Source organism: Mustelus asterias, chromosome 12 (assembly GCF_964213995.1).
Source record: "Mustelus asterias chromosome 12, sMusAst1.hap1.1, whole genome shotgun sequence".
Classification (NCBI taxonomy): domain Eukaryota; kingdom Metazoa; phylum Chordata; class Chondrichthyes; order Carcharhiniformes; family Triakidae; genus Mustelus; species Mustelus asterias.
In genome coordinates, this window is record NC_135812.1 from 96,395,496 (window position 1) to 96,521,463 (window position 125,968).

Below are 125,968 nucleotides of genomic sequence, written 5' to 3' on the forward strand. Positions count from 1 at the left end.
ATCCCTTACAGAAATTGCTAAATATAGAGTCAGTCAGAAGGGCTTGCACTAGAATCAAACCTGATTGAATCTTAGGTGGGTTTTAGCAGCACAGGAAAAGTTCTACTGTCTCACTTATCCAACAAACATCTACAGGGTTGTAAAAAAAAATCATGCCTCAAAGATCTAGAGCAAACATCAGCATCAATGTTCGATGTTGCAAGAGGGATTGGGCCTGGAGAGCGGGAAGAGTCAGGCTAAACAAAGCACAACCTTTCAGAGAAAAAGACTGACAACGTTGTCTTGTCCTTTTGTGTCAGGTTCACTGTCATGTCCTGGCAACAGGCAAGACAAACCATCAAGTCCTTCAATGTATGTATCCTGTTTGCACTCCAGGATCAGAGTTTTCCGGCCCCGCAGCTACTGGGATCTTCCAGTCCCGCTGAAAGTCATTGCATCATAAAATCCCTACAGTGCAGAGGAAGGCCATTTGGCCCATCGAGCCTGCACCCACCACAATCCCACCCAGGCCCTAATCCTATAACCCAATGTAGTTACCCTAGCTCGTCCCCCTAACACTATGGGCAATTTTAGCATAGTCAATCAACCTAATCTGCACACCTTTGGACTTTGGGAGGAAACCGGAGCACCCGGAGGAAACCACGCAGACACAGGGAGAATGTGCAAACTCCACACAGCTAGTCACCCGAAGCCGGAATTGAACCCGGTCCCTGGCACTGTGAGGCAACAGTGCTAACCAAAGCGCCAGGGTGCCACCCCTTTCAAAGCCAATGGGCTTTTGGCTGACCTGCTGCAACCCCTGTGGCAGTTCCTCCCGTGACGGGGTCAGGACTCTCAGCCTAGAATTCTTCAGCATGTTTCTCAATCACAAAAGAAGTTCACTTATTGAATCCTACAATTACCTGGTCAATCAAATGGTAATTTAACTGATTTGATGAAGATCACAAAAGATCATCAATGATATTCAATTCTTAAACATGAATTCACAAAATGGAGGTAGGGAACTGGATAGAAATACCACTCCAGTCTTTAAAGCAGTCAAACTTTTAACCAGTTGTAGTGGATTTCATTTGCTATCCAATCATTATTATAGCTGTAAACACTACACACTATTGAAGAGATCATCAATATTGAAGAGATCGTCAAGAGTGAACATATGAACCACATCACTGTTGCATCCTCGTGAGGAGTAAGGGTCAGGTGGCAAAACTGGGACAAAGAGGGTTGAGGCATAGGAAATAGCACCTTAGGATTGAAGTGTATTTCCCGATACATTTGGCTGGCGAGTGGAGACTCAAGTTTTTTTAGAAAGCAAGATAAGGGCCAGTGTATCAACAAGCCTCACAATCAACACCAACTAGAGCTCACATTTGGTGTATTGAAATCCAAGAGTTGGTTGATATGCTCACCTCTCCAGACATTTAATCCATAGAGAACTTTGTTTTAATTATAGGAATATTTGGACTCAAAGAGGGATGCCAAGTTTCCTCTCTGTGGATTGAATGTTGTGGTCAGTAGCAAGGGGTGCTCTCATTTCCCCTGAAGACACGTGAACAGAACTAGACCCATGGCAAAAGGCTAGCCTGATTCAGCTGTCTGAGCATTTAATTTCTTTGCATGTCAGAGTAGAATCCTACCAGTAGATTAACTCCCTATTCCTTCCATAAGATGCCATTTAGTCTTTTGCTTTAGATGTATCCTAACACACAGAAGACAGAGTTTAAAATTACCAGCACCTAACTATGTTTTAGCCCTGATCTTCTGTCATCCTATTTAAAAGAAAATGTCACAATAGTCTGACAAATTTAGGTATTGCAAATAGTTAGCTAACCAACTCTTGCACAACACCAATGACTGAAGTGAAGGGTATCATAGAATCCCTATAATGCAGAAGGAGGCCATTCGGCCCATTGAGTCTGCACTGGCCACAATCCCACCCAGGCCCTATTCCCGTAACCCCACACATTTACCCTGCTAATCCCCTGACACTAAGGTTCAACTTAGCTTGGCCAATCAACCTAACCCGCACACCTTTGGACTATGGGAGGAAACCGGAGCACCTGGAGGAAACCCACGCAGACACGGGGAGAATGTGCAAACTCCACACAGACCTAAATTCTTAAATGACCTAAATTCCATAACATAAGGTAATTAAGCATATTACTTCAGTCAAAGTGGGGACAAAGATCACCAATGAAATCAGTGAATAGTGAAGTTAATATATTTTTAAAAAATCTTCATTTCTACCATTGCCTTTTATAAAAACAAGAATTCATTTCTGCTGAAGTTTTAGTTTTGATGTAGCACCTTCAAAGATCTATTCAATACTGCCCTAGACAAGAATATCTTTTCTTGGGTAGCACATCTCAAAATTGTTCAAGGAAGAATATCAACCAACTGCAGAATTTTAAGCTGCTATATCTGACAGGAAGTGCTGCTCTTGAAACACTGGTGAACTGCTGCAAATGGTCATTTTCAAATAAGACCAGAATAGCATCAAGAAAAAAGATAAACATTTGTGTTTCTCGGGCAGCAAAGAAATCCATGGAGCTGGCACAAGTAGCAGTTTCGGACAATCACCAAATGGGGGATGATGAATGGAGCTGAGAACAACATGTTCTTCACAAAAGTTTCCAGTGGTCTTTCCAGCTCCTGTATCAGGAAGAACAGTAGCTGGAAAACATACATCATCCAGAACTCCTCCAGCAGTGGACTACAATTCCAAATAGAAAATCGCTGATATGACACCTATGCATCACATGGTCAACCCTGACCATGTGATGCATAGGTGAGTCTGCAGCGCTCCTCCTTAGCATCGCTCATAAGGCTTCAGCATTGGGTTCATGAGTAACAGCACATTAGTGTTGGATTAACAACACTGCTAGAAAGCAGCTCATTCCCGTCTGAAAATTCAGAATGTGGACAAGTGGTTTGCGATAGCAACTCACAAAAGTTCTTCCCTCAGGGGGAGGAAAGTATACCTCTTACTAGACGGTGGGAGGAAAGAATGCTGTGTAAAATCTCAGGATCAAATAACAGCTACTTGGCTAGCAGGAGTAATTGTGGTTATTGACCTCAGGTTAAGTTGGGAGTTGCCTTCAAGAGAGGAGGGAAGGAAAATGGGAGGAAAAGAATAATCTTCTGAGAATTGGCTCGAAGCTGTAATATGAGTTTCCAATTTTCGACAGACAGAGATTTCAAAATCATAGTTACTGCAAAATTCACACTTGGGCAGTTCCCGAGAGAATAAGCTTTCCCATCTCATTCCATTCATTGGAGAAGAAAGGATCATTCCCACATCACGCAGGACTCGCCAATAAGTTCCACTGATGTCAACTGCCAAGGCATCGCAAGTCAAGATTGAAGGAAGTGGTTCTTGACTCAAATATTTCTTTCCTGCACAGTCTAGGAGATGGAATCTGTGCCCAAGGTGACACTGGGGTTTGCCGGCCCCGGCATGGCGAATCCCGCCACGGCAAATGCAGCGAGTCAGCCAAAGGTCCATTGATTTCGGCGGCAGCAGTAAATCCCACCGGTGGGTGGGACCAGAAAATCCCGCTAACTGATACCATTATAAATGGGAAAAGAAAAAGCAGCTGGGTTTTGAGTAGAAGACCACCTTTCCTGTACGGTGTACTCTAATGTGGGTCAGAAATTTGCAACATTCTGCTTCTCACCTTTAAAAAGAAATTAATTCAAAAGGATCTTCGTTTTTAAAACTGCAACTAAATTATGGGCTCATTAAATCTACCTCAGAATTACAAGGTGACCTGCACAAGCTTAATGTAAAAATGCAATATTCACCCTAACCACTTAATAAAATACTACTTGCAAAACTTAATTGGACGTGCATGACATACATTAGACTGGATAAACTAACATCTGAATCTTTTAAAAAATAAATTACGTTTTACAAGGGTATGTTTGCTATTACTTTTAGTGACTCCAAGATTTAGTACTCTAGGCAAAAATATGAAAAGATTCAGGCCGGAATTCTCCAACCTCGCACGTGGCTGGGATTCTCCAGCCCCGCTGCAGTGAATGGAGTTTTGACTGAGTGCCAAATTCTCCCGTTGGCAGGGCGAACAAGGTTGGAGAATCCCGGCCTCAGTCACTCAATAGATGTTGACTAGATCTAATCTAGAGTAGGAAACACGGGGCACGGGTTTGGGGGAGGGGAGGGGCATTGTTTCTGTGTGTCCAGAGTTACACTTACGGAAGTGAGCATTTATTTACATCACAGTATTTACATACAACCAAAAGCCACACCATACGTAAGCCAGGAGTGGGTAGACCTGTCAAGCCAAAGGCGGACTCCACCATAGCACCTGCCAATTGAACTGGTTGTCTGCGCACCCCTTGGTTTGCCCGCAGTCACACAATTTTCAGTGCACCTATTTAAAAACTCGCGCACACGCACTTGCACACACAGTACAGCCTTGCATTAAAATTCTACAATTTGAGAGCTAGTGGCCTTTAAGAGGCCGACGCTTTGCCTGACTCAATGCAAGTCTTCATCACAGTCGCACAGGGAGCCTGTGCAGATAATTATGAGAACAATACCCACTATCCACTTAAATTAAAACAAATCAACTCATTAAAAAGTGAACCGACTACCAATTATTTGTTTTTGCAAGACAGTCAAAAATCTTTGACCAAGGTTTGTGGAAGGATTCCCACTGCACCACTCAGACATTTAGAGCAGCAGGTGCCCGAACCTTTTCTTTCAACTGCACAAGTTTGCTAATGATTCCCCTTCCCCCCCCCCCTCCCCCCCCCCCCCCCCCCCCCCCCCTTCCCCATCCCGTTCTTGCCAGTGGCCAGAGTTACTTTTGAAACTCTTGATATATTTTCGACATCGACAATGACAGAAAATATCCTGTGAATCCAGAACGTGTAGATGGACCAATGGCAAAAGCTGTTGCACTTCACAGGAGCCTTTCAATCTCCCAAGATAAGCTTCACAAAAGATGCCACATCTGTTTCTTTGGATTCGTGCAGCGTGAAGAAGGGATGTTGCTACAGAGAACAGAGAAACACAGGGGTTAGAGCTCAAGGAATGCTTTTATGTCTATTTTCAATGACAGACGCTCAAAAGAATCCAACTAACCCAGCAGAACACCCAAAATTTCAACCCAAATAGCTAAAGGTTTCCTTTCGATATATTAACTTTCAGGTTAGCTGTGACATTCTAACAGGGAGATTAATGGTGAACATAGAATTATAAAGAATCATAGAATCCCTGCAGTGCAGGAGGAGACCATTTGGATTTGGCCCGTCGACTCTGCACTGACTCTCTGACAGAGTATCTTACCAAGGCCCTCTTCCCTCCTAACCTATCCCCGTGATCCTACACATTTACCATTGCTAATCCATCTAACCTACACAGCTTGGGACGCTAAGGGGCAATTTAGCATGGCCAATCCAACTAACCTGCACATCTTTGGAGTGTGGGAGGAAACCGGAGCACCCGGAGAGAACCCACGCAGACACGGGGAGAACGTACAAACTCCACAGTCACCCAAGCCGACAATCGAACTAGAGTCCCTGGTGCTGTGAGGCAGCACTGCTAACCACTGTGCTATCATGCCAGCCTTGATTGCACATCAGGAAACAGATGCCTTTTCATTAGAAAGCGTAGGTGTAAAGTGATTTTGGAAAAGTCTTAAGTCCTCACTGCTCACTCAGAGGCTGTGTTGTTGTATCAGTAATCAGGTCATGTGGATCAGAAATACAGTCAAACCCCAACTTCAATATCAGCACATCCACTATGGGCAAATTATTCTAATAGTGCAACACTGAAGTAACAATAGGTGGTGCAATGTAAATTACCTCTTTAGGCAAGTCATATCATTTCACAAGGCCAATGCAAAACCAATTTCCAGTGAGTTCCATTCTTTGTAACCTTGTAGTATCAGATTCAAGACTTCCAGGGGTGGAGATGGGAGGATATCACAAAAAAAGGGGTCTTGATGACAAAGAATCCTATCTCTCCCATGCAACACCAGAAGTTAACATCTCTGGTATTACGATGACATCTTCTTTCCAAAGCAGTACCTGCTTCAGATGATCTACAACTCAATGTGCAACACATTATTGTGCAGGAGTGGTCGCACAGTTGCCACGGTGGTGGACCAGTGGAGTCATGGAGGTTTACAGCATGGAAACAGGCTCTTCGGCCCAACTGGTCCATGCCGCCCAGTTTTTACCACTAAGCTAGTCCCAATTGTCCGTATTTGGCCCATATCACTCAACATCCATCTTATCCATGTAACTGTCTAAATGCTTTTTAAAAGACAAAATTGTACCTGCCTCTACTACTGCCTCCGGCAGCTCGTTTCAGACACTCACCACCGAGTGAAAAAAATTGCCCCTCTGGGCCCTTTAGTATCTCTACTCTCTCACCTTAAACCTATGCCCTCTAGTTTTAGACCCCCCTACCTTTGGGAAAAGTAATCAGACAGGTTGTTAAATTTATTTCAATGTATTTGATAATTTTTGGGATATCACATTGTCATAAAAAAAACAATGTCTTTCATTAGAATCCAGCCAATCACTATCAAGTGAATGAAAGCAAAATACTGCAGATGCTGGAAAGCTGAAATAAAAACAGAAAATGCTGGAAAAGCCCAGCTGGCCAGGCATCATCTGTGGAGAGAGAAATGGTTAACTTTTCCGAGCCCTTATGTCTCTTCTTCAGAGCTAAAGAGGAGAAATGTGATGGATGTTATACTGTTTACGTAGGGATGGAGCAAAATGGAAGGTCAGGGATAGGTGTGGGCCAGGGCAGGTTGTTTAAACAAAGATGTTTAGAGTCCAAGATAAAGGAAGTGTCAATGGCCGTGTTAAGAACTAAAGAAGGTGCTGGAAAGATAGCAGAATACGCTAATGGAAGAACAAAAATCAATACTCAGTGAAAAGAAAACTTAAGAACAAATGACAGATTGTCCTGTGGGGATGGGCTATTTTGGGAGGAAAAGAAATGATTAAAGAAAAGGGGTCAAGCTGGAGGAGAAAGGTCACAGTCTAAAGTTGTTGAACTCAATGTTGAATCCAGAATACTGTAATGTGCCTAATTGGAAGATGAGATGAAGATCATTCAGTTTGCATTGGGCTTCACTGGAGGAGTGGATCAGGGTTGCACAGAGGGAGTGGTCCCAGCGGAATGCAGACAGTGGTGGTGGTGGGGGGGGATGTGCTTCATGGTGGCATCATGCTGGAGTTGGCGTAAATGGCTGATGATTAATCTTTGAGATTGATAGGATGAAAAGTGAGAACAAGGGGGATCCTATCATGGTTCTGGGAAGAAGTGGAAGGGGTGAGGGCAGAGGTGTGGGGGAAGGATTAGACTCGATTTGGTGCCCTGGCAACCACAGTCGGGATGAGGGGGAACCTTGGTCAAGGAAAAAGGCAGACATGTCAGAAGCTCTGTTTTTGACGGAGACATCATCAGAGTACGCAGTTACAATGCAAATCATACTGAAGCTGGCACTACCAACCATTTAAATTTACTGTATAGGGTAACACACAATGGGACTTCAATCAAGCAGTTTGAATGTTAAAATAATAAGTCCTGATCGTTTGAACACTGAAATTTGGACTGCTGCTTTGAATTCCATCCCACTGCCTGCTAATAATGTAGAATAGTATTTATTACTTCTGTGAAGCTAAAGACCAAATTGAATAAAGCTGCCCGCCCCAAGTGAGTATGGCCTAGAACCTGATGTTATCTGATGCCATGTGACAGGTAAAGACGTATCAGAATATTTACAATGAGCAGCAGATTAATGGGAAACAGACAGTGCAGACACAGAATAACAAAGCATATGTTAAGAGTCACTATTCCACTAAGTCTGATTAATTGTGAATGAAAAGCCTCTGCTGCTGACTCCAATACCGGAGGGTGGCACGGTCGCACAGTGGTTAGCACTGCTGCCTCACAGCGCCAGAGATTCGGGTTCGATTCCAGGCTTGGGTCACTGTCTGTCTGGAGTTCGCACGTTCTCCCTGTGTCTGCATGGGTTTCCGCCGGGTGCTCCGGTTTCCTCCCACAGGCCAAAGATATGCGGGTTAGGTGGATTGGCCATGTTAAATTGCCCCTTAGTGTCAGGGGGACTAGCTGAGGTAAATGCATGGTGTAATAGGGATAAGGCCTGGGTGGGATTGTGGTTGGTGCAGACTTGATGGGCCGAATGGCCCCCTCCTGCACTATAGGAGTCTATGATTTTATGATTCTATGACATGCCTGTGTTACGGGCGCCTTTAACATGGTCCTGAAAATATTGTACATAATGCCCTATGTGGTCCAACATTATGCATCAAATCATCTTAACGGTTCGGGCATCTCCTTCAAATGATAGATTTATTTATGAGGGGAGGGGGTGGAATTATAGGTGAAAAGTCTAAATTTTGAGGCTTTTTAAAGACACTCCAAGACACTGTTATGCTGTGTATAACACAAAACGTAGTCCAGCACTACAGCAGCTGGTGAAATCTTGATGCAAAGCTGCACCTTCAGGCTGAAAGTTTAAAGTATTGTAGGTGAGAATGGCATGAGCTAGTTACTAGGAATATGTCGTACATTATAGGGCAGTGGGTAAAGGGGCTGGTCTCTACATATTAAGAATCAATAGCTAAGGATACATCTTAGGGCTTGTAGCTCTGCATTATGTAAATGAAAGATTAGCAAACTTTCTCATCTTGACCTGGCAATAGTTATGGTAGATTTCTGTTCAAGTGAAGAGCTGCAATACAAGATGGCTTCAAGGCTGAACCCAACTGGGGTGAATGTTCCCGTTCCGCCCACCACAGGAGTCGTAGCGAGTGAGGGGCGGACCATGGAAAAGTCCGTTGACCTCAAGCAGGTTTTCCGGTTTCGGGGCAAACACCGCCGGAAATTCCCGCCCACTAACTTCTCCGCATCAGTGATATCCTGAACTAAAAAGAAGTCAATCAGTTCACCTGAGCTCAAGCAAAGTAGTGCTGGGCCTTTGCTTTATTAATATTACTATAATCGGTGTTCTCATCAGCTCTTTTTTATTCATTTTTTTCTTTAAAGTCCAAGCGAGAAATCACATAACATCTACTCTTCAATTTATCCTATGTTCCCATGTGACCCTGTCTACCCCAGTGGTGCCCACTCGACAATTCAGGTTTAGAACAAAGAAAAGTTTCAAAGTCTAAAAGTTTCTTTTATATTCATTCGTGGAACGTGGGTGTCGATGGCTGGCCAGCTTTTATTGCCCATTCCTAGTTGCCCTTGTTCGGAGGGCAGTTGAGAGTCAACCACATTGCTGTGGCTCTGGAGTCACATGTTGACCAGACCAGGTAAGGACGGCAGATTTCCTCTCTTAAAGGACATGAGTGAACCAGGTGGGTTTTTCCAACAATCGACAATGGTTTCATGGTCATCAGTAGATCCTTCATTCCAGATTTCTTTTATTGAATTCAAATTCCATCATCTGCCGTGGCAGGATTCAAACTCAAGTCCCCACAACATTAGCTGAGTTTCTGGATTAATAGTCTAATGGTAATACCACTAGGTCATCGCCTCCCCACTTATTTATTGGTGTCAAATTTGTTTTAAAGCTTATTTGTTGTCACAAGTAGGATTACATTAACACTGCAATGAAGTTACTGTGAAAATCCCCCAGTCGCCAGACTCCGGTGCCTGTTCGGGTACACTGAGGGACAATTTAGCATGGCCAATGCACCTAACCAGCACGTCTTTCAGACTGTGGGAGGAAACCGGAGCATCCGGAGGAAACCCACGCAGACACGGGGAGAATGTGCAGACTCTGCACAGATAGTGACCCAAGAAAAGTACAACACAGGAACAGGCCCTCTGACCCTCCAAGTCCGTGCCGTTCATGATGCCCTAACTAAACTAAAAAAACCTTCTACCCTTACTCAGCCTGTATCTCTCCATTCCCTCCCTTTTCATGTACCCATCCAGATGCCTCTTCCGTGTTGCTAATGTGCCTTTGTGCCCTTAACATGGATTTTCAATGAAAACTAGAACTGTTTTTCACAAGACCAAATGCTGATTGTTAATTGCTCAAGAAAGATCATAGAATCATAGGGAATCCCTACAATGCGGCCCATCGAGTATGCACCAATATCAACCCCACGCAGGCCCTATTCCTGTAACCCCACATATTTACCCCACTAATGCCCTGACACTAGGGTCAATTTGGCATGGCCAATCAACCTAACCCGCACATCTTTGGACTGTGGGAGGAAACCAGAGCACCCGGACATACAAACTCCACACAGACAGTCACCCAATGCTAGAATTGAGCCCGGGTCCCTGGCGCTGTGAGGCTGCAGTGCTAACCACTATGTCACCGATCCACCACAGAAAAGTAGTCAGGAAGAGATGTTGTGAATCCTTAATCCTATGAAGGTCAAAATCTTTGATTATCACACTTTAACATTTGATTTTATGAAAAAAGACCCCACTGAGTTTAACAGATACCTCGACATGAACGCCATCTGTCCACTATACCCAATGGCCGGGGCATCGTGTTTCCACAGAGTCCCTAGAATCACAGAATCCCTACAGTGCAGAAAGGTGTCGTTCGGCCTATTGAGTCTGCACCAACAATAATCCCACCCTGGCCCTATCCCCGTAACCCCACATATTTATCCTACTAATCCTCCTGACAATAGGAGTCAATTTGGCATGGGCAGTCCACCCAATCCGCACATCTTTGGAAGGTCTCCAGTTACAACACCGAGATTCAAGTAACGCTGCATAATTTAATCTGCTGTATGTAGATTCAATCGTTCCTCCATTTCTTAAGCTTCTCTTGCCCTTTCCAAGATCAAATTGGTGATGGGAGTCAACAGAGAAGATGTTTCACTGTGTAATAAACACAGTTCTCGGTGTTTCATGTGTTTTCTGTCATTTAAAACAATGAAAACAAAACTCCCTTTCCATGGCACAATATAATGTTTCTGTGTGGAGTTTGCATGTTCTCCCCGTGTCTGCGTGGGTTTCCTCCGGGTGCTCCAGTTTCTTCCCACACTCCAAAGATGTGCAGGTTAGGTTGATTGGCCACGTTAAATTTACCCTAGTGTCAGGGGAATTAGTAGGGTAAATATGTGGGATTGTGGGAATAGGGCCTGGGGATTGTGGTTGGTGCAGACTCGATGGGCAGAATGATCTCCTTCTGTACTGTTGGGATTCTATGATTTTTCTTGAGCAAGTAACAATTAGCATTTGGTCTTGTGGAAAACAGTTCTAGTACATTAATGTAAAAGTTAACATGGATCACCTGAAAGCAAACAGTATTAACAAGTGAAGTAGGACCAATAGTCCATTTCTAAAGACGGACAAATGTAAACTTACAGAAAGATGGCCTTTCACACCAGAGGGATGGCTGGTTCTACAAACATATACCATGAAATGCTTTTTTGTTAAAAAGACAACCATTTGTCCTGAAGAACTCAATATGAACTTCCCATCAGGAAACATTTAAAAGTGCACCTTAATTTTGTGGTTTAAATGCTGCTTGAACTGCCCAGAATACTCAGTTCCTGATAGGGCGTTGGGGAGAGTTATAGACCAAAGAGATCTAGGGGTACATGTTCATAGCTCCTTGAAAGTGGAGTCACAGGTGGACAAAGTGGTGAAGAAGGCATTCGGTACGCTTGGCTTCATTGGTCAGAACATTGAAAGAAGTTTAACAACACCAAGTTAAAGTCCAACAGGTTTATTTGGTAGCAAAAGCCACACAAATAAACCTACCAAATAAACCTGTTGGACTTTAACCTGGTGTTGTTAAACTTCTTACTGTGTTTACCCCAGTCCAACACCGGCATCTCCACATCAGAACATTGAATACAGGGGTTGGGACGTCTTATTGAAGTTGTTCAAGACATTGGTAAGGCCACACTTGGAATACTGTGTGCAGTTCTGGTCACCCTATTATCAAAAATTATTTAAACTAGAAAGAGTGCAGAAAAGATTTACTAGGACGATACCGGGACTTGATGGTTTGAGTTATAAGGAAAGGCTGGATAGACTGGGACTTTTTTCCCTGGAGCGTAGAAGGCTTAGGAGTGATCTTATAGAGGTCTATAAAATAATGAGGGGCATAAATAAGATAGATAGTCAAAAGCTTTTTTCAAAGGTAGGGGAGTCTAAAACTAGAGCACACAGATTTAAGGTGAGCAGGGAGAGATACAAGAGAATCCAGAGGGGCAATTTTTTCACACAGAGGGTGGTGAGTGCCTGGAACAAACTGCCAGAGGTAGTAGTAGAGGTGGGTACAATGTTGCCTTTGAAAAAACATTTAGACAGTTATATGGGCAAGATGAGTATAGAGGGATATGGGCCAAGCGCAGGCAATTGGGACTAATTTAAATGGTAAAAACTGGACGGCATGGACAAGTTGGGCCAAAGGGCCTGTTTCCATGCTGTAAACCTCTATGACTCTCATATTTTGCTCATATAATGCAGCGTAAGTAGCACTCTTGTAACTGCCACCGGATGGCAATGGCATATAGTCAGCACCATCTGCTCAACATAAGTACCCATCTGGGATAAGACAGGACGGTGGAAGGCACTGGGACTCTACTGCAAATAATTAAATGGTTAAAATCGTTAAATAATTCACAGATTATTTGGTAAGAAACAAGTGTTAGAGGAATCCCAAATAGCTAGCTGAATTTCCCCGAGCACTGTGTGCAGTGATTCTACCCTTCATACAGAACAGTGGAGATACACTGCTTAATGGAAGCTCCAGTGTGTGGGAGATGGTTTGTAACAATTCCATTAATCCACTGGTTTGAAAACACACTCTTAAACATTCCAATCCCCAAACAACAATCGGCACCAATCCATCTAGATTTGTGTATTAAGGGAAGTATGTTGTATGACATCCTGCTCTACGAAAATAGACAAATAAATTTCTGGGCAAAGGATTATCATGGAATCCTACAGTCAGGAAAGTGTCCGAGAGTTATGTCAGGATCTGCAGCCAAGACACCTTGTACTTACCCAAACTTAAGCTCCCTTTTAAAATAACCAGTCATGTAGTCTTAGGGCTATTGTGCATCTAGCCTCCTTAGAGGAAACTTTTTCTAATCTCTCAGACTGCCATTCTCAACTGTTTGGCAGGCAAGATTCACATGGCTTTGGACCTGTTACTGTGTACATAGCGAACGGGAGACTGGCTCACCTCTGCAGCTTCTAAAGTTCTGCTGTTGCAGAGGGAATATAGACTAAACTCCTTTTCAAACGAAAGGTCCTCAGATAAGAAACTACTTTCGTCGACCGCACGCCAGGGGCTGGGCTCCATGTAACCTCAAACCATAGAAGTCTCCAGAAACTATTTTGCCATTGCACTTTGGGACCACATGTCAACATATTTTGAAAGCAATTTATTTCCTCCCAGCACGCAGTGTTCTTTTTAATTAAAAAAAAAACATGCTTATCATCACCTGTGACATCGACAACAATATTTTTCTGGCAAAATGTTAATAGTCACGTGGAACGAAAGAACGACAGAACTACACAATTTGGAAAATCGAGCCTCTCTCAGTTGAGGTGGATTCCCTCTCCTACTCCCAGTCACTTGGCTGGGAATTCCTAAACAAAAATCTTGTTTACTTATTTTGTAATAATATCCGGAGAGTAGAAATCACTGCTGGTGATGTTATACAAATTCAGCATCCTCCAACCAAGTTCTTACCTCCGCCAATTTAACCTGTTTATTTTAACATCTAGCTCAGTTCCCTTTTTCAATGTGCAAATTAGATGCCACATTTCCCGCAATACAACAGTGACTACACTTCAGTGCCTTCACTGGCTATAAACCACTCTGGGACGTCCTGAGATCATGAAATGGCTCTGTATCAATTCCAGTTCTTTACCTAAAGTTTAAGTTTTTTAAAAATTCATTTACAGGATGTGAGCATCGCCGGCTGGGCCAGTATTCATTTGCCCTTCCCTAACTGCCCTCCATTCAAGAGGGCATTTAAGAGTCAACTACATTGATCTGGAGTCAAATGTAGGCCAGACCGGGGAAGGATGAAAGATTTCCTTCCCTAAAGGACATTAGTGGGTTTTAGAATAATCGACAATGATTTCAAGGTTGTCGTTGGACTTTTAATTCCAGATTTTTAAAACTGAATTCAAATTTCACCATCTGCCATGCTGGGATTTGAACCCAGGTCCCCAGATCTTGCTCTGTATCTCTGGATTACTAGTCCAGTGACAATGCCACTATGTCACTGCCTCCCCTTTATTTATTAGTGTCACAAGTAGGCTTACATCAACGCTGCAATGAAGTTACTGTGAAAATCCCCCAGTTGCCACACTCCGGCGCCTGATCGGGTTCACTGAGGGAGAATTTAGCATGGCCGATGCACCTAACCAGCACGTCTTTCAGACTGTGGGAGGAAACCGGAACACCCAGAGGAAATCCACGCAGACACAGGGAGAACATGCAGACTCCGCACAGACAGTGACCCAAGCCGGGAATCGAATCCGGGTCTCTGGCTCAGTGAGGCAGCAGTGCTAACCACTGTGTCACCATGCTGTCATGATGCACACTCTCAGACTTTGTCAGAAACACAAAAAAGGTATTTATTAACAAAGAGAAACTCGACAGAGACTGGCAGACACACACACATGCACGCACGCATGCGCGCACGCACTGCCCTGGAGCAGTCTATTAGCTGCTCTGACGAGTTCCTACATGTCTTCAGACTGTCTTCTGCCCAAGATAGGACTCCACTCTCTGGGGTGATTACCCACTCTCAGTCTCAATTGGTCCCTCAAGCCAGGTGACCCTCTTCTGCTGTGTTGCCCTTTAAGGGGCAATCACCACATCTTAAACAGTTTCTTCCTTTGGAAGAACTAATTTTGCAATTAATAAGTTATCTAGAAGTTCAGTAATCTTTTTGTTGCATGATACAAGGAATGGTGACATAGAAAGATTCACTTCCTCAACAAAGTGTGTAAAACATGTTACAAAATGTTTAGTACATCTGGAGAAGACATCGGAGAGCAACTTCAGCATGGCAGGTTGAACATTTTTAAACGTGGGGTTTCATTTCAAGTTCACCGGCTGACATTTGAGAGTTAAGAGTGCAAGGATTTAGTTGGCATGTCTGTAACAGGAGCTCCATGGTTCATTGGGCAATCTGTATCTCTGTCACTCTCTCCTTAAATTTGAGTTTATTTATTAGCGTCACAAATAGACATACATTAACACTGCAGCGAAGTTACTGTGAAAATCCCCTTGTCGCCACACTCGGCACCTGTTCAGGTACACTGAGGGAAAATATAGCACGGCCAATGCACCTAACCAGCACATCTTTCGGACTGTGGGAGGAAACCGGAACACCCAGGGGAAACCCACGCAGACACGGGGAGAACATGCAGACTCCGCACAGACAGTGACCCAAGCAGGGAATCGAACCCGGGTCCCTGGAGCTGTGAGGCAGCTGTGCTAACCACTGTGCAACTGTGTAAAACTCAAGAGCACTGATACAGTTGCCTTTCTGGTTGTGACACTGAGGCATTGGTACCCCTGTTGGGCTGTCTAAGTTAGGCAATGGGACCTCCTTCTTTACAAACTGGCCATTTAAGTAACAAGGTGACCAACATCATCAAAAAGGACAATCAACTGCCTGATCTTGTGGGTAATGTGCTGGCCAAGGTAGTCAGAATCCACTAGCGAGGCAGGAAGATACAAGGCCAGGCTTGCCACTAGTTAGGCTTCCCCAGCACACTCCAGCTCAAAACATATTATTCACAAAGTTGTGACAGGTGTGAATTGACAATGGCGCAGTGAAGAAAACAGGGCATCTGGGACCTGAAGTTAACAGGGCAACCAATGGAGTATCTCCTTAACCAATGAGGTTTAAAAATTAGGAAACAAATGGAGGAAGGACTGCAAAAGGGGGTGAATTAAAAGGGAGTGAATTGAATGTCAAACAGAAAGAGAAATCAAGAGAAGGAAAGATTGGGCTAAGAGAGAGGGAGAGAGAAAAAAAGAGACTGAAAGGAAAAATAAAACTTTTTTTAAAAAAGTGCGATAGTTTTCAATGGAAGAATTTGAGACCTGAATGAGTCTCCATACTTGTGATAATTAATTTTCTGTGTCAGGGAGGATGAGTGGCAGCTACTAACACTTACTACGTTGTTAAAAGGGTACTTGCACTTGTAAGGAGTAGACTTAGCAAGTTCCAAAAAAATGCGGCAAGTTCCAAAAAAACAGAGCGTGAGAGGTGCTATGGCGACAATAGCAAGGCACAATAGCAAGCTGTGGCAGGAGTGGAGTAACTCAAGACAGCAACTTTTGGATATTCACATTTAAATGCAAGTCAATGCCTTGCCTCAGCTGACGTTGCTGTGCAGTTTATCCATTAATAATAGTGAATATTGTTGGCCTCAGTTATCTTCACAGCAGATTCTGGCCCACTCTTTACAACTGTTCACAAGAGGCAAATACAGGGAATGTCCAAGGAACTGCTTCTGCAGCACTCAACAACGTTCAACATTGAAAATTCTAAAAGTGCAGTCAGTACACAAAACAGATCATCCAAGCTAACTTGTTTTACAGAAAGAGCAAAGGAGAACTCTCATCACCTTGCACAATGTTTCCTGCGACTCAAAAGGCGACTCTCATAAGCCACTGGTAGGGCATTGGGGAGAGTTACAGAACAAAGAGACCTAGGGGTACAGGTTCATAGTTCCTTGAAAGTGGAATCATAGATGGACAGAGTTGTGAAGAAGGCATTTGGCATGCTCGGTTTCATCTTTCAGAACATTGAATACAGGAGTTGAGACATCATGTTGAAGTTGTACAAAACATTGGTAAGGCCACACTTGGAATACTGTGTACAGTTCTGGTCACCCTATTATCGAAAGGACATTATTAAACTAGAAAAAGTTCAGAAGAGATTTACTAGGATGCTACCAGGACTTGATGGTTTGAGTTATAAGGAGAGGCTTGATAGACTGGGACTTTTTTCTCTGGAGCATAGAAGGCTGAGGAGTGATTTTATAGAGGTCTATAAAATAAGGGGGCTTAGATCAGCTAGAAAGTCAATATCTTTTCCCAAAGGTAGGGAAAAACTAGGGGGCATAGGTTTAAGGTGAGAGGGGAGAGATACAAAAGTGTCCAGAGGGGCAATTTTTTCACACAGTGGGTGGTGAGTGTCTGGAACAAGCTGCCCGAGGTAGTAGTAGAGGCGGGTACAATTTTGTCTTTTAAAAAGCGTTTAAACAGTTACATGGATAAGATGGATAGAGAGGGATATGAGCCAAATGCAGACAATTGGGAGTGGCTTAGTTGTTTAAAAAAAAGTGCGGCATGGACAAGTTGGGCCGAAGGGCCTGTTTCCATGCTGTAAACCTCTATGAGACTGCCTTACTAGCTTTCGCCACATCACCATTCCTAAAGAGTTTTAATTTCAAAGCAAAAAAAATCAATGATGCCCTCAGTCCTACCCACTGCCTAACCAACTGCACCAGACACTGCCAGAGAATAACCAGAGAACTCATTGGGTTGTAAGCACAGCTGCCAAATACAACTGCGCTTCGATTCAAAATTGCTAACTTCTGGATGGAATCAAGAATCAGCAGAAATGCACAAGGAACCCAAATTGTGAGGGTGCGCTTCAGAACACATTGTTAACCAACAATATTCCTAATGCTATTAATTTCCTTTCGAATATCTAGAAGGCGTCAGGACAGGAAGCTGGTTTATCATTAGTTGACAGAAAGCTGCTAGTCATTACCAGAAATGAACTTTTTGCACTGAACCACATGCAATAGGAAGTAATAAACACCTCTTATAAACACAGCAGTGTGCACTGCAGGAAATATAATCACACTGGTGATGTTATCACTGCCATTTTGTGCTCAGCCCAACACCTTCAGATGCTGCATTTCAGACATAATTCCCATACAACCATGGAACCATGCGGGTGAAGGAGAGGGTCAACAAGTAAGCAAAATGGATTCGGGAACTCAGATTGGCACAGAATTGATCTGAGACCTGGTCCATTCCCAAACAAGTGAATAAAGCTATGGATAAAAGCAAATTACTGCAATGCTGGAACCTGAAACCAAAAAAGAAAATGCTGGAAAATCTCAGCAGGTCTGGCAGCATCTGTAAGGAGAGAAAAGAGCTGACGTTTCGAGTCCAGATGACCCTTTGTCAAAGCGCAAATGAATAAAGCTAGTGGTCACACAGGGCTCCCCTCCCACCAATCAAATTACCTACTTTGATCTCCACACAAATTCCAAAAAAAAAGATAATGATGTTTTAAAGAAGACTCACTCTATGTGTACGAGCACAATGGTCTAGAAATTGGCCCAAAATGCTCCAGTATTCAGATGGTAACCAGCCTCCCATCCATTGACTCTGTCTACACTTCCTCGGAAAAGCAGCCAGCATAATTAAGGACCACACGCACCCCGGACATTCTCTCTTCCACCTTCTTCCATCAGGAAAAAGATACAAAAGTCTGAAGTCACGTACCAACCAACTCAAGAACAGTTTCTTTTCTGCTGCTGTCAGACTTTTGAACGGATTTATCTTGCACTAAGTTGATCTTTCTCTACATCCTAGCTATGACTGTAACACTACATTCTGCACTCTCTCCTTTCCTTCCTTATGAATGGTATGTTTTGTCTGTATAGCGTGCAAGGAACAATACTTTTCACTGTATGTTAATGCATGTGACAATAATAAATCAAATCAAATCAAAAAAATCAGAAACAAGGCTTAAGGCACACAGGTTCTCAGGTCTGCTATTAAGTCAGATCAGTGAGTTGCTGATCTCTGCTCGGCATCCTCAGGCAGCTGGTCAGTAAAGAGGATTTTTAATTAAAGGTCCAAGTAGTCCTGGGAGGGAGGGGTGGATGCGAATGGGAGGGAGAGGCACAGAAACTCGGAGGGGAGTGAGCCGAGCAGAAACTGGCAAAGTGCACCTTCCAACTCCACATTCAGGTTAACTATTAACTGTTAGGTATTATTTACAAACTTATCTTTATTGTGGTGAGGCCCAACAGTGTCTTTAAGGACTGTGGGAGTACGTAGACAGTTATTCCCTACTGATGCATCAGTTAAATGGAATATGGGATGCTTGGCAGCCTTGTTACATTCAACTCGATCAGCTAACTAAATTCAAAACAAGTCCAACATAGCAACCAGTCACTAGATTGGGTAATACATTTAAGAATTAGTGAGTAGGTCCTTACCATAAGTTCTGAATAAGTTGGTCTGTCTTTGGAATTTTTCTTCAGGCTGTAATAGAAATACAGAAAGTTACTTTAGTGAAATTGTTTGAGTTAGATTTGATGGGTCGACTCGGTCTCAAATCCTGAATAACTACAATGGTCAGCACCTAGGGCTTAAGCAGCACACTGAAGTTAGAGCTGGAAAAGCAGACATTAATTTTAGGCAGAGGATCTGCACAAGAATGTTGCTGATCTCCGCACTTCATTGAGGTTTCTGGGTCAGTGACTGGCAGGAGCGGGGACTGTAGAATTATTGAACAGCACAGCACCAGTCTGTGCCAGAAAGAGCAAGCCAGTTAGTGTGACGCACCACCCCTTTGCCCACTTCTCTGATATTCTCTCAAGTATTTATTCTATTCTTTTTTGAAAGCTACTATTGAACGTGTCTCTATCAATGCCGACCAGGCAATGCATTCCAAATCCTAACCACTCACTGCATAAAAACCTTTTTCCTATGTCGCCTTCTGGTTCTTTTGCCAATCACCTTAAATCTAAGCCCTCCCCTGTCAGCCTTTCAGCCATCAGAAACAGCTTTGCTTTATTTACTCAATTTAAACTCATTGTGATTTTAAATGCTCCACCCAAATCTCCTCTTAAACTTTCTCTGCGCTGAGGGGAACAGTTCAGCTTCTCTGCACCATTCACATAATTATCCCTGAAACCATTCCAATAAATCTCTTCTGCACCCTCTCCAAATCCTTTGTGTTCTTCCGAGAGTGTGGTGCCCAGAATTGGACACAATATTCCAACTGGGGACAAATTAGTGTTTTATGTATTCTGTGCCTCTCTTTAGAAAACCTGGGATCCCATATGATTTATTAACAGCATTGTTAACCTGTCCTGTTACCCTCAGGGTCTCGCTCCACTTGTATCTCCTTTAAAATTGTAACATTTAGCTTCCCCATTCTTCCTATCAAAATTTATCATCTCTCACTTTTCTGCACCAAATTTCATTTGCTGTGTGTGAGCTCATTCCTCAATCCTCTTAAAGTATCTTATCTTCCACACTTTTTACGACACTTTCAAATCTTACGACATGGCGTCAATGGGACAGGTTACGTTCAATCTAGAACTCACCTCGGATGTTAAAACTGGCAGTGAGCTACTGCCTTTTCTAAGTTAGATTTCCAGTCACAAGGCTTGCCTTCTCTGAAGAATTTCACAACAAGATTCTGAATTCAGCAGCATTTAAATCGAATTCAGCAACCTCTTGTTTACAGAGAATTAGGTGGAAGGATTGTGACATTGTCAATGTTTTCAGCATAATTTGTGGGGTCATATTTTGCCAAGTTAAACATGCATGGATTCAATGTTAGCAAGAGTGGACAGAAGTAGAGGAAAGAAAGAGAAAAACAGAAAAGCTAAGGAAATTTGGCATGTCAGCTACGACTCTCACCAACTTTTACAGATACACCATAGAAAGCATTCTTTCTGGTTGTATCACAGCTTGGTATGGCTTCTGCTCTGCCCAAGACTGCAAGAAACTACAAAAGGTCATGAATGTAGCCCAATCCATCATGCAAACCAGCCTCTGGGAAACCAGACTCCGTCTACACTTCCCGCTGCCTCGGAAAAGCAGCCAGCATAATTAAGGACCACATGCACCCCGGACATTCTCTCGTCCACCTTCTTTCGTTGCAAAAAAGATAAAAAAGTCTGAGATCACGTACCAACCGACTCAAGAACAACTTCTTCCCTGCTGCCATCAAATTTTTGAATGAACCTACCTCGCATTAAGCTGATTTTGCTCTACACCCTAGCTATGACTGTAATACTACATTCTGCACCCTCTCCTTTCCTTCTCTTATGAACGGTATGCTTTGTCTGCATACACAAGAAACAATACTTTTCACTCTATACTAATACATGTGTCAATAATAAATCATGGGAGTTACAGTCTTCTGACCTACTCCATTATAGATACACAAGTCTAAGAAAGAATTTTATTCAGGAATGTTCCAATGACCATAAGGAACCAGCATTGGCGAAAAATGCAAATAAAATATTTTACTTCAAGCCTTAAATAGACTCTGAATCAATGATGTTACTTGGAGAAGATTTCTTTTCCGATCAATGAAGAAAATGTTTAAAGTTTTAAAGTTCATTTATTTATCTTACAAGTAGGCTTACATTAACACTGCATTTAAGTTACTGTGAAAATCCCCTAGTCGCCACATTCCAGTGCTTGTTTGATAGAATCCCTACACTACAGAAGGAGACCATTCAGCCCATTGAGTCTGTACCGACCACAATCCCACCCAGGCCCTATTCCTGTGACCCCACACATTTACCCTGCTAATCCCCCGACACTAAGGTCAATTTAGCATGGCCAATCAACCTAACCCACACATCTTTGGACTGTGGGAGGAAACCGGAGCACCCGGAGGGAACCCACACAGACACGGGGAGAAAGTGCAAACTCCGCTCATACAGTGACCCAAGGCCGGAATTGAACCCGGGTCCCTGGCGCTGTGAGGCAGCAGTGCTAACCACTGAGCCACCGTGCCGCCCCTGGGTACACTGAGGGATAATTTATTATGGCCAATGCACCTAATCAGCGCGTTTTTTGGACGGTGGGAGGAAACCGGACCACCCAGAAGAAATCCACGCAGACATGGGGAGAATGTGCAGACTCCACACAGATAGTGACCCAAGCCAGGAATCAAACCCGGATCCCTGGCGCTGTGAGGCAGCAGTGCTAACCACTGTGCCACCCATAGGGAAAGAAGTGCCCTGGACATTGCAGTTGGGTCATTCAATCAGGACTGGTCAGTGCTGACATAAAAGAGGGAGCATCTGCTACACCAATTATTCTTGCAGCAGGTTCAACCAGCCATGGGGAGGAAGGGGGAGAGAAAATAGAGTTTATAATATTTGTATTATAATGAAGTGAAGTCTTCAAGGAGGAAATAGTAAAGTGTTTGCAGTTCAAAGAAATGCAGCAAATCCACAAAGGAAGATATGGTTTTATAATGTAAATAACCTGGAACAAGGGGAAAAAAAGTTACTTCCATCTTCTGAAAGTTTTGTAGAATGGTAGGCAAAGAGTATTCCAACATGATTAAAATTAGTAACATTTTCACGTCATCAGTAATGTACACTTTCAGCTATTTTGCTGCATGGCAGCAATGCTGCCAACTGGACCACAGCGAACCACAGAAACTCACAAATAACAAAGGTCAGAATATCATCTTAACCTAACCCACAGCAGAAACTGAGAAGGTTTACTCCCCGACCAACGTTACACTCCGCTGACTCTGTCAGCTTTCGGTCAGATAAAATAAGGCCTGATTGTCTTTAGATGGAAGAATAAAACTTAATGAAGTGATGGATATATTACAAATTATTACATTTTGATGTAACCGCCCCCTTTCTGCATCCTCGAGTTGTGAAAATGTTCCATCTCACCCAGTCAGTTAATATATCGCTTCCTGAATTTGACTCTTAACTTAGAATTAAACTGGCAAGTTTAACAACAGAGGAACTAATTAACTAATTGCAGTATAGCCACAGGAATAGCCAAACACACTGATGGATTACATCTCATAGAACCCTACAGTGCAGAAGGAGGCCATTCAACCCATTGAGTCTGCACCGACCACAATCCCACCCAGGCCCTATCCCCGTAATCCCACGTATCTACCCTGCTAATCCCCCTGATACTACCGGATTTTTATGGCCTCGCTCATCCCGAAACCATAAAGTCCCGCCCAAGATCAATGGAGCTTCCCATTGCCTGCTCCTCACCCACTCTGATTCCCGTGACGGGTGGGGCATTAATATTCTGGCCTAAGAGTCAATTAAGCATGGCCATGTTCATAGGAATTAGGAGCAGAAGTAGGCAATTCAGCGCTTCAAACCTGCTCTGCCATTCAATAAGATCATGGCTGATCTCCTCCTGGTCTCACCTTCCTACCTGTCCCCCATATCCCTTTAACCTGCTTTTTTAAAATCAGAAATATATCTATCTCCTTCTTGAAACAGTTTAATGATTCAGACTCCACTGCGCTATGGGGCAGCAAGTTTCACAAATTCACCATCCTCTGCGAGAAGTAGTTTAGCTTGTGACCAGAACTCACAGGATACCCTATGAGCAGCATGTTGCATCTGCAGCAGTTCTGAAGTGGACCCTTATTCTCCACAGAATCATGATGTGCCAAGCAAGAGAAATCGATTCCCGTAGCAACAGCATCGCGAAGGCCAATAACTGGTGCAGTGGCCCATTCTGGCTTCACAAGACCACATAACTACAGTATAGCGATGGGAAAAGACAAACACAGTAAATGGATTCCATCTCATAGAATCCGTACAGTGCATGAGGAGGCCATTCAACCCATTGAGTCTGCACCGACCACAATCCCACCCACGCCCTATCCCCATAACCCCACATATTTACCCTGCTAATCCTCCTGACACGACGGGCAGGATTTTTACGGTTTCACTCGTTCAAAAACCACAAAATCCTGCCCAAGATCAATGGACCTTCCTGTTGTCCGCCCCTCGCCCAATCAGATTCCAGGGTGGTAAAATTCTGGCCTGGGGTCAATTAAGCATGGCCAATCCACCTAATCCGCACATCTTCAGACTGTGGGAGGAAACCGGAGCACCCGGAGGAAACCCATGCAGACACGGGGAGAACATGGAAATTCCGCACAGTGAACTGAGGCCGGTTTTGAACCCGGATCCCTGGCGCTGTGAAGTGCTAACCACTGTGCCACCCCCACAAAATAATAAACTTGGGCAGGTATTTCAAAGCCAAGATATAGCCACATTCACCTTGAATTGAATGAAGAACTCTTATGCCAGAAATCTCTGACCTTACCCATTCTCCTGGCGTGCTGCAGTGAATGGAGTTTTGGCAGAGCACCAAATTCTCCATTCTCGCTGGCAACAATGGCAGGGCAAACGGGATTGGACAATTCCACACCCTTAAATTCAGTGTTCGGGTATACATAGGTTTATGTCATGTCTAAATTATAGAAACTGCAAGTATTTCTCTTCTCAATTGTGAAACACTTCTAAATTGCACATTCCCTCTCTACAACTCCAGGAGAATCCACCCTTCCTGCACCCAGAGAACAAATCAGAACTTGCGTGTCAGGAGAAAAAACACAAATCCCTGCGTGACTACAGAGCTGACATGCATTAAGATAGTTACAACTCAGTCTATTTAAAAACATTCCACATTATGCCAACAATCTTTGTGTGTTTCTCAACCCTCAAGCACCTTTATTCTTTTGAGCTCGATCGGAATTATTTTATGGAATTATTTGTTTCCGATTCTCCAAACTGCCTTTGATTGTATCTTGTTTAGTTTTGTGATATTTTTCCCTTATCCAATTGTGAAAAAACACCCAATAAATTCTAAATGAATTAAGGTATGGGCATCATTTTATCGGAACAGCTGAAAGCCATTCTAAATAGTTGCGGTCCAATCAGGAAGGGTTATTAGTTTGTGCAGGATGCACAGGAGTCCGTCTCAGCAATTCAGGAAGAAAATAATTTCTTTTGATACCCATCAAATGTCTCCCTTCTCCTGACACCACTGACTCCTTGCTGGAGTGGAGTTCCAGTCAAAGCAACATTATCTAGCCCGTGACCATTATTCCTATAGACCTCGATAAAGGCTCAGGAGCCTATTAAAGCAAGGGTACACCGCAGATGAGCCTGATTATAAAATAAATGGCAGAACCATCAGGAGCATATTCAGAGAGAGATCTGGGCATGCAGGTCCACAGACCCTTAAAAATGGCAGCACAGGTGGAAAAGGTGGTGAAGGAAGCATATGGGATGTTTGCCTTCATCGGACAGGGCACCAAGTCTAAAAGTTGGCAAATTACATTACAGTTATATAAAACGTTGGTTAGGCCACATTTGGAATACTGTGTCCAATTCTGGTCACCACAGTACCAGAAGGACGTGGAGGCTTTGGAGAGATTACAGAAAAGGTTTACCAGGATGTTGTCTGGTATGGAGGGTATTAGCTATGAGGAGAGATTGAATAAACTGGGATTTTTTTCCCTGGAAAGATGGAGGCTGAAGGGCGACCTGACAGAATTTTATAAAATTATGAGGGGTATTGATAGGGTGAATAGTTGGAAGCTTTTTCCCCAGAGCAGAAATGACAAATACAAGGCACAAGTTCAAGATAAGAGGGGAAAGGTTCAGTGGAGATGGGCAGGGGAAGTTTTTTTTACGCAGAGGATGGTGGTGGACTGGAGTGCGTTGCCAAGTGAGGTGGTTGAGGCAGATATATTAGTGTCATTTAAGACTTATCTGGATAGACACATGAACAGGCTGGGAATCAGGCGGGTAAGTGGAACTGATCCACTTCAGATCAGCCATGATCTTATTGAATGGCGGGGCAGGCTCGAGGGGCTAGATGGCCTACTCCTGCTCCTATTTCTTATGTTCTTATGTAATAGAGGGATACAGGCGGTTGGTCTAGATAGGACAAAATGATTGGCGAAGGCTTGGAGGGCCGAAGAGCCTGTTCCTGCGCTGTATTGTTCTTTGATTCTGCTTGCAGCCGACTGTCACACCAATTATTCAATAGTGGCAGACTGGAACATCAGTTGGTCTTCCTATCCTTAATCCAGGATCTCTGAAGCCAAAGGCAATGCCCTGGTGGAATTACTAGCCCCATGCAAAATAACAGCAAATGGATACTTAGCCGTCTCTTCCATTTGGACTTTCTGAATGGCCAATATATAGTCATGAGCTGAGTATGGCAGAACTAAGCTCTCTTCACAAAAAATAAGAATCCTAGACTGTAAGAGTATGTGAGAAAGTTGGCTAGAAATATAGAAACAATAGCAAGAGTTTCTACAAGATGTCACAAACGTGTAGTCATGATTTATAGATTTTTTAAGGACAACTGTTTGAAAAGCAAATGTCTGCCAAAAAAAGTACTTTGAAAAAGCCTTCATTCAGAAAAGGGATATGTGAACAGGCAACTTGGCACCTTTCAGTGTTGACTCCAAAACCTTCTCAAACTGTTTATCCCAAGAAGGATCACAAAAGACATTCTGAAATGCAATGAGTGTTCCACAAGTATGAATCAAATCCTTCCACTTGTTGAAAAAAAGACTGACAAGGACCTACATGAAAAGCTAAAAAACTCCAGGTGGGAGAAAGGCTGTTTGAATGGTCAATTAATATGAAACTGCCCTGTGAAATGGCCTAGCAAACCACTCAGTTCATAGGCAATTAGGGATGGGCAATAAGTGCTGGCCAGCCAGCAACGCTCATGTTCCATGAACGAATAAAAAAATAAATAAATCTTGATTCATCAGTTTGGGAACAGCCAAATTTTGCTTTCATATGATAATAAAAGGTTGGAAGTTGCCTAAATAGATAGCCCATCACTGGTGCTGTATGCATTCATATCGTTTAGAATCCACCGAACAGTGGCATCAAGATTATTGTCTTCTGAACAATTGAGACACAGCTATCCACCAATGAAATGTTGCACTAACTTTTAACTGTTTAAAAAGCATTTAGACAGTTACATAGGTAAGATGGGTATCGAGGGATATGGGCCAAACGTGGGCAATTGGGACTAGTTTAGTGGTAACAACTGGGTGGCATGGACAAGTTGGGCCAGAGGGCCTGTTTCCATGCTGTAAACCTCTAACTCTATAACTCATTTGTGCTTTGAGATTTCTGTGGAAAATGTGCTGCGTGGGGACTTTATTTTCAGAATCCAATTTTCCAGTGAAAGATGGAGAGACTATTTGCTTTGGATTCCATCCACTGGGAATAGTTGAGGTTCGCGGAATTTTTTTTTTAGTAGGAATGGTCTCAGAAGATCAAATGAGCAATTTGCAATGCTGGAAGAATTTGGTCTTTGTAACCTTATCATTTTTGTTTCAAAAGTGGAAATCCATTTTGCAACGCAAGTTGAAGAGTTCTTCAATTTAAGAGTACAGACCGAGCTTTGCTGTCTATGATTGAACTGCACTGATTAACTTACCTGTTTCGAAGGAGGGTGATTCGAGAGTGTAAACACGCCTCAAGAAAATTGCATTTTGTTTTCTCTCATTTATTCAAAAGCGTAAATCTCAAATCCATATCCCTGAAGTCAGCTCAGCACATTTATGGCTTATCGAGGAATGCTATTTTGAAGTTCTATTGCGTGTTGCTAGGCACCATCTCATGTTGGCAGTTCCTAAACTAGCAAGTCACAATGTTTTATTTTGTTATTCAATACAAGCATTTAGTCCTTTTTCTTCCAAGGATTTAATTGAATTTCGCTGGAGGTTAGTCAGGAGTGGATTAATTTTATGCGACCGAGGTCATTAAAAGTCATATTTTTGTTCGGTACTGTGCATCAGTTCACAAATAGTCAGCAAACTTTCATGCACTGGAAACACATCAATCAGGTTATTTTTTATTATTCATCCGTGGGACATGGGGCATCGCTGGCTAGCCAGCATTTATTGCCCATCCCTAGTTGCCCTAGTTCAGACAGCAATTGAAAGTCAACCACATTGCCTTGGCTCTGAAGTCATATATAGGCCAGACCAGGTAAGGATGGCAGATTTCCTTCCCTAAAGGACATCAGTGAACCAGATTGGTTTTTCCAACAATCGACAATGGTTTCATGATCATCAGTAGATTCTTCATTCCAGATTTGTTTTTTATTGAATTCAAATTCCATCACCTGCCATGGCGGGATGCGAACCTGAGTCCCCAGAACATTAGCTGAGTTTCTGGATTAATAGTCTAACGATAATACCACTAGGCCATCGCCTCCGCATTTTGAAAGTGGTGGGGAAAATATTCATGCAGGTTTTAACATTTTTCAAATATAGAGCAAGACATTTTATGTTGTTTACTTTGCTCACTGCCCATTCAGCTTAGAATTATGAAGGGCTTTCTATTGACACAATACATTCTGCACTCTCTCCTTTCCCTTTCTATGTACAACAAGAAGTCTCACAACACCAGGTAAAAGTCACACAGCTTTATTTGGAATCACGAGCTTCCGGAGCGCTGCTCCTTCACCATGATGACGGAGCAGCGCTCTGAAAGCTCGTGATTTCAAATAAACTTGTTGGACTTTAACCTGGTGTTGTGGGACCTCTTATTGTGCCTATCCTAGTCCAACGCCAGCATCTCCACATCATTCTCTATGTACAGTATGCTTTGTCTGAAGAGTGCGCAAGAAACAATAATTTTCACTGTATACTAATACATGTGACAATAATAAATTGATATCAATAACTGAAGAGATTGCCATTTAGATTGATGCAATGGACAGTGCTGTTGCCAGTTAGAGTATAGGTCCAATATTTTGATGCACCTGCCTTTCTTTCGGAACAATGTATGGGATCTGCACGCTGGAACCTTGCATTCCTGCTACACTCACAGCTCCTTCCAGTTGAAGGGTTGGATGCCAGCCAAACCCAACTAAATGGAATAAGTACATTTGCTGAAACCTCAGGAACACCTTTAACTCATTCACCACTGAAGTCACAAACACTAGCCCTAACCTGAAATGTTAACTCTGCTTCTTCTCCACAGATGCTGCCAGGCCTGCTGAGTGTTGCCACATTTTCTACTTTTCATTGTAAAAGAACCCGCTGCATAGCACCCCCCACCCCCCCAACCATCCGTCATCGTCCCCACTAATGCCCCGCCCCCTCGGCACTGACCCGGCACATTAGTGGTACCCAACTGGCACGCCAGGCTGTCCAGTGGCCACTGCCAGGCACCACCGGTGTGCCAGATGGACCTCGCCCAGCCATGCCCCCGACCACCCGGCAACTTCAGTGTCCTCCGAGCTCCCTGTCATGACCAGGTCTCCCGTGATTCTTGCCGCTATCGTGCCCCGCCTGAAGGCTGGTGAATTTGTACACTGGGATTTGAACGGGCTCTGCATATTTAAATATGCTGATCAGACTCAGTTTGTGCATTAGGAAGGAGCTGGGAGACTGGCAAACTGCTTGGTGCTGGACAAGGGACAGATTTTTAGGCTCGCACGCTATTATCCGGGACCAGCACAATCAAGAAACGATGTGGCAAGGTCGGAGAAGTGACACCATGAAGGACCATAATAGAGTAGGTGCCAGCAAATGCCTCTGGGTGACAGGGAAGGAACTAGTTTACACATTGGGATCGGAAAAGAACCAATTCGAGTCCCACATTTCAAGTTTGCTACTTCTTGGAAATCAACAAGATAAGTTTATTTGGTTATTTCCACAGGACATTTTGGTTGCATTCACATTTTATTTTATTGTTTTGTCTTCCCTCTTTGGTTGGCAGGAGACAGACTGGTTGCTCTTGATGTTAAATCACACCCCCTCCACACAATGGATGAAGAGGGCTGATCATTAAAAATGAATACACAACATTTAAATACTGTATGTACTGGAAATCTAAAATAAAAACTGAAAATTGCTGGGAGTGCTCAGCAGGTCAGGTTGCGTCTGTAAAGAGTGAAACACAGTTAACATATTAGATTAATGACCTTTCACAATTCATGAATAATTCGGTTCATCTGCAACCACTACTCGCTGCTGCCCGATCTCCCCCTCACTCTCTCCATATTGCCTGGTCTCTCCCGATGACAGGAGAATGTCCTCAATGGCTGCAGCCTCCTGACGCTTGTTTTCCCACTGGCAGCCTGCCGGCTTGTCAATCTTCAGCGGGAAAGGGAAGAAGAAAATGATAACGAGGTACTACCTTTGAGCTCACCAGGGGCTCTGTACCATTTGGATTTCTGGGTTTCAACTTGTTACCGTGCTCCCCCACATCCTTGCAGCGCGGGCGGCACAGTGGTTAGCACTGCAGCCTCACAGCCCCAGGGACCCAGGTTCGATTCCCGGCTTGGGTCACTGTCTGTGCAGAATCTGCATGTTCTCCCCATGTCTGTGTGTTTCTCCTCAGGGTGCTCCGGTTTCCTCCCACAGTCCGAAAGATGTGCTGGTTAGCTGCATTGTCCACGCCAAGTTCTCCCTCAGAGTACCCGAACAGGCGCCGGAGTGTGGCGACTCGGGGATTTTCACAGTAACTTCATTGCAGTGTTAATGTAAGTCGACTAGTGACACTAATAAATAAACTTTAAAAAACTCCCTGAGAATATTGGAGAACTCATGTTCATAACAGAAGTAGAAAAGTAAAATGTCGTTTGGCCCATCAAGCCATCTCTTTTCATTCCCAGATGGGTTTTTCCAACAATCGACAATGGTTTCATGGTCATCATTAGATTCTTAATTCCAGATTTCTTTGATTGAACTGAAATTTCACCATCTACCGTGGCAGGATTCGAACCCAGGTCCCCAGAACATGAGCTTTTGAATTGATAGTCTAGCGATAATACCACAAGGCCATCGCCTTGTACAATCTACTGTTCAAATTATTCATTTTACCCATTCCTTTTTGCAAAAATGTGGCACCAGTCATACAGCTGTATAAGTGTACTTCGTAATTTTTTAAAAATTATTTTGAAATCTGAGATTGCAATTGGGCTGGGAGCTGCCAAACATGAACTACAACACGAGCAAGCTCTCCTTGTGCCTTCATTTATGTAAAAAGACAAATAGCTCTGCAATCTCTACATGGTCCAAACTTTGAGATAGTGGTCCTGATATTACATCTGGGTTACCAGCACATGATGTGGAGATGCCGGCGTTGGACTGGGGTAAGCACAGTAAGATATCCTGATATTACATCTGGATTACCAGCACATAACATGCCTTCATCTGAGGTTCTTTTGTCATCTTAGTTAATGTCTCAGGGAAATATTAGAGAATGTGCTTTCAGACAAATACATGAAGTACAGGGGTACACTAGTATTCCACAGTATGATTTCAAAGTCATAAGAGTTATTTGAGATGAATTGAACAGATACAGAGAAAATTTAGCTCAGTCATCAGTTTGAACATCCTCCTGTCGATGGAAAATGTGGTCCCAGGAGAACGTTGGCCCTTTATCACAGTCAGCAAGTCAGATTCATTTCCCTGAATCTACTGCTGTGAAGAAGCAGTTTGCTCTGTTCAGTATCGGCCACAAACAGAGATTCCACCATTAAGCTGAGTCTCAGATCATTTTCCAGCAATGGTCACTGCTATGACAATTTGAAAGTCTGAATGGTCACATTCATCCCTCCAATACAGCCTGCCCTGGCTTGACATTGTTGTATTATCTTAATGGTAACCCTACAAATCATAGAAATCATAGAAACCCTACAGTGCAGAAGGAGGCCATTCGGCCCATCGCGTCTGCACCGACCACAATCCCACCCAGGCCCTATCCTCACATATTTACCCACTAATCCCTCTAACCTACACATCTCAGGACTCTAAGGGGCAATTTTTAACCTGGCCAATCAACCTAATCCGCACATCTTTGGACTGTGGGAGGAAACCGGAGCACCCGGAGGAAACCCACGCAGACACGAGGAGAATGTGCAAACTCCACACAGACAGTGACCCGAGCCGGGAATTGAACCCGGGACCCTGGAACTGTGAAGCAGCAGTGCTAACCACTGTGCTACCCACTGTGCTACCGTGCCGCCCGCACGGTTAGTTTCCGTTGGAAGACCAGCTGAACTAGAATATTCCTACAGTTCCACTGGGTCAATCTCAGTACTGCGTATTGGTATTTCCTCTGAACCACGTGCTGTTCCAAAAATATAACTTGGGGGAAAAGAAATTACATTTGCAGTAAAATTAGTGACTTTGATTTGATTTATTATTGTCACATGTATTAGCATACAGTGAAAAGTATTGTTTCTTGCGTCCTACATAGACAAAGCATACCGTTTATAGAGAAGGAAATAAGAGCGTGCAGAATGTAGTGTTATAGCTAGGGTGTAGAAAAAGATCAACTTAATGCAAGCTAGGTCCATTCAAAAGTTTGATGGCAGCAGGGAAAAAGCTGTTTTTGAGTTAACTTATACAGGAATCTTTGCAGCAATTCTTAAGTAACTCATACAGGAAGCTGTCTAATTTCAAAAAAACAGGCAGACTTCCTGCAATTTTTGTCATTAAATTAAATCAAGAAAGTTCCCAAAATTATGTTCCAAACTTACTTGAAAGGAAAATTAGATACAGACAACCTTTAAGGGAGGGCTGATATTTTCCACTGCTAGCATAAAAGGCTAACTTAAAGATGCTATTTTGAGCTTGAACTTGTCAAAATAGGCATCTTGAATTTAATGAATCCACTATAACCCTTGCTTTGAACATATAAAATACACCATCAGCTAAGTCATCAGCATCTGTCTCTTTCCAAAATGTACTTAAATGCGCAAATAAAAAAGGAAACTCTATAAAACAAATCCTCCTGAAAAACTGTGGGTTAACCTGCCAACTTTGTTGACCTTAGGAGAGATATAAAATAACCCATAAACCGCTTCCAAAAGTTACCTCCAAAACAAAACTGCACAGAGAACAGACGTTACATTTTCGAATACAAGAATGTTCATTGCACCAAAGCAAGATTGTTCCAATATTAAAGGAGCCACGGCATCTGCCCATCTAAAACTAAACCCAGTGTACTATAAAATCATTTCAATTTTCTTTCTTTTTTATTCATTCATGGGACATGGGCGCCACTGGCTGGCCTGCATTTATTCCCCATCTCTAGTTGCCTTTGGAGGGCAGTTGAGAGTCAATCACATTGTTGTGGCTCTGGAGTCACAAGTAGGCCCGACCAGGTAAGGACGGCAAATTTCCTTCCCTCAAGGACATTAGTGAACCGACAGGGTTTTTCCGACAATTGACAATGGTCATCAGTAGATTCTTCATTCCAGATTTTAAAAATTAAATTCAAATTCCACCATCTGCCCTGGTGGGATTTGAACCCCGGTACCAAAACATTAGCTGAGTGTCTGGATTAATAGTCTAGCGATAATACCACTAGGCCATTGCCTCCCTGATTCTCTTGCCAATTTTGCCTTAAAAATATCTGCTTGCACAGGCCATACCTGTGGTAATCAAGTCATTTCTTTTAACAGCTATGAATAATGATACACAACATACACTTTCAGCATATCTCAGCACGTGCTGAGTAAGTACCATTACTGGGGGTGCCAATCTTCTGGTCAGATGTTAAACCAAGACCACATTGGTCTGTTGTGGTTCTGCAGTTAAAGGCTCCATGGGACTATTTGAAGGAGCAAGGAGTCCAATACAAAAAAAGTTCCGTCTTAGACCGATGCTAATTAATTCACTTTTTATTTCCCCAGGGAAGGAGGCTGGGAAAACATTTTGAAACTCCAGAAATTAGTGAACACAGAAAGAGAGGCAACATTTCCAGCTCACTGATCTTGGGCGGCACAGTGGTTAGCACTGCTGCCTCACAGCGCCAGGGGCACGGGTTCGATCCCCAGCTTGGTCACTGTCTGTGGAGTCTGCACGTTCTCCCCGTGTCTGTGTGTGTTTCCTCCGGTCGCTCTGGTTTCCTCCCACACTCCAAACGATGTGCTGGTTAGGCACATTGGGTACACCGAGGGAGAATTTAGAATGGCCAAACAGGTGCCGGAGTGTGGTGACTAGGGGATTTTCACAGTAACTTCATTGCGGTGTGAATGTAAGCCTACTTGTGACACAAATAAAAAAACTTCTTACCACTGAGCACTGAAGTCAACAAACTCTTTCGAGAATCTGTCAGCAGGAAGCTGTGGAGAAGGCTCTTCCACCACCTGTTTGAGTTGTTGAAAAGGTGTGCCCCAGGAATCATATGGGAATCTTAAGATCGCCATCTCAATCTAAACAGAACACACATATGGGCAGTGTTAATCTCAAGGTCCACGGTAGTTAACAACGTTGAAGAAATCCTCATACTGCTGTGGGCTGATAAGAGACAATGGTGAAATAATTCAGGAAGAACAAAATCGCAAATAGCATAGAGAGAGTAAATGGCACTGTAATAAAAACATTAATTGCATGATATTTGTACCACAAATTGTCACAGGGTCAAAATCCTGGGATCCCGACTTAATTGTACTGTGGGATAACCTTCAGTACACAGATGTGCAGTTCAAGGCAGCAGCTCACCACCACTCTCTCAAGGGCAAATTGGAGGGGTCTTAAATGCTGACCTTGCCCGCAATGTCCAGTGGAAATTGGCTTGGGTCAAAATTAGGTTTAAAATCTGTCAAGTAATTTTCTCATTGTGTTCGGTAAAGTGCTCATAAATAGTTTCAAAACATGCATGGCTGCATTTGCACATTTGCAGGTTGTGGCGGGGGCGGGGAGGGGTGGAGATGGGAGGAGAATTCAGGGATTGAGTCTGACGATTATTTCAGCATCAAATTTTATTTAAATGTAGAACACTTCCTTCCATGCTGAAATTTCTGCCTGCTAACTCTATGTTCCCAGAAAACAAACACATTCCCTTGGGAAGCTGTGGGTGCCTCTTGTTCTCTTGGCAGCTGGGCCTTCAAGCCAACTCCAAATAATTTCCAACCCAAATTGAGTAAACATCTGTGAAGGGAAAAGACCAGTTGCACATATAGAGGCAGGACTAGCAGGAGATATACTATTGCAGTAGTTTCAGTAATGCCCAAGGACTGCCAACAGCAAATGCTCTAACTCTACTGTAACAAATTTACAGTATGGGAACACTAGCTTCTTTCCATGCTGCTTTCTCCTAGACTCTCCAATCTCATGAGCATATGCCTCTTCCTTCTATGAGGACACAAATTCTAATGAACCCTTCTACAGGACTTAGTCTCGCACACTCCATTCTAATACATCTCCGCTCAGACTTCAGCATTCTCTGACATTCCTCAATGCTTCAGTCTTCTTGTCATTCTGCACATTTGAGTGTTTAAGTCTCGTAGAGAATGTAGCCTCTTTTGTTCTCTAAGGGGAATATTGTTTTTCTTTCTCTCTCCACGTTCTCTCTCTTCTTTCTGTTTTCCTTTGAGATTCTCACCTTATCATACAATGATACACGTTGTGTTGCCTTTACAAGTCTACCATACTTTGTTCACCTCTCACTTGTAGGGAATAAGTCCTTCTCATTCTACTACTGGTCTACTGGACACTGTTGAACAAAATTCAAACTAGTAAATGGTTTGGGATCACTTGCTCCAGTGTCTTCTTTCATTCCTGATGATCGTGATCTCTCTGCTCTCTGTTTTTCACTCTGTTGCTCAATCACAATCAAACCTCTTCAGTTTCTTCTTAGTGCCAGGTTCCATTTGGACAAGGTAAGATCTCGCTCAGATCTGCTGGTATCTCCCCTGTTTTTACAAATCTCTGATCCAAACCTGTTCTTCCAGTCGAAGACCTGATAATGTTCTTGTTCTGTGATAATCAGACAAAGTCAGCATGGATTTACACAAGGAAAATCATGCTTGACGAATCTATTGGAATTTTTTGAGGCTGTTACTAGTAGAGTTGACCAAGGAGAACCAGTGAATGTGGTTTATTTAGACTTTCAGAAGGCTTTCGACAAGGTCTCACAATACAGACTATTATGTAAAGTTATAGGACATGGGATTGCAGTTAATGTCTTGAGGTGGAAAAAAAGCTGGTTAGCAGATAGGAAGCAAAGAATTGGCATAAATGGGTCTTTTTCTGATTGGCAGTCAGTGTCGAGTGGGGTTCTTCAGGAATCTGTACTAGGACCCCAAATGTTCACATTATATATTAATGATTTGGAAGAGGGAACTGAATGTATCATCTCCAAATTTGCAGTTGCTACAAAGTTGGGTGGGAGGGTGAGCTATGAGGAGGATGCAGAGATGCTCCAGCGTGATTTGGACAGGCTGAGTGTATGGGCATCTACATGGCAGATGCAGTATAATGTGAATATATGTGAGGTTATCCACTTTGGTAACAATAATAGGAACACAGATTATTACTTGAATGGGTGTAAATTAAGATTCTGCAAGGGCAAGGATCTAGAACTCTAGTTATACAGCACTAGTTGAAATTCCTCATGTTATTCAGTAATGACTTTACAGTTCTGACAGCTCTCTCTAGTAGCCAGGAAATCAAAGAAGTCTATAAACTTTTGAAACCTTGTTCGCAAATTGTGGGCCATTAACTGTTTTCACAATATCAGGAGTCCCATGGACTATGAAAATTTCTTTCAATGACATTAACCTAGTTTCTAATATCTGACCATGTAACTGTTTCACAGTTCACCTCGGGGACTAATCTATTACCTATTGTGAACATTTTCCCTGTATGCTCAAATAAATCCATTCCTTGCCATTCCCAAGGCCTATAGAAAAAGGTGGCATTAGTGGCTCTTTTCATTCCCATTTGTGAATTGTACATGTGATACATGTGAAAAACATTCTTTGGTGGCACAGTGGTTATCACTGCTGTCTCACTGCACCAGGGACCTGGGTTCAATTCTGGTCTTCGATCACTGTCTGTGTGGAGTTTGCACATTCTCCCTGTGTCTGTGTGGGTTTCCTCCGGGTGCTCCGGTTTCCTCCCACACTCCAAAGCTGTGCGGGTTAGGTGGTTTGGTCTCGCTAAATTGCCCCTTCGTGTTGGGGATGGGGGGCTACCAAGGTAAATAGGTGAGGTTAAGGAGATAGCGTCTGGGTGAGATAGTGGTCGGTGCAGACTCGATGGGCCAAATAGCCTCCTTCTGCTCTGAAGGGATTGTATGATTCCAATGACTGAGAGGTCCATTCACCATACGGAATAGCGTGCTCTGGTTCTGCATTTGGTAATACCTAAATGACCTTGGAAGGCTTTGGAAGATCTTAAGTGTCAATGCTCAAGCGATTACTATTCTATCATCACAAACCAGTAAATCATTGTTCACTGTCAGATGTGATCTCTGCACAAAGTATGGTTTTAAGATAGGACTATGTATTTATATGTTGGCCATCCTCTAAGGCAAAATGCTGTGAAATGCTTACATTCCTTGTCCGATTTTTGAGCCTCTTGGATTTCACTGACTCATTATGTAGTTGCTGGTAATATCTGGACTGTCATTATAGGAAACTCTTCAACTTCCTCCATAAATTCAATATCACATTTTCCTGGATTCCCTGTTTCACTGTGTGATAATGCAGCTGCTGTTCTCTGCTATTTCCTTTGACCATATACCATATGAGTATCAACCTCATTAATTGTAATTTAAACCTTTGAATTCTTGATGGCATCACTGCAAACTCTTTTGAATCCAGTAGTGTGACTAAAGTTTTATGGTTTGTTTTTATCCTAATTTGTGTACCTAAGACATAGGCTGGAATTCTCTGACCTCGTCCGCATCTGGAATTATCCAGTCCCGCTGCTGTGAACAGAGATTTTCCGTTCTCGCTGTCAGCGGTCGTGGGGTGTGAGAGACTGAGAATTCAGGCCTTAAAGCAAATTTCTCTCATGCCCATGCGGCTGCTAATGCTTCCTTTTTGTTTACTGTTCATCTCTTCTCTGTATCAGTTAATGAACATGCTCCGTTACAGATTGGTCTGCGTTTTCCATCTCTTTGTCCCTGAAAAAGTACTACCCCCAATCCTATAGAGGATGTGCCTGCTGCTATTATTGTAGGTAACTTCAGATCGTAATGTGCTAATACCTCTGGTGACATCAACCTCTCCTTGATTTTCTCGAAGGAGTCCTAATGTGTTTTTTCTCAGCACGGTGGCACAGTAGTTAGCACTGTTGCCGCTAGGGACCGAGGTTCGATCCCCAACTTGGCTCTCTGTGTGGAGTTTGCACGTTCTCCCTGTGCCTGCGTGGGTTCCTCCGGGTGCTCCAATTTCCTCCCACACTCCAAAGGTGTGCGGGTTAGGTTGATTGGCCATGCTAAATTGACCCTCATGTCAGGGGGATTAGCCGGGTAAATGAGGGTTACGGGAATAGGGCCTGGGTGGGATTGTGGTTGGTACAGACTCGGTGGGCCAAATGGCCTTCTTCTGTACTGTAGGATTCTATGATTCTATTAACACACTTCATTGTCTTGGATTAACAACTGACGTGGTGGATCATTGAGCTCTCTCCAGCGTTTTAGAAGTTTTGCTACTTGATTCACCATTCCCATGAACCTTTGTAGCTCTGTGATGTTTCTCGGAACGAGAAATTCTTTATGACTCTATTCTTCAGTGGATCAACTTTTATTCCCGATGCACTCACTATGTGACCAAGAAACCTGATTGTTGGCTGTGAAAACTCCCACTTACTGTTGAGTATCAATCAAGTGAATCGATTGTATCACTTTATTGCAAGGAGGATAGAATTTAAAAGTAGTGATGTTTTACCACAGCTGTACAGGGTATTGGTGAGACCACATCTAGAATACTGTGTATAGTTCTGTTCTCCTTATTGAGAAAAAATATATATAATTGCATTAGAAGCAGTTCAGAGAAGATTCACCTGACTCATTCATGGGATGAAGGGCTTACCCTGTGAAGAAAGGTTGGGCCCATTAGACTTTAGAAGAATGAGAGGTGATCTTATTGCAATTTATAAAATTCTGAAGGGACTTGAACGGGAAAATACCAGGAGGATGTTTCCACTTATGGGGGAGACCAGAACTAGTTAAAGTTCAAAAGTTTTAAAGTTCATTTATTAGTGTCACAAGTAAGCTTACATTAACACTAATTAAGTTACTGTGAAAATCCTCTCGCCGCCACACTCCAGCGCCTGTTCGGGTGCACTGAGGGGGAATTTAGCATGGCCAACGCACTGAACCAGCACGTCTTTCAGACTGTGGGAGGAAACCAGAGCACCGAGAAAGTCCACGCAGACACGGGGAGAATGTGCAGACTCCGCACAGACAGTGACAAAGCCGGGAATCGAACCCGGGTGCCTGGCGCTGTGAGGCAGCAGTGCTAACCACTGTGCCAAGACTGAGCTGAAGAGAAAGCCTTTCTCTCAGAGGGATATTAGCATGTGGAATTCTCTCCCCCAGTATCATTGAATTCATTCAAGGCAGAGTGAGACAGATCTTTGATAGACCACATCCTGGAACACCGTGTTAGCTCATTTACGGGTGAAACGTCTCCTTATTCCTCATACCAGGTCATTGTAATGATGTCAAAATGTGCTCATATTATCCGATAACTAAGTGACAGTAATTGCTTTTAATTGTGTCTATTTTTTGTAGGCCCATAAATATTTGCCTAAAAATAACGTAACAAGGCAATAAACTCATACAGGAGTTCAGACAATGATTGAGTAACACAGGATGCAGTTATCAACTGCCCTATTTTTAACCACCCATACATTTACAAATCTCAGGTCAGAAGCTGAATCATCTCCGGGATAAAAACTTACCATGGTGATTCCCAGACTCCAGATGTCAGACTTGACACTGTAGCCCTTCTGGTTCACCTCGGGGTTAATTCTCTCTGGCTGTAGAAAAGAGGCAAGGTTTTACAGTTCAGCAGAGGAGTCACCTTTTGAAACCACATTCAACATCCCTGATCGAATAACACAGGAACATCTTCCTGGCAGAAATACTCCACGCTACATCCTGTGACCAGCGATAAGGCAAGATAGGAAAGCCTTTTGTTGTTTCTCGGGAATTCAGTCCGCTCCTTACGTCAAAGTCTCCTACAAAGATGGCATTGTCACATCATTGCCGTACAAGTCAGAATTCCCATTGGTAACATGGGGTGGGATTTTCAGCTGCGCTCGTCCCGAATCCGGAAAATCCCACCCAAGGTCAATGGACCTTTCCATTGTCTGCCCGCTACAATTCCGGTGGAGGACAGGATGGGAAAATTCGCCCCATGGAATTTTTATTGATCTGCTCTGATGCAAGATTAAATTTTTTAAGCGGCTGCCATAAAACACTTGTTAAAAAAGTGGCTCCCCTTTTCTGAGAACTGAAATACATGGGACTTAATAGAATGGAGGGTTATAGGTAGGCCTAAAAGGTAGGGATATGTTCGGCACAGCTTGTGGGGCCGAAGGGCCTGTTTTGTGCTGTAGTTTTTCTATGTTTCTATGTATTTTCAAAAGCAATCCCCCAGAAGATTTTCCTCAGGAGATTTGTTGACCCTAGTGCATCATTCTTGGTTACTATGGTAGCTGGCGTGGGTAATATTTCTACCACATAGCACGTGCCTCCTCTTGTACTGGAGGCAAAGTCATGAAAGCTTATCAAAACCTACTTCAATTCGAGACTCCCAGCTAGAAACCCAATGCTCTGTTGCTGTAGGCCAATAGCATGCAAAACAACTCACTCTGCATGTTGCAATTTTGATTATGAAATGATGTGGACTTTTGAAATGCTTAGTGGTCATCACTCCTTAACAGATAGAAGAGCAGTACCAGTGTGAGCAACCCCAACACAAGTTCCATCCAAAAATCTGTCAGGTTTTAGATCTCTGGTCTAGGAGTCACATATCAGTTCCAAGTCTGAGGCTGATCTGTTCCATAGAATGCCACAACCCATCCTGGCCAGGGAGTGGAGGTGGGGCGGGGGAAAAGTGATCAACCAGATTCACTCTTGAATGGTGTTCAGTGATATGGGTTGGAAAATGCATGAATGTGGCGATGACCTCAGACAGCATGGGGTTTCGTTATGGGGCTTCAGGGAGCGTGCCGGCATGCCCATCGCCATCCTGCAGCTGCTGGCATTTAACCAGTGGCAGGGAAACTCGCCTGCCCTAAAGCTAATGGAGCCCAAAAGTGGCCAATTAAAGGACTGCTGATGGGGCACCGTGTGGGGCGTAAGAGGACCAGCCCCTGGGAATGGCTGCCTGCTTGGAAACAACCCCCTTTTTTTTGTTCATTCATGGGATGTCGGTGTCACTGGCTGGGCCAGCATTTATTGCCCATCCCTGAGGGCATTTAAGAGTCAACCGCATTGCTGTGGGTCTGGAGTCACATGTAGGCCAGACCAGGTAAGGAAGACAGATTTCCTTCCCTAAAAGGACATTAGAGAACCAGATGGGTTTTTTTAATGACAATCAACAATGGTTTTATGGTCACCAATAGGCTTTTAATACCAGATTTTTATTATACACCACAAACACCCCCCCACCCACCCTCACCAGGGCCTGACCCCATTTACCTGTGGTTCAGGACTTCCCATCAGCTCTGTTGCTGCCTGGTTGCAATCCCAGCAGTGGCCACAACTCCTGATGGCACTGCTGGGGCTGAAGAGCTGCTTGTCCTCCGATTGAGGAGTCGGGACATGGTTGGCCCTTTGTCCCCGAGACAGGAATCCAGAAGCTGGCAGTTAATCAGCACATGGTCGGGGCTCCCATTACCAGCCAAGGCCAAGTTGCCCCGATTTCCCAGCTGGTGACCCTCTGTCCATAAAATCCAGGCTAATGTTTTCCCAAAGGCAAATAGGCTGATGGCAACAATCAATCTGAGCTCCTCATTGAAGAATGGCCTCTGTGATGAGCAACTAATGGGCTGCCACTTCATACAAAGAAGCTTTAAATTATTAATTCTCGCCATCAGAAATGATTCATATTGTAAGTACATGACCACCTGTTCTGTGGGTACATTCCCCACCCAACCTTCCTACTTTGTGCTGGACAATCCAACAAGTTCCTGAGGTAACAAACACTCTTTAACTTTGGCAATTTTACGGGAAAGTCCAAACACAAGATATCATCAGATGTTCTCAAAAATTCAAATTCTGACATCAAACATACAGGCTGAGAAGTTAAGTTTCTGCTCAAAGCAGGTCGCTCCAGAGGCCTATTACTGCAGGTCTAAAGCCCCAAACCAAACTGAGCCTTGATTACATTGTTGTTTGGAAGGTGTAAGAACTTGTACTTACGGCCATGTATGGCTTGCAGCCTGCATCCATGGTTTTAGCTACTGAATCCACTAGGTAGCCACTAATGCCAAAGTCACACATCTTAACCTGGCCCTGTACATTAATCAGGACATTGGATGGCTTCACATCTGAAAGGAAGTACAATCGTTATACAACACCCCTATTTGGTCAAAACAGATTGAGCCAGAGCTAGAGGAGCTTAAAAGAGTTTGCAATGGAAACATGCTATACTCGAGATGTTTTTAGAAAAAAGATGAAAGACATTCCAGTTTGTTAAGATTTACAGATGCACTGCATATGACATGCTAATAAGGACACATGAGAAATACAGAACAAGAGAGACTCATTTTACACACTAGACAATCTGTTCTACATAATTCAGGATTCTTTTACCAAAGTGATGCAATAACCACTGGTACCTGAAGGAAACTTGGAACTGTACTAAAGAGTAAGGAAGGTAATGATAGACCTCAAGAAGATATGAACAGGCAAGAGAAATGGCTGACTGTAGATGGAATTCAGCACAGAACTGTGTGAGGTGAATCATTCTGGTATGTTGTTGGGGTAGTTTTGGTGATGGGGATGATGGGTTGGGATCTCTGACCTGAGTTTGGTTCAAGGTCAGAAGCAGCTACCTGACAGGTTCACCGAATGTTCTCAATGTTATCATCTACAATGTTCAATGTTATAAACTACAATTCTACTATCAAGTAGTCTTTGCAGAAACAAAAGTGCCCACAGATAGCTGGGTAGTGCTGAATCCATTGCAATTTTGAGTTCACACCTGGCATTGATACTCCAAGTTAAATAGCTTGCTCATATTTACAGTATCCATACTTATTCATTCATGGGACATGGGCATTGCTGGCTGGCCAGCATTTATTGCCCACCCCTAGTTGCCCTTGCGAAGGTGATGGTGAGCTGCCTTCTTGAAACACTGCAATCCCTGAGGTGTAGGTATACCCATAATGCTGTTAGGGAAGGAGTTCCAGAATTTAGACCCAGCAACTGCAAAGGAATAGCAATATATGTCTAATTCAGGATGGCGAGTGGCTTGGATGGGAACTTGCAGGTGATGGTGTTCCCATGTATCTGCTGCCCTTGTCCTTCTAGATGGAAGAGGTTGTGCGTTTGGAAGGTGCTGTCTAAGGATCTTTGGTGAATTGCTGCAGTGCATCTTGTAGCTAGTACACACTGCTGCTACTGAGCATCAGTGGTGGATGGAGTGGATGCTTGTGGATGTGGTGCCAATCAAGCGGCTGCTTTGTCCTGGATGGTGTCAAGCTTCTTGAGTGCGGTTGGAGCTGCATTCACCCAGGCAAGTGGGGAATATTCCATCACACTCTTGACTTGTGCCTTGTAGATGGCGGACAAGCTTTGGGGAGTCAGGAAATGAGGTTTGTAAGCATGAGTCACCAGCTGAACAGAATGCCACATGTTCCACACTATCTGTCAGTGCAGTAGAGAAGGTTAGTTGATCAATCTTGGAGAAATTATGATTTGAGACAATCATAGATAACACAAACAGGATGTTTCAGTGTGTTTGAGATTACTCAACCTCAATTGCATTGAAATGCATGAAAACTCATCATTTCCACCCTTCCTGGTAAGATTACAACATAACTTGTTCAAATCGAAGGGGATGCTTTGCTGCCATTAGTATATATAAACCAATAGATCTACTAGAGAGAGCAAATTTAACCAAAAATGAAATTCCTTGATGCTGTTTTTGATACAATAAAATGGCCACAGGAAATGATCTCATCACCCAAGAGTCCTCGGGCCTCATTCAAACATTCAGAGTGAACTGCTGGTGCCTGTCATGTCCCTGCAACCTCCACTCGCCTGTATTCCCCAGAAAACAGGGATTGGCAAGATGCTGACTGAAACCAAAAAAAGTACCGTGGAGTCGGAAGGGGCACCCTGGTGTTCCTCTTGGCTGCACAGAATTAACCTGTCCAGAGCAGCCACTGATTAGAATACACCCAGGTTCCAGAAAACTGAGCAAGGCAGGGCAGCCTGATTTCTTGTAAGGGTCCTCAAATAGTCAATAGCGTTCATCATTCGCAAACACGAGGGGGCCCAACACCCATTTTAGACAGCCACCTGAAAAGTTGCCTGACCCAATTGTCAGTTACATGTATTTCAGGCCCCCTTGGGGCATAGGGAATTATGTTCCTTAAATTAGTCCTTTTTGTACCCAGATTGGGCCTGCAGATTTACATTCTTAGCCCCTTGGTGTCTCTATTTTTTGTTGTGGTTTTATGAAGCAGGATTTCACACAGTGAGCAACTCTTGTACTAGATTTTACTGAAGGTAATTTAAAGTGAACAATTAAAAGTCTTTGATGTCAGGAATCTGACTAGCAACAGCAGTAGCAAGAAGCCATGGTGCGGTTTGCCCAGAAACAGGTAGAAATCTGCCTATCAACAGCAATAGCCAGCACTCTAAAGGCATAATGAGATGCGATTTGCCCAGTACCAAGGTTAACAGGCCTCTAGACAAGATCAGATATAAATTGCCCCATCAGTAGAAACAGCTTACCTAGATGACTGAGAGATTAGTGGAGGTGTACAGATGCTAATTTCTAAAGTCAAGGAATTTGAGAGATGCAGAAAGCAAATCCATAAAATAAAAAAATCAAAGAGGCTAAAGGGTATAATTGCCAGCACCCTGAGGGGGAACCAGATCAGTTTTATATCTACTACCTGAGAGACATCCAACAGCCAGAGAGACTAGTTTCCATCTTCAGCTCGAGAGGTGAGTTCTATCTAACAGCCAGAAAGGCTAGAGAGAGGTCAGATTTTCATCTAAGATTCAGAGCCAAGACATATTGCAGAAATTGTTCTTAAAGACATAAGTTTGCACCTTCACTGAACCAACAAGAGACAGTTTCCCAGACTTGATCATTGAAGCTGTATTGTTTGATAACTATGGGCTGGATTTCACTTATAGAGTTACTAGATGTTGTTTGGGAAAAGGGTGTGAGTTCTCAGTGAGTTCAGACAATGTGGATATAGTTTGGGAATAAAAGAAAATCTCAGGGAAACGGTGTGTGTTTAATCATTCATATACTTAAGTGTCATAATATTTTACAATCTTCCTCGTCGTATATTTTTCTTCTTTTCCTGTAATAAATACTCTCTAATATTTATTTATATTAAAACTGGACTGATTTCTCATTAGCTTACACGTGGCTCCTCACATTAATCTGCAGCTTGGTATGGCTCCTTCTCTGTCCAAGACTGCAAGAAACTACAAAGGCTCGTGAATGTAGCCCAGTCCATCACACAAACCAGCCTCCCATTTATTGACTCTGTCTACATTTCCCACTGCCTCAGAAAAGCAGCCAGCATAATCAAGGATGCCACGCACCCCAGACGTACCCTATTCCCCCTTCTTCCATCGCGAAAAAAATACAAAAGTGTGAAAACATGTACCAACCGACTCAAGAACAGCTTCTTCCCTGCTGCCATCAGGCTTTTGAATGGACCTACCTCATACTAAGTTGATCTTTCTCTACACCCTATCTGTGACTGTAACACTGCATTCTCTCCTTTCTTTCTGAATGGTATGCTTTGTCTGTATAGCGTACAAGAAACAGTACTTTCCACTGTATACTAATATATGTGACAATAATAAATCAAATCAAAAATATACACCAGTGTTTCAAGTTGGAACATTCTCGCATATAACATCATCGGGGTTCGTAACAATACCAAAAGAAATTGACTGTTACTGGGCAGCCGTGTGTTAAAAAGGAAGAAAGAGCAAAACTGCATGATATCACTATTTGGAAAGGGGCAAAACCATTACCAGCTCTCCCACAGGAAACAAAGCAAGAGTGTTACTAGAACGATAGCAGTCACGCTAGATATTTTAACTCTTCAGCAGCACAACTCATTTTGGACCCAAATTTATTAAACTATCGCCACTTCACTCTTGCCCCATTACACACCTATGAAATGGTTGAGGACATTGCAGGTAATATCAGGCACATACCTCTATGTATCACGGACAGCTTGCTGTGTAGATGCTCTAAGGCCTTCACAATCTGTAAAACAAACACAGCACAAGTCACCTACAAGAACACAAAGGGATACCGGGACGCCATGTGTCTTTTAAACTGTGGGTTACAGTTAATTTAAATTCAGTCTGCACAGAGTTAACTTATATTATGGCCCAGACTAGAAACTCCAAGGTATATTATGCAGTTAGCCTAGACCTCAACTATTGAATTTGAGTTTGGCATTAGGGTGAGCATCAGGTGTTTCACTCAAGATATGATTCAAGTGATCCATGAGGAAGCTTTTATCGAAACAAATTTATTTTAAGAACAGTTAGAATATAACAAAAATAATTAGCATAACATTTACCAATTAAAATATTTAGACATGGCAAAGTATAATTCTTAACAGCTAGCTATCTCTGTTGTTCCAATTTAATAAGAAGTTTAACAACACCAGGTTAAAGTCCAACAGGTTTATTTGGTAGCAAAAGCCACACAAGCTTTCGGAGCTCCAAGCCCCTTCTTCAGGTGAGTGGGAATTCTGTTCACAAACAGGGCATATAAAGACACAAACTCAATTTACATGAATAATGGTTGGAATGCGAATACTTACAACTAATCAAGTCTTTAAGAAACAAAACAACGTGAGTTTAAAGCATTACTCCACAGACATACACCCTTCTTCAGAATTGGTTAGCACAACAAGTATGCTCACATGATACTGGATTTCAGCTTTTTAACACTTCTGGACAGCGATCCATAGGAAAATAGAAACTAGAAGCAGGAGTAGGCCATTCAGCCTTTCGAGCTTGCTCCGCCATTCATTTTGATCATGGCTGATCCTCCCCCCCCCCTTTCCCCCCATATCCCTTGATCCCTTTAGCCCCAAGAGCTATATCTAATTTCTTCTTGAAATCAGACAATGTTTTGGCCTCGACTACATCCTGTGGTTGTGAATTCCATACATTCACCACCCTCTGGGTGAAGAAATTTCTCCTCATCTCTGTTCTAAAAGGTTTACCGCTTATCCTCAAACTATGACCCCTAGTTCTGGACTCCCCCACCATCGGGATCATTCTTTCTGAATCTACCTTGTCTAACCCTGTTGGAATTTTATATGTTTCTATGAGATCCCCTCCCATCAGCAACTTTCAAAACAGCAACTCTGAGAGAAAGATCCACTCTCAAACAGCAGAACCACCTAAAACGAGACTTATCTCTGGCAGACTCCAGTCACCAACTTCAGAAGGCAGCGGGGGGGGGGGGGGGGGGGGGGGGGGATGCGAGACACTGCTCTCTCTCAACTGCAAAAGCAGCATCTGAGCTTGAATATTCAGTATAAACCAAGCTTCCTGCCTTGCATCCCCTGCAAATCACCCCAATCAAGCCCCACTCTACAAAATCCCATGGGAAAGTAGCAGAACAGCATTAGTTCAGATTAAAACCAAAATTGTAGCCATTAGAAACAATTGCGCTGTTGCAGTAACAATACAGGATGCCGGGAGACACAATAGCTCCAATCAAATGGAAGGGACTTCTCGAAACATGACTAAAATACATTTCTTAAAGGTACAATATCATCACACTTATGAAAAAGGTGAAGACTCAGAAAAGGCTGGATGAAGATAAAATATATAATTGGGTCAGTTTTTCATTAATTACTTAGATCGGGTCATGTTTCATTGCCTTAAATTAAAATTCCAACCTGAAAAGGATACAGACTTGATGCACTTACACAAGAGAGTGATTTATAAATGGTTCTTTCTGGTTTCCTCAAACTAAGCATCAGCATCGCCACCTATTAATTACTAAATTTAATCTGCAGGTGCAGTTACAATACAGCACAGAAAGGGTTAATGATAATAAAAAGAGACTCACAGAAACTGCTATTTTTCCTAAAATGTCTTCAGGGATAGTCATTCCTTTGTCTATCACTTGTTTATAGAACTTGTCCAGCGAAGTGTCCATTAGCTCCATGCAAATCCACACATCTCCCTGCAAGAATCCGAAACAAAGCCTCATCAGTTTCATGTGCATGCGCAAGCCGTCCAGACTGTAGCTTGATCAAAGGAAATAAGGTGTATAGTGATGTCAATAACTTGGGATACCTGCAGGATTGTGGCCGACAACTATTAAGATCTTAAATGAAAGCTTGAATTTTAAAGCGCTGTCCATTCTGCTTGGCTTTGTAGTTGAAATGTGAGCCAGAATTATACCGGCATGCCCGCCCGAGGCTCGTAAGATCGCGCCCGAAGCCAACAGAGAATGCCGTTCTGCGAGCCTCGCCCACCCTGATATCGGGGAGGCGTGCCAGTAAAATCAGGGCCGTGGCAACTGAAGAGCCTCAAATGGGTAGAGGCTGAAGATTTGGTGCCAAAATTCATTTTTCAGCCCATTTCGACAAGTCACGTGGAACAATGTGTAAACTCCACCCCTCGCTCCCCGCTAGACAACTAGAAATTTGTTTTATACCACCAAGCTGCAAAGTCAACTATCCAATGGGAAGCAAAACTTTATACCTTCAGAGAAAGGTTACAAAGCAAAATTACACATCAACACACACAAAGCAATAGGGTAGATAACTAACACCATGGCAAAAAAGATAGGTTTTAAGAAATAATGCAATGGAAAAAAGAGAAATATGGCCGGAATTTTACCTCCTTGCCCACCTCGGAATCGGAACGGGTGAGGCTCACAGAATGGAAATCTCCGTTGGCCTCGGGCAGGATTCTACAATCTTGCCCAAGCGAGGTTGTAAAATCCTGCCCAGAGAGTCAAAAAGGTTTAGGGAAGAAATTCGAGAATTTATGGAATGGTAGCAGGATATAGTCAAACCCTTTGTTTGAAGAAGACTCAATAAGTGACTAAAACAATACCCTTACAAAAAAAAAGAGCTACAACTGGGAATACAATTTCTGTGTGGTTAGCATTATTTCTTGCCTGAAAATTAACAATTAGGAATCCCTTGATTAAAAACAAATCACTGTGGATGCTGGAATTTGAAACAAAAACAGAAAATGCTGGAAAAATCTCAGCAGGTCTGACAGCCTCTGTGGAGAGAGAATAAAGCTAATGTTTCGAGTCTGGATGACCCTTCCCTAGAGTCTGACAAAAAGTCATCCAGACTTGAAACGTTCGCCCTGTTCTCTCCAGAGAAGGAATCCCCTGACTTAAGTTTCAAGCACATTACTGTATTTCAAAACCAGCAGGAAAATAATTTTATTGGGGAGCATGCAACAAATTTTACAATTTCAATTGCAGAGGAGGCCATCTCCTTTCCTCTCCAAAAAACACAGAACGCAGGTTACCTTATCATGTGACTCATCTTGTGGCATCAGATTGCACCAATAAACATGGCTGCCAGGCTGGGCATCAACCTGGGACCTATTCCAACAGTTTATCTTATAAACCCCTTAGATAGACAATGGATATCTGGCTAAGCACACCCGCACTTTCAACAAGGCGGTACAGACATGAGGGCCAAATGGCCTCCTCCTATATTATAATTTCTGTGATTGTACAGTACTAAGAAACATTAAGACCACAAACAAAGAGTCAAAGGACTCGAAACATTAACTCTGCCTTCTCTCCTAACAGGTGCTGCCAGACCTGCTGAGATTTTCCAGCATCCTCTGCTCTTATTAAAGCCACAACCTCTGATTCTACCTCAGGAAACAGACAGTAATGAATGGAACGGAATAGAAAGCTACTAAAATAGGATAATGCTGGAAATTGAAAGCTGCAAAATAGACACATTGTGAAAGGCTCGAATAGGAAGAGAGAAAAAAGATCGAGTTTGGTTGTTTTCCCCAACACCAAATATGGGCAGTTGTGATAATTGTTAAAATGTCATATCTTGAAAAGAAGTGTCTCTATTGCAAACATGGTGTTTCTACATAGTACCATACAATCCTCGCAATGCAGAAGGAAGCCATTTGGCCCATCGAGTCTGCGCCTACTCTCCGAAAGAGCATCTTGCCCAGGTCCACCCCCGCCCTATCCCCATAACCCTGCACATTTACCGTGGCTAATCCACCTAACCTACATATCTTTGGACACTAAGGGGCACTTTAGCATGGCAACCCATTTAACAACTTCCAATTGCAATTTTTGTACTTTATCACAAATGTCGTGCAAATGTGATAGTCGCACACCCCACAACCCCAAAGCACAAGGTCAGCAGAATTACCTCACGAAAAAGTGCTCCATAAAAGGTAACGGTGAAGGGACAGTCTACTGTACGCATGGAGATATCAAGGTCCATCAGCAACCTCTTCTGCTCTTGACTATTCACTGTGGCACGGATCCTCTGAAAAAGATAAGACATTAGGGCATTACCAAGTGGAACGAAAAGCAGAGGGAAAGTCTCAGGATTGGTGATTTTAGCATGACGTCTTGACATTGGCCAATTATGGACGGGATTTTCAGGACCTGCTCCAGAAGATTCAGCGGCCCAGCCAAAAGTCCATTGATTTTTGGCGGGACCAGATGATCCTGATGGTGGGCGGGACCAGAAAATCCTACCCATAATTGGCCAATGTCAATCAGCCACACATTGCAGTGTCTTAGTTGGTCAAAACACACAATTTCCCCATAGCATTTTAATACCATATAACTTCAGACCAGCCAAGCAATCCAAGCGAAAAATACTCAAGACATCTTCCTTCACATACACCTGTATTGAGTGATTTGTATCTTTGTGTGAAGTCTCTTCTGGATTCCAATTAAAGAGTTACAACAAAGTCGTTATCTTCAGGGCTGTGTGGAAAAAGCAGGTGGATGGGACTAACTGAGTAGTTCTTTCAAAGTGTCAGCACAGGGATGGATGATGGGCCAAATGGCTTGCTTACTGTGTTTAAGTTTATTTATTAGTGTCACAAGTAGGCTTACATTAACACTGCAATGAAGTTACCGTGAAAATCCCCTAGTCGCCACACCCTGGCGCCTGTTCGGGTACACAGAGGGACAATTTAGCATGGCCAATGCACCTAACCAACATGTCTTTCAGACTGTGGGAGGAAACCAGAGCACCCGGAGGAAGCCCACACAGACACGGGGAGAACATACAGACTCCGCATAGACAGTGACCCAAACCCAGAAACGAACCCGGGTCCCTGGCGCTGTGAGGCAGCAGTGCTAACCACTGTGCCATCGTGTCTTCCTATGCAGTAGCATTCTATGATTCTGTTGACTTATACATTCACACATAAAACTTTATTGCCAAGCACAAGGTGGCATGATGGCACAGTGGTTAGCACTGCTGCCTCACAGCGCCAGGGATCCAGGTTCGATTCCCGACTTGGGTCACTGTCTGTGCAGAGCTTACACCTTCTGTGTCTGCGTGGGTTTCCTCCAGGTGCTCCGGTTTCCTCCCAGTCTGAAAGACGTGCTAAATTCTCCCTCAGTGTACTCGAACAAGCACCGGAGTGTGGCGACTAAGGGATTTTCACAGTAACTTCATTGCAGTGTGAATGTAAGCCTACTTGTGGTACTAATAAATAAACTTTAAAAACTAAGGTCACTATCCAACTGTTATCATAGATTCAATTATACAGAACTAACAGCAAAGTGAACTGAAAGAAGTAGCTTTAGATAGATATGTAATAACACACACATGCATTAGAGATAATATAAACAAACTATTCACTGCATATGAATTTCACTGTAAGTCAGCAATTCCTGGATGTCATGTTAGGTCATATAGCATGCTAATGCACTTTGTATTCAATCATTTCAAATCTATATAAAGTTGCATCAAGTAGTTACTTTTAAAGTGGCTAAATGGAACAATCACAATAGACCAATTGTTCCTTTGCTCGTGTGTATGATCCTTAGGCCCATGTGCTACATTCACGAAGATAAAAGTTTCCTTTTGCCACCTTACTTTGCCGAGTTAAGAACAAATCAACTCCCTCTTTGAGAACATTAACAGTACTTACTGCATTGTATACGTTGGTAACTCAAAGTGATGCTATTCCTTTGCTCACCACATAATTCACAGTCCAAAATCAAAGTCTGCCGACTGAGACATTGAGGAGGGTCAGGAAGTCAGTGAACTTGGAGCAAAGCTGTGTTCACTTTCTCTGTGCACTTCCTGTCGCCGGGGAAACGGTGGCACAGTGGTTAGCACTGCTGCCTCACAGCGCCAGGGGCCCAGGTTCGATTCTGGCCTTGGGTGACTGTCTGTATGGCGTCTGTACATTCTCCCCATGTCTGCATGGGTTTCCTCCGGGTGCTCCGGTTACCTCCCACAGTCCAAAGATGTGCTGGTAGGTGGATGGGCCAGGTTAAATTGCCACTTAGTGTCCCAAAATATGTAGGTTAGGGAGATTAGTGGGGGAGATAAGAAGGGTTGCGGGGATAATGTAGGCTTGGGTAAGATGCTCTGTTGGACAGTCAGTGCAAACTTGATGGGCCGAATGGCCTCCTTCTGCACTGTAGGGATTCTATGGTTCTATGGAAGCATTTATAAAGGGTTTACAAATACATGTTAGACCATCGCTCCAAACAGATAGAAACTCTCCTACCACTTCTTTCGTGCCCAACCTATTACTGGATTTGTTTTATTCATGGGAATTTTGTGAAAAAAAACCCTTAATACCTTCAAAGCAGGAAGAAAGCCTACAAAAAGAGAATCAAAACAAGTCCAGGGTAGGTCGAATGCTATACTCATCACCTCAGCACATTTTCGATCCCCTTGTCGGTTGGAGAGGTAATTCCCACAATTTGATATTTGTTATGTTTGCCTCTGTGTGTGTTTTTTTTTATTAATCGTCAGATGTCAAGAAAGATATATTGGTCTTGGAAGTGGTACAGGTTCACCAAAATAATACCAGGGTTTAAGAGGTTAATTTAAGAGGACAAGTTCTTAAATTGGGAAGGTTGATGCGTGATCTAATCAAGATATTTTAAATGATTAAGGAATGCAGCAGGGTAGATACAGAAAAATTATTTCATTCAGAGGGGGAAATGGAATCCAGAATAAGATGACAAAAGTTTAGAATTCAGAGATCAAGGCACATGAAACTAGGAAACACTTATTATCACAAAGGATAGCAAAAATCCAGAACTCACTCCCACAAAACTGGGGTCAATAGATTTTTGTTAGGGAACGGTGTTAAAGGGTAGGAACCAAAGGTAGGTAAATAATGTTGATATACAGATCAGCTGCAATCGGCTTGAACAGTGGAAAGGCACAAGGGTCTAAAGAGTGTAACCCTGTTCCCATATTGTGGCTGTCCAGGAGATAGCTCAGCTGTTAGCAAATGGGGAATATGGAATGAGGGAGGGTGTCACCTTGTCTAGTTGCAACATGGTTGAATGGGACAAACTCAGTCGAATAATTGCTCTTTCGCTTATGTGTATGTGACTCATAGGCCCGTGTGCTAGACTCATGAAATGAGAGCTTCTCTTTCATTGTAATAGGTAACATCACACGACTGAAGAAAGGCTGTTCAAGGTATCCTACTTACTGTCATTTTAGTATGGCCATTTTAATATCCTTTTTCCTCTAATCCAAACCTATACTGTCTTAATGTGCCAAATTAGGGACAAGTCAACTCCCTCAGCATGTTAACGTTACTTCAAAGTAACTCAAAGTAATGCTATTCCTCCAAGTTTAATTCTTGGCAATCAGACAAGATGGTCCTACTCTCTTGATATTGCACAAAATAGCCCCCTCGTCCAGTCTCAGCATTACTACACAATCCTAAATCATCACCCTTTTTTAACTTTTACCCCTCATCCTTTGTTTTCGCTCCATAATTCAATGATCTAAACCTTGGAATGGTCTTGATTATCCCACTCGTAATTTTTTCCATTATCAGAACATCTGTGTTTTCTTAACAGTTCACCAGCGTAAGGCAACATCCATTAAAAAGCCAGATAAAGAGACTGACATGAGGGGATGAGGTTGTTTCACCACTTGGTACAAGTCGGCATCAGAACAGCGTTTGATGGCTGCGTACAGAGTGTGACACTGACCCACTGAAAACCCAGCCTTCACAGTAGAGGTCATGATTACAACAGCAAACAACTAAACTCTGTTACAATGACTCATGGAAATTGAAAAATTACAATTCTTAATTTGGATAAATAAAGTGGAGCGTCTGCCTGAAACAAGTCCATTTATCAACTAAATTTACAGGAATGGAATCTGAACTTTCCATTCAGAGATTCTGTCTGTTGATTTCTGGCGAAGGCATCTTTCATTTTCTGCCTATCCTTTCCCCAATTCTGTCCCCAACACACCACCCCCAATATTCAGCATACAGAAGACTCTTCATTCACCTGACTGTGTTTTACTGGATCTGACTGTGCACCAAAGTTACATTAACAAATGCAACAGTCAATGTAAAAAATGTTTCAGAAGTAATGCGTGTGACGTATTCCTGAGGTGCACAGACGTCAGGTGAACTAGTGCGATGACAATAATCTCCCCCTCAATGTCAAAAATATGAAGGAGATAGTCATCGACTTCAGGAAGCGTAGGGGAGAACATGTCCCTGTCTACATCAATGGGGACAAAGTAGAAATGGTCGAAAGCTTCAAGTGTTTAGGTGTCCAGATCACCAACAGCCTGTCCTGGTCCCCCCATACTGATACTATAGTTAAGAAAGCCCACCAACACCTCTACTTTCTCAGAAAACTAAGGAAATTTGGCATATCAGCTACGACTCTCACCAATTTTTACCATAGAAAGCTTCTTTCTGGTTGTATCACAGCTTGATATGGCTCCCGCTCTGTCCAAGACCACAAGAAACCACAAAAGGTCATGAATGTAGTCCAATCCATCACGCAAACCAGCCTCCCATCCATTGACTCTGTCTACACTACCTGCTGCCTCGGCAAACCAGCCAGCATAATTAAGGACCCCAAGCATCCTAAACATTCTCTCTTCCACCTTCTTCTGTGGGAAAAAGATACAAAAGTCTGAGGCCACGTACAAACCGACTCAAGAGCAGCTTCTTCCCTGCTGTCATCAGACTTTTGAATGGATCTACCTCTTTCTTTATGCTCTAGCTATGACTGTAACACTACATTCTGCACTCTCCCATTTCCTTCTCTATGAACGGTATGCTTTGTCTGTATAGCCCGCAAGAAACAATACTTTTTACTGTATATTAATACATGTGACAATAATAAATCAAATCAAAAAATGCAAGTCCATTTTTCCTTTACCCCAGTGGTTTGTGTGTTAGGAAGGGGTTGTGCATGGACGAGTTAAAATTAAAGGCTAATATAAAGAGACTAAAGAACATCATACATTGCATGATATGAATTCAGACCCTCTGAGGAGCCAGCTAATAGGAACTTAATCAAGCCACACATGACAGGTTGTACTGAATAGTTCACCCGTGGCACGGTGGTTAGCACTATTGCCTCACAGCGCCAGGGACCCGGGTTCAATTCCCGGCTTGGGTCACTGTCTGTGTAGAGACTGCACGTTCTCCCCGTGTCTGGGTGCTCCGGTTTCCTCCCACAGTCTGAAAAACATGTTGGCTAAGTGCTTTGGCCATGCTAAATTGTCCCTCAGTGTACCCAAACAGACGCCGGAGTGTGGCGACTAGAGAATTTTCACAGTAACTTCATTGCAGTGTTAATGTAAGCCCACCTGTGACAATAATAAATAAGCTTTAAATTTTATCCAACGCAGATCAGAAAAAGAAAATCAGCTTTAACATGGCACAAATGACATTATTTTTGCAGAACATCAACAATTCATTCTTAAAGCTTGCCTGTGTCTTCATCAAAAAAAGTTCTCTGTATTGCATTAGCTCTGCCTTTTATAAATCCGGTTTAAATGTGCAGGTCAGTTATCAAGTTCAGTAATGCGGCCACATGACTATGACAGTGACCAATATCATTGTACAACCATGCATAGTAAATATAACTGGTGAAAATGGTGAGATTCGAGCCAGGGCATAAGATTGGAAGCAAGGATCTCTGCTGGCCAGCTCAACCGGCCCCTGAACATTTCCCCAGTAAAGAAGTGGAGGGAGAGGGAGATGAGAATAGAGCATTTGGAGACCATCAGGGTTTCATTAGAAGCAGTCAGCAAGAGATTTTCCTTCCATCCATTCTCACACAGATCAGGAGTGAAGTCATCTGATCTGCATAAAATTAGCCCGAGACATCACAGAAAATGTGCATGTTTTGCCTGCAGCTTTAGTCATTTGTCTCTTCATTTCACTTCAATCAAAGCTTTGAATTTAAGCCTTTGCAGACACACTGTATTACATTTTCCTAATGCTTTGGATAATTAACAACAAGCTTTCAAAATGTAGAACTCTTAAAGACCAGGCTAGAACACACAAGTGTTATTATTAAAGGAGGGTAGAACACAAGGACAAACATTCACTTTTACTTCAAAATTTAAATTCAGACCCAGAAGATCCACAAACCTAAAGTCATGGCAAAAAGTTAGTACTTAGGTTAAAGCTCGGGCAGGACTTTCATGTGGGCTTCAGGATCCTGTCGTCAGGATCAAGCGGGGGTCAGAAGCCCCCATAGTATGGGGACAGTGGTTAGCACTGCTGCCTCACAGTGCCAGGGACCCGGGTTCAATTCCGGCCTCGGGTGACTGTCTGTGTGGAGTTTGCACATTCGCTCCGTGTCTGCGTAGCTTTCTTCCGGATGCTCCGATTTCCTCCCACAGTCCAAAGATGTGCGGGTTAGATCGAATGGCTATGCTAAATTGCCACTTGATGTCAGGGTAAATAAGTGGGGCTATAGGGATGAGGTCTGGATGGGATTGTTGCCGGTGCAGGCTCGACAGGCTGAATGGCTTCCTTCTGCTCTGTAGGGATTCTATGAATTGGCCAGAGGGCAGGCTCACTGTCCAATTAAGGACAGCAGACAGGCTCTCCAAGCTGGAAGGCCCTTCAATTTTGTCAGAGCAGCAAGCTGCCATTTCAGCTGTCAGATATGCGTCTCAAGATGGAGGGACCCTCTCTCAACTTTTTTTTTAAATCTTAAAATAAAAAATGTCTTCAGCGACCGGGCCACAGGAGCTTCTTCATGAAGTAACCTGCAGGTGCAGCTGAAGCTAGGCAGGCGGGGAATGTCTCCAAGCCCATCTGGTAGCCCAGGCCTTTGATCTGCTTTTTGGAGGCTGCCTCCCGGCAGCTACACGGTCAGGGAGATTAGCAGGGCAAATACCTGGGGTTAAAGGGATAGGGCCTGTGTGGGATTGTTGCACGATGGGCTGAATGACCTCCTTCAGCACGTAGGGATTCTAAGATTCTATTCTACGATATAATGAGCACATCATTACTACAAACCCGAATGGAAGAAAGGGCGTGGCATTGCCTTCAGCATCCTTTCACACAAATGAAACTTGCATGCCTTTACAACTAAAGGGCTGAATATTTAAGCCCCAATGGGGATGTGTAGGAGGCAGGCAGATGAATAAATGGGTGTGCTGGCCTTTGTGCCTGTTTGCCGTCTCTACCCTGCCCCCAGACCATGTTTCTAGAGGTAAGACAGGGAGGCAGAAGGTTTACCTGCTTGGAAGCAACCGGCAGCCAATTCAGATGTAGTGTTGAAGATTCTCAGAGGTGTCGAGGGACCTCAGCATGGCCAAGCAACCTAACACACACATCTTTGGACTATAGGAGGAAACCAGAGCACCCGGAGGAAACACACGCAGACACAGGGAGAATGTGCAAACTTCACAGAGTGACCCAAGGCCAGAATTGAACCCAGGTCCCTGGCGCTGTTAGGCAGCAGTGCTAACCACTGTGCTACCCATAGATATAGCAATAATGACTGATCAATTTCCAGAGATACGGGAATTGCAAAGATGATTCAGAACCCAGTGGCATAGAATATTGGGTAACATTTGCTGAAGGCCTTCAAGGAAAAACTGACATTGTTGAATTTTAATTGGATCTGTCCCTTTATAAATATTGTTGCTGGTTTCAGATTTTTAAAAATGGGCAAATTTGGTAAAGGAATAAATTTCCCATCAACACAGCGACACCAGCAAATCTTACTGAATTTGCCAATCAGTGCCGGCTGTAGTTGCTAGTGAACAACAAAAATAAGACAACCACAATAAAATACACCGAACCACATGAGAAGGTATTAGGACAGATACTAAGGGTAGCACAGTGGTCAGCACTGCTGCCTCACAGCGCCAGGGACCCGGGTTCAATTCCGGCCTTCGGTTACTCTCTGTATGGAGTTTGCACATTCTCCCCGTGTCTGCGTGGATTTCCTCTGGCTGCTCTGGTTTCCTCCCACACTCCAAAGATGTGTGGGTTAGGTTGATTGGCCATGCTAAAGTGCCACTTAGTGTCCCAGGATATATAGGTTAGGAAGATTAGCGGGGTAAATACATGGGATTACGGGGATAGGGCCTAGGCGGGAGTGGTGTCGGTGCAGACTCGATGGGCCAAATGGCCTCCTTCTGCACTGTAGAGATTCTATTCTATGACAGATGATCAAAAGCTTTGTCAAAGAGATAGTATTTTAAGGACCATCTTAAAGAAAGAATGAGAGGTAGAAGCCTTAAATAGGGATTCGAGACCTTCGGGGCCCAACAGATGGCTGCTATCGGTGCGGCAAAGAAAACCAGGGAAATGGAAGAAGCCAGAATTCAAGGAATACAGTGTTATCACAGCGTTGTAGAACTGAAGGATTTTGCTGAGGTAGGGAGGGGGATAAGAATTTTAAGTTGGAGGCATTAGTGGACTGAACGCATCAAGTGTTGACACATCAGGCAAAAACAAAATACATCATGATATCCTCTTTCTCCTTCATCAAATGCCAAGTAGATGATGGATTGAGCAAACCAGTGGAGTAATATTCTGGATCAAAAGGCTGAATCTATGTTGTGAATGGAACAAACTTATGATGATAGCAAGTTAAACGTGAGGTCATACCAATAAACAGCACAATCAATACTGGCTATTACACACGGCATGTTGTAGGGTTAATGCTGGGCCTTGCGTCAAGGAACATCAGAAAGATCACCAGGCCACTGCATAGCTTAATTTCCGCACAGGCCAACTATCTTCAATTAGAAATGCAGCCTCCAGCTTCTCTGCGTTTGTAGTAAACTAATCATTTATTGAATTAACTTTGCCTGCTATAAATAACTTTTATGAGCTGCCTCTTTTAAGACAAGTTTGGGTAACAGAATGTGAAAAATTAGTCTTGTGATCACAACTAAACGCAATAACATTTTACAAAAGGATACAGACACAGAAAAGGGCAATAAAATGTGTCTGGAATGAAGTGCGAGTTAATAAACAACGATGAGAGAAAGAGAATTAACTTGTATATTAGAGAGAACAGAATTACATTCAGATTAACACCTGATATCACAGCAATCACTGCACATTCTACACAATATATATTCAAATTACTGCCAATGTGCAAAAAGGGCCATTTACTGGATCACAGGGAAATAATGAGGTGTACACAAAGCAAGTATCGTTTCATTGAGAATGTGCAAAAGTGATGACAGAATTTCTCCTCCCTACCAAAGAGTCTGCCTCGATTGAACAAGCCACATCCTTTGTCCATGGGGTGAAGGCACTATAGGATCCATTGTACCCTAGTCGGTTTAGCCAACATCTTAAACTGTGTTCCCATGCAATTAAACTTACCTTGTTTCAACAACAGATGAGATAAACATCAAGTTGAAGGAAAAGTGACATGGAAGCATTGCAAAGCAGCTATTTAGTTTTTTTTAAAAATTCATTTGTGGGACATGGGTGTCGCTGGCTGGCCGGCATTTAATTGCCCATCCATAGTTGCCCTTGGAGGGCCGTTGAGAGTCAACCACACTGCTGTGGCTCCGCAGTCTCACGCATGCCAGACTGGGTAAGGACGGCAGATTTCCTTCCCTAAAGACAATTAGTGAACCAGATGGGTTTTCCAACAATCGACAATGGTTTCACGGTCATCAGTAGATTCTTAATTCCAGATTAATGCAGTTAAGCAGATAATGGCAAGAGCTGAGGTCCTTAAGATTTGAACACCTCATGAAGAGTCAGCAAGTTTGCAGAGGAGGTTAGTCTTTGCTGCTGTCTTGTTCAGATGTTTTTGTATGTCAGTGTTTGGTCAAAGGCAACACCAAAATAAACAGGATGTTGTTCATGATTCAGGCTCTTGCCATTCAAGAACATGTCGAGTTCCCTCTTGGCCCAGCACTGGTCTCACGGAGTTGGCCAGTTTTGCAACATCATTGTTTAGTTACATGTTTAGTCTAGAATATGTCCGAGCCTGAGAGGTACAGCAGATATCATCAGCATAGATAAACTTCCGAGACTGGATTGGAGGCAGATCATTGATACAGAGATTGAAAATAGAGCGGTACGGTGGCACAGTGGTTAGCACTGCTAGCTCACAGCTCCAGAGACCCAGGTTCAATTTCCGCCTTGGGTCACTGTCTGTGTAGAGTTTGCACGTTCTCCCCTTGTCTGAGTGGGTTTCCTCCGGGTGCCCCAGTTCCCTCCCACAGTCCAAAGATGTGCAGGTTAGGTGGATTGGCCATTATCAATGCATGAGGTTACTGGTATAATGCAGGGGAGTGGGCCTAGGTAGAGTGTTCTTTCAGACAGTTGGTACAGTCTCAATGGGCCAACTGGCCTCCTTCTGCACTACTGGGATTCTATGAAAAGAATTGGAGCTGGAACAGATCCTCGTTTATTTATTAGTGCACAAGTAGGCTTACATTCACACTGCAATGAAGTTACTGTGAAAATCCCCTGGTCACCACACTCTGGCACCAGTTTGGGTACACTGACGGAGGATTCAACATAGCCAATACACCTAACTAGCACATCTTTCGGACTGCGGGAGGAAACCAGAGCACCCGGAGGAAACCCAGGTCCCTGGCACTGAGAGGTAGCAGTGCTAACCACTGTGCCACCGTACGGAAGCCCATTCGACTGTTTCCTCCAGTCTCATCGCTCTGAACCATTTGTCTCAAGAGTAATAGTTTGATGGCGAACGATTCAGTGGTTAGATGTCAGTGAGATCCTAAAAACGTGGGAGTAGAGTAATTTCAAGTGGGTGGAGTTCAAGGTCAACACAACTGACCAACAAAAGGGACAGCCTGATAATGATGTAGCAACTGGACTTTCTGTTGTGTTCTCCCTATGGTCAAGCCCACACAACAGCAGGTTTGTTGGTCTCATGACATTTAGATCCCAGCAAGGTGCGGGGTTCCCATTCATTCTGTACCATTTGCCACTGGCTGCAGGCAGAGGCAGGGATGAGAGGAGGGAGGTGGATGCCTCCAAGGGCAGGGCTAGTGGACTGCAGCCAGCTGGTGTCTCCAAACCTTCATCCTTCCAGGTAAATGGCAGCATCCGACAAGGGCTTGTGTGGTAGTCTTTCTACGCTGCCAAAGCAATAGTCTCAAGAGTAGTGGAGGCATGGGGAAGAGTGTCAGAAGGAGGCTCGCTTTTAAAAAAAATATTGACTCACAGGACGTGAGCGTTGCTAGCTAGGCGAACATTTATTTTCCATCCCTAGTTGACCTTCAGCAGGTAGCGAGTTGCCTTCTTGAACCGCTGCAGTTCCTAAGGTGTAGGTACACCCACAGTGCTGTTAGGGAGGGAATTCCAGGATTTTGACCCAGAGAAAGTGAAAGAAAGACAACACATTCCCAAGTCAGGATGGCGAGTGACTTGGAGGGAAGCCTCCAGATGGTAGCCCCAGGTATCTGCTGCTCTTGTCCTTCTAGGTGGTAGTGGTTGTGGGTTTGGAAGGTGCTGCCTAAGGGACTGTGGTGTGTTCCTGCAGTGTTTTTTGTAGATGGTACACAAGACCGCCGCTGTTTGTCGGTGGTGGAGGGGTAAAAATCAAGCAGATTGCTTTGTCCTGGATGGTGTTGAGCATCTTCAGTGTTGTTGGACTGCATTCATCCAGGAAAGTGGAGAGAATTCTATTGCACTCCTGATTTGTGTATTGTAAGTGATGGACAGGCTTTGTGAGGTGAGCTAACCTTTGATCTGCCCTTGTAGCCACAGTATTTATGTAGATAGTACAGTTTACATTTTGTTGATAGGGGGGATTCTGTGATGGTAATGATATTGAATATCAAGGGGTGACAGTTAGATCCTGTCTTGATGTATATGGTAATTGTTTGACACTTGTGTGGCACGAATGTTACTTGGTACTTGTCAGCCCAAGCCTGGATATTGTACAGGTGCTTCAGTATCTGAGGAATCACGAATGGTACTAAACATTACGCAATCATCAGCAAACATTCCCACAGTGGTTAGCACTGCTGCTTCACAGCTCCAGGGACCTGGGTTCGATTCCCGGCTTGGGTCACTGTCTGTGTGGAGTTTGCACATTCTCCTCGTGTCTGCGTGTGTTTCCTCCGGGTGCTCCGGTTTCCTCCCACAGTCCAAAGATGTGCGGGTTAGGTTGATTGGCCATGCTAAATTGTCCCTTAGTGTCCTGAGATGCGTAGGTTAGAGGGATTAGTTGGTAAAATATGTAGGGATATGGAGGTAGGGCCTGGGTGGGATTGTGGTCGGTGCAGACTCGATGGGCCGAATGGCCTCTTTCTGTACTGTAGGGATTCTATGAATTCTATTCTATGAATTTCTGAACTTAGGATGGAAGGCAGGTCATTGGTGAAGCGGCTGAAGATGGTTGGGTCTAGGGCATTATCCCGAGGAATTCCTGCAGTTATGACTGTTGGGGTCCTGGACCCGAATCCCAAGGTATCTTATGAAGCCAGACTGAACGCCAACAATTTCCTATTTTTGGCATATAAGTGAGGATAGGATGCTTCATTCCAGGAGTAATTCCACTGACAAATTAGGGATTTTATACTAAAACAAACTTTATTTAATAATTGTATTTAACTATAATTCTAACAAAAGAGGCAGCTTAACTATTAACAGTTGAACAATATTTTGAAAAAAGAGGAAACAACTCTAATTTCTAACTTATCACTGTTTCAGTTCCAAGTAAGCAACATTCCTCTTACAGACTCAAAAGCCACATTAAATACAGTTAGCAACGATAAATATACTTGCTATAATTAATGGAGACAGCCTTGAAGCTTTCAGAGATTTTGTGGAGAGAGAACAGCTTGCAGAAAACCTCTGTCTTCAAGCAATTCCCAGCCAGAACTGAAATACTGTTTCTCAGCTACAGACCTCCTTCCCCTCATTAATCACATCATCACGTGACCCTGATTACCTTAACCCACCTTCCATTCCTTTCATAAAAATCCCAGGGGAGATCTCCATCTAGAAACAAAAATCCATTAGCTCTATCCTAAGTAAACACTACATGGCTAAAATGAGTAATTATCCTGCTCTCCCAGCATCTGAGCGAAATGTTTTCCAGACACAGCGACTGCCTACAGAAGTACAAATATCACAGGCTGGCCAGCTGCAGGAAATAACAGCAGCATTAACCCAATGAAGAAAATAACATGTTAGCTTGGCTCAGTTAGTAGCAGTCTCAAATCCAAGTTTGAAACATATAGGTTCAAGTCTTTCAATGGATACGAACAATAATCTACACATTTTTGGAAGTGTGGTCTTCCAGGTGAAGTTTTGAAACCAAGTGTACCAGGTCAGGTGGATGTAAAAGATCCCATTGCACTATTCAAAGAGTAAGAAGCTCTCCTCGTCAGCACAGCTCCCTCCAGCAATGCCACTGATTCTAGGTTATTTGTTCATTTGTTGATTTAGTAGAAACCTGTCGTGTTTGAATTGGTGACCGTGGGGTGCATTTTATGGCCCTCAATTAGGGTATTTGAAGGCGAGGGGGTAGGGGGGGTGGGGAGGGAATATTAAAAAAAAGCAGGTAGCCATCTTTCCCATTCACCTCTAAGCTGGCCCCAATATTATGGGAGGCGGATAGAATATCAGGCAGCCCACCCACCCTCAGGCTCATTAAGACCCTCAAGTCACCAATTCAAGTCACAAAAGGGCTTCATTCCATCTCCGCCACTATAATACATTGGGCGGGGAAGGCAAAGGTAGTTGGTCAGATGGCAATCTTAAACAGGTCAGGTTGAAAGGCCAAGAGTTCCTTCCTTTGGGAAGCTCCCCTATGCCCATCATGGATAACGCCCACCCTCCCTCCCCCAAGGTGGTGCCCTGCCTTTGTGCCTCCCCCTCAGCCTCTAAAACCCGACTCCCATGCCCCTCGTTAGGGTCCTCAATCCCTCCTCAACCAAAATCCTTGGGTTTAACCTGAAGTCCAGTATCCATCGTCCTTCTTCTCGGGACGTCAGGGGCTGGGGCTACGTAGCCGCTGGTCTATCTGATTGGCTGGCAGCTCTTGAGGCCATGACGTGTTGTACCTGAGGGGCACATGCCGCACTCTCACCTTGTTGTGGCCGCCCCAGTGTATTGTCGCTGAAGGGCAGCCAGATTTGTCAGTGAGATACTGACAGATGTCTCAACCCCGGAGGGGAAAAGCTCTGTTTCTCACTGCACAGATGCTGCCAGACCTGCCAAGTTATTCAGCATTTTCTTCTTTCATTTCAGATTACCAGCATCCACAATACTTTGACATAACATCAATTGTCATTTTATTTCCCGTTCTTTCTGTCAGATTAAGCAGGCCTGTTCCATGAAAGTGAACACAAGAGTCATGGGCAGGATTTTCCATGCGGGCTTCTGTACCCTCTGATCAGGGTCAGAAACTCGTGCTGTGTGGGAAACGGTCACCTACCTGGGACTTTCCCTGGAGTGGCCAATTAATGGCCAAAAGACGTGCCCATTGTCCAATGGAGGGCGGTGGCTGATGGGTTAATTTGAAGCGATTTAGCTGGACAGCAGCAACAGGATGCACTGAGTGACAGACTGAGCTCCCCATCCTCTCCCGCTCCATCCTTCTTCAAAGGTTAAGTGATAAATAGATTCAGCAGCCTGACCTTCATTGTGGAGGTGGTGGGAATTGGGCTTTTCACTGGGTGGTCTGTGGCTGCTGCCACACTCTGGCCCACTACACATACCCGGAGTGCGAGCCCCCACACGCTACCACCAAGAGTTTGCCTCCAGTCAGCTGTACTCTCCTCCGCCACTCGTGGGACCTGGACATGAACTGAAAAATCCCAGTCATCTTCATTCAACAGGCATTAAGTGGCCATTAATGGGCTATCTGCCACTTGCAGGTGAGTCACCGCACTGCCCCAGCCTTTGAGCAAATGGCCCAGGATGGGATGGAGCCAGGGAACCAGCACGCTAGCCCAGAGGTACTGTTTTTAACATTGCCGGCCTCTGTTCCCCTTCACCTAGAGCCCAAAATCCTATCTTTGGTGTCACATATTTAGACTCTGAGGTTGTGGGGGGGGGGGACTTTTCCCGTCCCGACCGCCACGAGAATCGTAGCGGACGGGGTTGGCGGACCATGCAAAGGTCCATTGACCTCATGTGGAATTTTCCAGTTTTGAGGCAAGCACGCCTATAAAATCCCGCCCTGGATCTCCATATCTCAGGAATCTGGAATACAGCCAGTTGGACATACTGCGTAAGCAGTGTTGCACAGAGGTGCCTCTCTCTCTCTCTCAGTGGATGACAGGGGTAACCTGGCCAAATGAAAGTGCCTCTAGTTACTGTTACTGCTCATGGCAGAGGTTAAACTGTCACACATTGGTCAAAAATGTCCTCCCAGAGATTTGCCTCAATTCAGTGAGCTGGCCTTACCTTCACAGCCATTAGTGTACCACTAGGTGTGTGACGCATCTTCTCCACAACCCCGTACGCACCGCGTCCCAACTCCGAGAGTGGCTCCAGGTCATCAGCTTTCACTTCAAAATTCTACAGAAACAAAGACTTGGGTTTAATGCTCTCTGATAAGTGGGCCAACCAGAACAGGTGAACGAAAGCAGTACACACTGTGGAGGACTTGATTGTCAACACAAACATTTCACCTCGTAGTCCTGCCAGCCAGCTACTCAGACAGATACAAATGCGCACAAGATACGCCAATGAATCCACAGAAGGTAATGTATCATGGAGGGGGATACATCTCCAGCTGATCAGGGGGGATAGGAGCATTATATTATATTATACATAGAATCATATAATGCAGAAGGAGGCCATTCAGCCCATCGAGTCTGCACTGACCACAATTCCACCCAGGTCCTATCCCCAAAACCCCGTGCATTTGCCCTAGCTGGTCCCCCTAACACTAAGGGGCAATTCAGCATGACCAATCCACCTAACCCGCACATCTTTGGACCGTGTCTTACAATGCTGCTGACTGGGTATAACATGGTCTGTCCACATAAATCCACCAGTGTCTAGAGTTTATTAACAGCCAAAGGTTCACTGTATTCTCTATTGTTTGAGAAGTTTTTCAAAAATCTACTTGGCGGGCAATGGGTAATCAAAAACAAAGAATTTTGAGGGAGTATTATGAACAAAATAATCTTGCCTTTAAAAATAAGGTGAGATTTTCTGACTGCTCCTAGTTAGCAATCAAGAAAACAATGTCAGAATAGGACACATGAATGTGTCGACCGAGGTTCTGTCAGCGGATGCTGTCACAATGTTCCTCACACTAAGTTAGATGATTGGTCAGGACACAAGTCTTGTATTGTGTGATACACTATATATGACTACAGTGAACAGGTTTGCTTCTAAGATCAGAAGGGGTTAATTGCTGTGGGTGAGTTTAGAATTAAATTGCCCTTCAGGCTGCAGATCAAGGGAATAATTTTTGTTCAGATGCTGCAGGGATGAAGAGATGGCCAAGGTGGGTCTTGAGCTGAGGCACTGGTTAAGCCTACATTTAGAGCAAGGTGCCACCTTGGTTGGTACAAGCGATGAAATCCGCACCAAGAATGGCCACTGGGAGGATCATTAAATAACGGAATGGCCACTAACTTTCATTAAAGAGACTGTACAGTATTTTGGTGGCTCGCACTCCAATCAATATGCCCTCTCAATAGTATCCAGCTGCTTGGAAGTAAAAACAGTATTGATGTCAGTTTTAAACACTACTTAAAGTCATCGCTTACAGGAATACGTGACATTTCATGGTCATTGCTGCTGGAACTGTGAAGAGGGCCTGTGCCGAATTTCTAGAACATTTTGAGCCCGATTTTAGTTTATTCAAACCCATTCACTTAAGAGTTAAAATCGAGCAGTTTAACAAAACTTCACCAACACTCGAGCGACATGTATTCTGGAAATTCTCTGAGGGTTTCACTGCAACAAGAACAGAGGATGCTGAACAAACTCAGCAGGTCTGTCAGCATCCATCAGGACAGAAACACAGTTAACATTCGAGTCATGGACCCATCATCGGAACTGAATGGAGGGAGAATGAGAGAGCAAAATAAACTGCAGATGGCCTGGGGGTGGGGGGGGGTTTGCTTTGTATGAATGGAATATTAAAAAATTAACAGAGAAGGGGGGCTTAAGCTATAGTAGAAAGGTCAAAATCTAAAGTTGCCAAACTCAACATCCCTAGGGCTGTAACATTCGCAACCGGAAGATGAGCTGCTGTTCCTCCAGCCTGCGCTGGGCTTCACTGGAATACTGCAGCAGGCCAAGGATGGGCATGAGAACTAGGTGCTGAATTAAAATGGCACGCAACAGGAAGGTTGGGGTCATGCTTACGAAATGAGTGCAGGTGTTCCGCAAAGCAGTCGCCCAGTCTGCACTTAGTCTCCCTCATGTAGGGGAGACGGCACTGGAAGCAATGAATACAATAAACCACATTGAAGAAGCTTCCTCTGTTCTTGATTCAGATTCCAGCATCCACAGTATTTTACAAAGAAAGAATGAAGAAAAGTACAGCACAGGAACAGGCCCTTCGGCTCTCCAAGCCCGTGCCGATCATGAATCCCTAACTAAACTAATAAAAAACCTTCTACCCTTACTCAGTCCATATCCCTCTATTCCCTCCCTATTCATGTACCCATCCAGATGTCTTTTAAATGTTGCTAATGCGCCTGCTTCCACCACCTCCTCTGGCATCGCTTTCCAGGCACCCAACACTCTCTGCGTGAAAAACCTCCCCTGCACATCTGCTTAAAAATTCCCTCTCTCACCTTGAACCTGTGCCCCCTTGTAATTGACACTTCCACCCTGGGAAAAAGCCCCCTAACTATCCACCCTGTCTATGCCTCTCATAATTTTGTAGATCTCTATCAGGTCTCCCCTCAACCTCTGTCTTTCCAATGAAAGCAATCCTAATTTGTTCAACCTCGCTTCATAGTCAAAGCCCTCGAGACCAGGCAACATCCTGGTGAACCTTCTTTGCACTCTCCCCAAAGCTTCATGTCCTTTCGTTTATTTATGTAATATGCAACTCCACCTTATAGGAATGACTAAGAGAAAGGGAGTGCTTGGTCTGGCTAGGAGCCTGCCTTGGTCGACAGGATGAATGGGGCGAAGACATGAGTTCCAGGTAGAGCAGCAGTAACTGCAGGAGGAGCGAGGGACAGGAGGGAGAGATGGACTCCTTCTCCCTGTAAGGTATACCAGCCACAGTGCTCCACATCTCCACTGTCACAAAAGCTTGGCAATTAACTGCTCCCTGGAGCATTCTCTGATTGTACCAATCAGAGTCCACTTGTCAACCAATCAGCACTCACAGTTCATCAACACTCTCTTCTCATAAGTATAAATCTTTGTTCCCTTTACAATTGGTATTCTTGCAAATTCAGTCCTGATGAATGCAAGACAACATGTCATTTTTAAAAAACTAATTCTCAAGTCCTGTACTACTAAACAACTCTAATTAAAACAATTCCAAAGCTCAACTTCAGTTTCTGCTTTCTAAGTACTACAGAATTAAATCAGTCAGGGAGGCAATGGACTACTGGTATCACTAGACTATTAATCCGTTACTCAGCTGATGTTCTGGGGACCCGGTTCGAATTCCGCCATGGCTGATGGTGGAATTTGAATTCAACAAAAAACAAACCCGGAATTAAGAATCTACTGATGACTGTGAAATCATTGTTGATTGTCGGAAAAACCCATCTGGTTCACTAATGTCCTTTAGGGAAGGGAATCTGCTTCCCTACCTGGTCTAACCTATATGTGACTCCAGAGCCACAGCAATATGGTTGACTCTCAACTGCCCTCTTAAAAAGGGCAACTGTGGATGGGCAATAAATGTAAGAAGTTTCACAACACTAGGTTAACACTCCAAAAGCTTGTGCTACCAAATAAACCTGTTGGACTTTAACCTGGTATTGTGAGACTTCTTACTGTGCTTACCCCAGTCCAACACCGGCATCTCCCGATAATAAATGCTGGCCAGCCAGTGGTGCCCATGTCCCATGAATGAAAAACAAATAGGGATCACTGGTAAGACGATGATGAAGACATCTTTCATACTCAGGGATTGGAATTTACTTTAAGCAGCTGTACACCAAACATTTTCTACCTGCCGTTAAACTTTGGTCGTTTTAGTGTGTGGGACTATTGATTCTCTTTACATTGTATTTATATACCACTGCTGCCCTCTAGAGGTCACTCATTTCTACCAATGGAGGAACATTAAAGACAGAATACCACATGACTGCATTGACAATTTCTGGCCATGTGGTGTGTGTACAATATATTTTTCTGCAGGTTTCTCCCCCCAAAGGATCTCACATTTGTTGAGATCGGATTCCCCAGCATGAAGGCGAGAGGTGAGAATGAATGGATAGCTCAGTGTTGAAAAAAGCCCTAGCAGCTTTTTAAGAGAAAACAATTGTTGGTGGAGGGTACGGTCGGATCTCATTAGACAAATGAATCGAGATGGGCCAAGAATTCTTTCTCAGTCATTGTGAACTTGCACCACCTGGTTCCTTTCCCATGGAGAGCGTCAGGACTTGATTCAACATCCACAATGTCACTGGAGTGGACCCAGGATTCCCAGCCCAGGCTCCTGAGGCCTAATGGTCCTTCCCAGCCCTCTGGCTGCAGTCAAGCTTGAGATAGTTTAGCTCCTCTGCCTTCATACCAGTGGTGGACAGCCTGCGGCCTGGGGGAGCCACATGTGACACATCTAGGTTCTGAGTGCGGCGGCCCACATTTTGCTGACCGTTGTTCAAACGCAGGGTTAGCAAGATTCCACTGATTGCTGTCCGTGTGCTTTTTTTCCCTACCAGCGTTACTGAAGTGATAGGCACATCGAGCAAAGGCAAGTGAAGATAGGTGCATGCTGGATACACAACATTGACTTTGACAGCCCTCTGCTCCCTCTGTATCCAGTCAAAGTGTAGATATTTCTGTAGTGCTTACCATTTGAGGTTGATGACAGTTGTATAAATATATAAATGATTGATCATTTTCTATAACGCATTATGAAATATTCAGCCGATATTAAATGCATTTAATCTGATTCAAGGGGTCATGGTTAGCGAACAAGGCTGATTTTAATCTTATGGCCCCCCTGAGGTGAAGGAGGGCCACCCATGCGGCCCACTCACTCGCCCAAGTCTCCTATCACTGCTCTATACCATACCTGTGGTATCTTCCCACTAAACCAGGGGAATTTTTCTTCATTTATTCATTCACAAGATGTGGGTGTTTCTGGAAAAGCCAACATTTGTTACCCCTCCCTCATTGCCCGTACCATCCTCTTACAGATTTTTTAAATATACTTTTCCAATTCAATCAAATCAAATCCAATTCAGAGTCTCAACAAGTTGAGACATTTCAGATCCAGGCTGACAAGACAGGGCGAGCGACCAAACCACCCTGTCCTGGGCCTGATCTACATGAGCCAAGCTGATTGGAGAAGGGGGAGGTTCTTCCTCCAAGACTTGAGCTCATTTGCATCTTAGCCAAAAGGCCGAGATGCCGCTTTAAAAAATTGCTTCATATGAAACTTCAGCGTAACCTAATGACCTCAACCAAGTGCGGCCGACCATGGGCTGCCGACCATACTACACTTGATCTTAGCCAAAAGGCCGAGAATTCCAACACCACAAGCAAATGGCCTTTTGAGGATGTTCATGAGGGCGGCACAGTAGCTCAGTGGTTAGCACTGCTGCTTCACAGCACCAGTGACCTGGGTTCGATTCCAGGCTTGGGTGACTGTCTGTGTGGAGTCTGCGTGGATTTCCTCCGGGTGCTCCGGTTTCCTCCCACACTCCAAAGATGTGCGGGTTAGGTTGATTGGCGATAAATTGCCCCTTAGTGTCAGGGGGCTTCGGACGGTAAGTATGTGGGATTACAGGGATCGGTGGGATTGTTGTCAGTGCAGGCTCGATGGGCCGAATGGCTTCTGCAATGCAAACTCACAGTTGTGACTTGTGACTGTGCACACACCAGGGCCAATTCTGAGGGGAAGTAAAAGTTTTTGCACAAGACCAAATTGTCCCCAGGAGCGGAAATCCCACGAACAATTAAAGTGTGAAAATATGTGTTAGTGAACATTCTGACACAATGGTTATCACTCTCTCTCTCAGATCAATCAACCACACAACATTACAGGCCATCTGCACAATTTCTAACATCAGGTTCAGACAAATTCTGTTTCTGCAAGAATTCATCTAATGAAATCCTACCAAATCTATCCTCACCAACTCATTCGATTCCAAGGTGAACAGGTCAAAAGCAAAATGTTTCATAAGCATCAGATTCCTGGCTGCCATCTTTGAAATAGCGACCCCCTCCCCACCAACACCACCCCGGAACAACTTCCCCCTCCAATCGACAGTGACAGGAGAGAGGGGCGCAAAGACCTCATGAGAATTTCAACCTCTGATGGGAATGCAGAAACAGGACTTGGCCATTTAGGCCTTCAAGCCAGTTCCAGCATTCAATTAAATCACAGTTAATCTGCCTAACTCCGCCCCATATCCCTTAATATTTTTGGAAAACAAAAATCAGTTCCTCTCAGATTTAAAACTGCAATTTGACCATCAGCTTCAATTGATCTTTGCGAAAGAGAGTTCTAAATTTCTTCCAACATTTGTACGTTAAAGTCGTTTCGCAGATTTTTTTTTTGTTTTTATTCCAATTCAATCAAATCAGTCCAATTCAGAGTCTCAACAAGTTGCGACATTTCCGATCCAAGCTGATAAGACAGGGCTCTCACCTCCTGTCTTGGGCTTGATCTACATGATCCAAGCTGATTGGAGTAGGCATTGCACCTCCTCCAAGGCTTGATCACACTTGCACCTTAGCCAAAAGGCCGAGATGCCGCTTTTAAAACTTGCTTCAAATGAAGCTAAAATGTAACCTAATAACTTCAACCAAGCACAGCATGTCGATACTACACTTGATCGATATGCAAGTTAAAGGCCATTGCTCGGAACCCTATAAGCCCTGCAATGTTCTCCTTGTCTGTGTAAAGGATTAGACTGCCCATTAACTTATCGCTTCTTGGCCTTTTGGCTAAGATCCAGTGTAGTATTGACATGCTGTACTTGGTTGAAGTCATTAGGTTACATTTTAGCTTCATTTGAAGCAATTTTTAAAAGCGGCATCTCGGCCTTTTGGCTAAGATGCAAATGAGATCAAGCCTTGGAGGAGGTGCAATGCCTGCTCCAATCAGCTTGGATCATGTAGATCAAGCCCAAGACAGGAGGTGAGGGCCCTGTCTTGTCAGCTTGGATCGGGAATGTCTCAACTTGTTGAGACTCTGAATTGGAATGGATTTGATTGAATTGGATTTTTAAAAAAATTAGACTGCCCATTAACTCACTGGGTTCTTTATTTCTGTCCCTGGTGTGGGTATACACAGTAAACCAGCATGCAGACCACATGCTTATGTTTATTTATTAGTGTCACAAGTAGGCTTTCATTGCAATGAAGTTACTGTGAAAATCCCCTAGTCGCCACACTCCGGCTCCTGTTCGGGTACACTGAGGGAGAATTTTAGCATGGCCAATGCACCTAACCAGCACTTCTTTCAGACTGTGGGAGGAATCCCACGCAGACACGGGGAGAATATGCAGACTCCACACTGATAGTGACCCAAGCCGGGAATCGAACCTGGGTCCCTGGTGCTGTGAGGTAGCAGTACCACTGTGCCACCATGCCACTTATACTTGTACACAGAATTTGTTTTAAATAATGGAAAATAGAGTCCAGTTTTACCTTGGATAAATAGAGAAATTATTTTAAAAACTGAGTGAAGTGATGCCTACTTCTAGCTGACCAAAACTACAGTCTGCGACTGGGAATATTGATGTTTGATTATGCAGCAGTGGTGCATTGCCCTCCAGTGGATATAGCCAGTACAGCAACAAATATACCTGCATCAAAAGTTTAATCAATTATAATGGTGCCCCTTTGGAAGGTATACTGCAGGGATGGCTCTACCTTGAGGACAATCCCTGCAATTTTGTCCAAAACATTTTTAAAAAGTGATTGATCTTCTTGTGGGCATCAAATTCATGCTTTTGCAAGATTGGATAGAAAACATACTTGTTTGCCAAGATTTGGCATCTGTATCATTGATACTCATCTAATCATTGACCAAGCATTGCAAAAACTTCAAGTTATGGGGAGGAGATGGCCTGGTGGTATTATCATTAGACTATTAATCCAGAAACTCAGCAAATGATCCGCCATGGAAGATGGTGGAATTTGAATTCAATTTTTAAAATCTGGAATTAAGAATCTACTGATTACCATGAAACTATTGTCGATTGTCAGAAAAGTCCATCTGGTTTCGTTAAGGAAGAAAATCTCCCATCCTTACCTGGTCTGGCCTACATGTGACTCCAGAGCCACAGCAATGTGGTTGACTTTCAGCTGCCCTCGGGCAACTGGGGATGGGCAATAAATGTTGGCCAGCCAGCGACGCCCATGTCCCATGAATGAATAATTTTTTAAAAACTGGCCCCCATTCTCATACAGTTATTCGAGCCTTTATGGGGTTTTACTCTGGACAATTCTATCAATGCAAGGACAGAGGATGACAATGTCAAAAATCAGCAGTGCCCTGATCAGTAAACAAGTCCACTGATGGGATAAAAGTGTAGGAGCCAGCTGGAGTGAGGTATAGACCTGTCCGACTGAAGGCAGACCAGAGACAGACTGTCTCTGCATTATAAAATTGCCTGTTCTTTTATCTTCTGCTGCAAATATAAACAAATCCCAAAAATAACATTGTCCTGCATGTCTCTGATCTGAGTGAACAACAAGCAGTTTGCAATTTACCTCATGAAATTGGAGCAGTGGCTCAGGAAACATCTATTTTTAAAATCCTTAAAGGGACAATGCCACCCTGTTACCCAGCACAAAGGGCAGCTCACTCACTTTGCTTTAAATGATTTGTTCCTGTTATGTATGTGGGGCGCAGCCCCTTTAAGAGGATGGGTCAAGTGACCCGGGGTGTGGGCTGACCTGCCGAGGAAACCGCCCCTGCAGCCACTCGAGGGCTGGAGTGTGAGGAGTACAGTTCTTCAATAAACCCTATTGTTCCTGTGGCTTGTTTTTGGTGTGACTTCTTTGAAGCTACAACCCCCCACCCCCCCCCCGGTTGTCTCAGACTTCACACAGTTACAACTTAAAATTTTGTTGCCAAGAATTCCAAAACAAATGGATAGCATGAAACTTATCACTGAGAGCTTTGCTATAAGATCACATCTTAAAATAAGGGCTTTACGTCATATTCCTTCCACACATCACATTCCCATGTAAGGTTGTGGAGAGTAATGACTCTTACCTTTTCACCAATAGCAATGCAAGCCTTTGAATCCAGGTCTCTAGGTGGGCTGTAGAGAGAAAACAAAAGGATTTCAGCTCACACTTGGACCTCTTCAGAAAACAAACTCGAGAACTTCCGACAACACGCGAGGGAACATCTTCACACAAGCATCAGGCTGGATAAAACTGTGTGGAAGAGTTTCACTTAGGTGGTAAGGTGGGGAGATGGTGGTGTAGTGGTATTAAGAACATAAGAACATAAGAACTAGGAGCAGGAGTAGGCCATCTGGCCCCTCGAGCCTGCTCCACCATTCAATAAGATCATGGTTGATCTTTTCGTGGACTCAGCTCCATTTATCCGCCCGCTCACCATAACCCTTAATCCCTTTACTGTTCAAAAATGTATCTACCTTTACTTAAAAACATTCAGTGAGGTAGCCTCAACTGCTTCACTGGGCAGGGAATTCCACAGATTCACAACCCTTTGGGTGAAGACTTTCCTCCTCAACTCAGTCCAAAATCTGCTCCCCCTCATTTTGAGGCTCTGCCCCCTAGTTCTAGTTTCACCCGCCAGTGGAAACAACCTCCCTGCTTCTATCTTATCTATTCCCTTCATAATCTTATATGTTTCTGTAAGATCTCCCCTCATTCTTCTGAATTCCAATGAGTATAGTCCCAGTCTATTCAGTCTCTCCTCATAAGCTGTCGCTGGACTAGCAATCCAGATACCCAGGGTAATGCTCTGAGGATCCGAGTTTGAATCCGACCATGGACGATGGCGAAATTTGAATTCAATAAAACAAAACCTGGAATTAAAAGTCTAATTAATGATGAGCGTGGATGGATTTTTGTAAAAACCCATCTGGTTCATCGGTGTCCTTTAGGGAAGGAAATCTTACTTGGTCTGGCCTACTGGTGACTCCAGACACACAATAAGGTTTAATCTTAAATGGCCTTGTAAGCCATTCAGTTCAAGAGCAATAAATGCCCAATAAAGAACAGACTCACTGAATGTATACAGCGAATATCTCAGTTGTACTCGGGAGTGCAACTTTTTCCACGTGGACAACTTTTAAAATAACTTTGCAACATTTGTAAAATGTCTGAAATGTACTGTATTCATAGAGTCATAGAATATCTACAGTGCAGAAGGAGGCCATTCGGCCCATCGAGTTTCATCGTCATAGAAACCCTACAGTGCAGAAAGAGGCCATTTGGCCCATCGAGTCTGCACCAACCACAATCCCACCCAGGCCCTACCCCCATATCCCTACATATTTACCCGCTAATCCCTCTAACCTACGCATCCAGGGACACTAAGGGGCAATTTAGCATGGCCAATGAACCGAACCAGCATATCTTTGGACTTTGGGAGGAAACCAGAGCACCCGGAGGAAACCCACACAAACTTGGGGAGAACATGCAAACTCCACACAGACAGTGACCCAAGCCAGGAATGGAACCTGGGTCCCTGGCGCTGTGAAGCAGCAGTGCTAACACTGTGCCACCATGCCACCTTCCCCCCCCCCCCCCGCTCTCCCAAAAGACTAGTTGTTAAACTAGGAGAACCTGAGGTGCTTTTCATTCGAACGAAGAAGGCCATCAAAGGTATGAAAGGTTTTGAGTAAGTCACCAAAGTAATTTCCACTGGTTAGCAAGTGAGTGTTTTAAGGAGTTCTCGAATTAAGAGGTCATAAGTTAAAAGAAAACAAATCACCTTGAGAATAAAGATGGGGATTAGTTAGAAGTTACTTTAGGAAGTGGCAAAACATAGAATGGCCTTCCAAAACAATGTTGAAAGCAGAGCCTCAATAGATTCTTTTTGAAAAAAGATAAATAATTGAGAAAATAAAAATTCAGAAGGTTACAGAGAAAGGAACGGAGACAGAGACTAAACGGATAACTCTTCCAGACACGCAGCATAAACATGATGGGTCACATTATCTGCCTCTGTGATCCTAAAGTGACGTTATTGCTGCTTTTCTGAAAAAATATGCAGGGAACAAACAGTCTGACCAGTAAATTCTGAGCATTACATGTCTGAGTGCCAGGGCTAGCATTACTTGACAAATCTGGCTCAGTAGCTACATTTATTATCGGAACATAAGAATTAAGAGCAGAAGTAGGCAATTCAGCCCTTCGAGGCTGCTCCGCCATTCAGTCAGATCATGGCTGGTTTCTCCCTGGTCTCAAATCCACCTCTGTACCTGTTCCCCATATCCCTTTAACCCATTTTTATGAGAAATATATTTATCTCCTTCTTGAAACCATTTAGTGATTCAGACTCCACCGTGCTTTGGGGCAGCGAGTTCCACAAATTCACCACCCTCTGCGAGAAGTAGTTCCTCCTCATCTCAGTGTTAAATCCACTGCCTCTCAACCTATACCTGCGACCTCTTGCTCTAGATTGCCCCAGAAGGGGACACATTTGGTCTACGTTTACCTAATCAATCCCTTTTATATACCTCGATCAGATTCCCTCTACAGCGTGTACGAGCCCAAACTGTTTAATCTCTCCTCATATGTCAACCCTTTCATCACCGGAATCAATCTGGTGAACCTCCTCTGAACTGCCTCCAAAGCCACCACATCCTTCCTCAAATAAGGAGACCAAAACTGGACACAATACTCCCTCCAAATGTAGTCTCACCAACATCCTATTGCAATTACAATTGCAACAACACTTTTCTCAAGTAGAGAATATTCATGCCCCTTTGGAAGTTAACTACAAGGCATGGAGGCTTACAACCTATAACTCCACCCCATCCCCCAGCTCCCCACTACCAAAGGGAAAGAAACTAGATGGAGAACAGGGGAATCAGATCTTGCATTTTATTCATATATTGAAACACTGAGAAGCATGCATAAATCGAGTGCCTGGGATTGTTCTTCATTCCAGAAATGTTGCTACACCACATCCAAACAGATGTCAATTTTCCAATTCCACCCCCTCAGGCAAAGCTGGAAAGACAGATACAATTCAACTTGCTGTACTTTCGCCTTAATTATTTCTGGTTTTCCCTTTTAAAACTTGCTCCCAAGCCTTCTGGCCTCACATGCTGACCAGACCACAAAGAGGCACACAAGAGATGGGTATCTCTCTCCTTTCCAATGAGAAGAGGCCTCAAAGTTCTTGCGGCTGTTCTCCTCACGCGCCCGAGTGGAGCTTTGAATACCTACTCTCTAGATTCCTCTATATAAACTTCTTACAAAACAGGAAAATTCCTTTAGCCTCGGAAATGTTGGAATCTTTTATTCTTCTTGTCCCAGTGCTGGTAAATGGAATTAGTATACATTGGTATTTGATGGTTGGCATAGACCTGATGGGTCGAAGGACCTGTTTCTGTGCTCTATGACTGGAATCTTACCAATGTTCACACCGGCAGGATTTTCCCATCCTACTGCAGTGAATGGAGATTTGGCTGGGTGCCAAGTTCTCCGACCTTCCTACAGTGGGAGCGTGGCATGAACAGACAGTAAGATCGTGCCCTCTGACTTCTACCATGCGCAAAAGAACAGGGCCAGAATTCTCTGGCCGTTCACACCGGTGGGACTCTCTGGTCCCGCCAGCAGCGCACACTCCCACCTGCAGGTTTCCTGGCGGTGTGGGTTGACATCAATGGGAATTCCCATTGACAGCAGTGGGACCGCTAGCAAACAATGAGCCAAGTTCCGCTGGCGGGAAATATACGACTGGGAGGCCGGAGAATCTCGCCCCAGATCTGCAGGTTTGGACCTCTTGATTCCCAAAGCAAGACATATTTGGCAGAGGTGAGCATCGCACTTAGCAGTTGAACGATGTGCATTTATATAGCGCCTTGTACGTAATGAAACATCCCAAGGTACCTCACAGGAACATTAGAACACAAAATATAACACCAAGCCACAGAGGAGATATTGGGGCAGATGACCGAAAGCTTTCCAAAGAGAGCAATTTTTTCAGGATTGTTCTAAAGGAGACGGAGACAGAGAGGTGGAGAGGAATAGGGAGGGAATTCCAGAGCTTAGACCGTTGAAGATACAGCTGTTATTGGTGGAGAGATTAAAATTGGAGATGCTCAAGAGGCCAGAGTTAGAGGTGCTGGGGAGATTACACAGATATGGAGGGATTTGCATGGCGGGATTTGAAAATCAGGATGAGAATTTTTAAACTGAGGTGCTGTTTAACTGGCAGACAATGTTGTTCAATGAAGACAGGGGGATAGGGGAAATGGGACTTGGTGCAAACACAGAGCAAGAATAATGCTAATCTCAGCAAAAGCTGAATGAAAAGAGGCACGAGAATCTGAACCTGACAGATACCAACTTTTCCAGCTGACACAAACTTACACTTCGTTCATTGCAATTAAGCAGTTTACCTGTAAATAATATAACTCATCTTTTAAAACAGAAAAGTTATCAGTGTACATTTACAATGTACAAAAATACAGATTAAGTTTTTTTGTAATGTGTGGAGTTTGCACAATCTCCCCGTGTCTGCGTGGATTTCCCCCTTATTGCTTTTTTTAGTATTCTTTGCTGGTTTTTGAATTCTGTAAGAAGTTTTACAACACCAGGTTAAAGTCCAACAGGTTTATTTGGTAGCAAAAGCCACACAAGCTTTCGGCGCCCCAAGCCCCTTCTTCAGGTGAGTGGGAATTCCCACTCACCTGAAGAAGGGGCTTGGGGCTCCGAAAGCTTGTGTGGCTTTTGCTACCAAATAAACCTATTGGACTTTAACCTGGTGTTGTAAAACTTCTTACTGTGTTTACCCCAGTCCAATGCCGGCATCTCCACATTTTGAATCCTGACCAATCTTCTGACCTCCCACTAATCTTCACAGAATTGTAGACTTTTTCTTCCATGTTAATACTATATTTAACTTCCTCAGTTGCCCATGGCTTTTTGTTAAATGGAAGCAAAGAACGATTCGCATTTATAAAGTGCCCCATCCCTAGGACACCCTCCAAAGGTTCTTTACACCCTTTGAGGTGTAATCATTTTTTCTGTCAGCCAATTTGAACATAGTGAGAAAATGAGAAGGTGCCGCTATCAGATAGAGAGAGGAGAACAAAGATGAGGGACACATTAGGTAATAGCAGGTACAAATAGACATAAAATGAGATGACAGAGATCCCACCAAAACAGGTTGGCGTCTTAAACTGATGGCAAAGAGAGAATGCAAAACAAAAAAGTGTGACATGCACAACTACAGTGTTAAAAAAAATTATGACATTTACTTTCAAAAATCCGAACACAAGCTGCAGGATAGTTGGAAAACGGTAACTAATAAAACAAACATTCACCACAAGCAGCTGACAATTTGCAAAGTATATCTGTGACTTGCACCTTAAAAACTGACAGTGATGTCATCAGACACTAACATGCCCAGGGACATAATCTCAAGTCAGGAAGCGGAGATCAAAATACCCCTGATTAAAATTAAGTAATAATTTTTGAATCAGAGTTTCTATCATTTCACATCAACATTCCAGCTCATGATACTACAGTTTGTGGTTGGCATAGCAATAATACATATGCAGCTCCTTTTAAATACATGCAAATGTTATGCTCAGTTCCTGAGTCACTATGTTCATTCCGCTAGGAACTCTATTGTGACAAGATCCTCGGTGTATGTAGACTGTACAATACCTTTTAATCAAAATCTTTTCTCATCTTCATGACTCATTGTTCCACATCCTTGCCTTTTGAGTGAAAATATTGGGCAACAGGAGGGAGAAGAGGGGAGGGATGGTGTGAGTTCAGTGAAAAGCAGTTGTTATGACTGAAGACAGCAATTAAACTTGCGACAATATTGTGCCTTTGAGAAATGTGTATTGGTCAGATTTCTTGTGCAGGGTCTGTTCTATGCACTCGAGCCATTATGTATATGGCTGACATCCTCTATTGTTACTGCAGCAGTATAATTTGCTAGAATATTTGCTTTAATCTAGACTAATGCTGTTTTGTTATTTTTAGTGTTCTCCTGAATTTGCAGAGCAGGGCTTGATTAAGTTGATTAATAGGTAAGGTCATATGACTGGGTATAGCTAGGCTTTCACAGAGAATTCAAGGCAGTCTGCTTTTTGGGATCTTTAGAGAGGTTGCTTCCTCTACATCTCTTGCTCTGTCTGAAGTGGAGACTGGAATCTGCCAAGAAATAAGTCTTTCCTCTGAGATTCTACTGTTTGGGGGTGGAGCTCTCTCTGGACATTGCTGCACGAGAATTAGAAAAACAGAGGTCTGTCTGGATCACTCTCCAGAGTGAGTCAAAAGGCTGGAAATCTAGCACCACATAACCGTGTTTGGTTTCTGTGCTAACTGATTCTAAAGAAGGGATTTATGTTTATGTGGGGATACTGCTAAAGTGGAACATTAGAGATAGCTAGCTGTTAAGAATTATACTTTGTCATGTTTAAGTATTTTAATTGGTAAAAGTTATGCTAGTTCTTTGTTATATTATAGCTGTGTTATTAAATAAGGTTTGTTTTGATGAAAGCTTCCTAGTGGGTCACTTGAATCATATTTGGAGTGAAACACCTTATGCTCACCCTAATGCCAAAATCAAATGTAAAAATTAGGGTGTAGGCTAACTTCGTAAAATATTATGGAGTTTCTGGCCTGGTCCTTAACAAACTCAAGAGCAACAACAAAGCAACCAGACCCGCAAGCTTATGTTGCATTGTATACTCCAGCATGGTTCTCTCATTCACAGGATAACACTGGTAAAGGAGTTCACAATGCGACGACTTTTCATTTCCTTCTCCACAGTGCTGGGGCATGCAGTGGACAGTCATTAAACATACAGACTATAATGAGAGTCTGTGAGGGCTCAGCTACACGGGTAGGAATTGGGAGTATTCAGCAAGACAATCAGTAGCATTGCAGTTGTGTCATGAGCAGATTGCTCCTGTGTAAAAGTTGCTGCCCACTCTTGTCCTTATCCAGCTGTCCTCCTCTGGACCACATGACTAACTCTTGATGGAAATATCAGCTATCATGCAGTGACAGTGCCATTCCATCCCAAAGGAATTGTAGAGGGTACCTCTACTTAGGATTCCTCACAAATATCCAGAGACTGTAATGTCTGTAAACTATCAATAAGAAGTCTCAACACCAGGTTAACGTCCAGCAGGTTTATTTGGAATCACGAGCTTTCGGAGCACTGCTCCATCATCAGGTGAGCGGGTGATGAAGGAGCAGCGCTCCGAAAGCTCATGATTCCAAATAAACCTGTTGGACTTTAACCTGGTGTTGTGAGACGTCTTACTGTGCCCACCCCAGTCCAACACCAGCATCGCCACATTATTGCTATCAATAAGGAATAGGTAAATAATTTCAGAGAAACTGCTCTTAATCTACTTCAAATAAATGCCAACAATGTAAATGTACAGTTGCACCGTTATGCAACAATTGTTCATTTAAAACAAAATGTTTTACCCAACAGGATTTATGAGTGATATTGACGTGTTTTGGATGAAAAGAATATTCAACTGAATTGTCCTGTCAGTCTAACTATTGTGAAGGGGCAGAGCAATGGAATGTGGAGGGGGTGGTGATGCAGGCTCACTTATTTCAGAACGGATGGTCAGAGTTTGGGAGCAGACAGTTTGGACACAATGGTGTAACTATGGCATTGCATTCCAGTGACATCACTGAAGAGGAATTGGGTTTAAAGCTGCACTTAACAGACATGAACTGAATGAAAGATTAAGACAACAAGATTGCCTTGAACCAGCAGTTGAATATGATAAACAGAAGAGAGACTGAGAAGCACCAGTAGGTGCTAAGATACCAATATGACACGAGGGAACTAAGCCTCCTCTAATTTATGCAGTGTTAATTATTTCATTAGGTCTTAATCAAATTTATAATAGATTTATTTTTAACATCCCAGCATCAAATTTCTGCAGAATTAAAAGGTTTGCATTCATCACCTGTGTACCCACTCACCTGATGAAGGAGCAGCGCTCCAAAAGCTCATGATTCCAAATAAACCTGTTGGACTTTAACCTGATGTTGTGAGACTTCTTACTGTGTCCACCCCAGTCCAACGCCGGCACCTCCACATCCTGTGTACCTGGTGTCACTTTTATCTCTTACAATTTTTGTTTAAAAAAATAACAGCCCGCAAATCAACACAGTGTACAATATGTCCACGAGAGCTTTTCAAACTATCGGATCCTTACATCCTGACTTCTTCATTAACAAAATGTCCAGCAAGCATTTAGATTGTACTGCTTCAAACACATCAAGTATACTTATCATGTGTATATCCTCATCTGTACATGCGAGAATTCCTAAAATTGCAGCAATGCAGTTACACAAATGGGATTCAGGTAATGAAATGTAAGCCCTCTGTAATATATGCACTTTAACAACAGGACAACGAAATACAGTTTGCGACCTTAGTACCCTATTCAACTCTAAGCCAAGATTCTGGCTCCACATGTTCCCTCTCATAAAGGTGACTCACTTTCACCTCTGTAACATTGCCTGCCTTCACCCAACCTCCTGTTGAAAAGCCTCTGCCATTTGCCACTATCAGATACAAGTGTCACAGTGGCCTCCACGTCTGGCTCCCATTCATCCACTTCTATAAACTTCAGCTCATCCAACACTCTGCCACCCACACCTTATCATGGCCAAGTCCCTCCTGGCTTTGCTCACCATCATTAACCAACCCCAAGTCCCACAACAGCTCCAAGTTACAATTCTCATCCTAAATCTCTTCCGAGGTGCGCACCTTCCCAACTCTATAGTCTCCTACAGCACTGCAGCATCCAGCCTGCGGGCCATGAGCTCTTCATTTCAAAACTGCATTTTGTCCATCGCTCCACCCACCCCTGTCATTTCATTAAGCCATTGGTTGCTGGGATCCCATCTAGAGTTCCCTCCTAAAACCAATCCACTTCTCCACCTTTCCTCCTGAAGACTCTTCTTAAAATCCACCTCTTTAACCAAGCTTATGGTTCCCCCTTTGAATATCTCCTCTGGCTCAGCATCAATAGTTTTTAGTGCCTGTGAATCTTCTTGGAACATTTTAGTCCATGTTAAAGGCAGCATCTAAATACAAGTAGTTGTTTTGATCAAAAACATGGCCAGAGCATCAGAAGATGGCCCGACACCGAGTTCCTGGTTTTAACAATATGCAACTTTTCTCAGGCTCATCTTTCATAACAGCAGAATCATGGAGAAATCAATATATTGACGCAATGTCTCTCTTACTGAAGGAAATCTCCTTTATCTTCTACGCAATCTTACTCAAGAGTCAAGAGAAGCCCGATGAGTTCCGGGGAGAGCGAGGGCAATGAGCATTTTCAATGCCTGGATGGTACTTTGAGAGAGAAACTTGCTCCCTCTGCCACCCATACCCGCAACTCCCCCCAAACCAACCCTGTGTACTCAACTGACTCTTATTCTATTGATCTGCTCTGTCAGACCATCAGCTAAGCAACAAAGGTGAAACCACCTCTCACAACTCCCCCACTGTTGCTAAATTATCAGACTGCTTACCCAACATCCAATACTGGATGGGCAGAAATTTCCTCTAATTAAATGATGGGAAGCTGTTGTTTTCATTCCCCACTCCAAACTCTGTTCCTTAGCTACCAATTCCATCCGTCTCCCTGACAACAGTCCAAGCTTACACCCAAGCTGTTTTCAAACCAGGAGAAGAGTGCTTGACTTTAAGTTTAAAGTTTATTTATTAGTGCTACAAGTAGGCTTACATTAACACTGCAATTAAGTTACTGTGAAAATCCCCTAGTTGTCACATTCCGGCATCTGTTCGGGTACACTGAGGGAGAATTTAGCATGGCCAATGCATCTAACCAGCACATCTTTTGGACAGTGGGGGGGAAACCGGAGCACCCAGAGGAAACCCATGCAGACACAGGGAGAATGTGCAGACTCCGCACAGACAGTGACACAAGCCGCGAATCAAACCCGCGTCCCTGGTGCCGGGTAAGATACTTCTTAAAATCTCTCTCTTCGGGCAAGCTTCTGCTCCCAATAAAAAAGATACACAAGATAAGAATACACGAGTGGAATTCTTCCAAGTCCCCATCTGGGGTAGTGGAGGGGGGGGTGCGATTTGATGGCAATCGTGGGGTAGGATATGGTGGGAGGCCCAGAAACCATGCCAGTGTGAATTTACAGTGGGATTCTCCACTGGTGCCCGCCATGGCAGGTCATAAATCCTGCCAGAGGCCAGCATTTGCATCGCATTAATGGGATGCAGATGGGAAGACCCGAACCCCTCAGATTCCCTCAATGATGGCAGGAAAACATGGCATGAAACACATTTGGAACAACATGGCGTACAGATATCGGGGCTCACCCCTGAACAATGCCTGGGGCTGATTACGGAATTTGGGATGGAGGCAGCTCGCAACTCTGGAACACCACAGCAGTGGTTCGGGGTTGCATCTGCAGGTGGACCTTCCAGGTTAGGTGTCCTGGAGGGGGTCCATCTTCCAACCTCAGGATGTCCCTGGAAATCCATCCATCTTCCTTCTCAGGAAGTCATCCAACTTTCTTCAACAGTGGGTCAGTAATGTTGGGCACCTTTTAAATATGGCGCCCAGGCGTGATGGCAGACTATGCGCCATCCAGGACTGTCTGCTACCAAATATGGCATAAGACACCCAGTTGCATAATTAAGGAAGTAGGGGCTGGAAAATTTGGCGTGTTTTCCCGCCAGCCTCCACAACGAGAAATGCTCCACATTCCCATCCCCGCCGTGGGATGTAATCCCGAAATGGGGGAATTCCACTCATGGTATAAGTGATAACATATTAGCATGGATAAATTTTGGTTATCTAATAGGGAGCAGAGAGTAGGGGTAAATGGGCACTTTTTCAGATTAATAAGCTGTAACTAGTGGAGTGCCACAGGGATCAGTTGTGGGCTCTCAACTTTTTGCAATCTGTACCAATAACTTAGATGAAGGGAAATAAATGTATGTTAGTTAAATTTGCCGATGACACCAAGATAGGTAAGAAAATAAGTTGTCAAGAGGAGGTAGAGAGTCTGCAAAGGGATATATTTTAGGTTAAAGTGAGTGGGCAAAAGTTTGAGTATAACGTAGGTAAATGTGAACTTGTCCACTTTGGCAGGAAGAATAGAATAGCAATATACTATTTAAATCGAGAAAGATTGCTGAGCTCGACAGTACAGAAGGATTTGGGTATCCTCGTAGATGAATCACAAAGTTAGTATGCAGATACAGCAAGTGATCAGAATGACAAATGAAATGTTGATATTTATTGCAAGAGAAATGGAATATAAAAGTAGAGAAGTTTTACTGCAGCTGTACAGGGCATTGGTATCTGAAGTACAGTGTACAGTTCTGATCACCTAATTTGAAAAAGGATACAAATGCTTTAGAAGCAGTCCACTTGACTCATTCCTGGGATGAAAGGCTTATCTCATGAAAAAATGTTGAACAGATTGGGCCTATTGTTAGGGCACCAGATCAGAAACCCCGAGGTATATTATGAAGCCAGACTAGACCCCAACAATTATTCTATTTTGCCATTGTGAGGATAAGATGTTTCACTCTAGGTGCGATTCTACTGACAAACTAGGGAACTTTTATCAAAGCAACACAGTTTAACTATAACAAATGAATTAGCTTAACCTATAGCAGTTGAACAATGCTTGAATATGACAAGAAACAATTCTTAACTGCTAATTTAGCACTATATTTTTCTTATAGACTTAAACCCCTCTTTATAATTAGTTATTAAAACAGATATGCTTGCTTTCACTAGGGTTAACAGCCCTAAAGCTTTCTGAAAACTTCTGGAGAGAGAGGGAGAGAGAGCTTTCTCTGCCTCCCAGCTCCAGGCAGCAACTGATATTTGTTTAAAAATGAAAATGAAACTATTTTTTCCTGCAAGCTTAGCTCCTCCCATTAACCACATGGCTTTGTCACTGTCAATCAACCTAATAAAAACTCACATGACTCTGCATACTTAGTATAAAGTTCCAGGAGAATTTAAGTAAACAAAAAGGTCCATTAATTCTACAAAGTAACATCTTCCGAGCTAAAGGCTGTTATTATCCTGCTCTCAGCACTTGAGCTGCATGTTTTCCCAGAAGTCTCCAGAAACATAAAATATGTTCATAGCACAATATACACTATACGCATTGGAGTTTAGAAGAATAAGTGGTGATCTTATTGAAACATACAATATCCTGAGGCGACTTGATAGAATGGATAACCAGATGACATTTCCTCTTGTGAGGGAGACTAAAACTAGGGGACATAATTTAAGAATAAAAGAGGTCTCCATTTTAAGACAGAGTGGCATGGTGGCACAGTGGTTAGCACTGCTGCCTCACAGTGCCAGGGACCTAGGTTCAATCCTGGCTTGGGTCACTGTCTGTGTGGAGTTTGTACATTCTCCCAGTGTCTGCGTGGGTTTCCCCCGGTTTCCTCCCACAGTCCAAAGATGTGCGGGTTAGGTGGATTGGCCATGCTAAACTGCCCCTTAGTGTCGGGGGACTAGCTAGGGTAAATGCATGGAGATTTGGGGATAGGGCCTGGGTGGGATTGTGGTCGGTGCAGACTTGATGGGCCGAATGGCCTCCTTCTGCACTGTAGGATTCTATGATTCGTCTGTGAGATGAGGAGCATTTTTATCTCCCAGGTTATTAATCTGTGGAATTCTCCAATAAATAGTTCAGACTGGGTCTTCAAACTTATTCAAGGTTGAGTTAGACTGATTTTTGTTAGACAAGGAAGTTAAGGGTTACGAGGGGCAGATGGGAAAGTAAAGCTGAGACAACAATCAGATCAGTCACACCAGGTCAACCATAATCTTACTGAATGGTGGAACAGGCTCAAAGGGCCGAATGGCCTACTCCAGCTACTAAGTCCTATGTTCCTCATATCTCCTTTTGTGGCTTAGTGTCACACTGTTTTATAATGTTTCTGTGAAGCATCTGGGACATTTCAATCTATTAAAGGCACTATATAATTGTAATCATGTAATTGTTGATAAAAATCAATCTGACTGGAACTGGAGCAGGAAGGAGGGAGGCAGTTGTCTAATGGCACCTCTGTCACTGCGAATGGAACCAGTTCAGATCTGTGTGAGGATAAATTAAAACTAAGCAAAAAAGGTCTCTAAGAATCCAATTTCTTCCACTCTTTAAACTCCCGTTTGCAACTCTAAACATAGCACCAGATTTCCCATAAAACAGAACATTTCCTGGAATGCTGTCCTCATGACATTTTTCTAGATGCTATTTTGAATTTAAGCAACTCTACATCTGGACTAAATACACATCAAGCTGCATTTTTGATGACGACTGCACAAGACTCATATTCTATCCATATGTACATTTAAGACCATAAGATGTAGGAGCAGGAGTAGGCCATTTGGCCCATCATGTCTACTCTGCCATTCAATGAGATCATGGCTGATGTGATATGATAATCCTCAATTCCACTTTCCCCCCTTATCCCCTTAACCTTTGATTCCCTTCCTGATTACAGGTTTGTCTATCTCAGCTTTGAACTTGGTTAACAACCCAGCCAGTACAGCCCTTTGTGGTAAAGACTTCCACAGATTCAATACCCTCAGAGAAGAAATTCCTCCTCATCCCGATCTTCAATGGGCAAGCCATTACTCTGAGATTATGCCCTATGGTCCTAGACTCTCCCACAAGAGGAAACAACCTCTCAGTAGCTACCCTGTTAAGAACATAAGAACATAAGAAATAGGAGCAGGAGTAGGCCATCTAGCCCCTCGAGCCTGCCCCGCCATTCAATAAGATCATGGCTGATCTGACGTGGATCAGTACCACTTACCCGCCTGATCCCCATAACCCTTAATTCCCTTACCGATCAGGAATCCATCCATCCGCGCTTTAAACATATTCAGCGAGGTAGCCTCCACCACCTCAGTGGGCAGAGAATTCCAGAGATTCACCACCCTCTGGGAGAAGAAGTTCCTCCTCAACTCTGTCTTAAACCGACCCCCCTTTATTTTGAGGCTGTGTCCTCTAGTTTTAACTTCCTTACTAAGTGGAAAGAATCTCTCCGCCTCCACCCTATCCAGCCCCCGCATTATCTTATAAGTCTCCATAAGATCCCCCCTCATCCTTCTAAACTCCAACGAGTACAAACCCAATCTCCTCAGCCTCTCCTCATAATCCAAACCCCTCATCTCCGGTATCAACCTGGTGAACCTTCTCTGCACTCCCTCCAATGCCAATATATCCTTCCTCATATAAGGGGACCAATACTGCACACAGTATTCCAGCTGCGGCCTCACCAATGCCCTGTACAGGTGCATCAAGACATCCCTGCTTTTATATTCTATCCCCTTCGCAATATAGGCCAACATCCCATTTGCCTTCTTGATCACCTGTTGTACCTGCAGACTGGGCTTTTGCGTCTCATGCACAAGGACCCCCAGGTCCCTTTGCACGGTAGCATGTTTTAATTTGTTTCCATTGAGATAGTAATCCCATTTGTTATTATTTCCTCCAAAGTGTATAACCTCGCATTTATCAACGTTATACTCCATTTGCCATATCCTCGCCCACTCACTCAGCCTGTCCAAATCTCTCTGCAGATCTTCTCCGTCCTCCACACGATTCACTTTTCCACTTATCTTTGTGTCGTCTGCAAACTTCGTTACCCTACACTCCGTCCCCTCCTCCAGATCATCTATATAAATGGTAAATAGTTGCGGCCCGAGTACCGATCCCTGCGGCACGCCACTAGTTACCTTCCTCCAACCGGAAAAACACCCATTTATTCCGACTCTTTGCTTCCTGTCGGATAGCCAGTCCCCAATCCACTTTAACACACTACCCCCAACTCCGTGTGCCCTAATCTTCTTCAGTAGCCTTTTATGGGGCACCTTATCAAACGCCTTTTGGAAATCCAAAAACACCGCATCCACCGGTTCTCCTCCATCAACCGCCCTAGTCACATCTTCATAAAAATCCAACATGTTCGTCAAGCACGACTTTCCCCTCATGAATCCATGCTGCGTCTGATTGATCGAACCATTTCTATCCAGATGCCCTGCTATCTCCTCTTTAATAATGGATTCCAGCATTTTCCCTACTACAGACGTTAAGCTGACCGGCCTATAGTTACCCGCCTTTTGTCTCCTTCCTTTTTTAAACAGCGGCGTAACATTAGCCGTTTTCCAATCAACCGGCACTACCCCAGAATGTTAAGCCCCCTAAGAATCCTATATGTCTCAATAAGATTTAAAATAAATGACATGTATTCTTTTCTTGTGTAATTTAACTTCAAGCTGTTTTGAAGAGGGAGGCCAATCACATTACAAGCTTTATGATATTTGACATCATAGTAATTTTGGAGAAATTCTAGAATTGTCTATTAAATATTAAATCACTGACCATTACTACTCCTGGTTTCAGAGGGACATAATAAGATCTGTACCCTGATCATGTAATAAATCCATCTGAGAAAAGTGGTCACATCCATCATATCACTGCGAATATCAACACTAGAAATTAAGATAAATATTAACGAAAGAAGGAATTTATTTCATTTGTAAAAATAGCCATATCTTTTGTACACTGGTTTTGTGTCAGTAGTTGCAAATCCAAAGCTGGAGCAACATTCATATATAGAATAAATGGTCTGTCCTTCCTTCCCACATGTGCATTGGTCACATGCCATCCTGTCTTCTCACGGCTAACATGACCAAAGGGGCATTATCCCAAGACACTGAAATGTCAGATGAATGGTCTATATTACTGGCCAAATGGCATTTCTGATTCACTGATCAAAAACATACGTGTGTAATGGCTGAAACTTGGTGGAATATTATCAGCTGATCTAAGAAGTGCAGGAGAATAAGGTTAACCAAGTCACATCAGCTGAAACCAAAATAAAAAATGCTGGAAAATCTCAGCAGGTCTGGCAGCATCTGGAAGGAGAGAAAAGAGCTGATGTTGCGAATCCAGATGACCCTTTGGCAAAGCCCCCTTCATATCAGCTGAGTCCACAGCAAAATGAAACAATCTGAAAGTATCTTTGCAGTTTCTCCACAGTAGGTACAATGAGAGATGTTGCAAGCCAATTTTGAAAGTTATTTCATCCTCTGATTCACTGCCCTCTCTCTTGTCCCCAACCACAATTTCTTTTATTTCCAACACCTGAGAAGCAGGTGAGCCTCAATGCTGGTCTTGATCGGGGTACTTGGAGGCACACATCTGTCAGCTGATAGTGAATCACCTCCTGGTTTAATCTTTCTCCCCATGTTGAGTCTCTCTGCGCCACATCAAACCCAGTGGCTGAATGAAGTGGGAAGAATCAAACATCCGTCCCGCTGCTCAACAATGCCAGACATCCAGTCTTCCCACACGCTGAACTCAACACTTGTTTCCGTTTTTGTAAAAAGCAGCTTGGAATTGCTCAAGTATACAATAAATTAGTACAATGCCCTCTTGACATTAGAAAGCTTCAAACTGAAGCATTAGCAGACAAAAAAAAATCCCTCTGCTCTCTCATTATTATCAGCCTGAATCAGCGATGGATCTGAGCAGCAGCAATTTCTCCACAGGAGATAAGTTTCCTCAAACTAAAACTGCGATCATATGGAGTTCAATACAATCTCTCAAAGAGGCAAGAAAATAAATAAGACAGTAAAGAAACACGGGATTGTCAAACATATCAGCTAGAAATCAAATGCCAAAAGTCAGAATCTGCTCTAAATGAATGAATTGTGACACAAGTGTACCTTTAAGAAATGTTTTTGTTTTCAATCATGTTCTCTGCAGTTTGTAAGCTGGCCTTTTGGTTTCATTGTGGCACCAGCTGTCTGCTAGAAGTCCTTTTATTGCTGCTTCAATTACTTAAATGAGCTTTTGTTTATTTTTACTCTGTGCTTCAGGTACCTTCTGGGATTTTACGACCTTTTGCATTGTGAGGGGGAAGATTGATTGACAAGGTGGTCCCTTCCCAGAAGAATCCAAGGATTCATTTTCAGTTTTGGTTTTAGAGTCAGAAGCTGTCCTGGTTGTCAAGTGGCAGCAGGTTTTCTCTCTCTCGCTCTGGGATTATACATTCTGCTGGCTCGCTGGCAGCAAGTCTCCTTGCCTTCCTGGAGTAAAAATTCTGCTGTTGGTGGTTTGCTAGCTAGTGACTAGATTCTCTCTCTCCCTTTTGTTTTGGGAAGCTGTTCTATGTGTGCATCAAGAGAGCTGCAGCATCTAACCAAAGGACTGAGTTCCTGCATCAAATGAGCATTTGTATTTTCTGTGTTAAACCTGTGACAAGGGTTTTTTTATGGGATTGGTTTGGTTAGAATGGTATTTAGCTGTTAAGATTTATACAATATCATGGTTTTTTTGTTTGTAATTGGTAAACATTATTGTTAATTTTCTTTCTATACATGTTAACTGTATTCTTAAATGAACTTTGTTTGATTAAAGCTCCCGAGTGGGTCATTTGAATCATGCCTGAAGTGAAACATCTCATACTTATCGTAGCCAAATTCAAATTGCAAAATTTATGATACAGGCGGACTTCATAAAACACTTGAGTTTCTGACCTGAATTATAACGGAATTAATTAAACTATAATTTCTCTGCCCTACATCGGGTTTTAAACACAACCAACAAAGATTTGAACCATTGAACAGCCAGGTTAGCACCTATGCCAGGACTATTCACTCAGTCACCGTACTCTCTAACTAACAAATACAAGTCAACACTGCGAGCAATGGCAGTCCAATTTTACCTCCGTCCCTCTCTCTATCCCACCTCAAAGAGCTTCATAGTTAGTTGCAATCATCTCACAAGCCCAACTCTCACCAACACACTGCCATTACCAAAGGAATAATTTATTCCTGCCTAGGTTATTTCCTTCAGTTAGGATCTTACCTCCTGTACCAGATTAAAAACCATGTTTTGCAAGAACATCTACTTACCAAATGATAATCATCTTATTAGATATTACATAGAACAATCCCACTTGCCAGTTAGCAGAGATGGTCATGCTGTTTCCTTCACATTTATGACAGTAATGGTGAAATGCCATCCATTTCTGATAAAATAATCTTTTCAAAATATTATTCGAAAAGTTATTCACCTGGGTCACCCCAACCTTGCATAAGCTCTATGGTTTTAATAACTTTGCGCTCCTGCCTCATATTGAATAGTCCCAAATTTCAGCAAATTGTGGTTACTTACGTGGGGCTTGCCTGCGGCTGCTCGAAAACCTCCTTCGACAACTTCAATCCCCGGCTTTTTTTCTTACCTGTTAAGACATAAACCACAGACAGGATTTTGAGCTGGCGTCCTGCACCTTTACTGAGGTGGAATCATAACTTCATAAATGTCCTATTTGGCAAAGTTGACTACTTTCTTTGCAGAAATCATAGACACAGCACAGAAGGCCATTCGAACCATTCTGTCTATAAAGGTAAAGTCGTCATAGTCCCAGATGACCATTGGCTGCTCTCCCCTTTGGTGAGGGGGGGGGGGAAGCTGACTGGTGGCAATTTAACCTGAGGATCATCACACCTCAGGCAAGGGGCAGGTTGAGAAGACAGGTCTTCAACAATAACCTCAGCTGGCACGAGAATTGCACCCACATGCTTGCCGTTACTCTGCATCACAAATCAACTGGTACAAGCTCTTTGAAAGAGTTATGCACTTCATCCCATTCCTCCCCATCCCCTTAATTTCCCAGAGCCCTGCAAATTTTCCCTTTCAAGTATTTATACAATTTGGTTTTGAAAATTACAATTAAATCTGCTTCCACCAATCTTTCAGGCGATGCATTCCAGAATTCCTTAGTTTTTTTTAGCCAATTATCTGAAATCTGTGTCTCCTGGGTACTACCTCTCCTGCAAAGGGTAACATATTTATTCTATCAAATCCCTTTATAATTTGGACACCTCCTATTAAATTTTCTTTTAACCATTTCTGTTTCTGGTCCTCCATGCCAACACTATGGTTAAGAAAGCCCACCAATGCCTCTACTTTCTCAGGAGGCTAAGGAAATTTGGCATGTCTGCTAAGACTCTCATCAACTTTTACAGCTGCACCATAGAAAGCATCCTTTCTGGCTGATATCACAGCTTGGTATGGCTCCTGCTCTGTCCAAGACCACAAGAAATCATAAAGAGTTATGAACGAAGCCCAGTCCATCACACAACCAGCCTCCCATCCACTGACACTGTCGACACTTCCCGCTGCCTCAGAAAAGCAGCCAGCATAATCAAGGACCACACGCACCCTGGACATGCTCTCTTCCACCTTCTTCCATCGGGAAAATGATTCAAAAGTCTGAGGTTACATACCAACTAACTCAAGAACAGCTTCTTCCCTGCTGCCATCAGACTTTTGAATGGACCTACCTACCTTAGATTAAGTTGATCCTTCTCTACACCTTAGCTATTAGTGTAACACTACATTCTGCACCCTCTTCTTTCTTTCTCTATGAACGGTACGCTTTGTCTGTATAGCGCGCAATACTTTTACACATGACAATAACAAAACAAATCAAAAATTCAAGAACAATCCCAGTTTCTTCAGGTCCATCCTATCCCTTAGAATGGAAAAATAACATTTCCTGCTTGTGTGAAGTAGATAAGGTGGGCAAATGATTATTAGTCTCAGCGTAAGCACTTTCCTACCTTTCCGTGAATCATGTAGGGAGTGAGAAGAGGGAAGAAAATTCAAATGGGTCAAATGCAAAAGCCTGACCACCCACCAAAAGCTTCTCATCACAGCTCCATTCCAGTCTGGACATTATAACCTTTACAGCAATTCTCAAGGTCATGGCTGTATTAGAGGCATTTAAACATCAGAAATGAAATAATTCACCAGTGGCAATTTTAACGTAGGAATGACCTTCCAGTGATAAAACCTCATCCAAGTATTAAACAAAAATGAGAGATGGGAGAGGGGGGGAGTTGAAAGTGATCATTGACATAAGTGTTGCACCAATTCAGTTAAGGCAATTAGTATCATGTTTATGCATGTTGCGTGCGTGTGCAGTATGTGTGCGTGCATGGCAGGGGTGAATGGAATAAGCTCCTCCTGTCACACGTAAAAAACGAATGACCATCTGTTAATCCAACCACATGGCTGAAAGCAGACCTCACGGTGATTTTGGTGGCGGTGAAGACGAGGAGAATAAGGATCCTTTTATGAGGAGGCAGAGAACTAGCCAGTGTGCACCTCAATAACACCAACATTTGTGACCTGAGGTTTTTAGCTTTCCTGTGTGGTTTTGCTTTTCATTTATCAAATCATTGCAAAAGTATCATAACAAATCAAATATTGACTTTGTGTTTTAGTAAATACAAAGTTGTGTGTACAGAATCATTTACTTAAGCTATTCTCATTTTCAAGAAAGTAAATATCATTTTTCATTCACCCCCATGTTTTCATGTATACGTGGGATAGGCCAACAAATCTTAATTTTATTTTCAAAACTAATCAACTATTATTTTCTCTTGAAAATGATGAATGCTACATACTTAATTTGGCTGCAATAAAGAATTGCATTAAAAGAAAATCTCAGTTTCTTGACCTTACAAGCCAATATACTATCCTTCTCATTGCTTCTGTAGTTTGAAAAAGTGGGTCATAGTGCAACTGAAATCTCCATCCTTGCATTTTTACATCACAATTGCAGTTTCAAGAGCATTTCAGTTCAAGTATTGCTGCTTTTCCAAAATGTACTTTAAGTGTTGTCAAACCCACCACACCTCATTCCATAAGTTATCATCCAGTGACTGGCCTACTGTATTGTTAGTAAATCAGCCTGACGTCAACCACAGGCTTCTTTCCCCAGCCTGGAGACATCTCGCCTACCCCCATATCCCAAGGAACATCGGAGGTGGCAGATTAATCCTCACGGGTGCCTGGAGGCAATTACCTTCACTTCAAATTGTACAGAGTTCACTGGCTGCACTGAGCATTCGAGAACCCAATTATGGTTATAGGATCCCCACAGTGCAGTAGGAGGCCATTCGGCCCATCGATTCTGCACTGACCACAATCCGACCCAAACCATATTCCCGTTACCCTGCTAATTCACTGACGCGAAGGTCAATTTATCATGGCCAATCAACCTAACCCACGTATCTTTGGACTATGGGAGGAAACCAGAGCACCCGGAGGAAACCCACACAGACACGGGGAGAAAGTGCAAACTCCACACAGGTACTGACCCGAGGCCAGAATCAAACCCGGGTCCCTGGCGCTGTGAGGTAGCAGTGCTAACCACTGTGCCACCTTACTGGTTATTTACAACCACTGTGGTTTTGTTTAAGGTTCTGCAGAAACAGTATAATTGGATGCCTACCCAAAAGCTTCTACTTGACCAATATTACATGTCCCATGCTCAATGCTTTTAACTGACACCTGCACACAACTGCCACAGATTTACCTGGGCATTTGAGAGAAGTCGCTGGACAAATTCCACCAGTCTGAGAAAAATTGCATCTCAGTTACCATTCTTTGTCAATTCCATACTGGCCTATGCATCAAGTCGAACTTGCTGAAAGGAATCTCCTAGAAGGTGAGTTTCCCAACAACTAAAGGCACATGAACGCCTCTTATTAATAATACACTCGTCAGGTTCCTCATTGCTCAATGTCTACAGTTGACTTTGTTGATATCCAGGGACAAAAAGTGTCCCCTCTCTCTGTAAAGAATGATGGGGGCTTTTAGATGGTCCTTAATTTAATCTCTGTTCATTGGAGCTATCTGGAATGGGGCTCAAACTCTTCACCTTCTGGTAGAGATTCAATACTGAAACAGGCAAGTGACTCACTTGCATTCCCCAGATGTCGTTTTGCAACCAGTGCAGCATTTGTTTGCAACAACTTCAGAGAAGAAAGAGGAATTCTTCAGCTCTCTGGGTATTTGTGTCAGCAGCAGCTCAGCTGGTAGCACTCTCTTCTCTGATTCAAATTGCACTTCAGAGAGTTAAATATAAAAATCTAGGCTGAAACAGAACGGAGGGATTGCTGCACTGTGGGAGGTGCCATCTTTCAAATGAAACAAAAACTGAGGCCCAGGTGTGAAAATTCCCATGGCAATATTTCAAACGACAGCAGGTGAGTTAACCCCATGTTCTTGGCGGTATTTATACCTCAAAAAATATTACTAGAACAGATCTTCCAATCATTGCTGTTTGCTGTGTGCAATGGTCAGCCATGTTTCCTTCACCACAACAATAACTGCACTTAATGTGTTTCATCACATGTAAAAGTGCTTTAGGGTGCCCCATGGTTGTGAAAGGCTCTATAGAAATGCAAATCTTTCTTCTCAAGGCCATCATGTCAGTCTCAAACATTATTTCTCTACACATGTATTGCTCAAACTATTCCCATCCATCACATGTGGCTTTTTGTCAACTTGCTCAATTCCTTTCCATAGCATTAGATGATCTTGTGGCACTTATCGCTGGCCAATCTTTATGCGTCAAAACTGCGCCAAAATCCACTTCTGAAACATCCTCGTTGATGTTGCACCAGCCAACAAGTACGCGTGCATTTATAGCTTCAGTTCTGTTTCAGTCAGTACTTTATCACCACATAACGATACCCAATATTCACTGTATTCAGTACGTTGGTTGGTCTTTGATGGCTATTTCATAAAAAGACAATTTTTCACACAAGTAATGCTGAAAATCTGGAACTCTCTGCCCCCAATGACTGAGAGTGCTGGGGCAACTGTAGAGAATTGATAGATTTTTAATCAGGTAATGGTGTCAAGGGTAATTGAGCTAAGATGAGTGAATGGATTTGAAATACAGATTAGCCTGGATATAACTCAATGGCAGAATATGCTCGTGGGGCTGAATGGTCTATACCTGTTACTATGTTACTACTGAAGCAGTCCACATCCAAATGCAGCAAGACCTGAACATAGGTCTTAACACAGAATGTGAAAGATCTCGGCCCATCTAGCTTTGCACAGTTAGTAAACGGCATCCTACTAACTTAAAATTAGGCCAATCCACAGAGATTTTCTTTTTTAATGAGATCTTTCTTTTCATCTCCACATGCCAATCAAATACACTGTTTTCTATCTTTCAGATCTCCCAAGACAAAACTAAATGCCCAAAGGGCGGGAAAACGGGAGTATTTCCCACCCGTTTTTTGGGTGTACTTACCTGAATGAATCTTCGACACTCATTGCAGAGTGCCTCAGTGGGATTCATTCTAGTAAGTTGGGGGGGGGGGGGGGGGGGGGGGGTGGCGGCTATTCCCACACGAGAGGCCGGCAGCATAGCACAATAAAAAAGCACTTGAGAGATTCGTGACCAGTGTAATGTTGTTCAGCAGTGCAACAGGCCAGGAGAATCCCAGCCAAGATCATCAACCATTGTAGCTACACATCCTCCAGAAACCTGCCAAACTTTGGTATCCTCAATGTGTTTGATCTAGTTCTTGCTCTTGCTGAGCTGCATTGAGAAAGCTGCATTATATAACTAGTTCCAAACAGTGATTAATTGCTTTTAAATATAAATATTGTCCCCTCACTTCCGAGTGGAACTAAATGATCTCAAAAGGAAGCTGATTTCTAGTTTTTTCATTTGGCCAATATCAATGCCACCATCACAAGGAAAAGGAAGATTAGGAACAGAAAAGATGCGGGTTATATGTTAACTAAAAGCAAACTGTTGAAGCAGTCAGTGACATCGATAAGGACCCTTCACATTCACTCCTGCCTGAGCAAAGCCTGCATCAATGAAATCACAAAATAGGATCTCGTAGAGTTAATCTGGATGGACCACAATTACATCATTAACTTTTAGGGGAGACAACTATTCCTCTTTAAAAGTGATCCCATGAGCCAGTTGCAATGCAAACAAATCTAACCAAAAGCAACTCCTCTGCCTTATAAAGTTTGCAAAGAGGAAAGTAAAGTTTATTTATTACTGTCACAAGTAGGTTTACATTGACAGTGACCCGAGCCGGGAATCAAACCCAGGTCCCTGGCACTGTGAGGCACTGTGAGGTTAATCACGGTGCCGTCCCTTCTATTGAACACAGTCAGTGTAAATAACCTTATCTTCAGTACCTCTCCTCCTGCTTCCAAAAATAGGAAGAGAACACAAAGTCAGCCAACCCTGGAAATGAATAATTTGCTTTCATATTCTATTACTAGGAGTTTACAGGTCAGCATCTTTAATACTTTTATTACATATTATTTACCATGGTTTAGTGAAGCAACACACAGGTGAGTGCCTGCAATTTTAAAACTGAAAATCTGCAGCTGATAAAGTTTCCATGTAACTGGGGCTAGCAGATAAAATTCAGGAGAGTGGTTTGAGATTTCCAATTTCTCAAAGTCTTGTGGAATGTTGGAGTAAAATTCACCCAGGTGCAGCATATGTGCTGTAATAGCTAAGTGAATAACAATCAATCATTCCAGTCACTTGGTAGCACAGAGCTTGAGTATTGCAGAAAAAGAGACAGGCTGGCAAAGCTTTTCATTCACAGAATCATAGAAACCCTACAGTGCAGAAAGAGGCCATTTGGCCCATCGACCACAATCCCACCCAGGCCCTACCCCCATATCTCTATATATTTACACGCTAAGCCCTCTAACCTACGCATCTCAGCACACTAATGGGCAATTTTAGCACGGCCAATCAACCTAACCCACACATCTTTGGACTGTGGGAGGAAACCGGAGCACCCGGAGGAAACCCACGCAGACATGAGGAGAATGTGCAAACTCCACACAGACAGTGACCCAAGCCGGGAATCGAACCCCGGTTCCTGGAGCTGTGAAGCAGCAGTGCTAATCATTGTGCTACCGTGCCGCCCATTCTGCACTCATCAGGACAGAATCATTAACACTGCAATGAAGTTGCTGTGAAAATCCCCCAGTCACCACTCTCCGGCACCTGTTCAGGTACACTGAGGGAGAATTTAGTATGGCCAATGTACTTAATCAGCACGTCTTTCAGACTGTGGGAGGAAACCGGAGCACCCAAAGGAAACTCACACAGACACGAGGAGAATGTACAAACTCCACACAGACAGTGACCCAAGCCAGGAATTGAACCCGGGTTCCTGATGCTGTGAGGCAGCAGTGCTAACCACTGTGCCGCCCTAGATCAGACAGTTGTCATTGTCAGCCAGAGTTTGCATACCACTGTCTCAAGAATAACAGCTCTAAGGCACTTAGCAGGTAAATCATTCCAAAGGAGCAGAGCTACGACACGGTAGAAGCTGCCAAGATGAGACAATTTGCAAGCATGCACAGACAGACTGGTAGAAGAACACATTGATAACATGCATCTTGATCCTACCCAATGTGCATGAATACAGGTCTCTGGATATGGATACAGTCTGAGACAAGCTAAAGGTTTTTGGTGAAACCGACCTCCACGAGATGTCCTATCTCTGCCTAATGCATTGCAGTAAGTTGTAGCAATACAGCCGCATAGCATTCATTTCCAAGGCTGATCACCAGGTTGTGAATACAGGTAAGAAGAAGCTACACAACTACAGGAGGGGGAGAGGAATAGAATGATATGTTGATATGGCTGAGAAGGTGGGGGAGGTGGCTTGTGTGTTGCACTTACATTGACAGAGACCTGTTGGCCAAATGGCCCGTTTCTGTGAGATACAGTTGTGCGTAATTCGAGACCTGCAGTTCGGTTTTCTATCAGTGAGTTCCCTAGAAAGTGGGAAGAGAGGGATCCCATGTCAGCTATTAAAATATATCATTTGGTGAATGGTTTGGAGAGTGGTTTGAGATTTCCAATTTCCAAAAGTCTTGTGGAATATTGGAGTAAAATTCACCCAGGTGCAGCATATGTGCTGTAATAGCTAAGTGAATAACAATCAATCATTCCAGTCACTTGGTAGCACAGAGCTTGAGTATTGTAAAAAAAAGAGACAGGCTGTCGAAGCTTTTTATCTTGCACTCATCAGGACAGAATTGCAAGAATACCAAATTTCAAAGGGAGCAAAGGATGCTGATTGTTTGGTAAGTAGACTCTGGAGGTGGGGTTGCCATGGAGAATGCACCAGGGAGCAATTAACTGCCATGCTTTTGTTTAAGTTCTAATCAGGCAAGTCAACTCTATTGATTAAGGTGTTGCCATGGGGAATGAACCAGGGAATGGCTGACCCAAAGCATTTGTTTGGTTGAAAAAGGCACAATGAGTGGACATGTTCGGTCTGCCAAGGTCAGGACAATGCCCATAACAATGTCTCTACCAATCAGCATCATCTTCTCTTGTGGGATATATTGCTGTTCCCTTTGAGATTCGGTATTCTCTTGATTCTGTCCTGATGACTGCAAGATGAAAAGCTTCAACAACAGGTCTCTTTTTTTCAGCTGTACTCAAAATTTGAGTTATTAGCACAAACCAGGGTGTTTGTGGTATGCCATGCTCTTCTTGCATGTTGTTCAATGAAACATGAAGCCATAATTGTAACAAGCAGCAGTAATTTGTACAACCTTGGGAGCACTGAGCGGTGTCACCAACTTTTCAGCTGCAGAGTTGACATAACTGCAACCCTCTGTAGAAAAATTCAAAACGTTACTAGCTTAAAAAATAATTAAACCAAAAGGGTTTGCTGTCAGGATGAATCGGGATTGAGTGATCCACCAAATGCAAGAATAATTGTGATGGCATGTGAGGCAGAAGAAAGCAATCAGTTTATAGTTTTCACCAATTTGAAAGGGAATTTGTGGAATGGCAAGAGAAGCCTTTATGTTAACAGCTTGGAACAACCCATCCCTTCATTGGTATGGCTGAATTTGATAGGAAGAGTAGAAGAGCAAAATATTCTATAACTGGAGAGAGACTGTGCAAATCTGTGATACGAAGGGATCTAGGTGTCCTGGCACATGGATCATAAAAAGCTAGAATGGAAGACCAGTAAGTAATTAGAAAGGCAAAAGGAATGTTGGCCTTCGTTGCAAGGGCAATGGGATGTAAAGATAGGCAAGTCTTGCACAGCTGTACAAGGCCTCAGTGAACCCACGTCTGGTTCACTACAGTTTTAGTCTCTATTGGAAGCAGTTCAGAGAATATTCACTCACCTGATGAAGAGGTTGTCTTATGAGGAAAGGATGAGCAGGTTAGGCCTATACCCATCGGAGTTTAGAAGAACGAGGAGGTGATCTAATTGAAACATATGAGATTCTGAATGGACTTCACAGGGTGGATGCTGGGAGGATGTTTCTCCCTTGGGGAGTCTACAACTAGGGGGGTACGGTTTTAAAATAAGCTGTCTCCCAGTTAAGACAGAGATAAGGAAGATTTTATTCTCTCAGAAGATCATTAGAGTTTAGTATTCTCTTCCCCAGAGAGCAGTGGAAGATGCGTCACTGAGTATATTCAAGGCCGAGTTAGATAGATCCTTGACTGGCAAGATAACTAAGGGTTATGGGGGTAGAAAAGACCACAATCAGATCAGCCCAGATCTTATTGAATGACAGAGCAGTTTCAATGGGCAGGTTCATTCCATGTTTTCAAATCCTCTGTGGCTTCATCCCTCCCCATCTGTGTAATCTCCTTCAGCTCTGTAAACCTCCCAAGACCTCTGTGTTCCTGGATTTCCAGTTTCTTGTTCATCCTCGGTTTTAATCTCTTCACCACTAGTGGCCAGGTCTTCAGCTGACTGTACCCCAAGCTCTGGAATTTCCTTCTCTTTACATCTCTTCCTCCAAGGTGTTCCTTAAAACCTCCCTCTTTGGCCAAGCTGCCCGAATATCTCCTTTATGTGGCCGTGTGTCAACCGTTGTTTGATGATGCTTTTGTAAAACACCTCACATTAAAAGGCACTATACAAATGCAAGTTGTTCTTATTGACCTGTCGGATAACCATGCAGGACTTTTTTCCTGTATACATTAAGATTTACTTTGAAATCTATCACAACAGGTTCATTTTGTGTTTATTGTCATTTTATGTTTTCCTAATGCAAGTGTTGTCCAGTGCATTAGCCATTATCTAAATGTGGCTTACTGCATTTCTGTTTACCCGTCATAACTAAAAATGAGTAACAGACCCTGTCGGTGGGCAGGTGGTCTAAATACTATTATTCACACAGCTTATGCACGTGGGGTTTGACATTTTGCTGATAAATGATAGGATGACAACAGAGTATGTGAGTGTTTTGATCATTGTGAATGCTTCCTTTACTTGGCTACTGGATGGTCTAAGATGTTTAAGTAAACATACACATGGAGTACATATATCTGTTCATATATATTGGCTGTTTGCCATTAAAACTAGTGCCTGTGGCTAAAGCAATGTTTAAAGTTTTAAACTTCTTTTTATGAGTTTCACAAGTAGGTTTACATTAACACTGCAATGAAGTTACTGTGAAAATCCCTAGTCGCCACACTCCAGCACCTCTTAGGGTACACTGAGGGAGAATTTAGCATGGCCAATGCACCTAACCAGGATGTCTCTCACTCTGTGGGAGGAAACCCACGCAGATACGGGAAGAACGTGCAGACTCCACACAGTGACCCAAGCCAGGAATCGAACCTGGGTCCCTGGCACTGTGAGGCAGCAGTGCTAATCATTGTGCCAATGTCACTGTAGCAATACAGGAGCGAGTCAGTGACTTCTTTTGGGACAGCACTCTGTCAACAGCTTTGATTTTCAAATGAGATGATGCACAAAAAATTGGTTCACCTCTGAGTAGGCAATGAAAGTGTTTCCCAGGTAGTGGCCATTGAACTTTTGGAGACTCTCATTCTCTTGCTGCCTGTGGGGGAGAAACTTGTTACATGAAACGGTTTGCAATAAAGAGCTGGATAATAATCCTTTAGAAAAACAAAAATTAAACCAAATCCATGGCATGAGAAGAGCTAAAATCAGTCATAATCTAAAATGCTGGGCACTTGAAACAGCTGTCAGGTTCATTTTGTTTCACTGCTCCTTAAATCCTGGGAAAGTCTTAACTAGGCACAAAATGTCACAAATAAATGGCAACGTTTATGTTGAACTGATCTGCCAACAGTCCATCAACCTTAGAAAGGATGGGGAATCCTGCTATTTGCGTGATCTGGTGCTGCACACACATCAGGAAAATACTGTACATTCCAGGGCTGTATTCGTGAACAGCTACTTGCACTCAAAAGTAGGGGTGGCTTTCAGAAAAAAAAGTCTCCCCAATGTGGTCAAAGGGCCAATAGAAAAAGAATTGCTGGCACAGTAAATAGCATGTTGTATGCCAAAAATATCAAATTAGCAATCGCAAAGAATCCATCCCATCGCAAAGCCTCCCATCCATTGACTCTGTCTACACTTCCCGCTGCCTCGGAAAAGCAGCCAGAATAATCAAGGAGCCCACGTACCCCGAACATACTCTCTTCCACCTTCTTCCGTTGGGACAAAGATACAAAAGTCTGAGGACATGTTTAAGTTTCTAGGTTTATTTTATTAGTGTCATACGTAGGCTTACATCGACACTGCAATGAAGTTACTGTAAAAATCCCCTAGTCGCCACACTCCAGCACCTGTTAGGGTACCCTGAGGGAGAATTTAGCATTGCCAATGCACGTAACTAGCACATCTTTCGGACTCTGGGAGGAAACCGGAGCACCCGGAGGAAACCCATGCAGACACGGGTAGAACGTGCAGACTCCATACAGACAGTGACCCAAGCCGGGAATTGAACCCGGGTCCCTGGCGCTGTGAGGCAGCAATGCTAACCACTGTGCCACCGTGCTGCCGTCTGTCTGAGGTCACGTACCAACCGACTCAAGAGCAGCTTCTTCCCTGCTGCCATCAGACTTTTGAATGAACCTATCTTATATTAAGCTGATCTTTCTCTACACCCTAGCTATGACTGTAACACTGCATTCTGCACTCTCTCCTTTCCTTCTCTATGTACGGTATGCTTTGTTTGTATAGCGCGCGAAAAACAATACTTTTCGCCATATACTTACTTCTACATGTGACAACAATAAATCAAATCAAAATCAAATCAAACAATGCATTATTGAAATTGCATCATTACCGTTCCTGGTCTAAAATAAATGCTCTGACTTCTTCCTGTTATCACCAGCTTGGGAAAAAGGTAACCATTCGTTCTTTTGCCTCTCAAAGAACAAAATGGAATTTGTTGCACAGCATTCAAAATATGAAACTCATATTCTCAACATCAATAGCTCTAAAACAACTCGGCACTACAGCCCATCGTGTTAACATGCCAATTTAAACTTAGACCCAGCCCCTACTTATCAAAAAAATCACCAGAAGCCATATATTAAAAAAAGAATCAACAAACTTGATGAACCCTTTAAGTGAGTCACAACCATTGCTCGGCTCACTCTAGTTTCTGTTTGTTTAGTACAAGATAAAGGTTAATACCCATCAAAATGCCACATTAAGAAATGGCTTTAATGCATTTAAATGTGCAAAGTTGCCACAAATTAAGAAGTTTTATTAAATGAACTGAAACAAATAATTCTGATTTATTGTGTTTGTTACCTCCTATCCTTCAATTTGGTAAAATGAATCTTCCTCCTACCTGAATTGTAATATGACAACGAGTGGAATCAACATCGTAATCACATGCGCACACGCACACACGTTAATAAATGTGAAACCTTTGCCTCCAGAAATCAATCCAGCAAGATGAATCATAGAACCCCTACAGTGCAGGAGGAGGCCATTCGGCCCATCGAGTCTGCACCGACCACAATCCCACCCAGGCTCTATCCCTGTAACTCCACACATTTACCCTGCTAATCCCCCTGACACGAGGGTCAATTTTCCTCTGGCCAATCAAGTTAACCCGTACGATCTTTGGATTGTGGGAGGAAACCGGAGCACCCGGAGGAAACTCACGCAGACACAGGGAGAACATGCAAACTCCACACAGACAGTGACCCAAGGCTGGAATTGAACCTGGGTCCCTGACGCTGTGAGGCAGCAGTGCTAACCACTGCGCCACCGTGCCGCCCCATGCCAATGTCAAGGGGCTGGTTACACGAGGATAATTACAATCCTGGTGTCACTTCATTGCATATATTTTGGACACAGAATTAGGGAACTGAACCAAACGACAGAGGATTGACTATATTTTGATGTTTGATAATTATCAAAGTCACATGATTATTTAGAGATACAAAAGTACGAGATCACGTACCAACCAACTCAAGAACAGCTTCTTCCCTGCTGCCATCAGACTTTTGAATGGACCTACCTTATATTAAGTTGATCTTTCTCTAACCCTAGCATCACATTCTGCATCCTCTCCTTTCCTTCTCTATGAACGATATGCTTGGTCTGTATAGTGCGCAAGAAACAATACTTTTCACCGTATACTAATACACGTGACAATAATAAATCAAATCAAAAGTTATCTTAGCCTAGTTATTTCTCCTCTGTCTACTTCCAACAAAAAAATAATTCTGAAGTCTTAAATATCAATTTATCTCCACCTAGTCCCTCTGCACCGCTCCTGGCTAAGATTGTAGATACAGGATTCTGCTCGATATAATTGAGTGAGAAATGTAGTTGGCAGATCAACAGAACCACTCAGTGGCCAGGATCTTTAAAAGTAGAAAAAAAAACTTAGATCTTAGCTATAGTACATTTATTGAACTTTGTTATCATTTGATATCAGGTGGTGTGAATCACCAGCATACACCTTACATTGTTGTCCTCATGACAACCCGTTCACCTTCTGATTGAGAGCCAGTGAACAATTCATTCAGCAGGATGTTTGGATTACAGAAAGAGAAGCAAGTTGTGACACCGTATGAAAGGTCTAATGCTGTCTCAAAAACACTTCCCAGAAATTTGTTTCTTCCTTCGAAATTAAGAAGAAAATCAAAGCAGAGATCAAAACTGGAAGGCCCGGCATAGCAGTTAGCACTGCTGCCTCACAACACCAGGGATGCAGATTCAATTCTAGCCTTGGGTGACTGTGTGGAGTTTGCACGTTCTCCCCGTTTCTGCGTGTGTTTCCTCCGGGTGCTCCGGTTTCCTCCCTCACTCCAAAAATGTGCAGATTAGGTGGATTGGCCATGCTCAATTATCCCTTAGTGTCCCAAATTATGTAGGTAAAGTGGATTAGGGGATTACAGGGTGTAATGACTTCGATCAGGCCATTGAGGTTGGCCTATTGGAGTATGAACTCCCTGATTAAGGATCCAATTGTTGGGCCAATCAGGGGGTCTTTGCCTTGTACTTAACCGGGAATGGCAGTTCCTCTGACACCCCTGGAGGTAGACTGCTCACTGATAGCACTCTGTGTACAGCTGTTAGAATTGTAAATAAAGGGATTTTGGGGAAGGGACTTCTGTCTCCACCAACTTATTACACAAGGATAGGGCGGGAGGTGGTAAGATGCTGAGTCGGTGTAGACGCAATGGGCCAAATGGCCTCTTTCTACATTGTAGAGATTCTACAATTTCTATGATGCAGGGCAGAGAAAGGAATCTGGAAATGGGAGCAAAGAAAACAAAGGAGATGTGGGATCAGCCATTTTGCAGTCGAGTGAGTATTGTAGGAGTAAAATCTGAAGACTTTTTAAGTGACAGAAAGCACTGAGCAGTCATAAAAGTATTAGCAATGCTATTGTGAAGCTATCATCATTTCAAAAATGTTCAGCAAGAGACCACAATTGTGGCCTATATAAAAGATAAAGACTTCATGCCTGCATATTAAATAAACACAATAAGCAGAACAACTACATAAAAGTGGCATTTGGTATCCCAATGCACAGATGTACAGGAAGCCTAAAGAAAAATCAACAACAACCTAGATCATACAACACCTGCAGTATAATATATCGTTCCAAAGAACGTCAAACATAATAACACCAAGTCGCGTAAGGAGATGCTAGGGAAAATGGCCAGACGCTTGATCAAAGTTTTAGGTAGTGTCTGAAAGGAAGAAAGAGAGGTAGAGAGTCTGAGTGGAAGAGAGAGAATTTCAAGGTTTAGGCAGATGAAGACACAGCCACCGATGATAGTTAAAATCAGGCACACTCAAGAGGCTAAAATTAGATGAGACCAGGTAGCTCAGAGAGTTGGGGGCTGGAAGTGATTGCAGAAATAGGGGGGAGTGAGGCCATGGAGGGATTTGAAAACATGGACAGCAGAGGCAACAGTGCAGGAGAGGAGGAGAAGCCATTGCAGGTGGCACTGTGGCTATGATTACATAATTAAGAATGGAACCAAGTGAGAGCAGTCTCACCGAGCTGGATAGCAGTGGAAAGACATTGGAAGAAACTGGTGTGGACAACCATGTCACAGGCTGTAGACAGGTCCTGAAGGATGAGATGAGGTGGTTTACCTTTGTCACAGTCACATACGATATCATTTGTGACTTTGATAGGAGCTGTTTTGGTACTGTTGGCAGGAGTGGAAACTTGATAGAAAGGCTTCAAACATGGATTTGGGAAAAGGTAGGCATGGATTTGGAAGGCAACAGCATTAAATACTTGAGAGGAAAGGGGGGTTGCAGCTGAAGCAATAAGCTGTAAGGCCAAAGATTTCAAGGTTTGGTATACCTAGGAGTGGGACGATAAGGCAGATTTGAAGGATATGGGACAGTACCAGAGGAGATAGAATGCTTGAAATACTCAACAGCTCAGATAGCATCGATGGAGAGAGAAATTAATGTTTCAGCTCCATGACCTTTGAGCAGGAGGTGGATCTCTAACAAAGGTTAGCTCGGAGGGGACATGTTATAGGAGGTGGGATAGAAACTAGAGTTCAGGGCTGGGATGGGGAAAATCTTAGAGGAAGTTTGATCTGATGAGCTTGGGGAAGGGAGAGAAATGACACAAGCAACTGAACGGATGGTCTCAATCTTAGAGTAGCGGACAAGGACAAGGGTTTAGGAAACTTGGCAGTAGAGAACAGGGGCTATCTTTGGATTCCAGAATGATCCTGGAACAGAGCAATTGCGGCAGACAAGTGGAGGACCTGACATTTCTTTATGTGTCCAGCCAAATCTGGTGGTGTATGGCTAAACCAGTTGTCCACCATATATATTGAAATCTCTGTTTCTTGGACTTAACGGAAAGGAAGGTTGAACTCGTGTGAGGGGGAGTAATGATTTTACTGGGGATTATACAGTTATAGAGTCAAAGTCATTCAGCGCAGAATAGGCATGTCGACCCATCAAGTCTGCACCAACAATAACTATCACTAAAGCCATGCTAATCCCACTTTCCTACATTTGTCCCATATCTTTGAATGTTATGATGTCAAATGGTATCCAAATCTTTTTTAAAGTTTGTAAGATTTCCGGCTTCCACTACCTTCCCAGGCAGAGCATTCCAGATTCCTTCCACCCTCCGAGTGAAAATGGTTTTTTTCTCCTCTGAATCTCCTGCCCCTTACCCCAAAACTATGCCCCCTCGTGATTGACCCCTCAACCAAGGGGAGCAGCTGCTCCCTACTGACCCTGTCCATACCACTCATAATCTTATACACCTCAATCATGTCCCCCTTAGCCTTCTCTGCAAACAATCCAAGCTTATCTAGTCTCTCCTTATAGCTCAAATCCCAGGCAACATCCTGGCGAACCTCCTCTGCACTCCCTCCAGTGCTATCACAACCTTCCTATAGTGAGGTGACCAGAACTGTACCCAGTACTCCAGCTGCAGCCTAACCAACGCTTTGCAAAACTCCCAACATTGCCGCCTTTCTCTTATACTCTATGCCACAACTGATGAAAGAAAGTGTCTCATTGGCCTTCTTAACTACCCTATTCACGTGCTCTGCCGACGTCAGAGATCTGTGAATAAATACCCCAAGATCCATCTGTTCCTCTGAGCTCCCCAGTGCCCTACCATTCATTAAATACTCCCTCATCAAATGTAGAGAGGTGATGTCGCACTTGAGCAAATCAGTAGTTGCAGAACTGTTGTGTGGATTTTGAAAATGCAGTTGCTAATGAATTGGAGGGAAAATATCAGGGGGGGGGGGGGGGGGGGGGGGGGGGGGAGAGATTCTCCCATCCCGCCTGCCACGGAATCGTAGCGGGCGGGGGGGGAAGGAACCACGCAAAGGTCCATTGACCTTGGGCGGGATTCTCCAGTTTTGAGGCAAGCTCGGCCGGAGAATCCCACCCCAGATGTTAGAAGCAAATTAAGTTGAACTACGTGTCACACTGCAGTAAACAATAAACCCCATATTGAAAGGGTGGTGGAAGCAGGATCAAAAATACCTTTCAAAAGAAAACGGGATTTAAGTTTGAAAAGGAAAAAGATACAGAGAAAGAGCATGAGAGAGGGACTAACTGAACAGCTTTTTTCAAAAGCTTGGCACAGCACGATGGACCGAGTGGCCTCAATTGAACATACAAATTAGGAGCAGGATACAACATTTGGCCCCTCAGGCCTGATCCACCATTCGATAAGATTATGGCTGATCGGAGTGTGGCCTAAAATCTACTTTCCTGTCTACCCTCTAAAGCCTTAGAATCATTCAGCACAGAAGCAGGCTCTCTGCTCCACAGCAGAAAATGTTTAGATTCCACCTAAATACTTCCAGGGCAGCAGAAAGTTATATTTGCATCAGAATCTATCTTCGTGCCAAAAACCAAGAAATATAATCTTAGTATATTTCAGTGCTGACCAATTATACTCCATCAGAATTTTTCAGTTGAGTGAATTCTTGTGTGTTATGAAGTCACAGACTCACAATGAAACGTATCTGAAGTTTTAAGTTTGTTTATTAGTGTCACAAGTCGGCTTACATTAACACTGCAGTGAAGTTACTGTGAAAATCCCCTGGTCGCCACACTCCGGCACCTGCTTGGGTACACTGAGGGAGAATTTAGCATGGCCAACAGATCTAACTAGCACATCTTTCGGACCGTGGGAGGAAACCAGAGCACCCGGAGGAAACCCACGCAGACACAGGAAGAACATGCAGACTCCTCACGGACAGTGATCCAAGCCGGGAATCGAACCTGGGTCCCTGGCGCTGTGAGGCAGCAGTGCTGACCACTGTGCCACCGTGCCGCCCGTGCTGGGAAAACAGCGTGGTGTCACACTGAAGTCTGAGTTCTATCGCCTATTACCCCTGTTATTAAACCAGTAATGTTTCTGGTCAAATCATCATCTGGCTTAATAAATTTAAATTAAATCGTGTCTCGGTCTTTTGGCTAAGATCAAGCCTCAGATCAAGTCCAAAATGGGGTGAATGCCTTATCCTATCTTGTTTAACTCTCGTGGGGACCATGAATTGGATTCAATTGGATTTTGAATTTGGTTTTTGGAGCAAGGAATGGATTTGCCCTGTCCACTCTGAACTTTAACTTTGTAACTTTAAGGATGGAATCAATTTGTTTTAAATTAAAAGACAAAATCAGAATGACGACAAGGAAAATCCTTGGCGGCACGGTAGCACAGTGGTTAGCACTGCTGCTTCACAGCTCCAGGGACCTGGGTTCGATTCCCGGCTTGGGTCACTGTCTGTGTGGAGTTTGCACATTCTCCTCGTGTCTGCGTGGGTTTCCTCCGGGTGCTCCGGTTTCCTCCCACAGTCCAAAGATGTGCGGGTTAGGTTGATTGGCCATGCTAAAATTGCCCCTTAGTGTCCTGGGATGCGTGGATTAGCGGGTAAAATATGTAGGGATATGGGGGTGGGATTGTGGTCGGTGCAGACTCGATGGGCCGAATGGCCTCTTTCTGTACTGTAGGGTTTCTATGATTTCTATGAAAATCAGTGCTTATCTCTTTTAATAAAGGCACAATGTACAGTAAATAGGCAGCGGCCCATTTTTAGGTGGATCTGAGATATTAACAGAATGCAAGTCAAGCACAATCTTTTCTAAAAAAACAATGCTTTTTATGCAGAATTAAAATGTGCAAAATACACGGTTCTTCAAAATAGACAAACAACTTGCTGACACTCAGTTCCTCGCATAATACAAGGATGGCACTTGTAAGAGGGGCACTAGAAATCACTGAATTATATTCCAACATGTATCACCATCTCCTGGGAGAAGGGGAGAAAAGGAGAAGAAAATCTGGTTTGGGGTGGGGAGGGGGGAATTTGTGGTGTAAATATTGAATCGCTGCAATCGATTTGCCCAGGCCAACCCTGAACTGGGAATAGGAGGTCTTCTGGTGGTACTGTACTCTTAGAAATATGAAATTGTTAACAAGAACAAAATCTGAAATATTCTGGGTTCAGTAATTGCTGGGTAATCCAAATAAAAGCTTCATCAAAATTGGCAGTGAATCAGCACTAACCATGTGGTCTAGACAACTGGAGACACAGCAGAATGGAAGTGCGTATCACTGTCATTTGACAAAATAAGTCATGGCCATGGCTCCATCTGCCTATTTCTGTCTTAGTAAGTTTACAATGTATTTATCCTCTTTCGCACTTGCTCAAGACACTCTCAAATTCAGTTTCCTGTAACAATTGCTGGCTCTAAATAAGGTTTAGCAAATGCAGCATTTTAGTGAACTTGAATGCCTCTTGAGTGCCATTACGCAAACTTTTCATGAAACCTACCTAACTTGTTAGCCATATATTATGTATATGTAATGTAATCCAGTGCACCTTCAGTGAAATATCTCTTGAAGACAAAGGAAGCACACTCTGTACTAGATACAGCTCTGTCTTAGAATTAATCTTACTTCATATTCTCACACAATATTTCCCCCGAGACAACTAACTTTCAAGCTCTTGGCTGGAATACCTTGGGGAAAGCCAAAAAACTGACTCAGGAAAGTTCTCTGCTCATATCGTTCAAGAAAATTTCCATGGACCAATAATACTCATTTTATAGTCTCAGTTTAAATTAGGATCTTCAAATTTCTGTTTTCGTCCACCTGTCGTGGCTGGAGATGATTGCAACACTGCAAAACATTTTAATAACAGTACTGCAATCTCTATATAAAATACAACCAACTTACACATTTTGCTTATAGGTAATGGATTTGGCCAACATAAAGATTAAGAAATTACTCAATTTAATTAATGCAAATATTTATTAGTCCATCACTTTAATTGGTTTCAGTGTTGATCTGCTGTTTCGTTCAATTCTACAATGAGCCTCAAGTTCACTCTTTTAAATCACTTCAATTGAAAAAAAAAACAGAAAATGTAGAACCCATTGTAACTCATCCTTTCAAAAGCTCAGATTTTCATCTCGATCTTTAAATTCTGGAACAATGAACATTTTGATAAGACAAATGGATTTACTGAGAAATGTTGATTGAACTAATGTGAGAGGGAAGTGGTGCAGCTTCTGTTACAGGAATCTATTGGAAATATTTCACACTATTTGGGGTTGCAAAAAAAATGTAGATTCATGTCAAATTACAAAAAATCAAGTACAGTAGTCTCTGGTCCAAATTAAGGGAAGGTGAAGAAGATTATAAAGTCAGGCACATCTTTTTCTAGTACAATCATGATAAAGGTACAGAACAGGGAGGTAGGCAGAGTGACAGGGTGCAAAAAGCAGCTAGGATCATAGAATAGAATCCCTACAGTGCAGAAGGAGGCCATTTGGTCCATCGAGCCTATACCGACAACAATCCTCCCCACATCCCCGTAACCACACATATTTATCCTACTAATCCACCTGACATGCCCCTAACACCAAGGAGCAATTTCATGGCCAATCAACCTAACCCGCACATTTATGGACTGTGGGAGGAGACCAGAGCACTCGGAGGAAACCCACGCAGACATGGGGAGAATGTGCAAACTCCACACAGACAGTCACCCAAGCCGGGAACCAAACCCGGGTCCCTGGTGCTATGAGGCAGCAGTGCTAACCACTGTGCCGTCCCCAAAACTTCACAAATTTCCGTCAGCAAATACGATTCAGGACAATTGGACTACATAGGAAGCTGAATGAATTGGCTAGATGGACCAATGGTGGATATCTTTGCCTGAAATTGCTGATTTGTTCGTCAAAAAAATGTTCGGGATGAAACAAACTGGTGTCCACTTTTAAACCATTCCAAATGTGACCATGATTGTGATTCTAATCAACACCATCAGATTTCTGATATTATGCATATAAAATTGTCTATTTTGATTTGATATCCACTTCTGTGGCAAAATATTAGTTAATCTGTGATTATCTTATTTTATATCAAGCCCATGCGTAATATACTTTTACTTGATTTGTGATTGATTTTGGAGGTGTCAGTTGAAAGGTTTATTCATGTTGTTTTTTAAAAAAAGGAATGTCACATACTTTCTACTCGAAAATACAATTAGACAGTACTTACTGGAAGTTTAAAATAAAAGACAGCATAATCACAACTAATCACTGCAAGACATTAGGTCACTGCAGAGAGAATAGCAACATTGTGGTGGGCCAGAGCGCTGAAAAACCTTCATTGTACAGTCTCACTTTCCCTTGTGTATATTGAAGTCATCTGCATTTAATTCATATATAGTGCCACTGTTATATTATTTGCCAAGAACTAATTGTTATGAGAATGTACATCCAGGGTGCCCCATTCACTGTCACACTGGAGTCAGATGCCAAGCACCAATGTATCAGTCCACCAGCCACATGGAAAACAGCAAGAAACACACTCCAGCATTTTGAGTTCAATTATTTCAAACTGCCGAGATTTTCCAGCAGTTTTCTCTGCTGCATTTAATTGCTGCTCCGTCTTCTGGTTCGTGAGAACCAGAAGACGGAGCAGCAATTAAATGCAGCAGAGAAAACTGCTGGAAAATCTCGGCAGTTCTGACAGCATCTGCAGGGAGCGAATAGAGCCAACATTTCGAGTCTGGATGACCCTTTGTGTCTCCACAGATGCTGTCCGACCTGCTGGGATTTTCCAGCATTTTTCTGTTTTTGTTTCAGATTCCAGCATCCGCAGTATTTTGCTTTTAATTAAATACAGCAATTAAATAGTATTGTTATGTATGTAATCCAAGAAACACAATATCGAAAGGCAATGATGAACATCTCAGCTTAGCCTCGTGTCAAAACTCCAACATACATACTCTTGGTCATCCTTTACTGACTATTTGAAACTGAAATTTAAAGGAGGCAGTGAAAGTGGACACTTTCATCATCAATATTAATTTTCATTCATTCCAGTTATGTAAATTAGTTTATTCTGCAAAACAAAACAGGCATGGACTACTTTGGGGCGGCATTCTGACACAGTAGTTAGCACTGCTGCCGCATAGCGCCAGGGATCCAGGTTCGATTCCCGGCTTGGCCACTGTCTGTGTGGAGTTTGCACATTCTCCCCGTGGGTTTCCTCCCACAGTCCAAAGATGTGCGGGTCAGGTGTATTGGCCATGCTAAAATTGCCCCTTAGTGTCAGGGGGGCCAGCTAGGGTAAATGCATGGGGTTATGGGGATAGGGCCTGGGTGGAATTGTGGTCGGTGCAGGCATGATGAGCCGAATGGCCTCCTTCTGCACTGTAGGGGTTCTATGATTTTGAATAAGTTTGGTTAGATAATGAGTTTTAAAATGTTGTATTAATCCAAAGTTAATCAATCTCAAAAGATTTCCCAAGACTTCACTATCACAGCCAAATAAACAGACACAATATTTAGATTTGACTAGTTCCTTACAGAAATAATTTGTGCTTTTTATAAAGAAACGTTAACACCTTCAAATATAAAGCCAGTGTATAAGTGTAACGAAAGGACCATCTGAAAATTGCTACAATGGGAGCATTTGTTCCTACAATAACTATTGCCTGCACCATAAAGTTATATGTTCTCCAATCACAGATGTAAACAGCACAGCGCTTTAGCAACAGCTCACTTCAACAGGACTCTTTCCTGGCAGATTATTGCACAATTATACAAAAAGGGTCCAACTAATGAAATTTTTGCAGGATTTAGAACATTGCATAAGATACAATTGTAAAGTATGCAACAAAGCATTTTATTGGGAGACTATTCCAACATAATTTACAGTACTATATGGAGCATAAGAGAGCCCATAGTCTAAAAATACATAAAGAATGTATTTCAATTTTGGGGTTGAAAGGGTTGACGTATGAGGAGAGATCGAAAAGTTTGGGCTTATACTCGCTGGAGTTTAGAAGGGTAAGAGGGGATCTGATTGAAGTATATAAAATTCTGAAAGGAATTGATAAAGTAAATGTAGACCAAATGTTTCCTCTTATGGGCAATCTCGAACAAGAGGTCACAGTTATAGATTGACAGGCATTAGATTTAAAACTGAGATAAGGAGGAATTATTTCTCGCAGAGGGTGGTGAATTTGAGAAACTCGCTGTCCCATAGTGCGGTGGAGTCTGAATCATTGAAGGGTTTCCAGAAGGGGATAGATATATTTCTAATAAAAAAGGGAGAAGGGGATATGCAGAACAGGTTGGGAGGTGGATTTGAGACCAGGGAGAGATCAGTCATGATCTGATTGAATAGCAGAGCAGGCTCGAGGGACTTAATTTGCCTACTTCTGCTCCTAATTCCTATGTTCCAATGTTCAATTGTTACGAACGAACCAACTCGCTCTCGGGGAGAAATCGCCTCACACCCAGTAAATTAAATAAATATATCAAATAATTGTTTCTGGGAGCTGTAGGTGATTCATCACTGGGATTCTTTCAAAAGTAGTGTGGCAAAATTATAATTAAAATAAGTCATTAATAATTATTTTGCGTGAAGCACAAAGTACAAATGCCTTCCTCGGGGGTTTTAATGATTATCAGAAAGCTAAATTAGTGTCAATCATCACTACTAAAGACAATTTAGTGCACCATTGAAGTTCTTAATACCGCACTTGTATATTTTGCGGAAGATTTTCATCTTGCACTCATCAGGACAAATGCAAGAATGTCAAACTTCAAAGGATCACAACAATTTACACTACACGAGAACCATACAATATGAGAAATGGATGCTGATTGAGTTGGTAAGTTGCTCTGATTGGTCTTGGTGTTGCTGTGGAGAAAGCAATGGGGTGTTCCCTCAACCAACATCACCAGAATGGATTGCCTGGCCAGAGAAAAAGTACAGCACAGGAAGAGGCCCTTCAGCCCTCCAAGCCTCATTTACCCCATTGCAGTTATGGGAGCTTGCTGGCTCATCTGTTTGCCTACTTGACAGTAGTGACCACACTTCAAAATGACTTAATTGGCTGTGATTTGGGACATCTTTTGTTGTATCATATTGATGTGAAAGACTCCAAATAAATTCAATGGCCAGGATAGGGGTTTAAGGCAATTCTCGTTACTAATCAGAATTAACAATTAGGTCACAAATTAGAATTAATAATCATTTTGGTACACAATTTAATAACTATATACTTAAGATAGTTCTGAAAGCCATGTCACTTCATGTGACCATAAATATCACTCTTAACAGTTCCTTCTCCCAATACTGATAACTCAGTCTTTAACTCCAGAATCCTGCCGAGTTCTTCTACCCGAGGAATTCTTCCTTTTAAGTAAGATAAGGCAATACAATATTCCCAGTTACTAAGGAAGAATTGGGGTCTTACAGGAAGCGCAAGCAAAGAGGGGAATATAACCCGCACCAAAATCTCTGAATGAGGGGGAAAAAATATCCTCCTCCCTACAGTGATTTCAGCAAATTGAAAAAGGACTTGAAACAAAGTGTCAGTTTCGTGTTTATGAGAGCTAAATCTCAAATCGAAAGAGACTGCTGGAGTTGGTAACGAAGATTGTCAGAGTGCTGTGCTCATGGGGATGGGATAAGTGCGATGCCGAGACTGCGAAAACGCTACTTTACTGCGCTTCCCATTCTTCCCACTTAAAAAACAATTAGAAACTCGTTACATTCCCAACACTGACATGCTGAACCCTGATGGCCACAAATGTGAAGGTGGGGGGAGGAAGGGAGGCTGTTTATGAATGAAGGTAACGCTAACAAAGCTCGGGTCGGCTTTCCCAATGGTCAGGAGGTGGATGTGATTGAAAGTGGGGGGTTTGTTTGAAGGAGTCACAGGGTGTCCAGAGGCAGGGTGCTGCTATTGTGAAGCGGCCACCAATAGTGTTCCAGCGCTTGTGTCATTCCATAGATACAAAAGGCGGCGACAGATGTGTCCAGTCTTTGTGGGCTGGAGGCGATAATCACCGTTTAGTCATTTTCATCTGATCGGCAAATGTGAGAATGTCAAAGTATTTAACGTTTGGCATCAATGCGATTGCTGCTTCTGTGTAATATCCATGTTTGAGTGGTGAAAGTGACAAATAATCTCTAACAAACATATTGCCTTCAACCAAAGGTACAATTCTGGTCCAGTAAGGTATAATTCTGGTGTAGTTTACCAAATAATGCATATTGCATTCAAAACAAGGTACAATTCTGGTGTAGTTTACCAAATTCAAACAAGGTACAATAATTTACCTAATGAAACAAATGTATTGCATTCGGATAAGGTACAATTTCGGTCCAGTTTACCAAATAATGCAAACATATTCTGAGTAACTTTATGCATTTGGAATATACTGCCACTGTGTTATTGAAACGCCAAGTCCTGGTCGCTTTCATTGCAAGTTACTTTTTTTTTGCAATTTGAGTTTTGTTATTGCTAATCATACATTCGGCGAATCCGCGCGTTTTGTGTGAAGTTAATGCGCGTAATTAAAAAAGAAACGCTCCCTCAATGCGAATTGGCGTGCAGTCTCTGCTCATCAATGCAACGCATTTAAACACTACGCTTTCACTCACCCCCCTCCCTCCCCAGCCCCGCCGCGCTTTACGTAACATATTAACACCTCGATCTGTTTGCAAAAAAGCAGCCTGAGCTCAGTAATCGGAATGCAAAGACGTCAGTGACCAGCTGAACAGCAAAACCCAGCCTCAGGATCCTCTGTCTGCAAAATGCAAATTCAGTGTGTTCAGCTAAAACAGGAAATGCAATCAGCTTTACAAGCCTTGAAACTTAGCACTGACATTGCAAAGCTCAAGGTGCACCATTGCATTTTGCATTAAGCGCAGGTCTTTTTGCATTCTACTCAAATATCGCCCCATGCATCTGTGCAAACCTTACCTCCTTTTGACAGCGACATTTTTTTCCCTCCTCTCCCCCTTGCTGGGAGGGGAGTTGTGTGTAGGGAGGGGGGGGAGGGGAATCACAAAAGACTTTGCCTTTTCAGCTTTGCAACAAAGATGCAAAAGATTGGTGCCTCCCAATTTTCCTCCACCTGGGAATCCTGCTCGAATTTGGGCTTTTTTGCAGCTGCGAGCTATGCACGGGGCATGGCCGGTTGCACAACTCGGAAGCAAGCGAAGATTTGCAAATGCAAAAGAGCTGGTTCGGTAATTACGGAGCTGCAGCTACATGATCGGCCGGAGCTGAGTTCACCAGCTTCAAACTTCTCAGCGTGTCATCACGTTCTTCCTGCAGCAGAAGCAAGCATTGTGGGAATTGTAGTCTTCATTTGGAGCCAACTTTTATTTCCAAACCAGAGAGTGGGTATGGGGGTGAAATCTGGCAGTAAATCTACCTGAAGCACCTTACTGTGCAACATGGTGAGAAATAGCATCTACATGTTAAAGTTGGCACTGTGGTTAGCACTGCTGCCCTCACAGTGCCAGGGACCTGGTTTTGATTCCCGGCTTGGGTCACTGTCTGTGTGGAGCCTGCACGTTCTCCCCGTGGGTTTCCTCCGGGTGCTCCGGTCTCCTCCGAGAGACGTGCTGATTAGGTGCATTGGCCATGCTAAATTCTCCCTCAGTGTATCCGAACAGGTGCCGGAGTGTGGCGAGTAGGGGATTTTCGCAGTAACTTCATTGCGGTGTTAATGTAAGCCTACTTGTGGCGCTAATAAATAAACAAAACTAAAACTCTTACACACAATAGGTGCTTGGGATTGCAGTAGATGTTAAAGCACAATCCAACCAAGGATACAGAACGCAAGAATTCAACATGAGTAGTTCAGGACGAAAAACTGTACTCTGATTTTAATTACCAATATCACTTCCATTCCAGTGCATTTTGTTACTTTGCACAGAAAGGGTTTTTGACACATGATTTGTGCTGGGCTGGGTTACCTGGAATTCAGGTTTGGTGATCAGGCCGCTATATCTTTCCTGTTTTAAGTGGCTGTACACGATTGCGTTCAATACCTTTTTTTCACGTTTTGCATATTTACATAGACTGATGTGTTTTTTTAAAAACTTCAAGTTCTCAAATGTGGTAAGAGAGTCTCTAAACATCTGTTAAAGTTTATTTATTAGTCACAAGTAGGCTTACATTAACACTGCAATGAAGTTACTGTGAAATTCTCCTCGTCGCCACACTCTGGTGCCTGTTTGGGTACACTGAGGGAGAATTTAGCACGGCCAATACACCTAATCTGCACATCTTTGGACTGTGGGGGGGAAACCGAAGCACCCAGAGGAAACCCACGCAGACACGGGGAGAACGTGCAAACTCCACACAGACAGTGACCCAAGCCGGGAATTGAACCCAGGTCCCTGGCATTGTGAGGCAGCAGTGCTAACCACTGTGCCACCATGCCGCCCCCGATCAAATTTGATTTATTGCCACAAGTATTAATATACAGTGAAAAGTATTTATTTCTTGTGCACTATACAGGCAAAGCATACCGTTCATAGAGAAAGAAAGGAGAGGGTGCAGAATGCAGTGTTACAGTCATAGCTAGGGTGTAGAGAAACTCAATACGAGGTAGGTCCATTCAAAAGTCTGATGGCAGCAGGGAAGAAGTGGTTCTTGAGTCAGTTGGTACGTAACCTCAAGACTTTTGTATCTTTTTCCCGACGAAAGAAGGTGGAAGAGAGTATGTCCGAGGTGCGTAGGGCCCTTGATTATGCTGGCTGCGTTTCCGTGGCAGCGGAAAGTGTAGACAGAGTCAATGGATGGGAAGCTGATTTGCATGATGGCTTTGTTCACAATCCTTTGTAGTTTCTTGGTTTTGACAGGACAATTCTTCCACACAAAACTGGGAAACATACTCTGTACAAGAGGTGCAAAAGATGTTAGGGGCAATTTTCGGTGACATCAGCCATTTTTTCTGATTTGATATGCTGGGTTGTCTGGGGACTCAATTCCAGTTCCTGACAGTGAGCTGCTGTAATAAGCCATGCAGGAAGGGTTAAAAATGTAATTATTCTCAGTCCGCTCTGAAGCATAGGGGAAAAGCTGAGATTTGATTGGCTTTGGAAATGGGAGAGGGCAGCAGGATAGCTATTTGTAACCTTTTGAAGATTGCATTTAAAAAAAACACTTATCCCAGTATAGAAGAAAACACTGTTTTGACAATGGAATAGCGCAACCTAAGTTGTTACCATGACAATGATTTAGTTAACATCAAAGCCAACATTAGAGCTTTAAATACTACCTTTTCAACCACGCTCCAAACTAGACACTCTGTAATTGTTTTTGTTAATGCCTCAATGCTAAGATAATGGGGGAGAGTGTATCCAGTTAAATCTAAATGACCATACACACGCCATTCTACACATACATTGTTTGGAGCATAGTTGCAAGTGCAGCAACAAACAGCTAATAAAAAATAATCACAATTAACTTAATTTGCGAACTTTCTTAAGTGAAATAGGATTTGAACTGGAACTCTTCTCATTGTGTCTTATATTATAGGGCACAGTGGTTAGCACTGCAGCCTCACAACGTCAGGGACCCAGGTTCAATTCCGGCCTCGGGTGACTGTGCGGAGTCTGCACATTCCCCCCCATGTCTGCGTGGGTTTCCTCCGGGTGCTCCGGTTTCCTCCCACAGTCCAAAGATGTGCAGGTTAGGTGGATTGGCCATGCTAAATTGCCCCTTGGTGTCCCAAGATTAGTGGGACTGGCGGCGTAAATACTTGGGATTACGGGGAACAGGTCTGGATGAGATTTTCCCTTAGTGTCAGGAGGTTACGTGTGGTTACAAGGATAGGGCCTGGGTGGGATTGTTGTCAGTGCAGACTCGATGGGCCGAATGGCCTCCTTCTGCACTGTAGGGATTCTATACCATCAAGAGTGGAATTAAACTGGTCCACTCATTGGTACCTCTCTTAGGCAGTCCCTCGGAGTCAAGGATGACTTGCTCCCGTACTAAAAATGAGTGCTGAGGAGTCCAGTGCGTGACTTATAGTCTCTGTCACAGGTGGGGCAGTCGGTGGTTGGAGGAGTGGGTGGGTGAAGTGCCCAGATTGCCACATGCTCCCTTCATTTTCAACACTGAATTCATCCTGCTCTTGGTGATTAAACGTGAGGTGTTCAACTCCTTTGAAGTGTTTCATGTGCCCTACTGGGGCTTGCATACCGAGTGGAGAGCGTGTTTCAGGAGTCTCATGTCAGGCATGTGGACAATATGCCCCACCCAGCAGAACTGATCGAGCATTGTCATTGCTTCAGTGCTGGGGATGTTAGCCTGAGTAGAAACACTGACATTGGTGTGCCTATCTTGCCAATGGATTTGCAGGATCTTGTGGAAGCAGTACTGGTGGTGTTTCTCCAGAGTTTTGAGATGCCTACTGTACATAGTCCATGTCTCTGAACCATATAGGCAGGTAGGTATCTGTACTGCTCTGTAGGCCATGAGCTTGGTGCGGGTTTGAGGTCCTGGACTTCAAATGTACTCTTCCTCAAGATGACTGAAGGTTGTACTTGCACACCGAAAGCGGTGTTGACCTCATTGTTGATGTCTGCCCTTGTTGACAGTAGGTTCTCAAGGTACATAACTGGTTTACGTTGTCCAGATGGCGTTGCCGTGGATTTTAATAACGAGGGGATGAGGTTGCGGAGGTGGTGGCATGGGCAGGTTGGCAGAGGACCTTTCTCATTGGTATTTCATGTAAAACCTGTGCTCTTGTACGCGTTGGTGAAAGTCCTCACATTGGCTTGGAGTTCAGCCTCCAAGTGTGCACAGACACAGGCATCATTTGCATACTATAGTTCTTCTCAAGGGCAACTCGGGATGGGCAATAAATGCTGGCCAACCAGCAACGCCCATGTCCCACGCATGAATAAAAAAAAGTATTTTAATGATGGAATTAAAATGACATTTAATCTATTTTTTTGCTGGCGTCATTTGAGTTTTCCACTTAGTCAGATGGGGAATTAGACTGGCTCACAAAGTCTGTTTGCATGACTCTGAAATTAGGCCATTCATTCAGAATCTCACTCCATTTTCTAAAGTTGGAGATAAAAACAAAATACTGCGGATGCTGGAATCTGAAACAAAAACAGAAAATGCTGGAGAAACTCAGCAGGTCTAACAGCATCTGTGGAGAGAGAATAGAACCAGTGTTTCAAGTCGGGATGACCGTTCGTCAGAGCTAAAATTTGAATGTCAGGAATAAGGGTAAATCTGTTGGTGGTAGATATTGTTCTAAATAGATATTTGATTACAATAATTATTAAATATGTTAGTAATATCCAAAGATAGACAATACCAGAACAATATTTACTTGTGTTATTCAGGCAGTTTATCTAATTTGAATAAGTGTAGAGGAAATCATAGAATCCCTACAGTGCAAAAGGAGGGCATTCAACCCATTGAGCCTGCACCAAGAACAACCCCACACAGGCCCTGTCCCCGTATCCCCACGTATTTATTCTGCTAATCCCCCTGACACTAAGGGTCATTTTAGCATTGCCAATTAACCTAACCTGCATATTTTTGGACTGTGGAAGGAAACCGGAGCCCCTGGAGGAAACCCACACAGACAAGGGGAGAATGTGCAAACTGCACACAGTCACCCAAGGTTGGAATTGAACGTGGGTCCCTGGCACTGTGAGGCAGCAGTGCTAACCACTATGCCACCGTGCCGCCCAGTTATACATACAGCTACAGTGGTAGTAAACTTTGTAGCTGTCCAGAGCTGCAATTCATGTAGCATCCCAGAAAATCTTTTTTTCCCCAATATATTTAATACCAAAAGCTGCTCTAATGCTTCGCTGCCACTGATATATTATCACCTTTTCAATTACACAGGGAAATAAAGTTAAAAGTGAATGCTTCCACATAGATTGCAGCTACTTACTGCCTTAGGGAGGTTATTAGCTCTGTTAACTATGTTGGTGTCACACTGCTGCTGACAGACACCGTTTTAAAGAGAGAATTTAAAAAAATGTTTACAAACCTGAACAAAGAATTCTTGTTTTAAGAGATTCACTCTGGATATATTTGCATAAGTACAGCAAGTGCAAACTTGAAAATAAATCCAAACACATCCTTTTTAAAAAACACTTTTTTTTGAGATCTGGAGTTTAGAGTGAGTTCTGTGATTGTGGACTTGGTTCAGACAGCCTTTCCTGTATCTGTGAAATGCAATTTCCCATTAACAATTTGTGACAGTAACAATGAAAAGGATGAAGGCTGTGCTGTGGGAACATCCTCAGGAAATGGCATTACTGTATCTGCCAGATAATCATCCAGAAATAAAAGGCCCAGTGCCGAATTTCCAAAATTCAGGCATCTTCAAAGTTTTTCCAAAAGGATTTGATCACTTTGAATACTTTGTTTGAGAGGCAGTTGACAGTACCACTGTGTGGTCACTGAGTCACTTCATTGCAATTTTTAACCCAGGTGGTGGTCGGGACCTGAAGCTCATTACCCAAAAGACTGACTGAGGCATTTACAAAGTAGTTGGATGTCCACTTGAAGAGCCCTGACCCGCAAGGCTGAATACCTTGGGTGGCACAGTGGTTAGCACTGCTGCCTCAGCTCCAGGGACTCGTGTTCAATTCCAGCCTTGGGTCACTGTCTGTGTTGAGTTTGCACATTCTCCCCATGTCTGCATGGGTTTCCTCCGGGTGCTTCGGTCTCGTCCCACAGTCCAAAGATGTGCGGGTTAGGTTGTTTGGCTATGTTAAATTGCCCCGAAATGTCCTGGGATACGTAAATTAAAGGGATTAGCGGGGTAAATATGTGGGATTACGGGGATAGGGCCTGGGTGGGATTGTTGTCGGTGCAAACTTGATGGGCCAAATGGCCTCCTTCTGCACTGTAGAAATTCTATGACCTCATGCAAGAAGTTGCAATTAGAATAGGTAGCTCTTTATGAACTGACACAGACATGATTGCCCAAATGACCTCTTGTTTTGTAACTTGTCGATGAATTACATGATCCTTTGTTATCTGTACACTCCATATCTGTGCTTCACCATAAGCAGACAAGAGATAGAAGGATAAAAAAAAATCAATCCCTGACTCAATCAGATTTCCTTGTGGATGATGCATCTCAGCAGCAATCAAGTGTGTTATAGACACTAAAGGAATCAGGAGATGACGCAGAAAAAGTTGAATTGAGGTGCTGTTATTGAATGGCTCAAAGGGCTGTATTTCTAATGAAAACGGGTTAAAGGGATATGGAGAACAGGTAGGTAGATGGATTTGAGACCAGGAAGAGATCAGCCATGATCTGATTGAATAGCAGAGCAGGCTCAAAGGGCTACTTTTGCTCCAAATTCCTATGACCTATGTTTGCTTCTATTTCTTATCCTCTTCATAGACTCCTATAGTGCAGAAGGAGGCCATTCAGCCCATTGAGTCTGCCCCGACCACAATCCCACCCAGGCCCTATCCTGATAACCCTACTTACCCCCAGACACTAAGGGGCAATTTAGCATGGCCAATCAACCTAACCCACACATCTTTGGACTGTGGGAGGAAATTGGAGCACCCGGAGGAAACCCACGCAGACACGGGGAAAATGTGCAAACTCCACACACAGTAAGAAGTCTCACAACACCAGGTTAAAGTCCAACAGGTTTATTTGGTAGCAAACGCCACTAGCTTTCGGAGCGCTGCTCCTTCGTCAGGTGAGTGGGAGATCTGCTCATAACCAGCAAACAGGGCATATAAAGACACAAACTCAATTTACAGAATAATGATTGGAATGCGAGTCTTTACAGCTAATCAAGTCTTAAAGGTACAGACAATGTGAGTGGAGAGAGCATTAAGCACAGGTTAAAGAGATGTGTATTGTCTCCAGACAGGACAGCCAGTGAGATTTTGCAAGTCCAGGCAAGTTGTGGGGGGTTACAGATAGTGTGACATGAACCCAAGATCCCGGTTGAGGCCGTCCTCATGTGTGCAGAACCTGGCTATCAGTCTCCACAGTAAGAAGTCTAACAACACCAGGTTAAAGTCCAATAGGTTTATTTGGTAGCAAAAGCCACTAGCTTTCGGAACAGGCTGTTCCTTCGTCAGGTGGGTGGGAGTGGGGAACGTGGGCATCTCCACATCATATCAGTCTCCACACAGACAGTGACAGAAGCCGGGAATTGAACCCGGGTCCCTGGCACTGAGGGAGCAGTGCTAACCACTGTGCCACCGTGCCGCCCTTATATTAACTCATGCTACTGATGTAAATATAGAAGGCAGTCATCTGGTGACAAGTTTCATCAGTGTATGAAAGAAAGAAAAACAAGTGCAGACATGATTATTAGCTTACAACAATACAGATATAACTGGAATTTGTTCCCAGAAATACCGATGTAGTTTATTTTTTCAGAGTGACTTAATATTTCTGATCTTGATATAGTCGCAGCAGGGCATATGAATGCTTAGTAAGTTAGGACCTTCCTCACAAAAGGAGGGGGAAGCATTAAGATCAGGTCACTCAGGAAACTTGCACA

The 125,968-nt window shown here is 43.3% G+C and overlaps 1 protein-coding gene and 1 non-coding gene across 2 annotated transcripts; one reads left to right on the forward strand and one right to left on the reverse strand.

Moving 5' to 3' along the window:
• Nucleotides 1–4,917: 4,917 nt before the first annotated feature.
• map2k6 (mitogen-activated protein kinase kinase 6) lies at nucleotides 4,918–118,540 on the reverse strand. Its single transcript, XM_078225662.1, has 12 exons — nucleotides 118,402–118,540; nucleotides 92,684–92,745; nucleotides 74,526–74,574; nucleotides 65,594–65,707; nucleotides 50,140–50,259; nucleotides 47,829–47,945; nucleotides 45,944–45,995; nucleotides 41,942–42,069; nucleotides 39,472–39,549; nucleotides 33,847–33,986; nucleotides 19,229–19,274; nucleotides 4,918–5,019 (listed from the first exon to the last, which is right to left on the reverse strand). The coding sequence occupies exons 1-12, from the start codon at nucleotides 118,423–118,425 to the stop codon at nucleotides 4,942–4,944; spliced, it is 1,008 nt and encodes a 335-aa protein (XP_078081788.1). The 5' UTR covers nucleotides 118,426–118,540; the 3' UTR covers nucleotides 4,918–4,941.
• LOC144502082 (U2 spliceosomal RNA) lies at nucleotides 72,225–72,423 on the forward strand. Its single transcript, XR_013499247.1, has one exon. It is a non-coding gene; the product is annotated as a U2 spliceosomal RNA (small nuclear RNA).
• Nucleotides 118,541–125,968: the final 7,428 nt, after the last annotated feature.

Coding starts and splice junctions, on each gene's coding strand:
- map2k6 (XM_078225662.1), bottom strand. CDS start 118,425: ATGTCGCTGTCAAAAGGAGGTAAG. Junction 92,746..118,401: donor CGCTGTCAAAAGGAGGTAAG/GTTTGCACAGAT, acceptor TTAACAGGTAAG/AAAAAAAGCCGGGGATTGAA. Junction 45,996..47,828: donor TAGGAAAAATAGCAGTTTCT/GTGAGTCTCTTT, acceptor TTTGTTTTACAG/ATTGTGAAGGCCTTAGAGCA.